Below are 108,878 nucleotides of genomic sequence, written 5' to 3'. Positions count from 1 at the left end.
AATATGTGCCATTGCCAGAAGGTTTGCTGTGTCTCCCAGCACAGTCTCAAGGGCATGGAGGATATTCCAGCAGAAAGGCAGTTACTCTAGGAGAGCTGGACAGGGCCATAGAAAGTCCTTAACCCATCAGCAGGACCAGTATCTGCTCCTTTGTGCAAGGATGAACAGGATGAGCACTGCCAGAGCCCTACAAAATGACCTCCAGCAGGCCACTGGTGTGAATGTCCAACCATCCATTATCTGAGGTCGGGTTGCGGGGGCAGCAGTCTCAGCAGGGAAACCCAGACTTCCCTCTCCCCGGCCACTTCATCCAGCCCCTCTGGGGTAATCCCGAGGCGTTCCCAGGCCAGCCGAGAGACATAATCCCTCCAGCATGTCCTGGGTCTTCCCCGGGGTCTCCTCCCAGTGGGACATGCCCGGAACACCTCACCAGGGAGGCGTCCAGGAGGCATCCTAATCAGATGCCCGAGCCACCTCATCTGACTCCTCTCAATGCGGAGGAGCAGTGGCTCTACTCTGAGTCCCTCCCAAATGACCAAGTTCCTTACCCTATCTCTAAGGGAGAGCCCAGCCACCCTGCGGAGGAAACTCATTTCGGCCGCTTGCACTCGCGATCTCGTTCTTTCGGTCACTACCCACAGCTCATAACCATAGGTGAGGGTAGGAACGTAGATCGACTGGTAAATCGAGAGCTTTGCCTTTTGGCTCAGCTCCTTCTTCACCATGACAGACCGATGCACCTGTTGATCTCCCGCTCCATCGTCCCCCCACTCGTGAACAAGACCCTGAGATACTTAAACTCCTCCACTTGGGGAAGGACCCCATCCCCGACCCGGAGAGAGCATTCTACCCTTTTCCGGCTGAGGACCATGGTCTCGGATTTGGAGGTGCTGATTCTCATCCCAGCCGCTTCACACTCGGCTGCGAACTGTCCCAGCAAGAGCTGAAGGTCACGGTCCGATGAGGCCAACAGGACCACATCATCTGCAAAAAGCAGAGACCTAATCCTGAGGTCACCAAACCGGACACCCTCAACGACCTGGCTGCGCCTAGAAATTCTGTCCATAAAAACTATGAAAAGAATCGGTGACAAAGGGCAGCCCTGACGTAGTCCAACCCTCACCAGAAACAAGTCCGACTTATTGTCGCCCATGCGGACCAGACTCTGGCACCGGTCATACAGGGACCGAACAGCCCTTAAAAGGAAGTCCGGCACTCCATACTCCCGGAGCACCCCCCACAGGACTCCCTGAGGGACACGGTCAAATTCCTTCTCCAAGTCCACAAAACACATGTAGACTGGTTGGGTAAACTCCCATGAACCCTCCAGAACCCTGCGGAGAGTATAGAGCTAGTCCACTGTTCCACGGCCAGGGTGAAAACCACACTGCTCCTCCTGAATCCGAGGTTCGACAATCTGGCGGACCCTCCTCTCCAGAACCCCCGATTAGACCTTACCAGGGAGGCTGAGGAGTGTGATCCCCCTATAGTTGGAGCACACTCTCTGGTCCTTCGTCTTAAAAAGGGGGACCACCTCCCCGGTCTGCCAGTCCAGAGGCACTGCCCCCGATGTCCATGTGATGCTGCAGATGCGTGTCAACCAGGACGGCCCCACAGCATCCAGAGCCTTAAGGAACTCTGGGCGGATCTCATCCACCGCCGGGGCTCGGCCACCGAGGAGCTTTTTAACCACCTCAGTGACCTCCGCCCCCGAGATAGGGGAGTCCACACCCAAGTCCCCATACTCTGCTTCCACATTGGGTTGGATGGTGGGATTGAGGAGGTCTTCGAAGTACTCCTTCCACCGACCCAAAACGTCCCGGGTTGAGGTCAGCAGCACCCCACCCCCACCATAAACAGTGTTGATATTGCATTGCTTTCCCGCACGGAGCCGCCGGATGGTGGACCAGAATCGCCTTAAAGCCGTCCGGAAGTCATTTTCCATGGCTTTGCCAAACTCCTCCCAAACCCAAGTTTTTGCCTCAGTGACCGCCGAAGCTGCATCCCGCATTGGCCTGCCGGTACCTGTCAGCTGCCTCTGGAGTCCCACAGGCTAAAAAGGCCCGATAGGACTCCTTCTTCAGCTTGACGGCATCCCTCACCACTGGTGTCCACCAGCGGGTTCGCGGATTGCCGCCGCGACAGGCACCGACCACCTTACGGCCACAGCTCCGGTCAGCCGCCTCCACAATGGAGGCGCGGAACATGGCCCATTCGGACTCTATGTCCCCCGCCTCCCACGGGACATGGGAGAAGTTCTGCCGGAGGTAGGAGTTGAAACTCCTCCTGACAGGGGATTCCGCCAGACGTTCCCAGCAGACCCGCACCATACGCTTGGGCCTGCCAGGCCTGGCCGGCTTCCTCCCACACCAGCGGAGCCAACCCACCACCAGGTAGTGATCAGTTGACAGCTCCACCCCTCTCTTCACCCGAGTGTCCAAGACATGCGGCCGCAAGTCCGATGACACGACTACAAAGTCGATCATCGAACTGCGGCCTAGGGTGTCCTGGTGCCAAGTGCACATATGAACACCCTTATGCCTGAACATGGTGTTCATTATGGACAATCCCTGACGAGCACAGAAGTCCAACAACAAAACACTGCTCGGGTTCAGATTGGGGGGGGCATTCTTCCCAATCACGCCACTCTAGGTCTCACTGTCATTGCCCACGTGGGCATTGAAGTCCCCCAGTAGAACAAGAGAGTCTCCAATAGGAGTGCTCTCCAACACCCCTTCCAGGGACTCTAAAAAGGGTGGGTACTCTGAACTGCCGCTCGGCACATAAGCGCAAACAACAGTCAGAACCCGTCCCCCCACCCGAAGGCGAAGGGAGGCTACCCTCTCGTCCACTGCGGTAAACCCCAATGTACAGGCGCCCAGCCAGGGGGCAATAAGTATGCCCACCCCCGCTCGGTGCCTCTCCTCGCAGGCAACTCCAGAGTGGAAGAGGGTCCAACCCCCTTCAAGGAGACTGGTTCCAGAGCCCAAGCCGTGCGTCGAGGTGAGCCCAACTATGTCTAGCCGGAACTTCACGACCTCGCGCCCCAGCTCAGGCTCCTTCCCCATCAGAGATGTGACATTCCATGTCCCAAGAGCTAGCTTCTGCAGCCGAGGATCGGACCGCCAAGGTCCCCGCCTTTGGCCACTGCCCAGTGAATGTCTCTCAACAAATAATCTGAAAGTCTTCATGAAGGTGGCCTGAGGGCCCAATGCCCTCTAGTGGGCCCTGTGCTCACTATACACCATGGAGCTCGATTGGCATTTGCCATAGAATACCAGAATTGGCAGGTCCGCCACTGGTGCCCTGTGCTTTTCACAGGTGGGTCCTGGGTTCCTCTTAATGCCCGGCCTCATGTGGCGAGAGTATGCAGGCAGTTCCTGGAGGATGAAGGAATTGATACCATTGACTGGCCCCCATGCTCGCCTGACCTAAATCCAATAGAACACCTCTGGGACATTATGTTTCGGTCCATCCGATGCTGCCAGGTTACACCTTCAACTGTCTAGGAGCTCGGTGATGCCCTGGTCCAGATCTGGGAGGAGATCCCCCAGGACACCATCCGTCGTCTCATTAGGAGCATGCTCCGACATGGTCAGGCATGCATACAAGCGCGTGGGAGCCATACAAACTACTTAGTACGATTTTCAGCTGCTGCAATAATATCTCTGCAAAAAAAAGCGACTCGCCTGCTGCATCATTTTTTTCACTTTGATTTTTGGGGCGTCTTTGAATTCAGCCTCTGTAGGTTGATAATTTTCATTTCCATCAAACGATGTTGCATCCTTTTGTTCCTAACACATTACCCAGTCCATATCAGTATAGATAGCCAGCATGATTTTATTTCCCATTGAGATCTGATGTGTTTTCAAAGTGTTCCTTTATTTTTTTTGAGCAGTGAATATAAAAATGGCTGCAGTTATTCTCACTCAACCACATTAAACACATTTTAGCCTGGAATGATAACAGGTAAAATCTGCTAGTTCTGCTACATACACATTAAGTACAGCTTTTCCCTTCGGGGCCATTTTTATTTTTTAATCACTTTACAAAAATGGTGAAAGTTATTTCGCCACTAAATTGGCTTGATTCATCAGGAAATATCCCAAAAAGCGCTTCATGCACTCAATGGAAAAATGATGAAATTGTATCAAAAACATTACAATAATGCAATGTAGAAACAACATTTACTGTTTTATTTTTTTTTTTACTTATAAGAGTAATGCTAATAATTTGGTTTAACCGGCTTCCCATGGACGTGATTAAAATGGGCTCCATGTGCATCGGTCCCCCCGGGGAGGTTGGCTTGGTCACACCATGCATGCCCCCCCCCCCCCCCCCACTCCAAATGACACCCTGGCCTTTGGACGCACCGTGGAACAGAAGCTGTATTTGACCAGTGCAGCATTACAGTGTCGTTATCGCAAAGCCATAGCGCTCTGGATTAAGCTTTTCATACGTAAATATAATGTCCTCTTGTAATAAGGCTTAAGTGCCGTCCATATCCAGTAGATTACAAGATATGGATGCAGGCTAAAGGCTTCCTGAGAACACTAATTGCCAGAGACCAACACCGTGCCTGTTGAGGGTCGTAAAGAAAGAAAATAAATGGAAGGGGCTCTCTACAGGCGTGTGGGATGTGGTGCATTATGGGATGGCTGTGTCTTAATGAGACTCCGCTTCATTCCTCTGAGGCCACAGCCTGCCATCACTCTGGCTTGATTCAGTCCCATAAACCAGATCAGTCCTAACTTTTGAAAGGCAAACGTGAAAGAGATTTTTTTGCTTACACTGTACTTCATTTCGTGCTTTTATATTATATATATATAAATATATATATATAAATACGGCTTTCATATTACGTTATATAAATAAATAAACCAAGAAAAGCAGACAGATGGTTCCTGGGGAAAAGAAGAAAATAAGATGACAAGATTACAGCATTTAAATGAATGTTTAACAGGAAATCTTCATTTTGGTTTTTTAAAGGAGCTGTAATTCCTAAAAATACAGTTAGAGGATTAGCTCGAGGTTTTAATTCCTCACTTACAGATTAAGTGTGTTTGTTGTGGTGGCATGCTGTGCTTAATTTCCCTTTATTGCAGCCCTATAGTGTTTTATCGCTCTATATATGCACGCAAGAGCGGAACCTTACACTGCTTTTCATACCATCCCCCCCCCCCATAGACCACTGTAACATAAAACAGTACTTAATGCATACAAAGAGCACACTGTCACACATACACACACACACAGAAGCTTATTGGAATCATATTTATTAACTATACACTTTTTATTCCTTGTTAAGGACCCCGACTGTAGTTCTTCACAGAAGATGTTAAATTCTTCACTAAAATGTGAAAAAAGATACCAATTACAAAAATAATACATTTTCCTACAGGGCAACTGTGATATAGTCTGAATCAGGAGTTAAACTAGGTTAAAGCTTCCACATTTCACACCCTGCAACCCCTTTTAACACACAGAACTGTCTCCATGCGTAGCTACCATTTATAAAATTATCCTGATATGACAGTGTTAAAAGGAAAGAAAAAGAACTGCAAACGAAAACCATTTTGTTCCAGGACCAGTTCAGCTTTGATTCCAAAACAATTGAGAATTAATATTTTATAACAGAAAGGCTCTCAAGATAATGAATATTATTGTTTTGCAGCTATATACCATTCAAGTCCCTTTGAGTGATGCCTTCATCAATATTTATTATCAAATTAAACAGTATTCCAAAATTTTCCATTTCTATTACGAATGTAAACATTTTAAGGAATTAAAGAAAGGAAGCGGGAGCAATGAAAGCGTTTTCTTCATCGTTCACGTGAGACATTCAATACATCAAAGGGATGCCAATCCGTATCAGAAACCTCCTTGATATCCGAAGGACCTAAAGTAAAATTTTGCTTTAATTAAATCCATGTTAAACAAATAAGACTGACAAAGCAGTGCTGGCTGCAATCCAGAACTAAGTGGACAGCCCAGCCTCCTGTAGCACCGCATCAGCTAGGAGCATCAGCACGAGAACTTGCAGCTCCAAGCAGTTTTGATCATTAATCAGTTTCCTTATCGGCTCGTATAGCTTTGCTCCAGTGGTGAATGGAAAGGAAGCATTAGGCACAGTTTACCTACTCCAGTCTGTCATTAATATTGTAAAACACAAGAGCAGAGATCTTTGCCAAATGTTTATATAGGTGTTTTGGATTTTGATGTTTTATCCATTTAAACAAACTTCATAGGTCCCCCTTTCTCATCAAAGGTGCCATCTCAGTTAATGTCCCCACTGGTCCAGCTGGTCCTTCTTCCCATTAAACATCTCCGCCTTGTCCCTGTGTGGCCAGCTGAAGTCAATGTACAAAAATACCACATGATCTCACGTGGTTTGGGTTTGTGGTACAGCGTTGGGTCCAGCTCCGCCGCCGGGTCTGATCCCATTTGGGCGCCGCTCAGCCCCACATCCGCTGCTCCCCTCCCATCCCCTTTGGCTCGGCTGAGCGGCAACGTGCAATTACAGCACAGCGACAGCGGGAGCTGGAGGACGCGAGATGAAGGGGAGGAAAACGGCGAGCGGCGGGGCGGGGAGAGGATGGGCTTTTGATCAGAGATTAGTGTCCGTCCGTTTCAGGGCGAACTTTTATCAGGGAAGAGAATGCGGGACCTCGAGGGCCTTGGAAGGGCAGAGAGGGAGAGGGACCGGGAGGAGGGGAGTTATCCGAAATACGGGCAGGGATTAGTGCCACTCCAGAAATGACAGCGGTGACACGGGTGGAAGGGTCGAGGCTCAGACTGCCACCAGGCTACACACCTGCATCTGTGCAGAACTTATAATAAGCAACGTGCAAAGCCAATGACCAGACTAAATTGGCATGTGCCTAGAATTAGAAAGCATGCAAATATAGCCCCCTATCTGCATGCCACTCTCGTCCTTCTATCTGAGGAAGGTAAGTGCTTTCGGCCAATCATGGGGGCTAGGGTGCGTTCTTGGCTGCCGGGCCGGGTGCTCGCTGCGTGTCTGGGCCATACATGCGGCAGCCCGTGCAAGGTCAGGTCAGGCACCGGGGAAGAGGAGGAGAAGGGGGAAGATGAAGAGCAGGAGCGGGGTCGTCACTGGCGTCGAGACAGAGCTGTGAGGAGCTGCGGTGCCTGTAGGGGGCGGCGGAGAGCAACATCAAGGAGATTTACAACAGAGCAGGAAATCAGAAAGCACCTACCATGTCGGGGTCTCAGTTCAGACCCTGAAAGGGGTTAAAAAAACACGCGCGCACACACACACACACACACACACACACACACAGAAGGTCAGTCACATTATTAAGTCCTTATTCCGATCTTTGCAAGTTTTAATGTGCATCTGGGGAGTGTGCAGGAAAACAAATAAATACAGGACAACTTATAGGGCCACAGGGCAGATCCATTTTTAAAGCGAGGAGGAGGCAAGTAAAATGCCAGTCGGGGAGAGAAACACTAAGAAAGGGAGGGGCGGGGGGGGGGGGGGGGCAGAAAGAGGGTGCGAAGAGCTGCTGAATGAAAGTCGGGAGAAGCAGGCAAAAAACAAGGACAGCAGCCTACAAAGAGACGAAGATAGAGTGACAGAGCGAGACAGACGAGGGGACAGAAGAAAGGAAGGGAGACAGAGGAGGAGAGGAAAAGAAGTGTGAGAAAAACAGAAAAAGAAAGGCAGGAAGGGGAAGGAGAGATTGTAAGAAGGTCAGATAGAGAGGGGGAAAGAGACAGGGGAGGGAGGGCATTTGTGTCTGGGTGTCATTTGCACAGCGGGGGTCAGACTAAAAGGAAATAATGGAGGGGGAGTGGGAGAAATGGGGGTGAAACGGAGGGGGGGGGGGCAGGCCAAGAAAGTGCGAATGCCTAACTGAAAATTTCTCGCTGCACTTGAAGCGATTTGCGCTGCACCTTAAACACGATCCCTTGCTGACTCCTATCTTATCTATTTATGTTTCTTGTTAAATGCTGCACGCTAGATCATGGTTATTGATAGACGGCGTTTAATCAGAGAGGCGCAGTATCGACGCGTCCTGCGGAGGGCGCCGGACTCCCGTCTCAAACTGTCGCCCCACATAACTTGTAAGCTCCAGACTATGGCATCGATTTCCGAGGAAACTCTACGTTAAGCCTACGATTCAGCAGAATCAAACTGGGGGGGGGGCGGTACGCCTATCTCAGCCAGCCTGGACTCTCGCGTGCCCCCTAGTGGTGGCAGAAATTTATGCACGTGGTTCTGATGAAACAGACATTTCTAATGTTCTAATGCAACGAATTCCAGGACACTGGAAAACCAGCAGCAGTGAACACACGTGGTCATGCACTCCAGCAGCACACACGTGAACATGCAGGACAGACCAAGAGACACGCAGCACTGTGACCCAGAGGTTTTTTAGGATCATCACTTTAGAAAGTGTCCTCATATTCCTGTCACATTCAGCCATGTAAGAAAAACCACGGACGGAGAAATGCGGTCAACATTCATCCAAAATTCGCATCACCAGTCAACGTATCATTCTGAACCAGGTTAACCTTAAACACACACGTCTCTAGCCACGGCTACACCAAGACTTCGCATATATTTGGCCGAACATCCCAACCAGGAAGAGCAAAGAAGTTTCCGTATCACGCGCTTGGAGCGGCACTGTAATAACGGAATCGCTAGCAGGGCAGTGCTCCTCGTCGGTGCTGTTAGCCGCTCCGCTTCACACCCCAGCAAAGCCCCCACTCCTGCAGAGCGACGCCCCTCTCCCCACCCCACCCCCGCCCCCCACCGCCATTTTAGACGGAGCGCGGCGTGGAGCCGGAAATACGTGGCCGCCCGTTTGCTCCGCGGCAAAATGGCGGATCTGCGGAAAAAAAAAATAGATTTGCAAAAAACTAACTTCGTCTCAGTGAATGAAGTCTGAGGGAATTGTATGATAAAAGAGGACGGGGCGGGGGGGGCAGAGCTAGTGAATTGGGGGGGTGGCAATGTAGAGACTTGTGGGGAAAATGAGAGACACAAATGAGAGAGGAGGAAAACGAAAAAGCGAGCAGAGGGGGACCGAAAATGACCACGATAGTGTGTTCGCTGGGGGGGGGCATGAGGCAGGAGGAGAGAAAAGGAGGGGTGGGTCAATTAGAGAGAAGCAGAAATGGCTGTAATGGCTTTTCCCAGCAGGGGAGGGGGGGGAAGAGAGAAAGGGAGAGAGGCTAAAAACAACACAAGAATTAATGTTTTGACAAGATGTCCTAAGAAATTGGCGAGTCAAGGAAGAGAGAAGCTGGGAGGGCGATGGGGGCAGTCGGGGGCGGGGGGCTGTGGGCAGGAAAGTTGCAGCTGACATGCTGATAATATGCCAGCACCAGGTCACCACCATGACGACATCCAAACACCCTCCAGCACCCCAACCCATAACTCCCGAAAGGGACGATGAGGCTGACGCCCTAATCATGGAGTTGTTACGCCTCAGGCAGTCACAGCTGACGGTCGTTAAATAAGACACCATAACTGAAGGAAGGACCGAACAGCATTGGCAAAGGAAGAAGGAGATGCAGGGCCGCTCCTGTGTGAGGGCTAAACGGCTGGGCATCTGCCACATGGGGACCGTCTGGGCTGGGGCCCAGCCACCCAACCACAGCCACCATGCCCATTAACACTGCGCAGTGTAAATGGGCATCTGCCATTTGGGGGCCGTCCGGGCCACCCGACCACAGCCGCCATGCCCATTAACACTGCGCAGTACTAATGGGCATCTGCTGCATGGGCGCTGTCAGGGCTGGGGCCCAGTCACCTGCCCACAGCCGCCATGCTCATTAACACTGCACAGTGTTACAGTGAACAAGGAATAAGAGGGAGGTAGACACCAACCAACACCACACCCAGCTCCGATATCCCACACTACGGCATTCACACTGTACACCAGTGGCTGTGCCACTGTTGATCTTGCCATCATGCATCAAGCACCCCGTGCCTGCACCAGTCGGCCGCTGCACTGAGACAGATATTTCAACCCCTGTATTAGCTTAGTCATATCATCTTGTTTTGTTTGACTCATCTGCCGGCCCCTGGAGGATGGGCTCCCCCTTTGGGTCTGGTTCCTCCCAAGGTTTCTTCCTCTTAGGGAGTTTTTCCTTGCCACCGTTGCCTTTGGCTTACTCACTGGGGGGTCCTTACGTGGCAGAAATGTAAAGCACATTGAGACAATGTAATGTTGTGATAATGCGCTATATAAATAAAATTGCATTGCATATAGCCTATGGACACCTTATGCACCCTACACACACACACACAATGCACCCCACATGCCCTACAGATACCTTACACACCCAACACATCCCACATGCCCTACCGATACCTTACACACCCAACACACCCCACATGCCCTACAGATACCTTACACACTCAACACATTCCACATGCCCTACAGATACCTTACACACTCAACACACCCCACATGCCCTACCGATACCTTACACACCCAACACACCCCACATGCCCTACCGATACCTTACACACCCAACACACCCTACATGCCCTACAGATACCTTACACACCCAACACACCCCACATGCCCTACAGATACCTTACACACCCAACACACCCCACATGCCCTACAGATACCTTACACACCCAACACATCCCACATGCCCTACCGATACCTTACACACCCAACACATCCCACATGCCCTACCGATACCTTACACACCCAACACACCCCACATGCCCTACCGATACCTTACACACCCAACACACCCCACATGCCCTACCGATACCTTACACACTCAACACACCCTACATGCCCTACAGATACCTTACACACTCAACACATCCCACATGCCCTACCGATACCTTACACACCCAACACACCCCACATGCCCTACAGATACCTTACACACCCAACACACCCTACATGCCCTACAGATACCTTACACACCCAACACATCCCACATGCCCTACAGATACCTTACACACCCAACACACCCCACATGCCCTACCGATACCTTACACACCCAACACACCCCACATGCCCTACCAATACCTTACACACTCAACACACCCTACATGCCCTACAGATACCTTACACACTCAACACATCCCACATGCCCTACCGATACCTTACACACCCAACACACCCCACATGCCCTACAGATACCTTACACACCCAACACACCCTACATGCCCTACAGATACCTTACACACCCAACACACCCCACATGCCCTACAGACACCTTACACACTCAACACACCCCACATGCCCTACAGATACCTTACACACCCAACACACCCTACATGCCCTACAGATACCTTACACACTCAACACACCCTACATGTCCTACAGATACCTTACACACTCAACACATCCCACATGCCCTACAGATACCTTACACACTCAACACACCCCACATGCCCTACAGATACCTTACACACCCAACACATCCCACACACCCTACAGACATCCAACACACCCTATGTCCCCCATTGCTGATCCAACCCCATGCCTTAATTCTTCTCTGTACAAACTTAACCGGAGCAGCTGAAACAGGAGGCAGAAACGCAGCGATGACCACAGACACCTCCCAGCCTACCCTGGCAGGTGTACGGGAATTTAAGGGGAAGATACAACCAAGGACTCTGGCCAGAGCAGAAGCTGGGATGAACGTGAGGCAGGCTATAATAAATGGGCGTAATGGACAAAGGCCAGCCATGACATAAGAGCTGCATTTAACCAGGTGACTCCACTGGGACTATTACCTTGGAGAGGCGGCAGGGAGGCGAGAGAGAGGCTAAGAGAGGAAATGTGGGGGGGGGGGGGGACTGCGGGGGGTGAGGGGGGCAGCCAGGCCTGTAAAGGTGGGGGGGCAGGAAATAGCAGTGGATAGAGCGGAGCTTAGTTTTGCTCTGCTGATGACAGATCATAAAAACAAGAGAGGGAGGGAAGAGGAGAAGGAACACAGAGAGGGGGGGATTAGTGCCACTCCAGGAGCGACAGAACAGGAGAGAGGGAGGAGGCGGCGAGGCAGGAGGGGGCGAGGGGATTCCTGGAGTTTAGTCGGGATTAGTCTCGCTCAGGGAACCTGCATGGACAGTGGGGGGGGGGGGGGGTGGAGATGGGCGATATGGACTTAAAGCAGAGAGTGACGCCGAGCTGCCAAACGGGAGGGGGAGCGTTCCGGAGGGGCCGCGGCCGGCATCTCCGTGGCCGGAGCGGTTAACAGCCCGCCGGTGTCTGGCACTGAAATATGTCTCATGTGGGACGCAGGCGGAGGGGCGTGTAGCAGGAAGCCTGCAGGAGCCATTACAGGCAGGGGGGGGGGGTGGGGGGGGGTCTTCACATACGCATTGTTGATAATAACCATGGAGGCGCAGGTCCCTCATGTCCGTGCAGCTCTCTCCCATTGCTCCTGGGCTGTACAAAGGAGTGAGGAGAACTGACCGAGCCCAGAGTGTGTTCCATAGCACTGCTGTCCCGTCCAGGGTGACCCTCCTGCTGCCAGTGACAGGCGCCCAGTGACTCTACTCGGCTGGCTGTAGAGCATGGATGGTCAACACCAACATGTTCATGCTGTGCTAGATATGTATATATAATTTAGTGCTAAACTACTGTGTTTTCTCACAGGAATGAACAATGAGCGGCCGGCTAAACGCGGAGCAGTACAGCCAACCAGGGGAGAACTTTGAGAACTTCATCATTCATTCATCACTAAAAATATCTTTTAAATAATTCAGATTTATGGAATGATGCTAAGACTCATCGCAGACTAAAAAAAGCCACCGGGGGAGCTAATGAGGACTTGGAGAAGATTAGCTTTGCGTCGGCTGCTTACAGACAGCAACGTTCACATCCGGCCGCCGATCCCCCCCCCCTGAAATCCGCTCATTCGACTGGAAGGTCAACATCTCTTCCAGAGTATTAAATCAACTCGGAGAGGGCAACCGACCTCGCAAACAGAGCAGGACACGCACTGCCTATTAAGCTAAGGGCTCACCATGTGCCCCCATCCTGAACAAAGCCCCCCCCCCATCTAAATCACAATTCTCTGTGTTAGTGGGGGCTTTATTGGGATTTTAACGTGTGCTTCGGCTGCTGAGGGAGACCTTGAAACACTGTTTTTGTAGCTACACCTTTGCCCTGAGTAGGCGGGGGGGGGGGGGGGGGGGTGTGGTGACAGAAGCAAACTGGGGTGTGTGGGGTGGGGGCAGAAGAGGAGACAAGGCAGAAAGCTAGTGGGGGGAAGAGTAGAGCAGAATGAACAGTGTGGAATGCAGATGGGAGTCAGGGAAAACTGTATTCTGGGGGGTTGGGGGGGCGCTGTGGCATAGGATGGGGGGGCTCCTCCCAAAACACCCATCTGTGAAGGAATTGGCAGGGGTGCCAAGGTGGGTACCTACCTGACTCACAGCATACTGTGACCTGGAGCTTCAGGCAGCGCTGGGGAGGTCCATCCTCCGTGGGAAGAGCTGGGTGGTGTGGGTGAGAGAGCGAGAATCCCATCAGTGCGGGGGAAAAGCCACGGCGAACTCCGAGTCCAAAAGCGGAACGGAGAGCGTTCGGAAATTAATGGGCCGCTAATTCACATTCGCATTTATTCACGTGGCTGACATGCAGCCAGTGGGAACGTACTATCAGGGCAAAAATACAGTAATGAATAGCCAGGCTGATGCCACGGAACGCTTCATCATCCGAGAGGGGGTGACGGTCCAATTAGGCCAGCAGACATCTGAGTCTGCAAAAAATGCACTTTTGCATTTCATTACCACTGAAGCTGAGGACTCAGATCCATCTGTTTGGTGGACATGAACCTGGAAGGCCAGCCTATGGGCACCTCCTCAACATGCAGGAGTACAGCATGGCCTAAAGTCACCCCAGGGCACTCCTCTACACATGTGGTAAGGCCATAAAATCACTCTGTCTACTGTGGGATTTGAACCCACGACCTCTGGATCACAGGCACAGAGTCCTAACCCACTGCCCCCTGAGCCACTGGTGTCCCACACCACCCAGAGCCCAGTCACACCTACTAACACAGACGGACACAGGCACAGGCACAAAGCATCCACTTACCAGGAGAATACGGTGGCAGGGGAATGGTGAGGTCGACAGGATAGAGGGAGAAAAGAAGAAAGGGGACGAGGGAGCGGAGGAGGAGGAAGGAGTGATGAGCAGCCAGCAGGTCAGTGCTGCTTAGCTTATCGCGTGCAGATTTATTAGCATCCTGGAGATTTTCACTGATAGAAAATGAGTCTTTGGGTCATTTAGTCTACATTTCTTTAAATTAAAAAAAATCCTGTCTGGGGTATGTATATGCACACACACACACACACACACACACACACACACAGAGCATCTTCTAATCTAACCATAAATTTGTCAGCAGTAAACACCAACTCCATAAATATCACAGCCCTTAATTAACACTTAATTAACACAGTAAAAGGACACGTCTGCACTCTCCCCAAGGTCAAAGGTCACCCAGCGAGCCACCGTCTCCTCTGCACTCCACTTAGCCAGGGGACCGGGACCAGGACCTACCCCTCCCCCCCCGATATCCGCAGCAACCCTGCCTTCACCGGAACAGGCCACCACAATGCCGCTCACTTTAGAGCGTCTGGCAGCCGTTCTGTCCTAACAATCCACCACTGTCCCTTAAACCACAGCAGTAATTTATGTAAAACTCCCCCCCCCCCTGCCTCTTTCCTTGTGGGAGTCCTTCCCTTGTCAGCCCCTTTCTTCCTACAGTTCCCATTCTGCCACTCCTCTACCTGCTCCATCTCGCCCCCCTTCCTCCGCCAGCCCCTCTACCCCGTTTCCGTCCCCCTGCCCCCAGCGCCTTCTCTGCGAACAGGCTTAACTCCGAAGCGACCGCCTCTGCTCCCACACTCTCTCCAAATGGTTTGCCGGGACTTGAACTGAAGCCAAAGCCAACAAAACGATAATCAGCTTTCATCACGGTTTTTTTTTTATTAACTTTTTTACTTTTTTGAGTAAACGGGGCATAAAAATATGAAGCATAAAATAAAAATGTGGGGTGTGTTTTTTTTTTTAAAAATCAGTTACTAAAGTTTTTTTCATTTAAAATTACATAAAACTAAGTATGAAAAGGGGAAAAAAATTTACAAATTTTGAATAGCTACAAAAATTAATAAATAGACCAATGATAAGCTTGTATTTTCACACATCTCTGCAGACACAGAGAGCTGCTTTAAATGTAAATCCCAATATTGCTGCAAAAAATCTGGGCGTGACTCTGAAGAGGGTTATTTTAAGAGCGGCCCGGACACACAGAGACACGCAGAGACACGCAGGGAGAGAGAGACTCACACATGTAATAGTAACGGTGGCCCGGCAGGAACTCAAACCCCAGGGAGAAGGGCGTGAACCTCTGGATCTTCTCCGAGAAGCGCACGGGTCCGTAGGGAGCGTGTGGTCGGTTGCACTCCCAGCGTTTCACCGAGGCCTGCGTCTCCACGCAGCCCCGGAACTGCACCTCCCGCACCAAGAAGAGGGCCAGGGTCTCTGGGGGGGGCGTCGCAGGCACCCCGGGGGGGTAGTGCGGGCAGTAAATGTCCAAGTAATCGCCGATGTCCACCTGCACGCTCAAGTCTCCTCTGACTAGTCTGGAACAGAGGGGACGGAGGGGGGTAATTCGTTAATCACTCACTAATCAGGACTGAATACTATAATTCATGCAAAACTATCCTATATATTTATTTAAAAGTACCCAGTGGGGGGGGGGGCTGTATAATGAAATTCTATAAACAAAGTCCCAACTCCCCTCTACAGAGGAATGAAAACTCGCAGAATACAGAATATACATCCATCCATTTATCCATCCATATATTCCTCCTTCCTTTCGTACATACATCCTCCCATCCACCCATCATCCAAGCATTCTGCCTGGTCAGAGTCTATACCTCCAGGACACTCTTGTGGGTGGCGCTATGCTAACCCTCCGGCAGACTGGATGGACAGTGATACACTGATTATTTCTGTCATGTTTTTCCTCATTAGCAGACGGCTATACGAATCGCTATGACGGGATGATGAGTAATGAAACCGCGTGGGAACGAATGGCTCCATGTCAGCGGCGAACAACCAAGAAAGGAAACGTACGCATTAACGAAATAAACAAACATAACTCATTTGCGCAGACGGTGTAGGTCACTCCGCTGGGGAACCCGCCGTGCATTCCCAATATTCCAGCTTCTCAGAGGAGCACCAAAATTAATCAGAAGATGATTCTTAAAAATATTGAGAAATATAGCCTTTGTTGAAAATAAAATGATTCATCTTTGTAGTCTTATATCTAACCTTTATGTCCATTATTACAATTCCTTGTTATTTGTATTTTGAAATAGCAACCCCACTATTCTAAAAACAGGTACCCAGATAAAGCTTTTGCTCTTTTTTTCTAATAAGTACAGCTGGCCATTTACCGACGACCCATTCCGAATTCTGGAGGTTAAGTCCCGGGTCTCACGACAGGGTTGCTGCTGTTGAGAGGAGCCGGTCCTACCACAAAACAGCAACATAGATACTGTAACCCGCCGCAAATCCAAGTGAACGCGGCAAATCGGCTAAAAGGAGATAATCATTGAGATTAAGGAGAGACAATTAAGGAGAGGGGGGGGGGGTGTTTCCTCCTGAAAACTATTTTAGCAGATCATATCCGTGCCCCTGTGGAATCATTTCAGAGAAATAAGACCCAATATTCCATGCGGCACTGAGGAAATCTGCCTCTGGAAGTCAGATTCCTACGGAACTGGAGAGCAGAGGAGAACCGGGCCCAGCTGAGCTGCTGCCTGAGGGGTGACCCATGAGAATGACGAAGACTGGGGTCAGAGGGGGGCTTTTCGGGTTCGGCACCAGAGCAGGGCCACAAGTGGCGGGGGGCAGTATATGGTTAATATCCGCGATCAGAGAAACCTTAAATTCCCCCTGAGCCAAATATGCACGACTAGACAACATCATCAAGATAAGGCCTCTGCAAATTCACAATAGGGGCTGTTTTTTCCACGGCCGTCTAGTGAGCCTGTGATGCTTTGGCGAGAATACGGACCTCAGCCTGGCTGAGATGGACAGAGATGGGGGGGGGGGTGAGGTGAAAACCACCGGCGCTGAGAGAGAAAGAGGAAACGAAACGAAAGGAGCTCCGTTTTAATTAGGGGCCCAAGAGAGCGTCCTAGGGAAGACAGGGAGGAGACAAGATGTATTTTAATTGGTCCTGCTCCACGCAGGGGGGGGCGGGGGGGGGTTAGGATGTGTGGCTGAGGCCAAAAGTCCACATCTGCCACTGGGGGTCGTCACAGGAGTGCAACGGAGCGAGGGAAGGAGAGCTAGCAAAGAGGAGAGGGAGGGAAAGGGGGGAAGTGAAGAGAATGAACACAGGCAAGGGGAAACGGGGGGGGATTGGTCAGTGTGAAAGAGAGGGAAAATGTACAGAATAAAAGGAGGGAGAGAGGGAGGAGGGACAGGCAGGGAGAAGTGGAGGAGGAGCAGAGAAGGTGAAAAGAGGAATAAAAGAAAGTAAAGGAAGAAAGATCCCAAGATTTAGAGAATGAGATTAGCAGAGACAAAAATACCAGAGGAAGACAGGAGAGCAGGTGGAGGAGAGGGCAGGACGCGAGTGGGGGATCAATGCCTGGGACGGGGGGGCCTCGCCGGTTCCTCTCCACTCCACATCCTGGGCAAGACCAGCTAACCAGCGCGCTGATCGATACCAGTGACATCGCCCAGGCCATGAATCAGCCTGACGGGTCCCATTGATCCGCGCGAGTGGCTCAAACGTGACTTCGACAGGCCGCGATGCTGGTCGATGCTGCGTCTGAGCGCTCGACCCCGGCCCACAACTGCACATCTCAATTAACTGACCCCCCCCCAACAGAGTCACATACGGCTGACGTTCACACCCAGCGCTACATAAATGAAGGTAAATATCCAGAGACTCATTTCCGGAGAAAATGCTGATTCGATCTCGGGACAGAAAACAGGCCATCGACAGGAAGAGGGGAAAACGCCCCCAAATTGGCAGGAAACCTGTGAATTATGAAAGAGAGAGAAACTGCGGCGGAATCATGGGAAATCAACAACCGAAGGGGACATCGCCCCCACCTGTCTGCCTATAAGCAGTCCCTCCTGTGCAGGTACCCAGAACCACCTGCCCCCCCCCCCCCCCCACCTTTTCCCACTCAGGTAATTACACGCAGGGCACGTGCATCAAAGGCTGACAGCCGCCTCCCCCCATGTGTTTCTTCCCTCTGATGAAGACGCCCAAAGGCCCCCAGTTTGGCCTGCGGTGGGGCCCCATGCACCACACCCCCAGCGGAACTGGAGCGGGGACGTGCACGCCTCACCTGGGGGGGGGGGGGGGGGGCAACCGTCAGCGAGGCAGGACTCGTTTGGGCCAAAAGCCCGACTGGGATAGGAAGCCCCTGCTTCATGGTGCAAAACGAGACAGCAAGAAACTTGAAACACTATAAATAACCCCAGAGCGGCTGTGCTGACGTGCAGTGGGGGCAAACGAGACTGCAGCGCCGCATTTACCACGCAGGCTGATGCCAGGGAGCGGAAGGAATGCAGCAGTGTGTCCAGGTTGGACAGGTGGAGGAGTAACGTGTCGAAAGCACCTGGGGGGGGCCCTCAGTCTGAGGCCCAATCCGCCGGGCCGACACCGGGCCAGGCTGCAGGGTCCCGTATCCTGCCGGGGACGGACCAGGAGATGGGGGACGAGGAGACCGGCCGGCACCACCGACAGGGCACTGAAAAGACAGCAAAAGAAAGAACATTCTCCCCCAAAGGGCTCCATCGCTTCAGTGCCCTTCGGCTCCTGTAGCCATCTCTCCATCACAGAGTGAAGGAGGGGAACAGACAGGCGCTCCTGAGCCAGCGAAGCGAGGGAGGGAGGGAGAGAGGGAGAGAGGGAGTGAGACGGAGGGAGAGGCACGTCACCTGCCTGCCTCCTCACCCCAAGCATGACCCCTCCGGGTGCCACGTGTCTGTGCAGCACAAACGGACGCCCCCCGCCCCCAGTCCTGACATCCCGCACACACCCCCCGCCCCAGGTGGCAGCACTGTACATTGGCAGACGGACAGGCCCCCCCCCCCCCCACACGCGGGTGAGGAGATCCAAGCGGGGCAGTGGGCAGCGGTGTAGTCAGCTGCAAGGCTGGCCATCTGTCCCCCCCCCAAAAAAAGGAGGAGGGAATGTTTATTGGGGGGGGCTCTGTCTTCAAATGCATTCTGGGAGGTATAGGGAAAACAAAGGGAACCTCCCGGCTGCCCCCCCCAGCACTCGTTTACAGCATCAGCCGCCCACAGCCCCCGCCACTCCCCCACGTCCTGCCCGTCGCCTCATTTGCTCGTCATTCCGCGGGTCACGATTGATCCGCTCGGAGCTGCCACAGGGACTTTCTGACAGATCTGCACTTGGGGAGTCTGCCTAGCACCGACAGAAGATTCCAGCACGTTCTCTAGTGCCCATCTGCCTGTGTGTCTGTCTGCGTGTCTGTGCCTGTCCGCGTCTGCGTGTCTGTGCCTGTCCGCGTCTGCGTGCCTGTCTGCGTGTCTGTGCCTGTCCGCGTCTGCGTGCCTGTCTGTGCCTGTCCGGGTCTGTGTGCCTGCCTGCATGTCTTGCCTGTCCGGGTCTGCGTGCCTGCCTGCGTGTGTGTGCCTGTCCGCGTCTGCGTGCCTGTCTGCGTGTCTGTGCCTGTCCGCGTCTGCATGCCTGTCCGCGTGTCTTGCCTGTCCGCGTCTGCGTGCCAGTCTGCGTGTCTGTGCCTGTCCGCGCCTGTCCGCGTCTGCGTGCCTGTCTGCGTGTCTGTGCCTGTCCGCGTCTGCGTGCCTGTCTGTGCCTGTCCGCGTCTGCGTGCCTGTCTGTGCCTGTCTGCGTGTGTGTGCCTGTCCACGTCTGCGTTTGCATGTGTGTGCCCATCCGCATCTGCATGTGCGTGCCTGTCCACATCTGTGTGTGGGTGCCTCACTGTGTCTGCGTCCGTCTGCGTTTGCCCGTCCCCGTCTGCATGCAGTACTGCTGGCCTGCTTGTTATGCTCTCCTAACACTTTCCAGGCACCTGCACAATCCACTGCAGGCTGTAGAACCCTCTTTAGGTGAACTTTATCTCGCTGGCCCCATAAAGTGTGCCCCCCCCCGATCCCCATTCTCTCGCAATTTAACCCCCACCTGCCCCAAGAGGGGGGGGCGCAGGACCGTCCAGTACCATCTGCTGGAGAATCATGAGACAGTGACACAGCGGCCTCCCTCACACCAAGGCTGTGTCGGGTGGGTGTGTGTGTGTGTGGGGGGGGGGGGGTACTGAGCCACGGCTCACCTGGGCATGACCATGACACAGTGATGGAGGCGTCAGCTTCGGGCGAAACCGTAAGCGGGCCTTCGCTGGCGGGTGGGGCATGCCCGGAAGGCGAGTGAGGTCAGAGGGGCAGCCTTCCGGGGCCACACAGCCCCCGCCCCCCCCCCCCCCCCCTTAGCAGCTCAGAGCCACATGGAGGCATTTGTAAACTGAAGGTCCCCAGACTCTCAGGGTCAGTGAGAAGTCTGAGCAGGAAAGACAGCGGGTCAAACCGCCGAAGGGGGGGGGGAGAGAACCTCCACTCTGCACGCCGGCCCCCAACCCCAGCAAGGCCCCACCTGTATAAATGGGTTACAGCGAAAGCGAGGAAGATGTAAGAGCGGCATACACTGGAGGAGGGGCCTGGGGGGGGGGGCGCACCGCGCCTGCGAGTCACGGCGATAAATCAGCTGCGCGCCCGGGACTCGTCGGGGAAAGTGGGTCGCAGCTCTGCAGCGGTGCCCCTCCCTCCGCAGGATGAGGCCGGCCGGGGCTGGGGGCCGCTTGTTAGGGGATGTCAGCGCCGGGAGACCCGGAGCACGAAGAGAGGCTAAATTATTTAAGGGCGGGAGGGGGGCCTCTCCATCGAAAGCCCCCCTCGCCGTCGTCCTCTGCCTCTTCATCCATCACTTCACATTCACCGCCAACCCCCCCCCCCCCCCACCCCACCCCACCCCGGTTATGCACCCCTTCGCTCACACCCCTTTCCTTTCGTTTCTCGCCATCCCCATCCCTCTCTCCCTCCCTCTCCTACTCTCTCACACTGTTTATTTAAGCACTTTCACGGTCACTGCATTGTAATCTCATGGGACAAAAGTGCCCTTTCTCTCTCTCCCTTCCCCATCTCTCTCCCTCCGTCTCCCTCTCTCTGCCCATCTCTCATCCTGTCTGCGACCGTACCTTCGTCACCCTGTATCCGTCCCCATCAACCCACCTGGAATCCACACACGCCAGTGCCTCCCCAGCCACAGTGACATGTGTGTGCGTGGGGCCTGACAGCCCGATGATCACGCGAGGCAGACCCCCACCGACAGAAAACACACACCCAGGAAGCAACAGGAACACCAACCGCAGCAATAACAATCCGTGCACAGTGGAGGAGAGTGGAGGGTAATCTCTATGTTTTTTTATTCTCCTATAGGTAATAGAATAAGACGCGAGTGTTTATTAATATTATAAAGCCCTCTCCATCTTTTCTGGAGAATCACTGTTCCAGCTCTTACAATCCTGAGAACAATGAAAAACTTCCTGTCCTTCTCCATTCCAGTCGAAAATGCTAATTATGCACATTGAGGGTTTCTTTTATAGGTTAAATTTTAAATTAAAGCGTCTGAAATCAAATTGGAAATTGTGTTATTTGAAGGAATTGTTTTATAAGCACTAAAAGTTGCTTTCAGGAAAGGGCTATAGTTTTATGGCTAAATATTCATTTTATTACAAGTGCAATGTCTGCGTACAATTGATGAATGTGCTCTTTTACATCTGACTTTATTTGAATATAAACTGATGTGGAACAAAAGACAGAAAATGTAAACAACCCCCCCCCCCCCACACACACACACACACACATCAGTGAACCTACCTACACAACCCACACAAATATTACACATAAACAAAAAAAACTGACAGAAATTTTATTCATAAACATCCTGATGAATCACCGCATTACTGGTTAGCAGTTACGCAGTACGGACTAGTCTCCAGCACCGTTTACCTCAGCCTGCTGTCAGCCATCTTGTAAACCTGCCGTTCCCTCCGCCCCCCCCCCCCATCCACCCCCAGATTCTCCTGCCGCCTGGGAGCCCAAACCAGCCAGCCTCCTCCCTATCATCCCTCCCTAATGCGTTTTCCATCCCTCGGCCCGCTCGCCATGGCGATAATGCCTTTTCCGTCGGTGGTGGTGGTGGTGGTGGTGGGGGGGAGGGGGTAGGCAGGATGGGCAGTGTGGCTCTAACACCCAAGCAGAGGCCTACGACGCCTCTGAGAGCAGGGCCCATGCCGCTCAGACCTAACCCCGCACATTCTGTCCCTTCACCAATTCGTTAACCTCCCCCCCCCACCCCCACACACACACACACACACACACACACACACACACACAGAGGCTGTGATGGCAGTAAATCTGAGCACGCTGTTGACAGTGATAAGAAACATAACTTCAGCCTGCAGTCTGACATAAATCAGTAGCCGCCAGCACAAGCAAGATCGGCCCCTGGCTACCCCCCTCCCAGCAAACACCCAAGTCGAAAAGTCAATCCCACGGGCCAGGTGGTGCCCTCTCAGCGCAGTTTAAATGTAACGCCCTGGGAGGTGCACTGCCAACGTCAATAACGGCACGCCAGCCCGGGGGCAGCCACCCCTCAGCCTGCGGCTAGATGCGACATTGAGGGCGGTGACCGTGGCCACGCCCATACCAGTCTCCACCAATCACGGTGTTGTCCGGATACCTGCCGTCAACGCCTCTCCCGAGGTGAGCGGAGACGAGCTCGTTAGGAAATAAAACCACTGTGGGGTTAAACTTTTCAACCAGACTCGAATTCGTCATCATGCCCTCCAGTTTCGAGGGAAATCATCTTACTAAAGATGGACTTTACAAGCTGCAGTTAATTGCTCACAACAGGATGTGCGCTTCACAGTAAGAGATAGAGCTAATTAATTTTAAAAGGAAAAAAACAGAGCCATTAATTCTGAATTTTGATTGACGGGTGTTGAGAGAAACGCGAAAGGATTCGGCGGGCCAGCATGGTGAAGCGACTAGGATCACACAGCCCAGGACCGACACCGGCACATAAGACAAAAAGCTACACAATAGTAATGAAAGTTTATTAAATGTATAAAATATCAAGCAGATACATCACATCCAATGCAGGAGGCACTAGAGCAGAGTGAATAAAAAAATAAAACCTTAGAGCAGCGCTACAAAACATTTCAGGATAAATAAAAGAGCTAGAGTCGTCGGCAGCTGCATGGATAGAGAGAGTAGGACAATGAGCTGGACCAGCGACCCTATCAGGGAGCAGAAAAACAGGGCCAGCCAGCTCTGAAGAGACAATTGTGCTCTTTTTGCATTGTTAGCGGGACAAAAAAATGTAATTATCTCACACTGGATTTGTTGATTGTCGTTCTCAGATTTTCAAAGTTAATTATTTGCCGCGGAACGGATGGGACCGCAGAAGGTTTCCTACAAATTGGAACAGTCTGACCGAAGTGTGAGACACATTAAGAGGTGCAATCGCAGATTTTCTGACTGAGTGAAATTACGGTTTTTAGCCTGTCGCCAGAGAACACGCCGGCCTGGCAGAATCGGCCGCTTCGCCTGTTTGTTTGCACTGGCCATCCTGTACAGCATGCATAAAATATGGTTGTGCGTGTGCAGGCGCTCACATATATTTTTACGCATTACCGTTTCACTGGGGGTGTAATTTAAGAAATAATCTAGAAATATAGCCACACCGCACAAAAGCAATTCTACTCCTCTAAACAAAATTCTGTCTCAGCTCCTCGCCGATTCACTCGTGGGTTTTTTCCTCAGCCGTGGTAAATTTCAATTGCACGGGATTGGAATTAATACTTATACAGCAGGCATCTGTACAAGAGCCATCCAATAAAGCATGGCTAACAGGCGTACGGCCGTCGTTAAAGACCAGTGGGGAAGACGGAGAGCGATCGAGGACTCAAACGTAGCGGGGAAGGCGAGAAATCATGCAAAGGCCGACAGAAGACGGCAAATGACGGAGTAACCACGGGAAAGGGGCTGGCACCCCCGGCCTCGAAGCATTCAAAAGATGTGCTCCGACTTGTTCTGCTGGTAAACGCAAGGAAAATGAAAGGACCTGTCCTGTTTTTATGCGTGTGCTTTTTCTTTTTAACATGCTTCCCGGTTTACCCGAATTTTAAGTCTTTTGAGTCTGTTCTGACTGCTTTGGCAGCGAAATCTGTCAACCCAGGGGGGAGGATGAAGGTGTAGAAATGGGGAGGGGGGTCCGTTTGGGCCACGGCTTTTGAGAAATGGTAGGGGAGGGAGGGTGTGACGGAATGGGAAAAGGGAGGATGCGGGGAACAGTGAGAAAAGTTCCTGCCAGATGGGAGGGGGGGGCACACTTACACCGACCTCAGCTGCAGTATCCCGCATCCAAGTCATCATGTGATAGTATTGCATTCTGGGTAGCCGATTTTCAGTCCATCAATGACCCAATGATTTGATCTAGGTCTTTAAAGACGTGGCACCAAATCACTAGCGATTAATTACTCATCGGCTACCAGGTATCCACGAAGCGGAAAGGGCGCCAAGCCCTCAAGGACCTAAAGCACCCCCCCCCCCCTCAGAGCTGCAATGCGACGCTCCCCAAATCCAGCCGAAACACGAGCGCATTTCGGCTTTTTTCATGAAGGGTCTGCAGAGGTCTCAGTGGGCGGAGAATGAGCGATCTCACAAAGTACACAGTCACCCGGCGAAGTCACGAGAACAGGGACCATGTGACGGCTGATGCGGACCAAGACCCGAAGAAACCAGTACCCCCAATCCACCCCACCCCGAAATGGGTGCGGATGGAGTGCACTGTGACAGGGCATGGAGCCGGGTTCACTGTGCGAACGCCTAACCCTTCCAGCACCGCCCACGCTTAAACACTGTCCTTGCAGAGGCCCTCGGGTTATCAGGCAAACGGTGACACATGCGGCACCACTCAAACAGGCTCCTGTGTTAGTCATCTGACTGCCATGTAACCAGTCCCAAACCAAAACCTGAATACCAGTCATACCTGTTATATCGCACGAAACGCTCATACAAGTGCGAAACAATGCTTCATTTTTTCCGTGGCATTGCACGCAACGTGACATATGAAATGGTATTAGAAATGTTCTGGAGATAATAAACACGCGGGTAATTAATCGGAATGACTTCATTCCATCCCACCCATGTCGTCCCATACCTTGTGTTGGTGCTGTTCCAGTAGATGGCGTGTCTCCGGGCCAGTGTTGTGGAGACCACCTGGAGCACCAACACCGCCATCGTGCAGACCGAGGGTGCTCCGGCACACCATAGCCGAGCCATAGCGCCTTCAGCACGATGACTGCCTGCGCTATCTTACTGTGGGGCGCCGATTAAAAGGCAGGTGAGGCGCCGTGAAGATGCCTTTTAGACGCTGGGTTATAATTCCCTGCAAATGGCACCAGATTAAATCCGCGCTGCTACATTTGTCCTCAATGTAACAGTCAAAAATTGCATGATTGCATAGTGAGTTTATAGAAAAACACAAAAAAAAACTGAAAAATTAAATCAAAGTGTAGCGTGCCTATTGATTTTCCAAAACATTCGCCGGTTTTGCGTCTGAGTCTTTTCACAAAACTGAAACCACCTAAAATCAACTATTTGTTGTCATTTTCGCAGAACACCATGAAAAAAACCTACAGTCCATTAAGTTACTAACAAACTGCAAAGCGACAGTTTAATGCAGTCGTATCAATGACACAGTTTGCATTGTATCACTGCTGCTCATAACTGCAAATAATCCTGAAGTTTAACTACTCTTGATTTTAGTCCAACTCGAACTACAGGAAAGGGACGTGGTAAGGGGCGGGGCCGCGAAAACTTTGGACCAATCATTGAAAGGAATGGGCGGGACCGCATTCCATACTTTCGCAAGGTGCGCTGCACGTCAAATATACGTCAGTAATATAGAATTGGCTCCTGACGATTTTTAAGGATAATTTGTTTTTCGTTTTGAAAGTCGAATAACAATATATCACATTTCTCTGATTAATACATCCTCCTGCCTGTCATTTCCCATCTGAAAATTAGCTGCATGAAATATTTGGTAAAAGCACAAAGGGAATGCGTCACATTCTGACTTCGGCGCATGATTATTTAACAGATTGCTTTCTTACTATGCATTGTATGTGATCTGAATTATTAGTCATGCCTTTATTACTACGTTTCAGATAAAAATAACTCTTACAACGTTTTACCTAATCTTTATACCACAATGGCACTATAGTTTCTGAGTCTCTATTAAGTTTGTTTCTCTTAAATCCGTCTTGTAGCTTTCCTCGATAATTTCCCCCCCTTGTAACTCCTGAAGCAGTGTATGTATATCTGCGCTATGTGTATCCATTTCTGTCTGTGTATAAATTAATCCGCCCCGCTGTGCAGAGAGTCTCCTGGGACGGTATAGTGGCAGGAATCAGTACTACCGCCATGGGTGGCAGTCCTGCATCGCTATCGATGTGTGTGTTACATTACAGCATGATCTGAATAAAGTGGCTATGTATCTCTCTTAATTCAGTAATACCATCATCAATAATTTGGAAAGCGGTATATCTCTGGTGTTATCAGCAGTGAAAATATTTCTTAGTGATTTCTTTCCAGATGGAGCATGTCTTCACTTTTTTTTACAATAGGTCTTATTATTTTTGGCTGTTAACCTGTGATGTTTCCTTCAGACTCTTCCCTTGTGTTTATCGCATCTAAATTTTAGGCTTATGATGATCGGTTCATTCACGCTGTCAAAATCGGCGAGGTCTTCTGCCTTGTTCAATAAACCTGAGACAGCGCGCTAGCTGTGGACATGATGCTGTTCTGTTTATTGTTGTTGTTTTTCCTTTTGACGACCTGTTTTAACCTTTTTAATTCGTAATCTGAATTGTAACTGATTCTGATTCTGAATGTGCAGATCTGTACAGCTTCCTGTTTATTCAGCCAGAGAAACCTCATGGATCATTTATGTAAAAAAAAGACACTTGTTCAAAATCACAACTTGAAGTCACCGTTCAGCTGAAAAACAATGACCAGCAGTCACAGCAATGATGTTATGGCGGGAAACATGCCCGTAGCTGCAGCGTTCACATTTATCTGTGTGAATTTAGCTTCTGTAGAGCAAATAAGGGGATTAAACTCATCCAGTGAAAACAAACAGCTGAATTAGCTACTGCTAATTAAAAGCTCAGGCTGAATAAAAAGCAGAGATCCTCCTTGCCGGGAGAGCTCTCCAGTCCTTGTCGTGTGGATTATGCGTCTTTGCGTCTTGCCCTAAATGTACATAAGCTTCCCTGTGTACCCCTTTGGAAGGCCTCTCTTTCTGTTTGCAGGCTCACTTCAGTGCCATGGAGCGGAGCACAGGGGAGCAGCGCCGACGAGCAGGCCTGGGTAGTGCCTCCTCCAGTCAGCCAAAACCCCGCTTATTTACTGCGCCTCCTACTTCTTCTCCTCTCCACAAATCCCTCAACCCTATCAGTGTCACTTCTGTGTGCGTCTCCCTCGCTGTTCCTCCCCTGTTCCCTCTTTCCCCATGTCCCCGCTGTACGGTGTGTGTCAGGAGGACGCTAATCCTGTTATCTGCGCAGACACAGGCCGACGCCAAGCTACCCGCCGTGCCGTAATAAACTCACACGCACATGCGCTCTCTCTCAGCCGCTGATTCTCATTCTCTTTGCCTCCATCTTTTACGTTTCTTCCTGCCTGCCCCCCACTACACCCCCCCTTCATCACTTCTCTTGTTTGATGCCCTAATGGTGCCTTTCATTCAGCTCTCTCGCTCTCTCTCTCTCTCTCTCTCTCTCTGGCCATCTTTGAGGCCCGTACACCCCTCTCCCTCCATCTATTTGCTTATTTATTTTGGTTTTCTCGTTTTTGTCACGTCTGACTTTGTTTTTAACCGGAAAACCGAAGGTGCGAGTAGGCCGGCGGTCCGGCTGCGTCACCTTCACCAGAGGCCAAGCCGGTGGCGTGGCGAGATGGGACAAAACGACATTCGAAAGAATAAAAGAGCCACGCGGACGAACAAGGAGGAATGTTTACCACTGCGTCGTTCTTGAAGGCCAAACAAAAGAAGCACCCGCTGTTCCCTCCACCAAAAGCACAAAAAAGGAGCCGTGCTCCTTTGTCCTCCTCTCTTGTCCATTTTTATCTTTCCCCTGTATTTCTCTATAAGTCCCTCCATCTCCTGCACTCTGCTCCGTAATTACAGTGCTGGACTCAAGCAGCGATTGTAAACGCTTCTCTGTTTTACTCACAATTCTGCTTCCTCTCCTACCTAGCAAATTACCCATTGGTTACTATAGAGACATATTTATAAAATGAATTTGCCTTTTTTTTTATACATCCTTCTTTGCCCTCCTCTCCCACCCTCCCTCCCTTAGTTCTGTGCCTCTGATTGGTCTGTATCTCTTTTAAGAGAGAAATCACCCTCTTTAATTACTAAATGTATTCCCACTGTTATTCTCCAGTTCTCAAATCACGTGTTGAATGCGTGTGCTTTTTCTAGTGACATTCCAGCTCCGGCTGCCTTCTTGCCGCGCATTTCTCCTCCCGCCGTGCGTTTTGCTGCGCTGTTCCTTGTTCTGTCCAGTCCCTGATTGCACACGCAGTTTATTATTTGCCGTGGTAGAGTTTGTTCTGTAACAGTAGGAAACAAGGGGCCTTTGATTACGATCTTGTCTTATGTGAAAGTGGGCAATGGAACGTTTCCTCAGGAAAGGCACAGGGGCTGAGAGCCTTTTGTGAAACGGCGGGTGGACATTTAGGAAACATCTAAATTAACTTTTGTCAGTTTGGCTCAGAGCTTGTCGGCTGCTTGCTTTTCCCACCCTTCCCCGACTCCTACGGCCGATCGGCCCCGCTTTTCCCGTTTGGCCGTTTTCTCAGGCCCCCAACCCTTCCCTGCCCCTCCCTCTCTCCTTCCCCATTCCCCCTTCCTTCTCACTCTCTCTCTCCCGGCACACTGTGACGATTAGTGTACACTGATTGTTCTGCTGCTCAGAACAACAGAGTCAACATGAGGGCCGCTGTAAATATTCATATCTCCTTCTGTCGCCTCTCTCCGTCTCCGTGCGTCTCTCCCTCTCCGAGTCGAATCCAAATGGGCTTTATTGACATGACAGGAAGGTCTCATTGTTGCCAAAGCTGTTCAAACAGCACAATGGGAAGACAATGCAGTGTAGTGCCATGACAGTGATGACATAATGTACACCACTCCACTGCTGTCCCTCTGCCATTCACTGCCGCTGCCGCTTTCTTCTGTATTGCCTGCTAACTGATTCCCAGCTATTCTTCCCCACTCCCAAATGTTACCACCCCTTTCCTGTCACCCTGTCATTCACTGCATTCCCTTTCTTCCTCAAAACCAAATATAGCACCCTGATTAAGGGGAGAGACGATAGAGGGGTGGGCGAGTGCGTGGTGGCAAAAAAAAGGTGGTGCCAATGACCAGGGTGATGTAGGGCAGGCTGGGAGTGTGTGTAATTATGTTTGCTTGGAGGGGAGGCTGTGATGCAGATAGGAACTAAAAATGAAGTAATTGTTCCCAGGAGGAACATCAAATACTGCTGGACCAGCGGTAAGGGGATTATGGGATAGTGATGAAAATGCAGATTTTTTTGTTCCCACTCAATGTTTTTTTCTCTCTCAACAATTCTTTTAAATTAGTTATTGCTGCGGAATTAAATACCAGCTTGTTGTTATTTCCGCGCATATTCCCCAGGCTGCGGCTTTGAAAATAATTAATAAATAACTTTAATTAAAATGAAAATGTTCCATCTTTTGCTTTAATCCCAATTTATGTTCTTTAATTAAAGTCTGTCTCTGTCACTTACTTTAGTTGTCTTTAAGGATGTAAATAATAATAATAGTGTTCGAGCAGTGGTAGACCCTTAAATTCGTGCGATGGCTGCATGCCCCCCCCCCTCTGAGTGCTATCTGGAGAGATGTTGTGTACCAGGTAGCCTTATTTTACACACAACAAATGTTGTTACAGCTTTACAAACATATTAGCCTGTTTTTTTTAGCTACAGCGTGTTAGCTATGTGCTGTGGAAATACTTTAAAAAATAAGCCTGTTGGTTGAACTATTTTTTATATTTAATTGAGCTTTCCCCTGGCCCTTAGCTATCTGACTCTTCGTCTGTTCCTTTTCTTCGTCTTTCTTTTTTCCCCTCATTAATGACAAAGGGAAAAGTGATATCTTTCTAATGATTACCTTTTCTTCTACTCTCCTGCACCCTCTTACTGTCGTTTCAGTAAATGAGGAAAAGTGATATCTTTCACTAATGACCGATGTGAATAATTATAGTCTAAATAAAGGTTTCATTTAGGATTTAAAAATCTCTGCTGTTTTGTCCCCCTCCCCCTCACTTCTCCAGTCTCCACTTGGAGCTCTCAGATGTGTCTCTTTTCTTCCTCCTGCCCTCCATCCATCTCTTAACCCCTCTCATGTCATCACACCTTCCTCCTGAGCACCGGCATATTTACCGCAGTCGTGCGGAGTCAGCAGACCCGCTCCAGGACCCGTCAGTGCAAAGGAGCAGCACCTCCGCTCGGCGGCAGCTGATCCGAGAGTCAAAAATAAAAGGGAGCGAAATCTTAAAAGATATGAAGCAACAGAGAGCCGGGTAAAGGGAGGAATCACCTCTACACATGTTTATTTTGTGCTTACGAGCATGTTTTATTTTATTTTCTGCTCTTTCTTCCTTGTTCTTGGTTTGAGTTATTAAAATGCCAAGCTTTCCAACAAGAAGCAATAAATCAAAGTATATTTTCTGGGGGAGAGAGAGAAGAAGAGAGGAAGAGGGAAGGTGATGAAGGGCAGGGGAAAGAGGATGGAGAAGGTGGGGAGGCAGGATGGAGAAGGTGGGAAGGCAGGATGGAGGAGGTGGGGAGGCAGGATGGAGGAGGTGGGGAGGCAGGATGGAGGAGCATTCCTGCCCACCGCTGCTCCCCAGCCCCTCACTCCTCAGCAAAGCCTGACTGAGCACAGCCTGATTAAATGGGGAGCGTAAGCCAGCAGCCCCTATCCCCCCCTCCAGAAAAGTGGTCCCTAAGGAGTCACCGCTCTCCTGCGGCGTGGTGTCTCACCCGACGCGCGCGTGCATTTGTGCCCTGGGTCGCATGCACATTTAAGCTGCGCAGATCGCCGGGGCTGATGGGAAAGGTGCGGGTGAGTGGAGCGGAGGACTGGTGTGGAGGCACTCGCTGGCTAATTGCATTGCATGATGCATATTGTGGCAGCACATCAAAGATTAAAAAAAAAAAAACTATTGGACACAATGGGATGGGTTGAGACCAGTGTTAGTGTGGCTGGAATGTGACCAAGGAGCTGATACTGAAGCTGGGAATTCTGGGACAGATCGGCACCATGCAGGATGGACAACAGGAAGCTGTCGTCACCTCTCAGCAGTGCAGTAACAGATTCACGCGGGCATGCAGAAGGACACTGGCCAGTCACCCACAGCCTGCCCATCCCTATCCTTCCTTACCCCCTCCTTCCCCGACCCTTCAGTCTCCAGACCTCCAGGTGGAAGCGCTGATCCAGCTGCCCTCCTTTTAGCATCCACAGCCTGTGCGGATTACGGCACCCTCGGGGGAGTGGGGGGGGGAAGCGTGAAACATCTTCCTGCCTGTCGCCCAGCAGCTACTGGGGGCCCGCAGCTGGAGGTGTGCTCCCAGAGGAGGGTGCGGAGCAGGTGATGCTGGAGCCATTCAACCTCACTGTACTGCTGGTATCTTCGAATCAAGCCCCCCCACCCCGTACTAGCAGAGCCACAGGAGTCTGACATGGAAATGCTGTCACTTACCAGAGGACCTCGCTGACCCTCCTTTCCTTTTGGAGATTCCCCCATGAACAGTCACGGGACAATGTAGCCATAGTCATGTGACTGATCAAATAATTAAAATGGATGTGCGCCCATTGTGTCCGGACACTGCGGTGACATGTACCTACTGTGAGATAATTAAGAAAAGGTCATATTGTGTGAGCTGAGACACATTTACAGCATTAGTCATCGCAGATTACACAGTGCAGAGTGCGTCGACACAGTATACCAGCCAGGGCCACTGGCACTACACTGACCTTATCTCCTAATCAAAATTCCAAGATGAGTCTGACAGAAGACCATCTCTTACATCACACATAGAGACGGAACTTTGGGTTGTTTGCATAAACTCAGTAACACTTTACTTGAGGGCACTCAAGTAACTTAGCAACTCAGTACAAATCATGAACAAATCATAGTAAGATATGAAATACATGAACCGTATTAATTGATTAATGACTGACAATGGAAATAGCACATAACTAACACTTAATTTCTGGTTAATTAATACATTAAGTAACAGTGTACTACTACATTTGTGCCCACCCCGTCCAAGTAGCGTTACTATAAACTCAAGGCAGAACTCAGCTCCCACAAACAGGTGCACTGAAACCCCGAAATCCCCTGTGATGGGGGGTTATTGTGAAGTCTCACAGTGACTAAAAGAGTCCTATTGCATTGGTCCCAAGACCTTATAGGTCTGTTCAATTCTGTGTAAATGTTCCAGTATCGATAAAACGCTGGTCTTGATTTGACCAACGGCTACTGGCAGAATCCATTATTTCCAGAGTCCAGGGGGAAATTGGCCCAGGGTGCCTGACTCTGGTTACGGCGGCTCTGTGCTGTTTCATTCACTTTGCGCAGGGCTCCATCCCCATTTTGGCTGCATCAGCCACATTCTTCACCCTCTCGCCGCCTGTTCTGCAGCCTATCTCCATCATTTGGTACGGTGATGATAATCTGCCACATTTTCAGTCCTGTGTGAGGGAGGCCGGTCCTAACAGGCCGCCCTGTGGAATGTGTGCTAGGAAAGAGATAGAATGGAGCAGGATCACAGCCTACCCAGGTCGCGAACCCATAAGGCAGCTTTCTTGGCGGGGGAGAAGGGCACCTATCCTAAGCTCACCTGACCCTTTTTATCCTTTGGTTTTACAGACAAACATGTCTGACATTAGTCTTGGGGTGTCCCTGTCTCCAGGGGGGGGGGGGGTGCGGCACTCAGAAGCAGCAGTCACAGAGGTAACCCATCACCTCCGTTACTGCCTCCTGGGTGGGTGATTTAATGTGTATAATAATAAATATAATAATAATAATAATAATAATAATAACATTTATTTATAAAGCACTTTTCATACATGGAACGCAGCCCAAAGTGCTTCACATATGAGATTAAAATAAAACCAAAGACAGATAAGCAGCTAACGTCAAAACAAAATTATAGAAAGATTGAATAAATAATAATAATAATAATAATAATAATAATAAAAATATAGAAGTGAGCCCTGGCTTTACCCCATGCCATGTCCCTCTATCCCCACACAGAAAGCGGGATAATAAAGTTGCTCCAGCTGCCCTGTATCACCTCACCTGCTTCTGACGGCCATCCCAGTAGGGCCACTCTCACAGCGTGATGGAGAGAAGCCAGCGGCCCAGCTGACTCCGATAATAAGACGAGGAAATTATGTATGGAAGGAAGGACACAGGTAGATAGGAAGATAATTAGGAGAGAGACACAGAGGAGTGGAGGTGGCATTGGAGACAGGGCGGAGGAGCAGCGGCGCAGGAGGCAGTCAGCTTCAGTGCTTAAATGCTTTAGTTCCCACTTAAGGAGCTGTCCCTGTTAATCTGTCTCCCTCCTCCTCCTCCTCCCTCACTCCCATTTGTCTTTGACTGCCAGGTACAGGCAGAGAGACATCGGTCAAGATGCAAACACAGGCACACGGGTGCACGTGTGAACGCACATACGTGCAGATAGCAGAGGAGGCCCATGCACACTGTACTTATCACAAATGCGGCTGCTCGCCGCTACACGCGTGTGCATGCATGTTCGTGTGTTCGGCTTATGGATAACATACAGTGCATGGGCGTGTGCCGATGACCTGTGTGTCCTCTAATGCACTCTGCAGTTTGCGTGTTTTGTTGCCTCTGATCCTCCTGCATGCAAAACCAAGTGGGAGACAAGGAGGATCAGAGAGCGTGAAAGTGAGATGGAGCGTTAAAGCCTACCACTCTCCCTCTTCACTCTTCCTCTTCACCTCCTTCTCACTACATTTAAATGTCGGGTCCGCCATCTGCATGCTGGGGACCGAGAGCTAGCAGTACTCTCTGCTTACATGGCACAGAAAGCAAATTAAAATAAATTGTGTTTTCCAAACAAGCATGTCGAGCAAACGAACCCTTTCTCCCCTGCATAAAAGATCGCCGGCTTCACGGCAGACATGGTTCCGGCAAGAACCACAGCTACATGTGTCCCTGAACGTCAAGCATCTCCAGTCTGATGCCAAACGGAGCAGGTGGAGTGGGCGACAGAGGCGGTGTGCTTTACAGGGCGGAGAAAGGAGCTTCTGCTGCCTAATGGAGGCTGCGCCCCCCAACCTTCGAGAGAAGAAAATTTACTACCACTGTGAATAGAGGGTCCAGGGGCATAGCTGGGAAGTCTGTGCCCCCCGAATTGGCCAGGGGTCATCCACGGCCCTATCTGAGGGTGCCACAGCTGAATGATCTGAAGTGAACGGTAGGCAGTGTGTTGTTTTAATCGGAACACATAGCAATAAAATAAATATTTAAACAAAACCCAGAAGTGGGGGAGGGGGGCACCAATTAATCCAGTAACACTTTGAGGCAACAGGAAATGCAAGTGGGGAAGAGGATGCTAGCAGGTGATTCTGCACGTGGGTGCGGCGCAGACAATGCGACATGACACACAGAGCGCCGTGAACCACTCATGAGGAACCTCTGACGCATCTGTGCTTGCCAAAGTGCCCGACCTGTACATATGCCAGGGAATAAACAGCAGCATGACTAAACGGGCATCAGCACATCAGCTGCAGCTCTGGCACGGTCTATATCGCATGCTATGCATCTGCGCGTTTCCTTTACAAGGGAGAAACTTCGATTCACACGTGCGCACGCTTGCGGCTCCGAGGCAGGGCAATCGATGGTGATTTATGTCCCTGACGGCACCCTGTAGATGACATTACATGTAATCCATACTTGTTCCTTTGTTCCAGCTGTGAATCCGGGTCACTGTAAAAAAAAAAAAAATTCAAATCAAAGATCCATCAAAAATATCAGGTGATAATGTAACAAATAACAAACAATTTTATGCCTTATTTTTGCCACTGTTCTTGGCATTATTTTAATTGTTATTGAATCTGACTGATAACATTCCCATATTATCCCTGAATGGCTCCTAGAGAGCAAGCTCCCTTGGGGATATTAGGGCAGTTAGATTTCACTGATATAGATATACATCAGTGACAGATAGATAGGCTAGATGGATGGATTAGATAGATAGGCCAGATAAGCCAGATAAATAAGAAAGAAAGAAAAAAAGAAAGAAAGAAAAAAAGAAAGAAAGAAAGAAAAAAAAAGAAAGAAGACTTTTTTGATCCTGCTTGAAGAATGCTGGATAATGTTATGGCTTCTCCAGTTAAACACCCTCACATATTAAAACTAACAAACTTCATCTTACATCCATAGGTTGACCTTGCCGATATGTTTGCAGTGTGTATAATAACTTCAGGTTTAGATACTTAAGATAAATCTGTGTTGAGGATTTATTGTTCTATACAGGTATAAGAAATAAACATACAATGTTTCATACTCTTTTCACTGGTAAATGATTAACTATGCAATTCTTTGAATTACTTTAATTGCATTTACATTAATTTGATACATTCTGGGACAGTCATGTGGTGTAGTGCATATAGTTTATTTGCACTAATTGCTGGGCTCACCAGTGGTCCTGCCTTTCAAACCAGAGTTGTTTAGGTCCATCCTCATTTACAAACACGGCATCCTGTGCATCATCCATACAGCCACGTGCCTCCTGAACACACCAACATTAATATTACGCCCAGCTCTCCTGTGCCGAGAAGTTATGTATTATAATGTTGGCTCTGTGCAGAGCTGAGGTGCAGCCTCTCCTGCATGGTCCATATTAATGACCTTATCGGGATTTATTCACGTCTTAATTGCCTCCTGCTGGGTTGCCTGGGATTTCTGCAAATGCCTGTCATAGTAATGAGTACACCTTTAGTAAAAGGCATAAATGAGCAAACACCTGTAGTGAAACATGTGGATGAGCACACACCTGTAGTGAAACATGTGGATGAGCACACACCTGTAGTGAAACATGTGGATGAGCACACACCTGTAGTGAAACATGTGGATGAGCACACAGATGAAGTGAAAGGTGTGAATGAGCACACACCTGTAGTGAAACATGTGGATGAGCACACACCTGTAGTGAAACATGTGGATGAGCACACACCTGTAGTGAAACATGTGGATGAGCACACAGATGAAGTGAAAGGTGTGAATGTGCACACACCTGTAGTGAAACATGTGAATGAGCACACACCTGTAGTAAAAAGCATGAATGTGCACACACCTGTAGTGAAAGGCGTGAATGAGCACACACATGTAGTAAAACATGTGAATGAGCACACACCTGTAGTAAAAAGCATGAATGTGCACACACCTGTAGTGAAACATGTGAATGAGCACACACCTGTAGTAAAAAGCATGAATGTGCACACACCTGTAGCAAAAAGCATGAATGTGCACACACCTGTAGTGAAACATGCAAATGAGCACACACCTGTAGAAGAAAGCATGAATGACCACAAACCTGTAGTGAAAGGCATGAATAAGCACACACCTGTAGTGAAATACATGAATGAGCACACATCTGTAGGGAAACATGTGAATGAGCACACACCTGTAGTAAAAAGCATGAATGTGCACACACCTGTAGTGAAACATGTGAATGAGCACACACCTGTAGTAAAAAGCATGAATGAGCACACAACTGTAGTGAAAGGTGTGAATGAGCACACACTTGTAGTGCAACATTTGAATGAGTACACACCTGTTGTAAAAAGCGTGAATGAGCACACACCTGTTGTAAAAAGCGTGAATGTGCACACACCTGTAGTGAAACATGTGAATGTGCACACACCTGTAGTGAAACATGTGAATGAGTCACACACCTGTAGTAAAAAGCATGAATGTGCAGACACCTGTAGTAAAATATGTGAATGTGCACACACCTGTAGTGAAACACATGAATGAGCACACACCTATAGTGAAAGGCATAAATGAGCACATACCAGTAGTGAAAAGCATGAATGAGTACACACCTTTAGTGAAAAGCATGTAAGAGCACCCACCTGTAGTGAAAGGTGTGAATGAGCACACACATGTAGTAAAAAGCATGAATGAGCACACACCTGTAGTGAAACATGTGACTGAGCACACACCTGTAGTGAAAGGCATAAATGAGCACATACCAGTAGTTAAAAGTATGAATGAGCACACACCTGTAGTGAAAAGCATGTAAGAGCACACACCTGTAGTGAAAGGTCTGAATGAGCACACATCTGTAGTGAAAGGTGTGAATGAGCACACACCTGTAGTGAAAGGCATAAATGAGCACATACCAGTAGTGAAAAGCATGAATGAGCACACACCTGTAGTGAAAAGCGTGTAAGAGCACACACTTGTAGTGAAAGGTCTGAATGAGCACACACCTGTAGTGAAAAGCGTGTAAGAGCACACACCTGTAGTGAAAGGTCTGAATGAGCACACACCTGTAGTGAAAAGCATGAATGAGCACACACCTGTAGTGAAAGGCGTGAATGAGCACACACTTGTAGTGAAAGGCATAAATGAGCACATACCAGTAGTGAAAAGCATGAATGAGCACACACCTGTAGTGAAAAGCGTGCAAGAGCACACACCTGTAGTGAAAGGTCTGAATGAGCACACACCTGTAGTGAAAAGCATGAATGAGCACACACCTGTAGTGAAAGGCATGAATGAGCACACACCTGTAGTGAAAGGCGTGAATGAGTACACCACATCTGGAGTATTCCCATTCCTCTACCAGCTCGATCGGGATCCTGATAAACAAAAATTGCCTTTATATTTCTTTTTCCTGACTCGAAAATAGAAAACAAGTAAAGGTCAGTAAAACAGTGTTTTTCTTTCTGCAGCAATAGGACTCAGCGGACAAAGAGAGAAGAAGGATGAAAGGCGGATGGTCTTGGCCAAGAAGGGGTGAGTATGGGAGGAATACAAACAGGAGAGGGGAATAAGGAGTGAGGGCTGTACTGAAGCAATAAAAATAACGCTGACACCCCATGAAGGCGCAAGAGCCCTAATAAAAAGATAGGGGGGAGGAAATGAAATCACTCCCAGCGAATGGATAAAAGGGGGTGATGAGGAAGAAAATAAAACAGCGGTGAGGGAAGAGGCGGCGCGAGAGGTTATTAACATCTCCAGTGGACTCTCTCCTTCGGCAACTCGCTCGCCGGGTTGGTGAAAAAGAGAGGGGGGGCAGCAGGAAAAAAAAGACAGAAAGATAGACAGAATGAGAGAAGGTAGCAGGAGAGACTGCGGAAAAGGGCAAAGACAAAAATGGTGGCTGACCAAAAGAGAGGGAAAAAGAGTGAGCGAGGGAGGGACAGAAGCCGATATGATGAATGCGCCGCTCTCGTTTCGTGCCCCCTAACGAAGACTCTAATTAGTGTTTGTGTAATTCCACACTGTCTCCGTCGCCTGCTCATCTTAATTAACTCCATTCATCTTCCTCTCCCTCCATCCCCCCCTCCCTCCCTGAGCCTCCTAAAATAACACTGTGACTGACTGAGCCCCACCTGGACTAGACCTGCTTTTATACCCCCCCCCCCTCGCGGCCTCAGCTCTTCCTCCCTGTGAAGTCGGCCTCCGCCCCGTGCTCGCCGCTCCCCTTTCGACTGCAGCCTGCAAACCCTGCGTGTCCCACCCCCAGCTCGCCGCTCTCCATTGACACCAACGCTGCAACGGATCGAAGTCAAGCGAAACCCCGAAAGCCGTCGCCTGTGAAGCGTAACCCCGCATTTATTAACGATATCAGGACTCCACATGCTCAGCCCATTCAGTCGTGGCTGGGGGGGGGGGGGGGGCCGCCATCAGACGCATCCCCGTCAGCAGACTGTGGTCCAGTTAGTGAGCGCGTCACCCAGTTGAGCTAGCTCCTCTGTACGGCAGGCCTTCGCAAAGTGGAAATCACGTTAGAAGGTGACCCACCGACAGGCTGGATTTAGACCTGTATTGCTGATGTCATGTAAAGGCCTACACAAACAGGGAAGATTCACCCCAGTAACTTCACTCATGCAGGCCGCTTGCTTAACAATGGCTCTGTCTGCATCTGCCATCCTGCGGCCCGCCCCATTCCCGTGTTCGAGGGCCTGCGCTTCAGGCTCTCCAAAGTCCAGGATGGAGCTCTCCACATCAATGGCTAAGTGATCATTCGCCGACGTCCTCCAGCGCCATGACGAGAAGAGCCCCATCTGTAAATGTCAGTGAGTGACCTTTCCTACTCGTGGCTCACAGATGTGATCACCTCTTTAAAACACAAAGTGAGAAGCCTCCATTGAAATCAAAAATCAATTCCAGAGAACACCGACCCTTTCTACCGATGCCCATGTGCCATGCCAGAATCACCAGCTCTAACTTGTGTACTGGATCACAGCTGCAATACCAGTCAAAAGTTTTTGCACAAACTGAGATTTTCCAGATTTGCATGTTACTCACTTAACATTTACTACAAATACACTCAATATTCTTTGCAAGCAAATAAATTTACAGTATTTACAATACTTTGATTCATCAAACTAACCTCCTCTAGCGGTTGTAACAGCATAGAAATATTGAGGCATTCTTTCTACATGGGACATTAAATACTGCTCTGTTTCATGGGATGAAACAGTGAAGTAGTGCAGTTAAAGTTAAAGGACAGCCTAGAATTACATCCTAGTAATCCTAGTTAACAGGATGTCAGACATGCACTGTTACATACTCTTTCCATGTTATAAAGGAAACTTGTTTATTTGACTTATATTTTCATTTATAGTTGTTAACTCAACTTCCCAATGCTTTACAAGAATAAAAAATCTGCAGGTTATGAAATAAATGGAAAAGTGGTAAAAACCTGGGGTGTGTAAAAACTTTTGACAGGTGGTGTATAAGCGGTATTATTAGAAAGAACATAAATGAAAAGCAAGGCTAGAAATGAATAATTAAACAAAACTCGTCGCATTACAATTAAAAATGCAATTTGTCTACTTGTCATACCTTAAAGTTAATTAATGCGACATGCACCGCTCGCTGGTCAGCGTGCGGCAAAGTGCTGATTCGGTGGTTTATTCCATGAAAGCCAGCTGACAGAACCGGGGCAGGGACAAACATGGAGAACCCTGGTGGGATCCAAAGCCTGTGTGGTGCAGTGTTGACCCACAATGTTACAATGGAGAGGTCTAAAGCAGACACTACTGCAAGAGATGACCAGAGGAACGTCGGAGGTTTCTGTAGATAGGAAGGCACAGGATCCTGTCCTAAAGTCAGTGGCCTCTACACCTCCTTCCTTTTCTATATCATGCAGCAACTGGTTTCATTATTTATGACGAAGTTCAGATCATGTGCCTCAAGCAAATACACCTTTAGTTCTCTTCATCTGGGTCATTAGTGGTCAGCGTAGGCAGCCCAACCCTGGTTTTCTTGTAAAGCTGGAAGGCCGACGCCTCACAGCTCCTGCTCCTCGCGGCTTACGGGTACGAACTCCTCGCGTCTGTCATCGCTGCAGAACGCCGAAGCGCATTCAAGACTCGTCATGAGCCAGTCAAAGCAGAAGTAACTCAATGCAAGGAGTTCTGTTCCCACAACCTTGCGCCGTTCCGGATCTGTACCCTTAGGATCTCTCAAGCTGGTGCACATGATATCAAGCACTGCAGGGACTGTAACAAGAGCTAAACGAACAATGTCATAACACGACATATGCAGGGACACCGAAGCCGCAGAGTGGCTTCCCTAATCTCAGCTCTAAGGTCTGAAGACCAAGGGCAGATAATACAACAGCGCAAATTTTCCAGATGAACAGATACATACAAAAATCAATTAAAGGCGAGAGGGAGAGGAAACAAACACCAGATTCCTAAATGAGCGATGAGCACATGAGCAAAGCCCGGTGATGCCCTGGCCGGCAGATTAACCAGCCGAATGAGAGACAAGCGCCACACACCATGTCTGTTGATCAATCGACTGCCTCCGGGCAACTAATTACCATGACAACCACTCGGGTCACAGTCGATGCGAGGGCGGGTCAGCCGTGGCAAGGTCACACGCAGATGTGGAGTGCTGCCTTTTTGGCTCGCCGCGGCTCCCCGTCGCCGGGAAAGAGCCAGGCTGGCTGTTTCGCAGCTGGCTGAAATCCTGTCACCAGGAACGAGGCCGATTTGGCAAGGTGTGTGTCCCTGGCGTCTACGTGTGGCGCTCTCTGCTCTGGCGAGCCTCTCACGTTCACACACACACAGACAGATACGCACACACAGGGGCACATGTGCGCGCACACACACGCAGACACACACAGACAGACACCCACAAGCACACATATACACACAAACATGCAGACACACACACACACAGACACAGACACACACAGGCACACACAGAGGCACATACGCACACACACACACATGGTTTTCAGAGCCTCCTGAAGCCTCCTTTCTACTTCAGCAAAACTCTTAATCCTCAAATTGATTGAATTAGACACAGGGGATATGAGGAGACCCATACAGCCTGTATTTGGGAGGCCCTCTGGGGTACCTGGCATGTCTCCTTTTCGCCATTCCATCTAAAATATTACACCCCGCAGGCACAGCGCGGACGGCTCACCCACAGGCCTTGCGGCCCCCCGCAGGCACAGCGCGGACGGCTCACCCACAGGCCTTGCGGCCCCCCGCAGGCACAGCGCGGACGGCTCACCGACAGGCCTTGAGGCCCCCCGCAGGCACAGCGCGGACGGCTCACCGACAGGCCTTGCGGCCCCCCGCAGGCACAGCGCGGACGGCTCACCGACAGGCCTTGAGGCCCCCCGCAGGCACAGCGCGGACGGCTCACCGACAGGCCTTGCGGCCCCCCGCAGGCATCACGCAGACGGTTCACCGACAGACCTTGAGGCCCCCCGCAGGCACAGCGCGGACGGCTCACCGACAGGCCTTGAGGCCCCCCACAGGCACAGCGCGGACGGCTCACCGAAAGACCTTAAGGCCCCCCGCAGGCACAGCGCGGACGGCTCACCGAAAGACCTTAAGGCCCCCCGCAGGCACAGCGCGGACGGCTCACCGACAGGCCTTGAGGCCCTCCGCAGGCACAGCGCGGACGGCTCACCGAAAGACCTTAAGGCCCGCCACAGGCACTGCATTGACAGACCTTAAGGCCCCCCGGCAGGCACCACGCAGATGGCTCACCAACAGGCTTGAAGGCCCCTCTCCCCAACACTCTCCACACGTCTTGTGGCGTTGGACTCCCTGCAGCACCTTCCTACTTCACATGGGCCATGAGTCCACGGTGAACAAAGATGGCTGCTTCTTGTGAAAATCCTATTGGCTAAAAAACTCCAGAAAATTTTCCAGGAAAACCTCAGGAAGCTACTAATTGGTTGAAGGTACAAGAAGCGATGTTTTCATGAGATACATCCATGTCGTGATATTATCCCTCCAAAAGTACTGCAATATGGCTGTTTGTCCATGATCCCTGTCTACTCTGGCCCAGCTCCCTGTCTTACTGATTTATGTCAGTAAGAAATGCAATGTAAGTGAATGGGGTCTCTTGGTCGATGTGGCCCAGGCATGCTCAATCGATCACCGATCACCGCTTTGTCGACAAGATGAAAGACACAGCTTGCACCAGGCGAACTCCCAGTGGAACCCCAACGGGCCAAACAAAATGTCCTAACATCTGGCCAGAGTCGTTCTCACCGCCAGATCCTCAGCACACAAAAGAAGTCTGATTTGAGCTGTTGGCTGGCTAGGTGACATTTTCTGATGGCCAAAGTGAGGGAAGCACTTGTATTCAGTGAGAGTGTTACTCACTATATAATCAATAAGTTCCTCGAGCTCCTGACCTGAAAATACAGGTGAGTTTCTCTGTAGGGAATAGCAGGTGCACAGAGTCCTGTAAAACTGAAGAGATTCATTAGGCTGGCACTGAAAAATTGGCCCCTAGAAACCTTTGTTCATTTTCAACAGATATCACTACACAATCAAGTTTAGCGAGTTTAACGTCAAGGCTACAATAATGATCAAATAGAAGCACAATGGAAAAACGCTGCAATTACCCCCATCTGTGTTACCACAGCTGAGTTTCTTCTGCTTTAACATTATTTTTTATTCGTCTTTTTTCTCCCTCTCTCTACCTGCCGTTCATGGATCCCATCCTGCTCTCAGATACTCATGTCGTCCTCACCTCTCTCTTCAAGCTCTCTTTCGTGCTCCATCTCTTGTCCCACACCTCCTCCTCATCCCTCTTTACACAGAGAGCACAATTGTATTTATCTTTATTAGCCCCCCCCCCCCATTTTCCTCTCTCATCTCCTGTTTTTCAAGCCCTCTCGTTCAATATTTCATGCCATTGAGAGCATATCTATTCTAAGCTCGCTCTCTACTCCCTCCCTCCTGCCTTTTAAAAAAATCTGTCTTCTTTTCCACATCACTCTTTCTGTCTCTCGGCCTCCCTCATCCTTATAAATCTTCCTCCCTCATTCCCCTTCCTTCCCATCGCACTCTTTCTTCCATTTTCTTGTTCCCTCCTTTTGCCTGTTGTGATCTTCAGTAAGTCAGCTTGGGTCATTCTCGCTTGTATTCCTTCCCTTTTCCTACTTTTTCTCTTTCCGTCATCCCTTCTTTCTAACTCTTATTCCTGTGACAGCTTAGCAAATGTCACATGAATTCCCTCGACCCTCTCCGTGCGCCTCCTCCCTCTGCGCCTCCTTCTCCCGCTCCTCTTTAGTTCCGATCGTTTCCTCTCCCACTTGTTAATTTCCCTGTGCCTCGTACCCCTGTTCCTCCCTCCCCCAGCTCCCCCCACTCCCACCCCCTTCTCACTCTTTATCTTTGTTGTTTTAGGCGCAGCGGTGGAAGGTAAACAGAGAAATTGAAAATTCATGTCAGTCAGTGGGGTGAGAGAAAGAAAGGGAGGGAGAGAGAGAACAGGGCAGGGAGATGGGGAGGGGGTAATGTCAGTGCAGTTTACTAACACGACACTGAACACCCAGAGCAAGAGCAACGACAGAGGAAGAGGCAGTGGATGTGAAAAGGGATACAGTGCAACTTGCAGATATTATTACAGTGCCTGCTCATTATTTATACCTGAAAATATTCAGAGGTGTAGCCGATAAACCAAAGCGGCTTTTTAACTAAGGATTATTTTTGTTCAGGGACTGGAGCAAAACAAAGACTGTTATAGAAGAAAGTAAATTGGGAACATTAAGCTTCAACTCTTCTGAGTGTGGAGAATTCTTTTGACATTGAAACTTATTTACTTATATTTGATTTTTGTTAATTTTGTTCTACCGCTAATGTTATTCATAAAAAGTTTTTTTTTTTTCTTGCACGAATGGTCTATCCTCATTACAAAATATCAGTATAAATGCTGCCCACATATACCTTGTTAATAGCTTATGAATTTTAAATATTTTAGAAAATCAAAACAATTCTGGTCAGGGCTTCAAGGTTAGGGGTGCTTTGATGTCAAGGAGATTGGTTTCATACTTCAAATAGGTCTCACAAAGCCCTGTTTCAAACGCAAATTTAATTTAACTTCAAGACTAAGGGCAACACTTTTTACAAATAACCCCTTTCCCCTACAATGAGACTGAGAATGTTTGAGAATGCTTTAAAAAGTGATGTTTAAAATACATAAATCATAGAACACACTAAATAAAATGTCTTTTTTTCAATATTATGTTCTGAATGAAAAGCCCCTACTTTAAATTAGACTCGACGGATAGATTAATATTCTTCATTTTTCAGTGAATATCTCAGCATATTTTCAGGTATCAACAATGACCAGGCACTGTAATAATATCCTGAAGGCAGCGATGCGTTTCTGATATCAGCCTGACGAAGTGTTTACAGACGCAAGCAGCCATGCAGACGGGGAAGAGAAGTTGAGTAGGGGGACCTGGCAGAGGAGCGGAGACAGAAAGTGAGGTGGAAAGTCACAGAGACAGTTAATGAGAAACAGCGGCAGCAGAAAGTGAGAAAGATGGAGGGTCTCCCCAATGACACCCCCTCTCTTCCTCTCTTTCCCCCAATAAATCATTCCTGACTCCCCTTTACCCAACTCAATCCCAGCAGACAAGCAGCAAGCTGTAACAGTCTCCCTCCCTCTCTCTTCCTCCATCTAGAAGCCCCCCCCCCCCTCCACAAATCACCACGGCAACATGCCTGGAGGGGACGCAAGTGAGACGCCATCACTGGCAAGAAAAAAAGAAAAGAAAAAATACACGATGACTGGGTGATGGTGCTGAGACAATGTAATGTTAACATTGAACATGTGCACCGGCTAGATGCTGTGGCACCAGATCATATACACGTAGAAAAAATAGTATTAAATATAGCCATTTATAACCGGTAAAACAGGTACCAATTTGCACAATAAATGTTTCAATGCATAATTACAGGAAGAACCAGATAAAAGAAAAGCACTAATAGATATTAGGTGTAAGCGGAACATCAAACCACTTCACAAAGCTAACGGGATTGTATTATGCTGCCATGGATTTCCTAGTTTAGAGTATGTGAATTAAAACGACGTGGGAGGCAAGACTGAATAAGACGATATATTGATTGCGCGGAGTCCATGGAGCACATGGACTGGTGCGAGAGAAAATGCATAGAAATATAATAATGAAGAGACTAGAACTGAGAAAAGGAGAGAAGATTTTAAAAAATGTATTATTTTATTCGTTGCCTCGTGTATGTCACTTTTTTACATTCACAACTTTTTGGTAGAGGAATAGTTAAGGACACCCTAATCGCACATCCCTGACAGGTAAGTGGCAGCGAAGCAAGGCGGACGCAACTTCACCGGAGATGCGCTTCTGTCACCAGCGGGGCGGCGGGGGGTGGAGTTACCGGCGAGCAAACGGAGAGAGGGAGGGAGGGAGAGAGAGAGAGGGAAGACAGGACGAGAGGGACGACAGAGCGGGCAGGGGGTGAGCGTGTGCGCAGACACGAGGGGAGCAGTGCCGGTGAAAGGGAGACGGGAAAGCTACACTAAGCCCGGACTGTGACAATGATTAGGTGCTCAGGCGTTCAGTTTGTTACGGACTTACCACGGTCGGCAAGGAAATGACTGTGCTAGGATAATTAAACCGCCTTTTCTATCTGACGTTATTTGCTTTCCAACCAGGAGCGCAATGTTAATAACTGGAAGAGCGAGAGTGGAAGTGAAGCAGCCTTTCCCTCTATCTGCCCATCGCCGCACTAACTCAGCCCTCGCTTGATGCCCCGCTGCCGGGATCCAGCAGCCCTGATCAAGTAGCCGTAGCCGCACAACTATCTGCGATCGCACGCAAACCCCTCGAGATTAAGCGATCCCAGTTCTGCGATCCTTTATAGTATTACGGCAACTTCGGGACATAATTGGCACAGAACGATGCTGTAGGTCCTCGCCTGTTTAAAAGGTTGGCTTTCAATTTCTGCAGCCGGCGAATAAGGTTTTCTTTTGGGGGGCGGAGGTGGTGGGGTTGGGGGGAGGGGGGTCTTCAAAAATGGAATCGGGAGTTTTGCATCACTTACCTAGCTAGCTGAACTCTTCAGTGTAAATCAACCTGCAGCACCACCTCTCTCTTTTTTGTAAAAAAATTTCTTTATCCTCACCTGGATGTTTTCAACGCTCCACCTTGTGGGATAAGAGGTGACAAGAGGGAGGAGGTGGGGCGGAGAGAAAGAGCACGCACGGAGGAAGCGGGATCGGAGGATTATGGCTCTCGCAGCGTTATCTGTGTATCTCATAACGCTCACCTGTGCAGAGGTATACCTGGTGCACGCCAACAGGCATACTGTGCATTGGAACAGCTCCAACATAAAGTAAGTGCCTTGTCATGCGTCTGCATCCGCGCGAGTTACCGGTGTGTGGGTGTGTGTGTCCATGCGTTCAGGTTCCACAGCAATGGTGGGTCCCTGAGTTGTGATCGTATAGTGAGTTATGAAAGACGCAGCAATCGACAGCTGTACTAAATCATCACTATCGTCCAAGTTCTGTGGCGATCACGGTTGTCTTTTATTGTTATTATTATTATTATTTTTGGGGTGGGGGGTTGACTAACAGGTAAGTCACATCTGTGATCCTTGTTATTATATTTGATATAATTAAACATTTCACCAATTGATCATATTTTGAATGTACTTTAAACCTAAGTTAGGTGTCATTTTTACACGTCTTGAGTATATTTTGAGCTTATTTCAGAGAATTATTAGTTAGGGAGTTATATGTGTGTTTTCTTGTTTGCATTTTTGCATAAAGTTTGAAATGTGAAGTAAATTATTTGAGGGAAAAAAAATACCGAATGGTAAATTCTGGTGAAAACTGTCTGTGTGATGCTGAAAATGCCTTTTGTCGCTTCGGCCATGTGCTTGTGCTTATCACCACATTTACGGAGGCCCGCCTTTTCCATTGCACTCCACACAAAACTTTTACCGGATCGGCGTTAAATCTCCGGGCCCGTTAATTACACCTGGTCTGCCGCCTCTCTTCCTCTTACTATCCGTATTGTGTGCAGTTTTTACACCGTATGTCCCTCGTGCCACGGCATTTCGTTCATCCCTTTTTCTGTCCAGTTTCTCTATCTTTATTAATCATGTCGTGTTTTGAATGTGCAGTAGAATACATTTTCTTATTATGATGCTTAGTTTGTCTCTCTCTTCTCTTTACCATGTAAATTTACCTGTGCTCACTGCCTGTTTGTTTTCCATCGTGGTCCCTGTGATCTGCCTGTTTCCTTTGTCCTGTATTTCCTCAAACCTCTGCACACAGCCCTGTGTAAGTCATCTCGCTTTCGGTCTCTCGCTGGATTTTTCCTTCTTTACCTTTTATCGTCTCTCCTTGTTTCCACTCTTCTGGTCTTTATTCCTCTGATTCTGACCCCAGCCTCACTTCCTATAGTCTCTGCTTGGTGTATTAATTCAGTGCAGAAACAAGGGCCTTCATTTATTGTTTGTCACCTATTTCTGGTGTTTAAACTCAAACTTGTGCAGCAACAATGCACAGGTTTGCGGAGTGGGGGGCTGTGCAGGGAGGACGGGGGGCTCTGTCTGATGTCTCTGGCCACAGCCAGTGTGTATCTCCTTACTGGTTTGATGGTGCAGGCTGGTCTGTCAAAGGGTGTGTCAGGCGTAGCGTGTTGGTGGTGTGTCACTGCCTGGCTCATCATTATTGTGCTGAAACCCTGATAAAATCTCTGAAATAATGCCATAATCGACCTAGTTTGCAGGTAGCAGGATAACCTGTGTGGCCAATTTACGGTGCTGATGGGATTCAATACAATATCCATTTACGGGAATTACAGCACATAACCCCACAGCAAATGTGTTTCGGCGAGCTGATAATGTGAAGCGGAGTTCGTTAAATTACACGAGCAAACGGCGTGAAGTCAGGCCCATGACTGTGGGTTACAGTGTCCGTCCTGCGCGGGGTAACATGCAGCCAAGGTGCACCCGGGTATTTTAACTCAAATAGCTTAGTGCACCTGGAATTCATAGTAGCAAAAACAAATACTGAAATCAAAGGCAGTAAGATACATTTGAACATAGCGACTTTAGCACACAAAATTTCATGAGGTCTTGACTGTGCCTGATTCTGATAAAATGGGACAGTTTTACTCATTTTTTAAATAGATAAACTTTCTTGGATCTGACTGAATGCCTTACCTCACCCGACAGTAAAGATCATCTCGACGATTGCTGCACTTGCTAAATGCCTGAAAAACAATTCAGGTACCTTCCTGACATCGCAAATTAGAAATACGGCCAATTAAAAGCTTCACTGTGGTGCTTTTTTCTCCCGGAAAATGGAGGTGGGGGGGGGGGGGGGTGGGGAGCACCTTCAGAATTATAGCCGCTCTTCCTTTGTTCAAACAGCGGTAATGAAAGCGGCGAGGCTTTGCTGGGGCATGCTTTGCGGATCCCTGTTACAGTTTCTGAGCAGTATGAAGACACCCCAGCTTCTCGGGCCTCTGACCTGCTTTACAAAGTGCTCCTTTTGTCTGTACCTTTCGCACGTTTCCATTCAGAATCGAAACAGCACCTTTCCCACCATGGGAGGACTGAGCAGGAGGACGGCTGCTCGCTTGGCTGGTCTTTGTAGAAATCTAACCCCACATTTATGCTCAGATAGTGAGCCGCTGGGCTAATATTAGAAGCATATTTTGCATCTTTAATTGCATAATATATTATTGTTAATGTGTGCCAGCAAAAATAATGGATAAGCGTTACTGTCCATATGTACAGCTCAGGTCTAAAGTGACTCTCTTTACATGCTCTTTTATAGTTTGCGGGCTTCCAGAGATTTTTGTTAATAAAGCTGGTTATATATTTTTCGTATCATATACAGAAAGTATTTTAATACCTTAACTGTGTGTTTTTTCTGGGTTTTTCAGTATGTCTTGGCTTTTGATCTTCGTACCAAAGACCCCTACAGGTAATTGGCGTGGTTATAAAATTGTACCCTGTCCAAAAAGAAAAAAAAATGATTGCACTTTTCCATGTATGGGAAGAGAAAAAAAACGCGGCAAGAGCGCAGCAGGATTCGCCAGCGTGAGTTCATACACCACAGCCTGCTTTATCACAGATGTCCCTGTGTACCGACGGCTGACTTCAACATAAACAAAGCCACTGGTCCATTAAATTATCTCTTATTGGAAGCCACCTGACAATTAAGGAAAAAAGACAAACGGTTTAGCTTGCGTGGGAGAACGGGCGTTAGAGGAAGGCCACGGAGACGCGGATGGATGGAGCTGAATAGGCGTTGCCACGCCCGTCCTTCTGGAACTCGAGCGGTACCACTAAGAGTCTTGGCCATGGTACCAGGGCAGGCCTCTTGTGGCATCACCTCTGCCCCGCCACCGCAGAAAGCAAATAATCACGCCAGTGTGATGCTCAGCTTGCAGCAAACGACAGCCACTATTCCCTGATCAATGCATGTTTTATTCAACCATCTCATTAGACTCGTACAGGCTTTGGGGATTGCGGACCAGGAACAGAAGAGTAGTTCAGATGAAAAGAGTCTTCCCCTTGAATTATCATACATTGTGGTGGTGGGGGGGGGGGTCTTGTGTCAAGGGAGTGGTGCACCATTCAGTTTAAGCCAAAAATTAGGGGGTTTCAGCTATAGAAGTGCACTTTTTTGAGTGCAATTTAGGCGACTCACAGCTGCCGTTCCTAGAGATAATATTAATAAACACTGACCAATGCTGATCTGGGCCCAGAGGATTATTCACAGAAACAATAATCCTGGACATGAAAGTCAAGCAGATTACACAGGAGTCTATCTGCACAATCTGCGCAACAATATATGCAAATACATGCTGCCTTTCTGAAAAACTTCAGAAATTTATTTACACCATAAATCTCCTAAATCGTTTCTTACGATAAAGGTCCGCCGCCGACGAGATCAAATGCTTTATTTCTGGTTTTCCATACATAAAGGTGTTAATTGCTGTACTGGCTGGTGTGAAAGTAAGGGAATTCATTAATGGGGTAAAATTGCTATCCGTTGATAAATTAGTTATTTATGCATGCCGAGGTTTACTGGCGAAGACAGTGTTTCTTTTCATACGTAGCTATTAGTGCATTGTGACGGTGGATGTAGGGATAATTTTAAGTGAAATGAAATGAGACGCTCCGGTAATTGCCGGGCGGGCCCGCTGTATTGTCTGACCGCTTTAGCGGGGTCGGATAATTAGTTTCTGGCGGCGAAATTGTGTAAATCGTACCTCCTACTCGCAAGGTCCAGGGTTTTCACAGTTTAGCACCAACTTGTGCATAATGAAGCCCATGCGACGCTACTGATGTTCAGATCAAACCGGACAGGCGGCGTCCAGCGGCCCCGAATCCCGCGTGAGCCGCAAATCAAAACATTAATTTTACAACCCACCTCCCCCCCCCCAAAGTCCGGTTTCTTGGCCTGATGTCAATGGGTCCAGTGCAAATGACCACTCTTTACTTTTAAAGCGCGTACCTAACGAAAGTTGTGGCCTGGTTTGATTAAATTGGACACTTTTTCTGCGGAAGAAGGTGCGTCCTTCCTGTAGGACGCGAAATAAGACATTATTTTTCCCCCCTGTGCAAATTGCTTACAGTAAACATGACCTATACTGCCGCGTTTACATTTCCCTTTATCCCTGCTGCCCGACTGCGGCGCACGTTTAGTGCGTATTTGGGTAGCGCGCAATGAGCGGGTAAAAACTGAGTATCTGCGCGGTAAAAAGATGCACCGTGATTAGCGCTCATTTGCAGATTTACATTACCAATATTCTTCCTAGATAATTCTGGTACATATTTGGAATTTTTGTGGTCATCAGAATTTTTTTTTTAATAATCTGATACAAGCAAACTAAGATACGAAATAAATTCAGGGGCGCCGGAAGAGTAGCTTCCGCATTGGATCTGCGCTTTGGTGCATCACCAAACACTTCGCTGCCTTATTTTCCGTTGATGTGTGGAAAATACAGTATACAATTATTTTTACGAAGCCTGTAATTAAAATAGTGTTCAAAATGATCGTGCAAATGAAATACTTCAGACCCGCAGTTGAACCGTACTTTTCTGTTTTAATCAAAACCGTTTACGCTTGTTAAATACGTACGTTACTGGAGGATATTTGGTAAATAGTATTGGATACTAAATAATAATAATGAGTATTAGAAAAAATATTTTGAGCAGCTCCAAAGACGTTGGCTCCAGTTGACATGACTTGTTTCACTTTTACGGCGTTTTAAGCGTCAAGACATATCAGCTTGTAATAGGTCTATCTACAGGCTTAAATGAATTCGATCACGTTCACTTGCTAATGTATAGCTGCTAGTTTGGCTGTTCTTTTTAAAATACATTATTAGGTTTATGAAACCGCTTTATACATTATCAGATGGTTTCTTTTTTGTATTTTCCGTATAGTAGGCTACATAACAGTGAAGCAGTATACACTGTACGTACTACGGGGTGGGTGGGCTAATGAATAATAGTTTTTTCGTGTCCTGTATTGGATTTTTAGGTGTGCTTCACTGCCGAACCCTTTGTGAATACTGTAAAAACGAAGTTTTTCACTTCATGACTACACCCCCAAGGTAAAGGAAAAATACAGGGTTTTAGAATATATTTTTATTAGCTCCATATGTACATCTGGGCCATGAAAGCCCACTCTTTCCATAATGCAATTGAAAAAATGAAAAGTATATTCAGTTTTTAAATAATGCATTCTGTGATGCTTCCTGGCGTGTCTCCTGGGTTTTTTTATTTTTATTTTTTTTACCTCAAACTGGAACCTGTGTATGTTTCTTTGGCGGTTAAAGTACAAGTGATTTTTAAGGAATTGCTAAAGCGAGCTTCCCTCAATTAAGAAGTGTGAGCAGAAGCCACAGTGTCCCTGCAAGCCAGGTGTGTATTTAACCGGCTGCTCTGAATCATTCCCAGACCGACTTCAATGATGGCTTTGCTACCTTAATGAACACATGGGTAACGGCTGTGTAACTCCTGTACCCACACCCCACAGCAGGGCCAAATCTTTCACACAACTGCAAGCCATTTTTTAAATACTTTCCGGCAATTTTTAAAAGCAAGTGAAAGACAATCAAGCTCAACCTTTATCCTTTACATTTATATGCACCAATATGGATGCACATCACTGATGTCATTAGTGTTTTGTTTGGCTCTGGAAAGCTGGTGTGGCTTGTGTGTGTGTGTGTGTGTGTGTGTTGGTGTCTGGTTTATTTATTGTCCCCGAAAGACCCTGGCAGCAGGACACATCCTCGGCACCGATGCAGGACGCCTCACTACCGCTGCGCAAACTTAGAGTTTGACTCAGTCACACAACGGACACCAAGCTCTGTGGTAAAATTGCGACCGGTGTTACTGCTGCTTGATTGTCATGGCGATTAGCCATGCACGACTGCCCTGTTTCTGTCGCTCTGTTAATGGAAAATCACATGGAGCTCCTGCCACAGTTAAGGTTATGGATTGCTAATTGATTAGGTTATGCAGCTCTCGCATACATCTGTGTCACTTTTTTACATTTCTGTCATTATGTCAGTTAATATACCAGTATATACTCAATATAACAAAAATCACTTTGCATTGTGTGCAAAATAAGTCGCTAGATTGTCACTCTGTACCAAATGACTAGCTAGATATTTTGCGCAGAACTCGCCTCACGGTCGGATCACATCTGATACATTTTTCGGATAATTTCAAATAATGGTAACTCAGCGGGCTGTAATCGCTAGTTAAAATGGACCAGGCTAGCAGAACAAAGCTGTGTTTTTGCATGGTGCTGTGCTGATTTGGTCACCGTCACCGTGAGCTTTTAAGGGACATCCTGGTCCTCCTGTGTGGGATCGTTTCCCCGTAATACAGACGCTTAGTCACGCTGTTGTGGGATAATGATGTACGGAATGCTGCCTCGTTAGCCTCCCCGCTCATTATTCTTCTTCCTCATTCTGGCCGCTCGCTATCAGAGAGCGCTCGCTATAGTCTCCTATTACCCCGCCCCACTTCCATACGGAAATAACTACTTGCGGTGGACCAGCTACTCGTTTGTTTCAGACGGATCGTCGCGACATTGGGCATCCGTTGCAAACTAAAGATACCGTCCGGTCGTCTGCTGCCTTTTCCATGCGCTTGGAGTTAGGCCTGAGTGGGGTAGACTAGAGCAGGATTAGGCAGGAATAGGGTCAGGTTAGGCCCAAACAGGGTTAGACCCAAACGGGGTGAGGCCTGAGCAGGGTTAGGCCCAAATGGGGGGTTAGGCCTGAACGGAGTTACGCACAAGTAGGGTTAGGCTCAAACAGGGGTAGGCCTGAGCGGGGTTAGTCCCATTCGGGTTAGGCCTAAACGGGGTTAATTCAGAGCAGGATTAGACCTGAACGGGGTTAGGCCTGAACGGGCTTAGGCCCGAGGGGGGTTAGGCCTGAACGGGCTTAGGCCTGAGCAGGGTTAGGCCCAAATGGGGTTAGGCCTGAATGGGCTTAGGCCTGAGCAGGGTTAGGCCCAAATGGGGTTAGGCCTGAGCAGGGTTAGGCCTGAACGGGCTTAGGCCCGAGGGGGGTTAGGCCTGAACGGGCTTAGGCCTGAGCAGGGTTAGGCCCAAATGGGGTTAGGCCTGAATGGGCTTAGGCCTGAGCAGGGTTAGGCCCGAATGGGGTTAGGCCTGAGCAGGGTTAGGTCTGAACGGGCTTAGGCCTGAGCAGGGTTAGGTCTGAACGGGCTTAGGCCTGAGCAGGGTTAGGCCTGAACGGGCTTAGGCCTGAGCAGGGTTAGGCCTGAATGGGCTTAGGCCTGAGCAGGGTTAGGCCTGAATGGGGTTAGGCCTGAGCAGGGTTAGGCCTGAATGGGGTTAGGCCCAGGCAGGGTTCTTGTTACAGTGCAGCAATGACACACTATTTGATCTCAGTGGCACCCAGATATTATTCAAGAGCAGCTGGACCCCGCTTGTTCCTGATTGGTCAGAGAAATAGCTGTTGCTCGGAAAGAGAACTTCATTGCGCTTTGTCCGTGACAGAGGTATTCTGGGATGCTACTGTCAGTCCTCTACAAGCGCAGACTCTCCACCCCGATCACGTGAGTTTTCATGTGATGAGCTGTCAGTATGCGCAAAGAACCAATAAATATTTTATTGCTCTGTGTCTGAAAGAAGGGGAAGGAGAAAAATCCATTATCTACAAATTGCATCACTTTTCATATTTGGCTATAATGACACCACCTGTTGTTTGGGAAGCAAATAGCATGAGAACGCTACAGGGACCTTTACTTAAGTTTCCATTTTATTAAACGGCCAGCTAGGAGGAGCACGAGTAAACCTCATAAGGCGCCTTCATTTTGCCCACGTTACCTCGGTGCAAGACTCACGGCGGAGGTGGCGACAGCCTGCAGCTCACGAGATCCCGACCCAGGGACGATGCTAACCGAGAAATGCTAGTCAGCTAATTAACGTTATACCATACTGCAGCTTCACTGGGCTTGTTACAATCCAGCGTCAGCCATGCTGAATATTTCCCATTTCACAATATGCATAATATTTCTGATGTATGTGAGTAATATATAATGTATGTGTATATTTATTGTGTGTATATATGGTTGTATATGGTTGTTATCCTACTTTTCTTGTTAAAAAAAATGATGATGCCAAATGAATATTGCAGAGCTGCGGAAATGAATCAGTAGAGATCTGTGGCTCGTCCCTGGGGGAATCTTAATTTTTTGCTGTGTGAATTCTTTGTGTGTGTGGGGGGGGTGGGGGTCACACCAGCCTCACTACAAAGTGCTACAAAGAAGTGGAGATAATATGCCGAAAGGGGGGAAAGTGGCTTAAGGAGCGCCGGATGAGTGCGGCGCGGTACGGCCTTGTCTGCCTGGAGACAGTTATGAATTTACCTGTCAGGAAGAAACATTTGGAATAATTATGTCGTGTAAAAAGAATCTGGCTATAATTGAGAATTATGTTATTAAAGCTATCATATGAAAGTCATGTCTGAAACCTTTTAGCTGCATTCACTCCTGTAATTAGAAAATCAAAAGGACAATTCGGCTGTCTGTAGCCCTTCAATCTGACGAGTGCATTTAGGATGGTAAAATGAATTTTGACCTTTTTAGTCGCATTTTATCTCGCAGTTGCCAGTCTTAGAACAGGATTAGCCTCCTTGTCAGTCGGTGATCAGTGGAATCCTTTGTTAGTCTCTCCTTTCAGTGAATTATATTATTGAATAGAATAATCCAGCCCTGTCAGCGGTATCAGTCTGTCACGTTCTCCCCCCCCCCCCCTGCTCTCTCTCTCGCTTTCTCTCCCTCCATTCTGGGTGTGTACCTGAATCTCGATATCTTTACACCTTCCCAGCTGCCTGTTTAATCCCATATGATATGTGGCGACCCGTCTATGTTTCGGGGGCCATTAAGTTTCTGTCACGCGTCTATGTGTCTGTCCCCTGTCCGCCCGCCCCCCCCCCCCCCATTCCCCAGCCGGCTTTCATCTCTCCATGTCCTTATCTGTCTGTTTATGTCTGCACTGCATTGATCCCCTCCCCCTTTTCCTATCCGCCTGGCTCTGCCGCTGTATCACATCATGGCAGCCCCCCCCCCCACTCCGTTATCCTGGGACTCTCCAAGTGGTAGTGGTCCTGCCCGGAGGAGGCTGCTGCCACCCAGGTCTTTTGCCGTCCCCCCAGATTCGCATTTAGTCCGCGGCTGTGGCGATCTCCCTGCCGGCACGCTGCCGCGCGGCATCTGTGGCAAGTGCATGCCGGGTCGCTGCAGATCGCGGCGTCGCCGTGGAAAGCATACGGAAGTGGATCCCGGCTCGGGCTCTTCCAGCGGCCTGTACAGGGGTGTGCTGCATACCAATGTGCCGTCGCCTTTGCCCACGCCGAGGACATGCCGCTTGGGCGTGCGGAATATCAATGTGCTCCCCCCCCCCCCCCCAGCCCTCTCCTGCCGTCGTGGTTGGCTCTGAACACAGAGGGGCGTTCCTGCATCATGGGGAACTTTTCCGATTATAAATGGAGCCTTGCCTGGCATTCTTCTCTCTGTTCCTCCTGTACGGGAAGCCCCCTTACAGACAGTCGGCAAGCCCCGGTGTCGCTGTCTCTACGTGGGTGTGTGCGCGCTCCATTTACAGTGCAGAGTACGTGCATCTGCTCTCCGTAACCTCTGTCAGCTGCTGTGTACCTGCGCGTGCGGTCCGTAATGTCTGCGCGTCGTGCTGTTTGGCAGCATGGCGAGGATGCATACCTGTGTGTGTGTGTGTGTGTGTGTGTGTGCGTGTGCGTGTGCGCGCTCCACAAGCCCGGGCACGTACGAGTTGCCGGGTTATGATAATAAATGTATTTTCGCAGCAGTTTAAGGAATTCTGTGTCACTTCCCGGGAGAGAGGACGAGAGGGAAAAGGAAGGCAGGCGAAAGAAAGGGACTGTGAGAAAGGGAGGAGATATTAATAAAACTAGGGATGGAAAGAGGATCGGGGGGGGGGGGTGGGGGCAGTGAGCGAGAGGAATATTATTGTGAAGTTCAGGAGATTTGGCTTTCTTCACAGTACGGTGCCCCTCTTCCCCTGATGCAAAACAAAAGCTTGTATACACACACACACCGCAGTCATGCTGCCTGGACAATCTTCCCTGCGCCATACATCCATTCTCTATACTCTGCTAAGTTTAAAAGACTCATAAACAACAGTCCATAGCACTTACCACTTGCCCTCACCGCATTTGTGTCTGTTTTCTGCACTCGACTGCCACCATCCCATAATACAGGGGAGCGCTGCGATCACTACGGCGCGCCACTCCCGCATACTCACCGCGCAAAGCGTCACTCGCTGCTTTCAGAGACTCCGTCAACACCTGTCATGAATTAAATATAATCGAGGGAAGGAGGCAGAGATGGCGGAGGCCGATGGTGGCGGTGTTCATTAGAGGGCCAGACGCGCGGACCTGAAGTGTTCTTCCGAGATTGGGGTTTATCTGGGCTTTGAGACGACAGCCGACTGACAACATTCGACGTTGCTGTCACCGGAATAGAGGGATGGCGCAGGAGTGGCACCCAGGCGAGCGAGACTCTGTGTACGGCGTATCAATGCCTTTAATGGGTTTTTTAAGAACTTAGGGTAACACACAAGAGCTAGTGTCTAGTGCTGCTAATATACCAGACAGCGGTACGACCCCCGAAACAGCAGCCAGAGGTCACCGGTTTGAAGGAGGGACGGGCACACTCCGCTAATGCCCCTTACGACTGGGACAGACGCGCTAGGGACTGCCTTCTCCCTCCATCGTGTGAAAATGGGTGCGTTTGAATCGCAAAGGTGGGGGGGGATCAGTGATGGCGATGGGGATTGGGCCGAACTGCGGCCCATTTCAAATTCAATTCAGCTGGATTGCGAGTGAAACTGGCTTTAACATTTACATTTGATTCTGTTTGTTTGTCAGTTGTCGTTGCTTTTGTTTAGGGTCTTGTGCAAGTGTTCATCTTAACGTCTTAGGATGTGCACAATGCACACTGTGATTATAAACCTTTTTATACTTTTTTTAACCCCTATGTAAGGGCGATAATTATTATCAGAGACTCAGGAATCGATTTAACTGTGTTTAAATTTTACTACTCTGTTTGGCATAAGGGGTTTTTGGAGGGAAAAAAATTCATTAGCATTATATTTTTATTCAGGACTGCTCAATACATTCGTGCTGCTCAATAATTTACAGCGGTGGTTTTATTCAGGCTCAAGGTGACATATTATAATCAGACCTTGCCTGTATTAATTACCCATCTCCATCACATTCACGGCCAGGAATGGCGTATTAAAGGCCCACTTGAGCGAACAGCGGGGTGGAAGCGATTCAGTTTGGAGTCTGTTTGTCAGTCACCGTGAGCCCTCTGAATATGGCTATCCCATAAAAAAACAGCTTCAGAAATGGAACCCGTGTCATCTGGATAATTTTTTGACACGACGTTAAGAGCGTAATTAAATAAGAGTCAAGCTCTCTGGTTAGCGGTGACAAACGCATTGCTGATGGAGTCCTGTCTAGGACAGCCCCCCCCCAGCTCCTGCTGGGATGGGGGTGGGGCATTGCTCCTGTCCGAGCAGGCCTCCTGCTTATGACGGGGGCAGAGCGGAGATTTATCGCACAGTTTTTCGCTTTAGTTTGGCCCGTCAGGGGCCTTCTGGGTTACAGCCAGAGGGATCGCCTGTCTGGGCTCGCTTTGACTCATTTACATTCGGGGTTTTTAATCCGGCCTGTGGCTCGTCCCACCTGCGGCCGGCGAATCACAGACCCAGCGGTGCGCCTGGGAGATTCGGCAGGCCCGCCGCTTCTCTCGCTGGAAATGAAGATTGTCGGGAAAACGGCAGTGACAGCCTGGGTAATAAATGCCACCTTGGGCTGCTGTTGTAGATGTCAGGGGCTGAACTGAAATTGAAATACTTATCAGCTGGTTGCGATTTACTTATTCGCATTTAGCAGGTTTTGATTTAATCTGCCTTGTAAATGAATCTGAATCCAGGTCTTGAATATGCATGGGCACATAAATAATTAACAGTTTTACTGTCGAAAGGTACATGTTTAAATGGTAAGTGGCTTGTCGTTTTTTGTTCAGAAATAAAGCTTTTGAATGTGATGAGCAGTGAATAGATGTTTTTTTATGCGTCCAATTCAGCTAGAATTCAAATTTCCAGCATTTTCAATACATCAAATATCTGCCGTAGAAATGGACACTACAAAACTCTTATGAATATAATAAGTGCTATTATGATAATTGTTGTTTGGGGAAAAGGGACTTGTGTTTAGCAGATTCTACTGTATGTGTTTTTAGGGTCGTCTCAACATTAAAAGTGGTCACATTTTTATAGATAATTATAATTTGTTTTTAGTGTGTGTGTCTCCCGCATTTTACCGGTCTGCCATTAAGATAAACACGGCCGTGCGGCAAGAGCAGGCCCACGCCGGCATTAACCCTCAAGGCAGAGTAACTAATGAGGGCCAAACAGGCCTTTTTAACGGTGCCACTGACCAGAACCCTCCACCAGCGCCTTTGCTGGACCTCATTTTCTGTCGCCGCGTCTGGCCAATTGGCCGCGTGCACATTTGGCCCCTTTGAAATGCTCCCACAGTCCTCCAAGCTATTTGTGAAAAATACATTTTAGTATATTTGGGCCCGGATGTGTACATGTCGTTCCAGGAAATGTCTTTATTGAAAACGAATTATTGTTGACGCGGTGTTATAGTACAGCAGGTTAAGGGTTTGCGAACTGAAATGAGCTGATGGACGGCGTGAGCCAGATGGGTGTGGGTGTCATGCAGTCACACCGGATCGTTATTGTCCAGTCATCTAATTATATGACTTCAGGCAGATCATTATTGGTCAGCTGGTGAATACTAACCAGTATAAATGAGTATCCTGTGTCGCTGAGTGAGAGAGTAATCAGTACTGTAGGGGCAGGAGCTGCAGATCTTGCTGGCCAGGAGGTATACAGCTCCACGGCCGGCGCGCAGGACAGGGTTAAGCCATCAGGAAGAGTCGTCCTGCGGAGTCGGGAGGGATCCCGGTGCAGCGGCCTGTGCGTGTTTTTACCGTGTCACCTTTGATGTCCTGAGGATTCCAGTCGTGGTCGATCCATTTGAGCAGTTAGTAAGCACCGGTAGGTCTGTCCTTAATGCACGGCTAGAGGGACCAGCAGCTCTTCCGAAGGGTAAAATCCTGCCCGCCGGCTGTCCATGTCCCCGACTGGGCTTTCGCCGCCAGATGTGGCCACACCTCTGCAGCCGCGTGAGCCTCGCTCTGCGTCCATGCCGGCCCGGCACTGGGCTCCATATCTGTGTTTCTGCTTAGCTTGGACACTTTTCACCGGCATTTGCATCCCGAACAACAGGAATTTGTGCCAATTTGCATGTAAATGGGTTTGTCCCAAGGCTGGGATTAAATTAAAACTTTCACCCACACATTAATGGCAAATTGCAAACTGGCCTGCGATGTGTGTATTTTCGCTTGGTGGGGGGCTGCCACGCAGGGATCCCGTCCATTCAGGGGGTATAATTTGCCATCTGTGGATGGGTCAGGGTTGTGGTGCAGCACGAGGCCCTGGAAGCCGTGTGGCAGGCCGTCCTCACACTCAGTGCCCACGACACGATTTTGGAGACAGATGTTGAAGGAAATGTTTAAATCTTCATTTACTCTGAGGGACGCAAAGCATGGCAATTTTAATGAGTCAGTGAGCCGTATTTTTTACATCACCATCCCTTAGGGTTGTGTGTAACGATTTATACCTAGGTATAATTGATCTGTATATTTTTTTACGCTTTACCACGTCAGTCTAGCTCATGTCGTACTCTGTTTTGTTTTACCATTTAGTGAGTGGTACCATTCATCGACTGGGAAAAGACCACTCTGATATTTCCCTTAAATGGTAGATATTTTATTTGTACCAGATATAAAACTAGAGTTGTTCATATATTTCGTATGTCTGTTTTTTGTTGGCAATAGACGTGTGTCAGTATGAATCAAGGTGATTCATTCTGAATAGTGCATTTTTTTTCTTGCAAATGTATCTTTGTACTGCATGAGAAAATGTGTTGCTGTTTTGTGAATGAAGAATGGCGACTGACCACATGGGCACCAAATCCGAAGGTTGTTTTACAATGAGGATTTTAAGAAGGAAGCCTCCCTACTGCGGCACTCTCCACCACATCTCACCATCTCATTTTAGGAAAGTGTTTCGTGTGGAGGGAAAATACTCTTATTCAAAGTGTTGAAAGTAACAAAAAGATCCCGAGTATGATAAGACCTCAAATATGCATTTACCGTCTCGGGGGGGAAGCTGTTCAGATGTAATCGTTTTGTGAAATGAAGAAATGCGCTTCATAAGTGAATTTTTTATATAACTGATATATTTCCAAAACTATTGTAAAGTATTTGTGTGTGTATGTCTGTGTCTGTGTGTGTTTACGGTTGTCTGTGTGTATTTCTGTGTGTTTACGTGTGTGTGTTTGCGGTTGTCTGTATGTGTTTACGGTTGTCTGTGTGTATTTCTGTGTGTTTACGTGTGTGTGTTTGCGGTTGTCTGTGTGTGTTTACGTGTGTGTGTTTGCGGTTGTCTGTGTGTGTGTGTTTGTGTCTGTATGTTTGTAATCATACACACACAGACACACACAACAATTTAGCAAACTTATTTAGTTCTAATGCTGGGTGATGTTTGAAAAAGGAAAAACGTTGCTGAGGATTGTCATGGTCTGCAGAATTGTCCTTTAGTTAAAAAGAGACTCTTAAAAAAGCTTAGTGAGTTGGGCATTTTTTAAATAATTCCTTTTTTTTTTTACTTTTTCTTTAGACTTTTAGCCTCAATACCAAAGAGCTTTCTGAGACTCCTCTGCTGAGGTTATTTTATAGTTTTCTTGGAGCTCATCAGGAGTTTTTCCGGTGATTTTTGGGAGTTTGTTTGCCACTCCCTGTGTCTGTTAATGCTTAATAGTGCTGTGTTTTTCAGATTACATGTTTAGTCGTAACAATATCACTTTAATCAGTGTAGAATTAGACGTTCACTTAATTGTGTGATGACCACTGGTAATTGCTACTTACTGACATATTAAATACTCATGTCCTGACTTCTGTTTTAGTATATTAATTTCCATTCACCTTTTACAGAACATTGGGAAATAATTGTACCTGAATTGCCTTTTTATTTTCAGCTTTCGGATTATGAAATTGTACTATTAAGTGATGAGAAATTAAACTGGGATCTTTGTTCCGGAAAAATTTAATTTAAAAATGTAAAAATTTTAATAATCATAGTTGTGTAATTTTACCATCTGAGAGGAAAATTAGAATCGGAGCTCACTGTATTGTCAGTATGTACGAACATATTAGAACTGTTAGTTTTCCAGTGCCAAATGGGGAACACTTCACAGAACAGTGTGTGCAGAACAGGAAAACAAATAAGAGAATACAGATTGACAGAAGACACAGTGCAAGAGGTCTTAAGACAATAGGTTAAGTATTAGAATACAATTAGAGAGGCTGAAGTTCAGCTTGAGTGCAGAGCCTGGCTTTGGGAGCCGGCTGCAGGGGAAGCTCCAAGCCGGTCACATCAGGAAGTAATCAGCAGCACAACGCCAACGCCACTCTCGCAATTGTAAATGCCGTCCGTCAGGACGTTCCTCCAGTGGGTTGCACACTCATCAAATTATGGAATATTAGGCTTGACATTAACAGACAATATAGGGCTTTAATCAGCGAAATCAATTACATGTGACATTGCTGCAGAGGGCCCCCCCCCCCCCCCCCCCCCCCCCCCCCTCAAAGCGATGCAGCGATCCGGCTGACTGTTTACCGCGGCCCCACGGCCCCTTCTGCCGTTCCCTTCGACGTGGAGAGTGTGAGAATCATACAGAATTCAGCCGTGAGCCTCGCTGGGCGCTTTGCTCATCTGCGGCTCCGGCTGGGTAAATGAGAAGGGAGGCAGTGGGTTGGCTGAGAGATCTTCCCTTGAGTGCGGCGTCTTCCTCGCTGAGTCCAGACCCGTGGGTAAGGGGTCAGAGGTGTGAGAGAGAGCAGCACAAAAAAGTAGCACAGTTTAACACTAATACGTAATGCTTTGGCTGTCCAGCGAGGTCATAATGTGTATAATGGCAGCTTCTAGGCTCACCTGTGTTTTAGTGTTTATGTAGTATGGTTACTAACAGCACTATAACCACAGCAATAATGGCTGAATGAGTATCTGTAATAGTAGTAATAATGGTAGTGTAATAGTTCTCAAATAGTGAATGTTAACTGATATGTGACGTTTGCCTTATTGCATTTAGCCTGATTCAGTGCATCAGTCCACTGTAACATCTCAGACAGTGTTGTGCATTGCAGATGCACAGCAGAGAACCAGGTGATCTGGCCCAAAATGATAAAGTGATATTTTTTTCTGAAATGGTATTCTTTTCTTAAAATATTTGTAAATGTTATACTGAGGTCGGTTGCTTATCAGCTCTTGATTTTCACAAGCAAGGCAATATCTTGGCACGCTGCCAAAGCCAACCAGGTACGGAGATACATAATTATCACCCAGCAGTGGAGCAATGTGGGCAAAGCCGTGACGTAGGCTGTCCGCAAGGGCCGTCCTGCTTTATTTAGGTGTGCTGGGGGTACACCTCTGTAACGGCATCACAGTTTTAGGGTAAATGTAGAAGACGCGCATTAACCAGAGCTGGATAACAATGTCATTTAAAAATTGTAGCTCAACACAATGATTATGCCTGGTAATCTTTTTGTGAGGCTTGATATAAATTCAGAGGATTGCGTGGTTTTCTGCTGCCGGTTCTCAGAGTTGAGTGTATCCTCACGGAGCCCCAGAATCGGTTTCCAAGGCCAGTTTGATCCAGATCTCTCCTCCACGTTGACCTCCAGACGCTCCTCTAATTTGTCAGTACAGAAAGTGGGATTATTTTCTGTGCTTCTAGTTAATATCTGCTTCTGTCCATTTAAACATAATGGTCTGCTGTAAAATACTGTCAGAGAAAATATCAGCCAAATTTTATATAGTATGTAAAAGATAGCGGTTAGTGTTTTATCTTTATAAATATATATAAGTAATGTGATAGGCTCCATTTCTCATGTTTAGTCCCAAATGTCATTGCCCAGCGTCTTTTGGAGCGGAGTTTAATTTAATGCTTGTCTGGAGCCAGGCCTGTATCTCGGCGCACTTCCCTTAACTTTCCTTAACTTAGGCTCAGCCGTGTCCCCCCCCCGGTACCGTCTAACCGGCGCGCCTGTCAGAGGCGCAGATAGCACGGCGCGGTTCCGCATGAGAACCGGCAGGCGTCAGTAACGAAGCCCAGGGCACCGCGGCGGGCGGAGCGCCTCAAACGCCAAGCGGCTTTCTAGGACTCGACGGACCTTTATTCCTTCAGAAGGTGCGTTTAGATGTTAAAGCTGCGAGGCCTCCCGCACAGCCCAGCCAGCTGTGAAAAGCTTTCCAGTAAATGGAAACTAAATTAACCAAAAGAAGTTTAATTTTATTTTTAAATTGTAGCACCTTGATCCAGAATGACTGTGCATATTTTACGTTTACAGACACCTATTTATGCGGCTTTATTTTTACTGTTTGATATTTAAAATTTGTTGGAGAAATTCAGAGTGAGTACCGTTTTCAAATGTACAAAAGCAAAACCCTGTTCAAGATTACATCCCATAATACGTTGCTTAGAAGTCCAATTCTGTGATTACCGCTCAGTACAAGATGTCTGAAAACCACAAGCTGGGATCGCCATGGTAGCAGCTATGATTTCCACAGCTTCACCATAAATTTCCATATTTTTCTGAATAAACATGCTTGAAATATATTTCATTCGTTTTACAAGGGAAACGATTTAATCCATTATAACCAGTTCAGTTCTAACGATTCAGATGTGTGTGAATTGCCTAAAAGCTCATTTTCATCTGCATATCCTGGACAGGTGAAAAAATACGCGACCTAAAGATACATCGCATTAAAATGAATCGGTTAAAATGAACATAAATGTTAAATAGCCACTGGCAATCCAGCACAACACATTTTACTCGGTGAGCTTCTCTTAGTACCGCTGGCAATCATCACCATGGTGGCGAGGTTTTTATTTTAAGTTTTGACTTAAAAGAAATTGGTACAGCTCATGATCCAGTTAAGCGCAGAAAGAAAGTCGGACTCGCATATGACCGTGAGGCCGTCCCGTGTTCGTCGTCAGAAATTGTTTTGCGTGTTTCAGTCGCTTGTCTTGTGGATGGTATTTACCAGTGTACGAATGAATAATTAAGCGTAATCTCCCTGAAAAACAGCAGTTCATGGGATCCCCCTCACACATCCTAATTAAGCAGCGGCGTCAGTAATGTAGGATTATCCCCTTTCACAGCATTCATTTAGCCAGCTAGCTAACCAGAAGGCTGTTCTCTCTGCTGCCGATTTTGTGCAACCTGTTACTTTCTCTCTCTTTTTTTATATATAAAAAAAAATAGTCTCTCTTTACGCGACTGCACTGAATGCAGCAGCGCTGAGGATTCATGGCCGCCTGAAATCGGTGCCCATTGTTAAAACCGGTCTCGTTATCTTGACGTCGTGATACGGAGCTGAGAGCATCAGCGGAATCGTTAGCAGTCAGCATTTCCCCTGCTTCTCTTTGCGTGCACCTTGTGCCGCACATGCTGTTTAAGCACTTCGGGGGGTGCGGGGGGAGGGGGGCTGAAAGACAAAACTACAGTAAACAGTAGCCACCCACCTACCCCCCTCTCAATCTGGGGTTGAAGCAACCGGTTTGCTTGTGCTCTGTTACACGACCTGCTTCAGCTCAAGTGCCATGTTTCTAGAGAGACAGGAAAGACCGGCAGCTCCCACAATCCACTGGGGGCGGTCAACGGGTTACAGAAGATGAAATATTATAAGCTCTGTAATTGTATACGTTGTTATAAGCATTAGGTGAAGACACCTACTCAATAATGTAATAAATAGGTATCTCTAACATTTTTTTCCTCTCATATTAAATTACAAGAGCCCAAACCATGAGGTACTAAAGGCTGCAGGAGCGGTGATGCAGCTGAGGGATGGGCTTGTAACTGTAGCTTTAACATAAAATGTATTTCTTGGCTTTTTCTGTTATGGGGGTTATTAGATTATAACTGAAGTATCACAATATTTCTTAAAGCCCTAGCAACCTCGAGGCCCTTCTGTCATGCCGCCTAAGCCTATTTCTGATGTGAATTTGCTTCAGCACATCATGGGGATGTGCAGAGAGGCATTTGTGATGTGAATTTACTTCAGGACACCATGAGGATGTTGAGCAAGGCATTTCCAACGTCAGTTTACTTAAGCACAGTGTAGAGATGTGGATTCAAATTTGCTTCAGCACAGCAGTGTGGGGACGTGCAGAGATTAATTTCCAATGTGAATTTGTTTCAGCACACTGCACTGTGTGGATGCGGAGAGAGGAATTTCTGATGTGAATTTGCTTCAGCACAGCAATGTGGGGATATGGAGAGTGGTTTTTCTGTTGTGAGATTGCTTCAACACAGCAGTGTGGAGATATGGAAAGAGGAATTTCCAATGTGAATTTTCTTTAGCACAGCAGGGTAGGCAAGTGGAGAGTGGTTTTTCCAATGTGAATTTGCTTCAGCACATCATGTGGATGTGGAGAGTAGTTTTTACAATGTGAATTTGCTTCAGCACAGCAGTGTGGGGATGTGGAGAGAGGCATTTCTGATGTGAAATTCCTTTAGCACAGCAGTGTGGGGATGTGGAGCGAGGCATCTCCGATGTGAATTCGCTTCAGCATGTTATGGGGATGCGGAGAGAGATATTTCCAAAGTGAATTTGCCTCAGCACACTGAGGGGATTTGCAGAGAGGCATTTACAATGTGAATTTGCTTCAGCACATTGTGGGGATGTGTAGAGGAGCATTTACGTTTGCCTAACTCTGAAGGGCGGGAAAGCAGCGTACAAACTGTCTCACTTTGTCAAAACGGTCTGAGACAAGCAGGCTTTAATAACAAACTCACAGAGACTGGTGCTACCTCTCCCTCTCTCTCCCGCTCTTCTCCTCCTCACCACCCTCTACCCCTTTTTATCTTTCCTTCTCTTTGCCATCCTCATAACTTTGAAATCCCTGATTCTTTACCGTCTCGTACTCTCCCTGCCTGCGTCGTTTAATTTCCGTGTCGCTGTCCGGCCATTTTCCCTCCGAATCTGTCCCCCCCCCCCCCACACGCCAGCCTTAGCCTTCCCTTCTCCCTGCTTTACTGCTGGGAGGGGGGTTTCCTGTGAGACACAAAGAAATATTTGGATCCTGGCAGACAATGCGTTGTGTAGGAATGTGAGGCTTACAGAGGAGGGGAGTGAATTTGGTGAGGTGGGATTGTTGAGCATGACAGCTTCCACACCCTTCAGGGAAACAAAGAACCGCTTGGCCATTCCGCACTGCCCTGCTCTCTGCAGCCGGCTCACTAATGCGCACTGGGTCGAGCTCCTCGGCGCTGTCGTTCCAGATGCCGGCATGTGCCGGGGAGGGCCATCGAGGCAGCACTCAATTGAACCGCGGGATCCACGGACTTTAAATTCCCAAAGAAATCGATAGCTGTCTTGCCTCTGGCCAAGCGGCTGCAGTCTTTACAGTTTCCTCAAGGCCGGGCCACACTATGTGTGCGCTCTGCAGAGACATCATTGAAAAATGATCGCGGCGTTAACCTAAACAGTATTACCGGCGGCGGCCGTAGCCAATGGCCACGCTCTGTCGTCTCTGCAAACTGGATGTGAAACCCGCGCTGCCTTTCCGGTCGGATCAATTCGTGATACAGCATTAGACCTCACTCCGTGCCTCTTTCTCCACCTTAGGCCGTGTCACCTGCTCTCTCTCCCCCCCCCCCCCCCCGCCCCGCACCCGCCTTGGCTACGTGGCAACCCTTGTGTCAGTCTTAAAAAGGTGAGAGTCCTATTAGCACACATTAGCCTTTTGAACTGTGCTAATCTGACTAATAAACACGCACTGATGGTGCGATACAGAGAGGAGCTCTCACGCCGATCCCCAGCAGCCTCCTCCGGTGCGTCAATCTGGCCGCACCCATGTTTGCGCAGACACATGTGGCAGGAGAGGCAGCCGTTTATTACGCTCGACATCCTCTTCAACTTAACTTCAGATGAAAGTGAGAGTCCTTAAGGTATTTCACAAAGCCTGTTGAGAGCTCCTGTTTAATTTTCCTTGCTTTAGGAAGCAGTGCTACAAATGGATATTATCTGTTCAGATTTGAATTCATTTTGTTCGCAGTCTGCGCGTGTGTGTGTGTGTGTGTGTGTGTTCTTTATTACAGCACTGGCTTGAGGCGATTGCTATCAGGATTCTGGTGCTTGTTACAGAGCTAATGTTAAGGCTGTCCATCCCTGACCTCTCTTCATCCCAGAAGCGACCCCTACCAGTGCCCCCACAGGTTTCAATTCTCCTGCTTGTTTTCTCTCCCTTCGTCTGCACTTGCCTCCCTGTCTCAGTCATGTGACGCATCATGGTGGTCTGAAACAGTGACAGCTCTGTGCATCGTCCAAATCAAAATGAATTCTCAAAGTTCGGCACAATTAATCAGAAATTACACCCCCGCATCACAGCGTCTCGGTCTGTCGCGCCCCATGTACGAAAGCTGCCCCCCTTCCCGATAACTGTCTGTGCCTCTGATGTTCAGTGGACTGACTCAAAAGAACATGATTCCCCGCTGAGCTCTCGATCCGGGTGGGGGGGTTAATGTGCGTCTGGGATGAGAGGTGGGTGGGGGAGCTGAGCGGAGGGGAGGGGAGGGAGGGGAGGGGGTGAGAGAGGCACAAGCTGAGAGGACGGAGAGTGACTGTGCTTTGGTGGTGATCCCAGACTTGTTGACAGCGCCGCCCCAGTGGCTGCCTTATGAATGCTTTTCCTCTGAGCTCTGAGCACACGGATGTGGATGTGAGTGATTTGCCATCATAATGGAAGCTCGTTCACAGCCCCAAAATGTGGCTGGGACAAGCATTTCTTTGTTGTTTTCAATCTGAATTAGAATCTGAGTTAGAATGTAATTCAGCCTGAATTAGACAGCCACGGGGTGGAGGGGGCCGGGCTGTCCTGCTCCCCCCCCCCCCCCACCAGGTGCCTGTTCATTGCTGCAATGTAATTCCGAAGCGAGACGGAAAGCCAGGGGAAGATATGCAAAGCATGGAGGTAGAGATATTGATGGATTTGGGGGGGCTGACGGAAATAAGTGGCCGGCTAGAATAGATGGGATGGCGTTATGTAGGGACATAAAGATGAGCTTCAGCTTACGGTGCCTGACAAATGGCCGAGGACCTCAGACAGCCCGGCGCGAGGGCCTTGGGGAGCTCTGAGGACCGGCCGAATGGGAATGGGGGGGGGGATCACAGAGGATATTGTTGTTTTAGGATCAGTCCGAATGATTGCACTTACCCTCCCTGGGGAGGTGGCCCAGCCCCCCTGCCTGCCTGTCATCCCCTTCATTTGCTTGCACTGTGCAATGCAGCGTGTGTCTGCTGGGGGCTTGGGGCACTTAATGCCTTTTCATTGTTGAATGGCTCCGTCTCTGCCAGTCCCCATCCTGCATGGACCCTGTGCACGTGATGGGACTGAGAGCTGGAGCTAGATCAGGATTCGGTCGTCTCTATGTCTCTACACCCAGTTATTCCTTTGCGGTCTGGATGGGACTTCACCGGATGCGGCCTTCCCACAGCTCTTCCGTGTGGGGGGTGGGGGGCCAAATGTCTGCAATCTCCCCCTCCTCCTCCTCTCCCATCCGTGGATCCTCCTGCACTCCATCACTGCATGTGGCTCGCAGGATCAGGCAGGTGCACGGCTGCTTTCAGCCCTCTTCCGCTGTTATAGCACTCCTGGGAGCACCTTCTGCTGACGCGGTTTCCATGGGAATGCAGCGGCTGGCCCATACTCGCATTACTGGGGCCGAGGAAGCCCTTGTGGACCAGGCCCCTGTTTAAGGGTTACGGTTAAATCGAGTGCGGTTAGGCCCTCAGGAACGGGCAGCTGTGAGCACCGGTGGGCGCCGTGTGTCCCTGGCTGAGGGCAAACTGAGTCACTGCGGCACCTGTGCAGGCAGGAGCTTCCCACCTGGGAGGCAGCATTTGCACAGGTATTTTCAGACCCTGAGGTGGAGAGAGGGACGTCCATGGGCCCCACATTCCTGGGGAGAGGGATGTCCATGGGTCCCACATTCCTGGGGAGAGGGATGTCCATGGGCCCCACATTCCTGGGGAGAGGGATGTCCATGGGCCCCACATTCCTGGGGAGAGGGATGTCCATGGGCCCCACATTCCTGGGGAGAGGGGCGCCTGCAGGCTTCATGTTCCCAGAGAGAGGGTGTCTACTGGTCCCATGTTCCTGGTGAGAGGGGCGTCCATGGGCCCCATGTTCCTGGAGAGAGGACATCTATGGGTCCCATGTTCCCAGAAAGAGGGCGTCTATGGATCCCTATGGATCCATCTATGGACGTTGGCTGGCCCCACGTTCCCGGAGAGAGGAATGTGGGCTGGCCCCTGTCCCTGGTGAAATTGTTGTTCCCTGATTCTCAGGTGCGGTTGTTGTACCCTGACTTGTGCGTGTGGTTGTTGTACCCTGATGCCCGGGTAAGGTTGTTGTAACCTGATTCCTAAGTGAGGTTGTTGTGACCTGATTTATGGGTGTGGTTATTGTACCCTGATTTGTGGGTGTGGTTGTTACACCCTGGTTTGTGGACGCGGCTGTTGTACCCTAATTCCCATATGTGGTTGTTGTACCCTGATTCACGGGTGAAGTTGTTGCAGTCTGATTACTGGATGTGATTGTTGTACCTTGGTTCTCGGGCATGGTTCTTGTACCCTGATTCCAGGCCCCTCACTATGTCAGAAAGGCCCATGCATGCTCTGGTCCCGCTGGGTGTCACATGAGCTGCAGCAGCTTGCCATTACACAGGGTTCAGTCAGACACCTACGCACATGCGTGTCACCATATATGCACGCATGTCCATTAACCCTGTGTCCTGTGTGTGCTCCCAGATGTCTCACGTTACTCCACCCCGGCAAGGCAGAGGGGGCCACGTGCCATTAATATTTCATGTTGCGGTCGGCACGCTGCCCCAACAGACATGAGCAGCCTTGCTCTGTCGGAGCAGACGGGGCTTGCTGCAGACGGGGCTTGCTGCAGACGGGGCTTGCTGCAGACGGGGCTTGCTGCAGACGGGGCTTGCTGCAGACGGGGCTTGCTGCAGACGGGGCTTGCTGCAGACAGAGCTCAGTGAAGATGAGGCTCTGAGTTGAGGGGGCTCAGAGCAGATGGACCTTGGTGCAGACGGGGCTCTGCTCGGCACAAACAGGGTTCGACTCTATGCAGACGGGGCTCGGTGTAGATGGGGCTCGGTGTTGACGGGGCTTGGAGCAGACGGGACTCGGCATAGTGCAGACGGGGCTCGGTGCAGACGGGGCTCGGCACAGTGCAGACGGGGCTAAGTGCAGACGGGGCTTGGAGCAGACGGGGCTCGGCACAGTGCAGACGGGGCTCAGTGCAGACGGGGCTAAATGCAGACGGGGCTTGGAGCAGACAGGGCTCAGTGCAGACGGGGCTCGGCACAGTGCAGACGGGGCTAAGTGCAGATGGGGCTTGGAGCAGACGGGGCTCAGCACAGTGCAGACGGGGCTAAGTGCAGACGGGGCTTGGAGCAGACGGGGCTCGGCACAGTGCAGACGGGGCTAAGTGCAGACGGGGCTTGGAGCAGACGGGGCTCGGCACAGTGCAGACGGGGCTTGGAGCAGACGGGGCTCGGCACAGTGCAGACGGGGCTAAGTGCAGATGGGGCTTGGAGCAGACGGGGCTCGGCACAGTGCAGACGGGGCTAAGTGCAGACGGGGCTCGGCACAGTGCAGACGGGGCTAAGTGCAGACGGGGCTCGGCACAGTGCAGACGGGGCTAAGTGCAGACGGGGCTTGGAGCAGACAGGGCTCAGTGCAGACGGGGCTCGGCACAGTGCAGACGGGGCTAAGTGCAGATGGGGCTTGGAGCAGACGGGGCTCGGCACAGTGCAGACGGGGCTAAGTGCAGACGGGGCTTGGAGCAGACGGGGCTCGGCACAGTGCAGACGGGGCTAAGTGCAGACGGGGCTTGGCACAGTGCAGACGGGGCTAAGTGCAGACGGGGCTCGGCACAGTGCAGACGGGGCTAAGTGCAGACGGGGCTCGGCACAGTGCAGACGGGGCTAAGTGTAGACGGGGCTAAATGCAGACGGGGCTTGGAGCAGACAGGGCTCAGTGCAGACGGGGCTCGGCACAGTGCAGACGGGGCTAAGTGCAGAAGGGGCTTGGAGCAGACGGGGCTCGGCACAGTGCAGACGGGGCTAAGTGCAGACGGGGCTTGGAGCAGACGGGGCTCGGCACAGTGCAGACGGGGCTAAGTGCAGACGGGGCTTGGAGCAGACGGGGCTCGGCACAGTGCAGACGGGGCTAAGTGCAGACGGGGCTCGGCACAGTGCAGACGGGGCTAAGTGCAGACGGGGCTCGGCACAGTGCAGACGGGGCTAAGTGCAGACGGGGCTCGGCACAGTGCAGACGGGGCTAAGTGCAGACGGGGCTCGGCACAGTGCAGACGGGGCTAAGTGTAGACGGGGCTAAATGCAGACGGGGCTTGGAGCAGACAGGGCTCAGTGAAGACGGGGCTCGGCACAGTGCAGACGGGGCTAAGTGCAGATGGGGCTTGGAGCAGACGGGGCTCGGCAGGTGCAGACGGGGCTAAGTGCAGACGGGGCTTGGAGCAGACGGGGCTCGGCACAGTGCAGACGGGGCTAAGTGCAGACGGGGCTTGGAGCAGACGGGGCTCGGCACAGTGCAGACGGGGCTAAGTGCAGACGGGGCTCGGCACAGTGCAGACGGGGCTAAGTGCAGACGGGGCTCGGCACAGTGCAGACGGGGCTAAGTGCAGACGGGGCTTGGAGCAGACGGGGCTCGGCACAGTGCAGACGGGGCTAAGTGCAGACGGGGCTCGGCACAGTGCAGACGGGGCTAAGTGCAGACGGGGCTCGGCACAGTGCAGACGGGGCTAAGTGCAGACGGGGCTCGGCACAGTGCAGACCTTTACCGTCTCCAACAGGCACCTTCATCTTTCTCAGTAGCTTCCTTCCGTTATTGCCGGCCTGCTATCCCTCTCAGTTTCAGCTTTTCATTTTGACTTGCTCTCCCCCCACACCCCCTTGTCCTCCACCTGTCACCCGGTCCCCCCCCCCCTGCTGCCTCCGGTGATTGCCGTCACCACGCCAGGTCAATATGCCCCATCAGATGGCGCTGACAGCTGTCTGTCACCCATGCCTGTGAAGTATGTGCGAGTGAACAAGTGTGAAAGGGAACACATGCGGCAGAGGGCGTCAGAGCTGGTGTCCGTGAGCTACCGGTTTGCCGTCTCCGTGGAAACAGGGTCTCCTGCGTGGGCCACGCACCTCAGAGCCCACAACGCTGTTCAGCAGGCCTTTCGGGTAGCATTGTCACTTTGGCGGTGGTGGCAGGTCCTCCACACAGCGGCTGTGGTCTGGGATCCACCCCTGTCCCTGCCCCGACTGAGGCTTCGCCCCCCCTCCCCACCGGCAGCCCCCCTCTGCCTGTCAGCACACCCCCTTCAGCCCCCTCTCCCTCCATCAGCTGTCACCCCCACTTTCTCCCTGAGCTGTAGGGGAATGAAAATTTTATATCAGAGGGATGAGGGGGGGCTAAGAGGGACAGAGAGGAGAGAGTAAGGGAGTCTGCTCTGGGGCGGGGGGGGGCGCTTGGCTGATGGGACAGCTTATGGAAGGAGACAAGGTGGGGAGATACGGTGGCCTGAGCGGGGGCTCCGGGGAGGTGGAGGAGGAGACTAAGAGCAGAGCTGGGGGCACATGCAGGAGGGTGGGGGGTGAAGGGAATGGGGAGGCCTCTGGTTCAAATTAAAGCCGACTTTATTGGTGTGACAAGGACACGTTAGCAAGGCCCTCCGCAGCCGTAAACAACAGCCTTTGATAGCAGGAGTTGGCGTTATGGTCTGTGCCATGGCCCTGTCACTCACGCCCCCCCCCCTCCTCTTTCCCTCCGCTTACTCGCACCTTGTTTTCTTCCCTCGCTCCGCACAATTATCTTTCACCTTCGTCCCCTCGTCCCTGCCCGTGTCCCACTGCCCCTCTGTTAAATGTCTTTATCTGCTTCCCTTTAAAGAATTTCCCATTTCTCTCTTCCCCTTTATCTGGCCGGATCTGTCCCTTCATCTCTCCCTCTTTCTCTCTCTTTCACTCGCTCGTCTTCTCCCTCCTTCTGCAGTGCCTGGTCTACCGCCGCCCCCCCCCCCCCATCCCAATTGAAATTCAAAGTGGGCTTTATTGCTGTGGCACGTCCCAAACTCCTGCCAACACCTAACCATATGGGCCACGGAATGCGGAATAATGCATGTGTGTGAGGCGGCCAGATAAAGTGCATGCAGCCGATAGGGATCTGCATTAAACACAGAGCGCGCCGCGTGCTGCAGCCGGCCCCCCCGGCCCAGCCTGCCCCACCCCATCCGTCTGCTATCGCCGGTTAAGAGAGTGCGACAGCCGGGACACAATCTGACAGCGAGGCAAGTGTCTGCAGTAATTAACGCTAATTAAAACGGCTCCCTTAACGAGGTTTTTTCTTTCTCAGTATGTGTGTGTGGGGGGGGCTGTTTGGAGGCGCAAGATCGCATTGAGGGGTCTCACTCCGCTCTGACACCATTTTGTCCTCCACCTCTGGGGTGGGGGGCAGCGATTTGCTTAGGTAAACATGGGAACAACGGCTGGGTGCACACACTTGGGGGGGGGGTGTCCTTGCATGTAGCGCTGCGACTTTCACGTGGATGTTTTCGCCCGCCCCATAAACTGCCTGAGCAGGGGCTGCGAGTACACCACCCCCCCACGCCGGCCTGGACAGCTACACGCTGTTCTTATGCCGCTAATTTACAGTTACACGGGCGCCAAACGAGCCGGGCCCCGCTAAACGAGCAGTGCTGTCCCCCTCGGTCGCTAGTTATCCGGCGCTGACAGTTCAAGGCCATAGTAGCTTCCCAATTTAGTGACTTTCGGCTGAAAAGGAAGGAGACTTGAAAGAGGTGATTTTAAAGCCTCGCCGGCGCCCCCCGTAGGTGCCTAATGAAAGCGGCACGCTGCTAGCCTGGCAGACGGGCACCGAAACAAAGAGGAGCCCCTGTCAGGCGCTTTCTTGTGAAAGGCGCCTCCGCCGTGGGCTGGTCAGATTCGGAAAGTTCCGTGGCTCTGGCTTCTGCTAGGTTTCATCACCTGCATCTCCCCCACCTCCTCCTCGCTCTCGGCACCTTGTCGCTGGGTGACATGGCATTTTTTTCTGAGAAGCCCATCCAGCTGTGTTTGACTGACAGTGTAGATCAAGCTGGATTTCAGAGACGTGGACACCCTCTTGGCCCCCGAGGCCTGTAGGGGGGGGGACCTGGGCCATGCCCTGGAGCAGATGGCTATGTGTACAGAAGCTCCCCGATCACTGAGGACCGTCTCTGCTGTTGAGGTTAAGATGCCTGACAGCGCGGGGCACCCTGTACAGCTGGATACAATGAAGGGTGGGGGGGGGGGGCATTAGGACCTTGTGGAGATCCTGTTGCTTCGCGGTTTCGCCTCCTGTCCTTCAGTGGGTGCCTGGGCTCAATGTGATGCGGGATTGTCCCCCCCAACTCACCCCACCATCTGCCCCCCTTTGGTTCTGCACACCGGGCGGTCCGAGGCACAGCCTGGAGATAGACACTTACATGGCTGGGCGGGGGGTATCTCTGTTGTCCTCCATATCACTTGCAACACTGTGGTAAAAAGCTCATCTCTGCTATGTGCCAGTCGCTTTTAAAGCTGCAAATGGCCATGTTCCTCACTCATGTTCCTCGCTCACATGCCTCAAAATGCCCATGTTCCTCACTCATGTTGCTCACTATCATTCCTCAAAATGCCCATGTTCCTCGCTCACGTTCCTCAAAATTCCCATGTTCCTCACTCACATTCCTCAAAATGCCTATATTCTTCATTCACGTTCCTCACTCACATTCCACCAAAATGCCATGCTCCTCAATCATGTTTCTCACTCACCTTCCACCAAAATGCACGTTCCTCACTAAAATTCCCCAAAATGCCCATGTTCTTCATTCACGTTCCTCACAATGCCCATGATCCTCAATCATGTTCCTCATTCATGTTACTCAAAATGCCCATGTTCCTCACTCACATTCCCCACTCACATTCCTCAAAATGCCCATGTTCCTCATTCACATTCCACCAAAATCCACATGTTCCTCACTCAATTTCCTCACTCATGTTCTTCAAAACGCCCATGTTCCTCACTCACGTTCCTCACTCGCATTCCTCAAAATGTCCATGGTCCTCACTCACGTTCCTCGCTCACATTCCTCAGAATGTCCATGGTCCTCACTCACGTTCCAGGAAATGCCCTTGTTCCTCAGTCACGGTTCTCCCGGAGCACCGAGGACCCACTGAGCACCTGTACCGTGCTAATCACAGCTGGAGACCCCTAGCACCGTGCCGCTGTTAGCCGCATGACTGCGCAGTTTCCACTCTAATTCATTTTATCTGTGCAATTAAAGACTACATCACAAAATCTATAGTCAGTGACACCGCACAGATAAGCGCACACGGTGCTAGCCAGCCACTCTGGTGGGTGGGGGGGTTCTGGGCTGGCCTTGGGGGATCACAGAGGCCGTCTCTGTCCAGCTGCCATCAAAGAGGCATGCAAATGGAGTGTCCGCTGGCTTGTGTTTCGTGGTGACATTCGCAGAACCCTCACTGTCGTGGGGAGAGACAGGCTGTGGGATTACTGCTGCAACTTCCTGATTTAGCATGTTTCTTGTTTGTGAATGTCACTCAGGAACCTTACTCACGGTTCCTGTAACAGGTGTCCTGCTGCCTGTGTGTGTGTGTTTGTCTGTCTGTGTGTATGCATGTGCGAGCATGCGTGCGTGTGTGTGTGTGTGTGTGTGTGTGTACTGTACTGTAAGAGCCGGTCTAGTACTCGCAGGTCTAGTACTCTGTGATATCTGCCTTGTTGTTTTTTGTTAAGTGTATGTATGTGAGTTTATGTTGAGTCAGTGTAAAAGCCCAAGGCCTTGCGATGATTCTGAATTTAATAACCTTTCAATAATTTACCAGTGTCTCTGCTGAGAGGTCGAGAGATGGGGGAGCAGGAGGCGTAGTGGGCGTAGCAGCGAAAGAGCGAGATAGGGTGTTTAGAAGGTGTTTAGATCAGCACATGCTGTAGGAGTTAACAGCTGCTTTGTGGTTCCAGGGGTTGGTTGGGGAGTTCTTGTGCCATCGAGAGGAGAACAGGGGGTGATAGTGATTTAAATTCACCCACGAATGTGGTTTTGCTTCACAAACCTGAATCAGGCAGAAAATATGGTGCTTGGTTGTCAGGAGTGACCTTTTGTGCCTCTGAACGCGTTGGCCGCGCCGTGACGCCCGTTCGCATTGCCGAGAGACACGGAACGGCCCTTTTTCCCGGCCACTGCTTTCAAAGGTTGTTGAAACACTATCTCAGACGCTTCAAAAGCCCTGCTGCGTCGACACACTCCTGCCAGATAAGAGGCTCCCACAAGCTGCTGTTTTTCTGGGCTTATTTGCCGTTTAATTCCCTGTTTTTCAAACTCCGGTGTGAACAGACGGCTCCCCTAAATTGAGCTGGGCTGTCGTCGGGGAGCATTAATTTGCCTCCTTACTTCGATCAAGCCGCCGAATCTGCTTTGGGGCCAAAGCCTCACCCAGTGACACTGATCCGGGCCCCTTGCTGACGCAGCTGCCCGGCTTGGCTTGGCCCGATCCGCTCCGTGTTACGCCTCTCCTTTCGGCCAAAGTGCTGTGTCGTCTGAGGATGGTTCTAAAGCCGACGCATGGTGAGGGCTCCACCGCCTGGGCCTCAGCTTAGTCAGTGCGCGATCGACAGATAGCATAGCTGCTGTTTGGTGGCCCTATTAACGCAAATCTGAGTAGTAGTTTGTCTCTGGGGTTCAGCCCGTCTGACGGCCTTATTTGATATTAATCATAATATCGCATTGTCATTTGAAGTATTTTTAGCCGCTTTGTTGAAGGAGATGGGTTACTAGAGCTTTTCCTCTGCCCACCCCACCCCACCCCTTTCATCAGGACCTGCTGTCTTTACTAACTAGCTCAGCATCCTTCACTAAAAAGGAAATTGGTGATGAGACAACAAAAGAGGCAGAGGGGAGAGGGAGCCAGTGCTCCGCATCGCTTCATTTATTTTCCACTTCACTAGATCTCTTGGGAAGACTTCCACGCACTCTTTCTTTCCCTCTCTCCCGCTCTCATCCGCACTCTCCTTCTCTCTTTATTCCTCCCTCCCTTGTTGGGTTTAAAAATAGTCCTGCTCTCTTCCTCTTTTTTCATGCACTCTTTTTTTCTATCTGATCTCTCCGTTTCCCTGTATACATGTTTGCCTCTTATGCTCTGTCCCTGTCTCCCCTTTCGCTCTTTGATTAAAAAAAGAAAGCCTCTCTCTCTCTCTCTCTCTCTCTCTCTGTCATCTCTCTATCTCCACCCCCCCCACCCCCCATTTTCAGTGTGAAATTATACGTAGCATCCCCCCCACTTAAATTCCCCACGTTTTCTCCGTTTAAATCAGGCTTCATTGCTGTGACAGGAGGCCTCTAATGGCGCCAATGCGTTTAATAAAACCAACACGGTATGCAAATGCTGCCCGCGCTTCATTAATACAGCGCGCCTGGGTAATGGATAGCAGCTCGGAAGAGGCAGGTAAGTGGTGATCTAACACGCCTTCCTTTGAACGCTGAAAGGGGCCCTTTCCCAGGGCGCCGGCTCCATTTACCAGCGATCCCTCTTTCTTTCCTCTGCCATTGTAGACAGTCACACACACACACGCACTCACACACACAGTCACTTGTATATGCACTCATACACACTCAGACACATGCATTACACGGTACATCCACTCACACACACACACACACACTGTCACATGCACTCACACAGACGCACACGCAAACACTCATACACACACTCACACACTCACAGTCTCTTGGGCATGCACTCATACACACACACTGACACACACAACCACTCACAGACACACTCACAGACACACACTCACACATACATACACTCACACCCCCTCCTGTCTCTAAGCCTCTAACCCTTTTTCCTTCTCCATTTCACACGATTTGCATCTCTCTTTCCCCTGGCATTCTCCTCTGTGCGCCTTTATTCACTTTATGTATATGTATAGTTTTCTAGAAGCGCTTGACTTGTTCCCCCCAAACAGATCTGAGTAATAAAATGTTTTTTTAAATAATGTTTTTCTTTGTGGCACATTGTGAGATTGGTGATAAATAAGGGGCAGGAGTTTATCAGGACAGGCAGGGGTGTGTGTGTGTGTGCAGTGTGTGTGTGCGCAGTGTGTGTGTGTGCAGTGTGTGCGTGTGCAGTGTGTGTGTGCGCAGTGCGTGCGCAGTGTGTGCGTGCGCAGTGTGTGCGTGCGCAGTGTGTGTGCGTGCAGTGTGTGTGCGCATGTTCCTGGCCATACATATATATACGACAGGAAGCAGGGGATGGGGTTAGATGCGGAGCCCTGAGGAAGAGGGGAAATAGTTTTAGGGGAGGCACCAGAGAGGGATCAGCAGAAGTATGATGTAGCAGCGTTTTCGATCTTCATTTAATAATTGAATTATAATCTCCCCAGAGAAGTGACCCAGAAGTGAGAGAGGGGAGCACAAGCGGTAGCAGGCTAGGGAGTGAGGGTGGGAGGGAGGGTCAGGCCGAGAGAGGGAACGGGAAATGCAGGCAACACAATACTGACACCTACTGCTATCTGAGTGTCATTACAGCCGCGGGAAGGTTTGATTTATCGCACTGAAGAGTTGTTCTGTTTGCTGTAGATATGATCCCATTCTGAGCATAGAAAATAAAGTTATTGATGTTGGGAAACCTCCATCTTTCTCTGTCAGGTGAAGCTTTTTTTGGCAGGACGCTGATAAATGAGAGGGGTCAGGAGTGGCGATGCCGCATGATTTGTCTTGACAATCTCAGTCTAAGCCGGCCCCAACACCCCCCCTGCTACTACCCCCCACCCCCCCAGCCACCAGGGTGCGCCCGTCACCGCTCACTTCATCACCGAAGGGAGGCCGGGCCAACAGCCAGCCCCCGAGACCATGGCTTTGCCCAGAATGCCAGCTACCCTGCCGGGGTGTGTTTAGGGCCTGCCAACGCGGTGAGGAGCGGGGGCCCACCATGCAGACAGTGTGCAGGGCTGTCCGGCTGCCCCCCCCCATGCTGGGAGAGTCCTCCTCCTCATGATTCAGGCCCGTGGGGAAGCGGCAGAAACAGCAGCGACATCTTCCAGGTTACAGGCGTCAGAGAAGCAGACAGGCAGGTCCAGACGGGATCACAGGCCTGCAGGTGACCTTGGCTGGCAGCCGCGAGCGCCCCGCCACGTCACACAGGGTCACTTCACCTCCAACACGCCGAGCCTGGACCCGAATAAATACTTACAGCTTTTTTCCCCTCTTTACAGAGACGTCCTGTCTAGGAGTTTTAATATTTACCTGAAAATGGAGTTTTTATTGATAATTTTTTACCATTCCATAAATATGTCTGTCTGCCGTTTTCTCCCTTTTAAGCCTTCATTCCCCCATTGTTCATTTTCGAGTTTTGTTGCATGCGTGTGGCTCTGCTTTCTCGTGCAGCTCTGTGCCCCCCTGCTGTGTCGTGGGGGCTCGCGTCCCACCCTATCTCACCCCCTCCCCCCCCCCCGTCTTTCCCCCAGTCTCCGTGGAGAGGGCTACACGGTGCAGGTGAACGTCAACGACTACCTGGACATCTACTGCCCACACTACAACGATAGCCAGCGGGGCGGCATCGGCGAGCAGTACGTGCTCTACATGGTCGGTTACTTCGGCTACCGCAATTGCGACCCACAGCTGGGCTTCAAGCGCTGGGAGTGTAACCGGCCACACGCACCGCACGCGCCCATCAAGTTCTCGGAGAAGTTCCAGCGCTACAGTGCCTTCTCCCTCGGCTACGAGTTCCTCGTGGGAAAATATTACTACTACATTTGTGAGTGTCACTGCCTCCCCACATGCCCCCTACAGGCCTGTGCCAGTAGTGCAGCTTACACTGCTGCTCGCTATCGGCATCCAGACCAGCCTGGGTCTGTAGACTAGGCGTTCCCAACCAGCACCGGGCCACGGGACGCTGGGGGTTTTGCGGAGGAGTTGGTTAATTTCCAAAAATAAACAGTATATTTACATTTTTTACAACCCCTCACATTCTCATGTTATGATTGTATCTGAAAAAAAAGGATGAATCCATAATCGATCCCATAACCCTCCCCCCCCCCCCCCACTGTTTTTGTACAGCATAAATAGGTCTATTAGGAACTGCTTAGTGAGCGTCAGGCTCCCCTTTATATAAAATCTGTCTAGAGGCTGAGCGATACACCCCCCCCCCGCCCCAAGCTTGCAGTGTGTATACTGTGTGTAGCTGATGCTCTTATGTGTCATCACAGCCACCCCCACCTCCCACCAAGGGCGCAGCTGTCTCCGGCTGAGGGTCTACGTCTGCTGCGCCTCCAGTAAGTGCATCTCTCCTCCCGTCCTGCAGGGGGTGCCGTTCTCAAGCACGCCCAACTGGGGGCCGTCCCCAACACACACTCAGCATGCATTCCTGACATGTTTACGCTCAGCGGTTGGACTCTGCCACCTCCACAGTTACTTGGAAACGCCCAGAAAAGATAAGAAAAAGAATTAGCACTTTTTTAACTTCATTAGACAATTAATAATTAATTTTTAATTAATATAGAAGCAGAAATGAAACGGTCTCCTGGGAGAGGTGTCAGATGGCTCGTAGGAGTCAGCGATGAACCGCGTCCTTTGCGCTGCCTTTGTGACGCTATCGGAGTGTGTTTAGTGTCTTAATGCCGCTAATGATTAAGGCGGCGGTCGCACTTTTCCAGGTCACCTGTGCTCACCGGCAGCCATATGTCCTGCCCGACTGCCTCTCTAAGTGTAAATCTGAGCAGGTGTCGGCTGTGCTCTACTCAGAGCTCTGCCCCATCCCCCCCCCCCCACACCCCCCCGTCTGCACGTCTCTCCCTGGCCGCGTGTGACCCCCGCTCAGTCGTGGCAGGCGCTGCCCCACAATGTCAGCCTCTGTCTCTGGCTGCTCTCACCCTCTGTCGACCCCCTCTTTTCTCGGTCATTCCTCCCGCAGTTCCGCTGTGTTTTATGAGTCCAGGGAAAAAGCAATTTCCTGTCCTACCTGTAGCTGTGTGTGTGTGTGTGTGTGTGTGTGTGTGTAGGCATTGCTGTCTTTATGGAGACAGCTCAAACGCACAGCAGCCGTACTCGCTCCCCCCCCCCCCCCCCCGAGATGTGCCGTATGTGTAGGTGTTTCCGTATCATGCTTTTGCTCTCCTCTTTGCTTTCTTGAATTATGAGTTATGTGTGACTGAGCCACAGAATAATTCAGTGGATTTTTATTAATGGGAAGTCCCAGCAAAGACAAAAGTGTGTGTGAGTGTGTTTCTGTATTTATTACATTGTGGGGACCAGATTTCCCCACAATGTGATAAAAACCTGTGTCTTTTTTTACCTTGTGGTAACTTTTTTTCGGTCCCCATAAGGATAACCTCAATTTTATAAAAGTCTGCCACTGCATACAAAAAAACTAAAAATGCCAGAAGTTTTGTATTTCGTTTGGTTACTTATGGGTAGGGGGTTAAGGTTGTCATTGTTGGGATTAGGGTTATGCCCATAGAAATGAATGTAAAGTCCCCACAAATATATGGATACAAACGTGTGTGTCGTCGCTAAGCAGTGTTCGGTGGCCCCACAGATCCATATCCCCCCCCCCCCCCCCCCATGACCTGGCTGTTCGGCATTAGGCTGTTTTTTTAAGCGTGCCACGGTTTCCCCCGCAGTGCTTTTAACAGCTCAGCCAATGACTGCCCTTGTCCCTCACGTCAGTATTAATCCATTCCAGTGCCCAGCTAGTCCACAGCTCCCTGTATATTGTTTTAACCTGTCTCTGGCTGTCAGTTTAAATCTACTGTGGTATGCAGTCAGCCGGCTGCGCTGAATGGATCCCATTAACCCCCCCCGTGTGTCTGTCGGGGGGGAGGATACACTGTCCTGCCCAGCCACGCTGCTATCTGCTGTGTTTTTTTTAATGCCCCCCTCCCCCTCATTCCCCTCACCTCCCGTTCTCCATTTCAGTGTCGATTTCGATTTATCGAGGCGTTCGAGAGGCTTATCCTCACCCTGCCGGCGTGCCGTTCGCGCCGTGTCTGCGAATGGCGGGTCTCTGTGGCCAAGCTCTCAACTCTGCTCTCTTCTCCAGCTACTGACGTGGACAACAACATCCACCCAACGCAGGCAGACTACACGCTCAGGCCCAACATCAAAATACATGACATTGGTGAGTGTCCTCTTTTCCACCTCTATTCTTTTTGTTCCGTTTTCCTGCTGCCCTCCTGCCTCTCTGTGCCAGTGACGGTCAGACTGGTTACTGCCAGCTGCTTTATATTATATTACCCGAGGTGCTGAAGACGGCTCTGTGAGATCCGCTCGCTGGTCACGCTCCCTCTGCCCGCTTCCTCCAATCGTATAATATTGTTTACGCTGTTGTAAATTGAAGGTCCCTTTGTGTCCGACTGTGAGGTTAAATGGCACTTTCTCATTATCAGTTCATTTATCAGGATCTTGTGTCCAGCTGACAGAGATGTAATACAGGTGACCACGAGGTTCTGCACTGTCCCCTGGCTCACCTGTCCCTCCACTGTCCCCTGGCTCACCTGTCCCTCCACTGTCCCCTGGCTCACCTGTCCCTCCACTGTCCCCTGGCTCACCTGTCCCTCCACTGTCCCCTGTCTCACCTGTCCCTCCACTGTCCCCTGGCTCACCTGTCCCTCCACTGTCCCCTGGCTCACCTGTCCCTCCACTGTCCCCTGGCTCACCTGTCCCTCCACTGTCCTCCGGCTCACCTGTCCCTCCACTGTCCCCTGGCTCACCTGTCCCTCCACTGTCCTCCGGCTCACCTGTCCCTCCACTGTCCCCTGGCTCACCTGTCCCTCCACTGTCCCCTGGCTCACCTGTCCCTCCACTGTCCCCTGGCTCACCTGTCCCTCCACTGTCCTCTGGCTCACCTGTCCCTCCACTGTCCCCTGGCTCACCTGTCCCTCCACTGTCCCCTGGCTCACCTGTCCCTCCACTGTCCCCCGGCTCACCTGTCCCTCCACTGTCCTCCGGGCTCACCTGTCCCTCCACTGTCCCCTGGCTCACCTGTCCCTCCACTGTCCCCTGGCTCACCTGTCCCTCCACTGTCCCCTGGCTCACCTGTCCCTCCTCTGTCCCCTGGCTCACCTGTCCCTCCACTGTCCCCTGGCTCACCTGTCCCTCCACTGTCCTCCGGCTCACCTGTCCCTCCACTGTCCTCCAGCTCACCTGTCCCTCCACTGTCCTCCAGCTCACCTGTCCCTCCACTGTCCCCTGGCTCACCTGTCCCTCCACTGTCCCCTGGCTCACCTGTCCCTCCACTGTCCTCCGGCTCACCTGTCCCTCCACTGTCCCCTGGCTCACCTGTCCCTCCACTGTCCCCCGGCTCACCTGTCCCTCCACTGTCCTCCGGGCTCACCTGTCCCTCCACTGTCCCCTGGCTCACCTGTCCCTCCACTGTCCCCAGGCTCACCTGTCCCTCCACTGTCCCCTGGCTCCCCCTGTCTTTTCCTATCTTTCCCCCTGTCTCCCTGTCACTCCTCCTGCCTCTCCCTCTGTCACTCCTCCTGCCTCTCCCTCTGTCACTCCTCCTGCCTCCCCCCTCTTCTTCTCCTGTCTCACCCCCAGTCTCTCCGCCTACATCCTTTGTCTTCTTTTCTCTCCCCCAAACTGCTCTGCTGCCCTGGCTGCCCAAGCCCATTAACTGCTCTGGCCAGTGGTGGCACCTTACATTAGCTAGGACATTGCTAATGAGCAGTATTTTTATAATCATTCTTTAACATGCTGCCCCCCCCCCCTCCCCCGTAATACGGGTTCAGCAAAGCGTGACCCAGCAGAGAGCCCTTCCCCCCGCCCTCGCGGCCTCAATGTCTCTGCCCACACCTTTTCAGCACTTTGCCAAGTGGAGTTGGTGTCCTTGCCAAGTGTCCTGCTCTGCTTCCTGCTCCTCACTGGCTCCTTTCCTAGGCTTTCTCTGTGTTTTCACCATATTGGAAAAAGGGGGCGTGGTGTGTATTAACGTCCGAGCCGCAAATAAACCACGTGTAAACCCTCCCCTGGAGCAAGCGGTGCTGCCGTGGTGATAGGACGAGGCCTATGTTGACTGGGAGTGCTGGCAAGCAGGAGCTCGGCCGAGAGGGAGCATGGGTGAGCGGAAATGTGGGCGAGCGGGAGTGCGGGTGAGCGGGAATGTGGGCGAGCGGGAGCGCGGGCGAGTGGGAGCATGGGCGAGCGGGAATGTGGGAGCGTGGGCGAGTGGGAATGTGGGCGAGTGGGAGGATGGGCAAGCGGCAATGTGGGCGGTTGGGAGGATGGGCAACCGGGAATGTGGGCGAGTGGGAGGATGGGCAAGCGGGAATGTGGGCGAGCGGGAGTGCAGGCGAGTGGGACTATGGGCGAGTGAGAATGTGGGCGAGTGGGAGGATGGGCGAGTGGGAGGATGGGCGAGTGGGAGGATGGGCGAGCGGGAATGCGGGTGAGCGGGAATGCGGGCGAGCGGGAGCATGGGCGAGCGGGAATGTGGGCGAGTGGGAGGATGGGCGAGCGGGAATGTGGGTGAGTGGGAGCGTGGGCGAGCGGGAGCGTGGGCGAGCGGGAATGTGGGCGAGCGTGGGCGAGCGGGAATGTGGGCGAGCGGGAGCGCGGGGCCAGTGGCATTGCGGGTGAGCGGGACCGTGGATGAGCGGGAACACGGAGAGAGCGCGGGAATGTGGGTGAGCGGGACCGCAGGAGGAGCCGTTATGCAGCCTTAGTGGCCAATACATCAGAAACCCATCGCCGGTTCTGCTGCCACACTTTTCCAGTTTATTGCTGTTTTTCGTACTCAGGCTTAATAATGCAGGACCTGCAGCTCCAGTCTGCACTTACAAATGTGACCCCCACCCCCTGCATAATATGCACCTGTGGGTTTCCATTCCCCAAAATGATGGGCCCTGTTAGCAGCGGACACTACATGGCACAGCTCCCCGGATTATTCCCCTGGGAGCCCCAGCCGTCACGCGTTTCTCGCTTACTGGGCACCCCGGCGTTTGGCTGCGTGTGTGAATGCGGGGCTGTAATCGCCTGCTTGTCCTGCCGCTGACACCGAGAGCTGGAGCCGCGTGCGGGTTAAGCGGCTGCTCGCTCATGGGGGAGCGCCCCTCCATCACGGTGCCGGGAACAGAGCGAGTGACTGGGCACGTCTGACAGATGTCAGAAGCTGACCCAGACTTTGGGGGGGGGGCGACGGAAGAGGCTTGAGTAACGCTGTGGGGGCGAGGTCGCCCCCGATAGGCAGGGGAGCACATCCTGCTGACAGAGCAGGCCTTGAGCTGTTAACTGCCCTGTAGGATGCCTGCCCTCCTGCCTGACGGCTCCGTCCAGCTAATCAGCCGCTTTTCACTGGGACAGTGTGCTGCGGGGCGACTGGAAGGATGAACATGTGGGGGGGCTTTCCCACCCCTGCTGTGCGTCTCTCCATGGTGAGCCCTGTACCAGGCGAGATAAAGAGGCGCGGATAAGACTCCCTGAAGAGGGAGGCTCGGCGGTCTGGACGCAAACCAGGCTTCTGTGCTGGAATACTTAGAGTCCTGACAGCATGTGTTTGTAGGGTAGCTCACATCACATGGTACAGGTCAGGTGGTCTTCAATAAAATAAACAGGAGCAGGCCAGAGGCTATGAACAGTAACCAGCAGGTGGCGCTGTACATCAGCCAGTGGAAATTCCCCCCAGGCCATGACCCCAGTGTCATGACCCCTGAACACCTGGTAGAGGCATGTGGGGATGGGTGAATGGCGTGTTTCGTCTGCCAGCGCACACACACCCCCTCCCCCCCCCCCGATTACACGCAGAGCGTGTCACTCAGGAATGTGTTTGTCTGTCTGCCTCGCACTGAAACTTGTTTGGCTGGATTTTTACGTTTTTGGTAGGCAGAGCTGTTCCCCCCCCCCCCCCCATCGCTGGCACTCTGCAACATCTCCCTCGAAGTGTTTAAGGATTAACCCCATGATCCCTATGGCTGCAGACCAGACACCCCCCGCACCCCCAGTGCTCCTCTCAGGCCCCTGCAGACTGCAGCGGAATGGGAATTCACGTTGGCATGAGAGATGCATCCTCTGCGCTGAATGAGCCCATACGCTCCGTCTGTAGGGGGGCGGGGGGGGGGCGGGGGCTTAATGCCCCGAGATAACCACTTAATTATTCTCTGCTGAAGCTCCCCACCTCAGTGCATGCCACGTCCGTTCAGCTGGTGTCCCCCCCCCCCTGCATGTCCGTCTTGCACATGTCCCCTTGAATGCCCCCCCGCTCGTCCGTCCCCCACACATCCACCCCAAAGCGCATCCCTTTCCACACCACCCCCCCCCCATGTGTCCGCTCCCTGCATGTCTCCCCCCCCCCCCCCAGCGCATCCCCTTCCATGTGTCCCCCACACCCTCTGCTGCCCCCCTGCAGGGCCACTGTCCTTGTCTCCCTGACTCTCCTGCCTTCTCTCCCGCAGACGAGTTCAGCCCTGAGGTCCCCAAGCTGGAGAAGAGCATCAGCGGGAGCAGCCCCTCGCGCGACCGCCTGCTGCTCACCGTGGCGTCGCTCTTCCTCGCCATCCTTTTCGTCTCCTAGCGCGCCTGCCTCCCCTGTGGCAGCCAGCCGGCGGGCGGGGCGCGGGCAAGAGTGCGGAGGCCGAGATTTGGGAGGGGGCACGGTTGGAAAGGGGACCCACGGACGCACCCGGGAAGGTGACCCGACTCGACGCAACGAGCCTCGGACGGAGATGGATGTGGCGTGAAGCAGCCCGGACACATGATGACTTGCCTGTAGATGGGCTGAGTGTGAGTGTGCGTGTGCGTGTGCGTGTGCGTGTGCGTGTGGTACCGCTACGTGTGACTCGCAACATGCATGTGTAGATGTCCGTGTGTCCCGGCACAAGGGCCGTCGCTGCCTTCTGACAGCGGTGCCGCCGCTGTGAGGCTCCAAGCCCAGACTGCCTGTCAGATCAGTTAAAGGACGTGACTGAGGACACATGGACCTATGGGCCAGACGGAGCTCACTGGATACACACCGTGACGGTGGCCTGCTTCACTGGCGGTGCGCCTCTCCTGTACCGAAGACACCTGCACCGCTGTGAATGGCTGCAGCTTCCTGTTGCTTAGTGCGGTGCGCCGTAGCGAACCGAGACGACACACAACGGCCAGTGGCGGTCAGCCGTGCCTCTTAAAGGAGAGCGTTCCCTGTCCGTCGCGTACTGTAGTCCTTATGTAGCCATGATGTTCGTTCGGGAACAGCCCGGATCGTGTTCCTCTCCCCGTTTTATATTGTTCTAGATGCCTTCAAGGTGGATTCAAGGTTTTTTTTCCCCCACTATTATTATTTTTTGCCTAGCTTTGTCACGCAGGAAACTGCATAAACACTTTAGATCAACGCAATTTGAAATCTCTTACCGTGAGATGGGGTTCCCGCTCTCACTTTTCCTGATTTGATGGTCTGCACACTTCAGCAATACTGGTTTTAAATAACTGAATTGATCAGCATTCATCATTCTGCCCAAACTGTTTTTTTCCCCCCCCCCATAACTGTACATAGAAGCAGCAGGTGAACCCAAACCCCTATCTGTAGGACTGAAGTAGCCTTCTGTAGAGTGGCCATGCCAAGCCGTTCACGACAGGATCTGGGGGACCCTCCCGCAGCAAACTTGAAGACTGTGACAAGATGTATTTAAATATACATATAACTCTGTATATATATATATTTATATACATTTTGGGTTGTAGTTTAAGGCCTTTTCTTCCTTCTTCTTTGGACAGCGTGGCATGTGGCCTGATTTTCTTTTATGCCAGACACCCGTCTGTCTACTGGTTTCCTTTGTCGTAACCTAAGCAGAAGCGTGTAGTATCTGTGTAGCATCCAGTGACACACAGCGCAAGGACGACCCACAAGCAAGGCATAACATCATCTCAAACTGGAGAATAGTGGATAAACACATCTATCCACTATATATATATATATATATATATATATATATATATATATATATATATATATATATATATATATATATATATATATATATATATATATATATATATATATATATATATATATATATATATATATATATTCACATATATACATAGTGAAATAAAACATTGTTATAAGTGCTTTGGTTTGAGGACGTGAGACGCGTGCATGGAAGCTGGAGAGAGAGTGTAAGAATGTGTACAATGACCATGCCCCCCCCATTCTGCTGTTAGCACCTTATAGATCCTGGTGATAGTAAGTGTGTGATAGTATTAGTCTGCAATCAGCATTCTTTTAAATGCAAGTTAACAGGACATTAACAGTAGAGTATGACTGATGGCTGACGCAGCACTAGTGTATGTCCTCAAGCTAGTGTGAGCAGGATCACCGTGGTGAAACATCTCATCCTGTCATGGAAGCTGAAGAAGGAAAACGCCCGCTCTTGTCAGGAGATCCAAGCTCCTGAATGACAGGCATCTCACAAACTTGAAAATGAATGTTTTTTCCCCTCTGTTTCGTTTTTGTGTTGTTTTACAGCTCTGTGTTTTTTGGGCTGGTGTTGGGCATGAACGGGGGACTGGGTGGTATCTGATAAAAGCTGTTGAAGAGTTTATGGGGAAGACGCAAAACACAAGAACAAAATCACTCTTCAAATGTTGCACTTAAAAACTTAGACACGAGAGTATGAGGGAGAGCGTAAGTCTGTTTCAGTGTTACGTGTGTGTTCCTGTGTCTCTAGCCTACGGGTGCGAGTGTGGTTGTGTGTGTATATGTATGTGTGTGTGTGCGCGCGCGCGCGTGCGTGTGTGTGTGCGTGTCCTGACATCCGCGTGCCCGTGCGTGGCTGCCTGTTACCGCGTGAGTGTCAGGAAAGGTCTGTCTGTGCATGTGTGAGCGGACGAGCACCTAATGGGCAAAACAACAAAAGCATTTATTAGTGTTGGAAACAACGAATAACAATCATGTTTACCTTTGAGTGGAATGAATAAAAAGGAACTTGAAATATAAACAAGCTGTAAAATGGAAAAATGATAACAAAGGTTATAATAATGATTATAATAATGATGATAACAAAATAATAAGCTTAAGAGTCATACTTTTAACTAAGGTGTTGTGTTTTTATTGAATAACGCTTTGAGAACACCTCTCCATTGATTTCGCTACATTCCCTACGGTTCCTCTTTTCCTGGAGCCCCCTTCCTCTCCATTCTGCATCCGGTCTTTCTGAGTCTCCTGCTCCGTCTCCTTTACACGCTTTGCTCCCGTTACAGGCTCCTTTTCCCCACAAGCATCGCCGTTCTCGCCTCGTTCCCTCTGCTAAACACGCCGAGTCTCATGCCGCTGCACGGCAGCCCGGCGTCCCCGGAGTCGCCGGGAAGACCCACATTAAAAGAAAAAATGGCAAAGCCGTAAAAATAGTGTACCGAATAACAGCAGTGTGAGGAGCGTGATAGACACCCTCCGCCCTCTCTCTCCCAAAAGCCTGCGAGCAGTTCCCACCTGCTTGTTTTCTGCTCTCTGTCTTTGTCAGCCTCAATCTTCCTGCCTCTCTATCTGCCCCCGTATTTTCCCTTTCGCACCTTCATGTTTTCTCTTGTCTCCGGCCAGCTCTGCCAAACTGAGCAGGGAGGCAATATAAACTCGGGCAGATGTGGAAGGAGTTTGTCAGGTTGTTTTTGCAGAGTTCACCTAAGCTGGGAGCATCTGAATGTGTCTGTCCCCGCTTGCCTTCACATCAGAGCCGAGTCCTCAGCACCGCGCCGTCCAGTCCCTGCCAGTGCGAGAAGGATCTCTGCTACTAAGCGCCACTGCCATGGCAGTAAGACACCCTTTGGGGAAAATGTAGCTGCCCACCGTCCGACTCTAACTGAAATAACGGCAGGACAGCACCAACATCTCATACTCATACTCGCACCGGTAATAGTTAAGGCGTGCAGCTGGAATAGGAGACGATTTCCCGTTAATCACTTAATCAATCGCGTATTTATCATTGCCTGTGTCATTGAGGCTGAGCAAGCCGCCAGCGATCGGCGGGGCCGGGGATCTCCCCGGGCGGAGGCGCTACGCTCAGACGCTGTCATGACTAATATTAATCAGAAGCACTTGCAGTAGTATATTGCAATTTAACTGTTTAAATTGTATTCTGACACTTGGTGGTTGTGCAACGTTGTCTTTCTGTAAGCATCTCGAAGTTGCTGGTCCTACTCTGGCCAGAAAAAATTTAACTCACAAAGATGAAAAATCCGCTGAAACGGCTGAATGAAATGAACCGAGGTCATTTTAAACTAAAACCAACTGAAATTTACCTTAAAAACGATATAACATGTGAGTATTAACATAAGAGTAGCCTATGAGCGTCCATAGGTCCGATAGCCCTGATGCCGATCTCCCTTGAAAAGTCAAGCCCCAGGTGAACTTGACTTAGCCCCTGATCTTTTTAATAGCTAGAAACTTCCCTGGTGTACTTCATATCTTATTGGTGTTTCATTTTAATATTTTGAACAAAGAGGCTTAGGTAACCTGAGCCACTTGTTGATATATATCTGTCTTTTGACGTAATTAAAGTGGAGAGTGGTGTTTCAGATAACGTGTTTTTTCCTTCGATTTAATAAGCTGTCTTTATTATTAATTTGGTGATCATTAATTATTATTAAATCAGAATACTTTCCCTTAAACAAATTGAACACACTGTGAGATGCCAACCACCAGATGGCGTAGTTCAGTCACTTTCAGCTAAACTGACCCAGCAAATTCGCGGTAGCTGCACAACCGATAATTTTACCTAAAGCGAGTTATAATTTTTACCTACTTATACAGAATATTTCACCGAAGACGTTCAGGTGAAGTACGTTGCTCAAGGGAACCACTGCAGAAAGTCTCCTTGTAATAATGATGTGGAATCATATTAAGTAGGCCAAATGGATTTAAGTAAATGAAATGCAGGGCTTTGAGAATACTGCAGAAAGAGACACTTTTTAAAACACGTTCATCGTTGGTATAATATTTGTCTTTTTCTACAGCTTCCAGAGAACTCAGTTAACAGCAATTCCTTTTCTTATCTTTGATTTCGCATCACAATTCTCCATGTGCCCCCCTCCTTTGGAATCACATTTTTCTCATAAATGCTAACCAGCAAATGGCCTGCAATGCGTACTTTGGAATCCAGGCCAAGAAAACGTTCCTCCCGGAAAACTTTGCCACATCCACAATGAAGTGCAGTTATCGCGGTGCAAATAATCGGGCAATGAGGCGTATTCACGGTGCCTTTTTTGGTCATTATTTCTGGGTGATGATATCACGCCTTTCCTGACTCCCCTGCACTAATCCACCAGTCTGTCACTCTGACACACCAGCTACATCTGTTTCTCCGCTCGTTCATCCTCCGCTCATTCATTTGAATGTTTTCTTCCGACCTCCATCTTTTCCACCTCGCCGCTCAGCCCCCATCTTTGCTTTACCCTCATGCCCCCACCCCTCCCCTGCATTCCCCTCCCCCACCAGTCGCTATGCAAGCCTGTAATCCTCTATTTCTGTGGCTGCATCTGTACGGCCCTCAGCAGATGGAGGTTATATTTAAACCTGCGTTGAAATAGGCAGGTGGGGACGTGCAAGTCCCCAACCGCCAAGCCTGTGGGCCCACTGCAGCATGCTGGGCCCGACATGCGTCCTCACACGCGCATGCCGACTACACGTCTGCTGCTGCGCTTTTGCTGCGGTCTCTTCGGGCCATCTGACTGGGAGCCAGGGAAGGTTTTAGACTTGTTTAGCTAATTGACCAGTTGAAGCAGTCAAGCCTCTGGGGATTAGATGCCCCCACATGGAAGACCTGCGTCTAATCTGTCTGCAGGGAGCCCGCTGAGTGTCTCCTGTGTCCACCATTAAAATATGGCGACTGTTTGAAGGCACAGCTGTGATCCCTACAGCCAGTCAGATACCAGAGAGCCCAGGGAGCCCCACCATGAAATTATGACAGCACTGGGGGGGGGGGCGCAGCGTGCGCTGGCACTCTTTGAGGCCTACCTGAGCATCCCATCCGTCGCTTCTGCTTCTGCTTTTGGCTATAACAACGACACCCCAGGTGCCAGGCCCACGGTTTGCGGAGGGGGGGGGGAGCTGCCTGTCGCTGATAAGCCTCCATATCTCTGCTCAGCCCGCCATATTTAAACCCCCCCCCCATCAATCGCAGGTTTGTTTGTTACGGTATAAGCCTCTCAGTCAAATAAAATCATGTTCCCCAGTATGACAGGAACCTCATTTATCCTTTTGGTTCAGCACAGCTGCTTCTGTGAGCGTCGATCTGAACACCAAGCGATGCTGCTCGCGCCCTGCGGTGAGTCGCCCATCCGCACAGAACGCATTCGACCACATGACCTCGACTGGCCCTGTCGCATTTCTCTGTATCGCAGATTTTTCCCCACGATCATTTCATTGGCATCGCACATTTCCTCACAGATGCTAAAAGCGCACAGCTATTGAAGCAGCAGAGGTTTGTAATTCTGGAATTCGACCGAGAGTCGCACATGTGTGCCTTCATCTGTGACTTCTTCTCCTGTCAGGCTGTGTCATAAGGTGAGTTTGCTCAGCAACCTTTACAGACCCTCGTCATTTGACGAAATCTGCATGTTTCAGACCCCGAGATGCGTCTTTGTGGCTCGACTGGAGAAGCAGGCCAGAGGAGATTCTTGTCTCAGCTCTCTCTCTCTCTCTCTCCCCTCTCTCTCTCATCCGCTGTACTCCGCATGATTTATATACATGGCATCCCACAGTGTCCTAAAAACACTGGATCGCTGTGAGTCGAGACCCTAAAAACGCCTCCTTGTTTCAAAGTGGAGATTAATCTGGGAAGGCGATGCGGGGCAGGCAGGGGATTGGGGATCTGTGTTTGGAGCAGTCAGTCGGGGGTGGGGGGGGCAGCCGCGGGGTCGGGCCGTAATCCGCCACGCAGCATCTGGATGTGTCTGCACGGTGGCCCCTCCTTGCCTGACACACGCGCTGCAAATTTTACTGGCCACCTTTTAAATCCACCCTTCCAGAGCAGCTGGACCTTTCTGTTAGTTTTAATGGAGCAGATATAGGGCTGTACATCTCACACTGGGGGGGGGGTTGACATGTATAATCAGCGAAAACACTGGCCCCTCCCTCTTATGGACGTTAAGCTGAGTGTTACTGGCCTCTTGTATGCCCGCAACGCTTATAAAACATTTTAGTGACTGCTTAAACAGCAAACAGCTTCTGCTTCACAATCCATTTATACGCATATTCTTACTTGGGGATGATTTTTCACACTTTTTGGAATGAGTAACCGTCTTCTGTCTGTGCCATAGAGGGAGACTTGGAGGAACAAATGATCCATCAAGAATTGGAGGTAACACACTATTGGGGGTCAAACCAAATCCAGTGGGCTTTATTGTCATAATGTTCATACACAGGTACACAGTGGCATGAAGTATTAACTATAATAATCAATGATCCTGAATTCTTTTCACCTACCTACCCCATCTTGCTCCCCATAGCACACAGACACATATAGAGGTGAGAGTGAGCTTAGCAGCAGCAGCCATGGAGCTGGGGGTTAAGGGCCTTGCTCCAGGGCCCACAGGCATAACTATTCTGTCAAGGCTGGGGCTTGAACTGGTGGCCTTCTGATCACAGGTACAGAGGTTTAGCCCACTGCCCACTCAGTGTAATGTTCTCCCAATATCACAGCATGACATACAAACAGCAAGTGACAAGGGGGGGGGGGGTCTTCACAGTGCTATACAGGACACTGTACAACTGGACGCAAGGGTTTATATACATGGTGCAATGTCTATGTAAACAGTAAATAGGCTTCGAGTTTCATCCTCTGCTTGTGTGGATTTGCAAAGCGGACACCCCCTCAGAAGATGCTGGCCGTGCCAGTCACCCCTCATGCTCTTGGCAGGATCTGTCACTGTTCAGGGGAGCTCCAGGCCAAGAGAAAGCCTCCAGCAGATCAGTGGACACTTAGAAGATTGATAGACGGCAAGGCAGGAAGCATGCACTGACCACCACACTAGTCTGAATGGACTAACGTGAGTTTTTTTCCCCAGTGGCTGGAGCGCCAATCCTGCCACCAAACCCCCATGTTGGAGGAGCTCCTTATAGGGCTGGATGTAGATCAACATCATACCCAGGATGAAGCAATTGCAGGTTAAGGGCCTTGCTCAAGGGCCCAACAGAGTATAATCACTCCAGGCATTCATGGGATTTGAACTAACAACCTTCTAGTTGCTGGCACAGAGCCCTAGCCTCAGAGCCACAACTCTGTCTCTCTTGAATAAAGCATGTTAAGAAATAGGACAGTAGTGCAACATGAGTAAAAATGTGTGGTGCTTCATTGAAAAGAGGATGTTTTCAATCATAAACATCCCAAAATGAGCAGGAGTAGTGGACAAAACGAATGAGGAGGGTTTGAATGAAGCAGTTTGTTGGGATTTCTGTGGAGGAAATGAATGAGCAGGGTTTGAATGAAACAGTTTGGTGGGATTTCTGTGGAGGAAATGAATGAGCAGGGTTTGAATGAAGCAGTTTGGTGGGATTTCTGTGGAGGAAATGAATGAGGAGGGTTTGAAGCAGTTTGGTAGGATTTCTGTGGAGGAGCAGAGATCCAGGCTCCGGCTTCCAAATGTGGGCAGGAGGCATCATGGGGGAATGATGTCACTGAAGGGTGGGGAAGTCCAGCATGCAGATACACAAAGTCAACACAGTTGACGCCGGGGTCCTGTTAGGAGCTGCTCCAGCACACTGACATCATCCAAGAGTGACGCCAGTGTCCCCACGGCAATGTCATGAGGCCCGCATTCAGCACCGGTGATGGAGTGCTGAGCCTGGCCCCACCCCCTCAGATGGGCAGCATCTGATTGGCTGTGGGTAAGCACAGGTGGGCGTCGGCAGGGGTCTGTCTGGCAGTAACCGGCCTCCTGCAGCCTGCTGGCTCCTCTCCTCGCACCCACGGCTGCTTCTGACGCCATTCCCTTTCACAGCACAGAATTCCAATACTTTACTGCTCACATTGGCTTCCTAAGATACTCTCCCTGTGCCCATGTTGTCAGAGGATGGGAATGGGAGGAAGGGATGGGACTGGGAGGATGGGATGGGGAACATAGAACAGGGAGGACAGGATGGGAATAGGGGACGGGATGTGCAGTACAGGGCGGGAATAGGGGACGGGATGTGTAGTACAGGGCGGGAATAGGAGATGGGATGTGTAGTACAGGATGGGAATATGGGACTGGATGTGCAGTACAGGACGAGAATAGGGGACGGGATGTGCAGTACAGGATGGGAATAGGGGATGGGATGTGCAGTACAGGATGGGAATATGGGACTGGATGTGCAGTACAGGACGAGAATAGGGGAGGGGATGTGCAGTACAGGACGGGAATAGGGGGCGGGATGTGCAGTACAGGACGGGAATAGGGGGCAGGATGTGCAGTACAGGACGAGAATAGGGGAGGGGATGTGCAGTACAGGACAGGAATAGGGGGCAGGATGTGCAGTACAGGACAGGAATAGGGGGCGGGATGTGCAGTACAGGACGGGAATAGGGGACGGGATGTGCAGTACAGGACAGGAATAGGGGGCGGGATGTGCAGTACAGGACGAGAATAGGGGGCGGGATGTGCAGTACAGGACGGGAATAGGGGGCGGGATGTGCAGTACAGGACGGGAATAGGGGGCAGGATGGGGAAGCCCAACACTCCCATGGAAGTGCTGGGGTGCATCTGCAGGTTGAGGTGTCAGGGACACACATGCTGTTTCTGCATCCACCCGTGCAACACGGAGACACACCAGCACGGTCCTCTCCCTTTCTCCCTCTCTCTCTCACACACACAATGAGGGTCAGTGAGTAGATGAGCGGAACAAAGGATCTTGTGTGACGGTGCAGGACGGGCACAGAGTGGGGGGGGCGGGGGTCCATTGTATCACACTCATGTGCAGTGCCCTGTTCTGATACGCTCATTGTTCAGGCCTTCATAAGACCTGTGTAATCTGGCCAGCCTCATAAAGCTGCTATTGAAAGAGGCGGAGGGCAAGAGGGACAGAGAGGAAGTCTGGGAACGGGGGATGTGAAAGACTCCGAACGGGTCGGGGGCGGGGGGACCTTGTAGTCCAATCTGCTATGCGGTCTAAACTGTAATGTCCTGGATCCCCCAGAGCTCCCCCTACAGGCCAGTGTCAGAGGTGTCAGAGGGGTGCTCTGCGGACCAGCGGGTTAGGCCTGTGATTAGAAGGCTGCCAGTTTGAATCCCCTGGTCTTCAGAATAGTCACAGAGCCTTGAGCAAGGCCCTTAAAATGCTCCAGGTGCCGGATAAGTGGCCAACTGCGCTCTGACAGCAAGCTTTGTCTCACTGGAGGAGGACATGCAAACCTAAGGGATTCCTGTGTGCCTGTACTTTATACACCGATCAGCCATAACATTAGAACCACCGACAGGTGAGGTGAATAATTATCTCGTTATAATGCCACCTTGTCATTCGTGCCATTAGATATTCGGCGACTGAACAGTCAGTTCTGGAACTTAATGCGTTGGAAGTAGGAAAAATTGGCAAGCGTAAGGATCTGAGTGACTCTGACAAGGGCCAAATTGTGATGTTAGATGACTGAGTCAGAAGCATCTCCGATTCAGCAGATCTTGTGTGGTGTTCCTGGTATGCAGTGGCCAGTACCCACCAAAAGGTCCAAAGAAGGCCAACTGGTGAACCAGCGACGGGGTCATGGGCGCCCAAGGCTTACTGATGCACATGGGGAACGAAGGCTAGCCTGTCTGGTCCGACCCCACAGGAGAGCTACTGTAGCAGGAATTACTGACAAAGTTAATGCTGGCTGTGATAGAAAGGTGTCAGAACACACAGGTTGCTGCATAGGGGGCTGCGTAGCTGCAGACCGGTCAGAGTGTCCATGCTGACCCCTGCCCACCTCCGAAAGCGCCTACAATGGGCACATGAACATCAGAACTGGACCATTGAGCAATGGAAGAAGGCGGCCTGGTCTGATGAGTCACGTTTTCTGTTACATCGTGTGGACAGCCGGGTATGTGTGTGTCACTTACCTGGGGGAGAGATGGGACCAGGATGCACTGTGGGAAGAAGGCAAGTCGGCAGAGGCAGAGTGATGCTCTGGGCAATGTTCTGCTGGGAAACCTTGGGCACTGGCATTCATGTGGATGTTACTTTGACATGTACCACCTACCTAAACGTTGTCTGTATTCCCCGATGGCAGTGGCCTATTTCAGCAGGATAATGTACCCTGCCACACTGCAAAAACTGTTCAGGAATGGTTTGAGGAACATGAACACAAGTTGAAGGTGTTGACTTGGCCTCCGAATTCCCCAGATCTCAATCCAATCGAGCATCAGTGGGATGTGCTGGACAAACACGTCCAATCCATAGAGGCCCCACCTCGTGACACACAGGATTTAAAGGATCTGCTGTTAACGTCTTGGTGCCAGATACCACAGGACACCTTCAGAGGTCTTGCAGAGTCCGTGTCTCGACGGGTTAGAGTTCTTTTGGCAGCATGAAGGGGGCCCACACAATATTAGACAGATGGATTTAATGTTATGGCTGACTGGTGTATATCATTTTAGCTAAGCCGGATCTGCTCCTCCGTACCCGTACAGGCCCGATAAGCTGCTGGCAGTCAAACGAACCCCCCTGCCTGTTAATGTTCACAGGCTCTGCCATTACCGACGGCACTGTGCTCAGAAGCTCACCGCGTGCGGTGACACAACACTTCACCCAGAAGCGATTCCTCTTTACAGTCGACAAGACAAGATTCACCCAGATCATAGAGATGTTGAAGGCGGCGAGCTTCAGAACACGACCCCTCCGAGGGATTGGCGGGATTTCTTAGAACTGCAGAGTCATAAATGTTTACGGTCGTCTGGCGAGCAGTTGCTGTTGAAGTAATGGTAGCAGATCGTGATCAGCAGAGTGAAACGCCGGCAGTCTTGGCTGCCATTCACGCCACTTCAGGTCAGCCGTCTGGTTCGGAGTTTGCCCTGTAAGACCGGAGTGGACTTTGTTCCAAATACTCAGTGATAACGAGTTTGATTAAGATAAAGCAAAGGTGTTTTCACAAAGTCTTATTATTGCAAGTGGAACGCACGTACACATCTGATCATGTGACCCTGACCGCCACCATGGCCCCTCGATCAGGCACGCATGTATCCACATGGCTATTCATGAAGGGAAATTCCCCATCATCACGGAAACCCAGACCCACAGCGGCTGGTCGATAGGACCCCATGAACTCAATCAGCCCTATTCAGCTGGTCCCAGACACAAATGTGCTGTTATTAATGCCGCGACAGACATCGTTTAAGCGGGGAACTCTCCCGGCGGGGCGTGCGTGATTCATCCCCGTCTGGATCACTTTGTAGGACCCCTCCCTCCCCCCCCCGGGATGACACACACACACTCGGAGATGTGCTCCAGGGCTTGGAGACCAGCAGAGGCTCGCCGGCGACCCACGCCCTGTAGGTACGGATGAAGTCAATGTCACCGTGTCCTTGCCAAACAGATGTCCTGCTCTCCTGCACTGCTGCGCCTGCCAAGTTCCGTCGGTAATTGCTGGGAACTGGGCGACAGCGAGGTATGAGGCCTCGAGCGTCACGGAGCCCGTGGCTCAGCCAGGAACCGAATCGGGCCCACCGCGATAACCCTCCCACGGCTCGTCTCCGAAGCGGGTCATTAGTGAGTGCGGGGCCGCCTCCATGCTTTATGGGAGCGTGGAGCTTTACGGCGTATTCTCACAGCGCGGAAAAGCAGCACAGCTCCAAGTTCAAATGAGCTGCCGACGACCATCACATGGTCCCCGGCAATTACGGCCCTCTGACTTTAATTATGTGATTGGTTTTACTGCACAGGGAGCGAGCCGGAGGCAGAGAGGGAGCGACGGAGGGAGGGGGGCGGGAGAGAGGGAGGGGGGCGGGAGGAAGTCATTTGATCCCCAGGTCCTAATAAAACCAGATTTATTTTGGAGTGCCCAGAAACAGCACTCTGTCGCTGAGGAGAACTGCACAGCTGGGACAGAAGGCGAGGAGGAGAGAGGGAGAGGAGAGGGGGAGAGGCAGAGAAGAGGGAGAGAGGGAGGGAAGAGGAGAGGGAGAGATGTAACATTAAAGGATAAGCAGATACAGATAGAACGAAACATAAAATGGCATTTACTATTATAGAGCAAAAAGGCTTCATTTAAAGGACACACTATTGTCAGACATGGTGAAAAAAGAGAGAGAGGGAGAGAGAGAAGGAGTAATGGGGGGGGAGAGGGAGGCTGAGAGGTAAGCAAAGTACAACTCAGAGCCACATGGGCCAACCACACACACAAACACTGCAATTAGGATTTTCCCAGAATAGCGAGAAAACGGAGCACACAGGGGGGTGGGGCAGGCGGGGGGGGGGGGGGTGTCTGACAGAACACATGTCGAAAAAAAACACCCACCCTAAACACACACACACACACACACACACACACGAGGGACACACACGAGGGACACACGAGGGACGCACACGAGGGACACACACCGAGTGAATCCCAGGCTGATTGGGCATGAGTCCAGCGTGGCTGGAGCCCGGATTGTGCGCCTTCTGGGCTGAGCAGGATCCGCTAACGGCCAAACGATGTTCCCCGCGCCGCTGGCTGCGCGCCGAGCTGCACTGTACTCCGCTCAGGAGCACCGGCATCCTGCGATCCGAGGGGCTTTTAACGCCATTTATGGGAGGGAAACCTCTGAAATCCAGCTGTACGTTAACCAGCAGAATCCTGTCCCTGAACAGCGGCAATTCTGGGATCTGAGCCCCCAGTAGGATTTCAATCTGAAGAATGTGGGACATAACCCCCCCCTCCCCCCCCCCAGCCTCCTGGGTCCCTGACAAAAAACAAAAGTACACTAAATGGACTTAGAAAAATCATTTTTCAGGGGGGCTGAGACAAAAAGAGTGTGTGGAGCACCCCCAAATTGGGGCTAGAATCGCCCATGTACATAAATGGGAGCAGTGGGGTGTTACCCTCTCTTTCCGAGCACCACGGACCGAGCGCAGCAGCACCGTCCTGCTCCATACCTGAGAGCCCCTCACTGCAGACGGAGGCGTCTGGATCCTCCCCCTCTCTCAACGGGCCTGGGCCCAGACCTTCATTGCTTAAGTGGACCAATTACAGAGCCCCATAATGCACGACGGCCATCTGTCGGCCTCCCCTCGCTGCTCCACGTGCCCGGGCCCGCGCACCCCATGCCGGAATGTTCCACGCTGCCTCACCACGTCCGCGGGGTCAGCCTTGCCTCATGGACGTCTGCTGCTTTACCCTGACAAGGGCTGATATCCCTACTGGGCCCCTGGCCGGTCGAGCGGCACGCTGGGCCGGGCCTGAGGCTGCCAGCGCCATCGTCTGTCTGGGTCCAGTACGGCGGACACACTGACAAGCAGGTACATGTTTAAAATGTTTTGTACACACTTAACCATGAGGGTGGGCAGTGGGGCTGTAAAGGGGGGGGGAGTTAGAATGGTTCCAAGGGCCCCTGAGTGACAAAAAAAACATTCGGAACATGAATGGGGGCTTAATGTGACATGCAGTCATGGGGCCCAACATTTCTAAATGCACCTTCAGGGATGGAGAACAGGGGCAGAGAAAGGTGACAGACAGACAGACAGACAGAGGGAGAAGTGGAAGAGCAGCATGCAGGTGTATGTAGGTGTATAAAAGCCACCCGGCACCTAAATAGCAGATGTCAGGTGGCTTCATCAGGACACGTCGGCCAGTACGGGATCAACAGCCAAGCCCCTGAAGTCACAGCACGCACACACACACACACACACACACACATGCACACACACACACACACACACGCAGGCACACACATGCATGCAGGCACGCAGACACACACACGCACACACATGCACGCACACACACACACACACACACACACACATGCATGCAGGCACGCAGACACACGCACGCACACACACGCACGCACACACACACACACACGCACGCACACACACGCACGCACACACACGCACGCACACACACACAGCGCCAGCGGGCATGGCCCGGCCAAAGGGCACGGCAGCAGTTGGTGCGGCGCCGTTTATGGGCTGCGATTCGCGGGGTTAAAAGTCTGAGATAAGAGTGGGAACACAAGCCGCCTGTCCGCTGCGCCGTGCGGCTGAGATCTGCTGCAGTCTGGCATTTCGCGCAGCTTTTTGCGAGACATGACCATGACTCTCTGACCCCAGAACTGTGGGCAGCCTTTGTTTCCGAGTCAGCCATTTTCAGCCCACCGCCCCCCCCCCCCCCATGGAGCCCCACAAAGGAAACCAGCCTACAATGACATGGTCTGTGGGTGTGTGACTCCCCATGTGTGTCCAGCCCCTTACAATGGACACACTTCAGTCCCACAGAGTGACCCCCCCCCCCCCATCCTCCTGATCCTTTCTCTCTCTGCCACCCACCTGCTCTGGGGGAAGCGCACCTGTGGTCCCCCCACCATGCCCACCACCCTGAGCACCCCCCCCCCACACACACTCACACACACCCCTCACTGCTGCCTCCATGCCTTTGTGTGTGTCCCCCCTCCTCGCCTGGGTTTCCCAGGGACCGTGTGACAGCCCCGCCTCGGCCTCTGGCTCAGGCTGAGCCGAGCTTCCCAAACATTGCCACTTTGGCCTTTTTCTATTTTTGTAAGAAAAACACTATTTTTCAGCAGGGGGGGGGGGGTAAAAAGATCCAGCATAATAATTTTGCATATGGCCCTCCATTGCCCTCTCATCAGGAACTGCGGGCGTGTTTGGTAACCCACATTTACATTTCTTAAGGCAACCAGTAGTCTGTCAGAGACACCCACCCACACGCAAGCTTACGAAAGAAAACAGCGCGTCCTTCTGAGCCATAACCATGCGCCTGGATTGAGCACAATCCCCGTTACTCACTCACTCACATGGCCACACGCAGGGTACCTCATAAAGTAACGCAGCTCGCCTGTGAGGGGAAGGGCCGCACTGACATACCCGGCCAGATGGGGGCGTGCTCTTCCTCCCTGAGCGAATGTTGGGCCATCTGGGATTGTTAAGATGTTGTTAATGAATGGACTGCTGAAGCCACTGGAAAAGGAACAGAAGTGGGTGGAAACGGGGGGGGGAGAGAGTAAATGATTATCTCTTCCGGGGTGTCCTGCCATCAAAGCGATGGAGGAAGGGAATGAACAGCAGCTGACGAAAGTAAAAGGGGCCCCGAAAAGCGAAGGAGGTGTGAGTGCGGAGAGGGAGATTTATGGAGACGAGGCGGATCAGGGGCACGCAGGGACCAGAGGGCAGGTGTGTGACGAGTGGGGAGGGGGGCAGTCGCCCTGGGGCTCTGACCCGGCAAGAGATGCTGACTCGTCCGTGTGGCTTTGGGGTACAGGAGGCAGCTATTTAAGTGACCTTAAAACACCCCCCCCCCCCCCCCCAAAAAAAAAAAGGAGGGACACATCGGTGTCATTATGCAGAACTCGACTCCACAGCATGACAAAAGCAGGCCACCTGTATGCTAATGCCAGGGAGCCACTTCATATCCCAAGAGGGGGCAGCTTGTTGGAGATGAGAGAAGGGGGGGGGGCAGGTGAGGGGGGTGTTAAATGCACCTAAGAAGCCCCCCCATACATTCACATCATGGCTTACCCACACAGACAGACATACGGATCCGTACTCCTGTGTTTTACTGACTCCCACATACATATGCTGATATTTGTGCTTCTCAGGTTCCAAGTATACATTTTACAGTAGGAAATGGACATAGCTGTGGTTTCCAGTTACACCGAGCGAGAGCGGAGCCTGCCCGCGGTGCGGACGAGCAGCGGCGGCTGACGGCTGCGATCCGTGTGCCGTGCAAACAACCTGCGAGCGAAACGCCGCAGCATCCGATCAACCTGCCAGCGCGCAGGAAAGGGCGCATCACAGATCTCCGTCTGCCGTGCTTTCGGAAGACAAGGCTGAAAGCTTTTAAGAATTTAATACTCTGAAAGCGGGCACGCCTCGCTTAACAATAATCCCTTATTATTTCTTTACTAGCATTTATTTTTTGCACACGTTTTTCGCCACAGCGCTGCATAAGCGTTTCCTAGGATCTCTGGGGAGCTTAAACGCTGTTTTATCGAGGAAATAAAGCAAAGCACTGTGTCCGGTCTTTGCTGTGCTGTTTCTCCCCACGGTGTGTCATTTAGCAATTTTCTCCAGTGCTTCAAGGGCTCGTAATGTTAAGTGGGCTGGTTATACCAATATCGCACTGCTGAAGTTAACGAGGCCATTGATTTGTTTGTCTGTTTGTACTCCGTGTGAGCTGAAGCGTCCCCCCCCCCCCCTCGTACTGTACTCCCCGGAGAGGCACTGCTGTAAACAGTGTTTTGCAACTTTATCTCTTTCCTCACTTCACCCGTTTGCCCCACCCTGATCATACGTACCTCTGTAACACAGATTGTCACCGCTCCTGTTCCACTGGAAAATGTTTTTTTATCTTTTTATATATTTTATTTTTCCTCAGTACATGATTTAATCTTTATCTGGTTGTTTAATTTAGATACCATGACTGATTGTCCTTTTTGGGATTTTGATGCGTTTTTTTATATAAAGCCATAAAGTGTTAATGAGGTAGTAAATTTTGCCAGCGTATTAATGTTTAATCGTTTTTAATAATTTCAAATAAGACAGTAGGAACTCTTTTCATTCTTTCAGACACCATGTTTTGTGGCTCTGGGGTAAATTCCATTTAATAAATTCTCTGAGTCTTATTCTAACATACTGCTACAGCTACTGAAAGATAACATTTCAGACTTCTGTAGGATCTCAGCATTAGATTACTTTGTCTACACAGTGACGATAGTGAAAATTTGCCAGACCACAACAGTGTGGTGTAATGGAAGCTGCGTGTTTTCCAGAGTATCGGGTTCCTGGCCTGTGTACGGCTCCGGTTAGGAATTCCAAGCATCCTTTGTTGGGAATGCCGCCCATTAGCATACTGACAATGTCGACATGTAGCTGGCTGCACAGTGTGAAACAAGACCCACAAACAAACCACAAGCTCCCCACAGCACACTGGACACCGCTGTAATCCCCAGGCGCTAATGACTTTCTGATGCTGTCTTTCGGTAACTGCAGTAATTTCCATATCTGATAGATAGATAGACAGATAAATAGATAGATAGATAGATAGATAGATAGATACTTTATTAATCCCAAATTAAATTGGCAATTTACAATAGAACCATGACACATAATTAGGCAGCAAAAAATCCATTTTGCCATCCATTTTTGCATCCAATTTCTACAATATCAGATGATGTCCATGTTAGGAATGATGGTGACTGAAATTAATGACCGGGTTTGTGTTTCTCCCACAGGGCCGACGGATTCTGTTCCGGATCCATTGCACAGCTATCACAATCCATACTCATACCTCCTGCTGCAGTGACTGCCTCTCATCCCTACATCCTGCCACCAAGCTCCAGGACACTAAACCCTGGCAACAAAAAAAAAGGAATCGGATCCCAAAGAAAGGAGCAGAAGAGCTCAGTGAGAGTGCCAGGCAGGAGGAGCAGGCCGCGGTGCCCCTGCGTGACGGCGCTGGAGATGATCATCTCTGATATGATCTCGGGTGCATTACGTTTAGAGATGGGCAGTAATGCTAGACAATAGTAATCAGCTGGAGCCAAAGAAAAGGGGGGGGGGGTAAAACAAGCACAGCAGCCTGTCACCCCAAGCCTTGTCCCGCCCACTCCTCCCTCAGTCCCCCTCCCCCCCCCCCACTGTTTACATCTGTTTACATGTCTCCTTCTCTCCAGGCCTTGCAGTCTCGCAATCTGTTTGCATGCTGCCAATAGCCTCCTCCTTATTCTCCGTCTTTCTGTTTATCCCTGCCTACAGCCCCTCACAGCCCTGTCTGTCTGTTTTCATTCTTTGTTTTTGTTTGTCCTTCTTTGTGTCCCATTCATTCATTCATTCATTCTCTTATTGATCCATTACACTCTCCCTTGCCCTACCCCCCCCCCCCCCCACCACCTGTTTACTCCCTCTCTGTAGCTTTAAACCACACGAGACGGGACACGCTGCTGCTGCGGGGCCTCACATGTCTCCGTGGAAACGGGCGCAGCTCCCTGTGGAAGTGTCACGCCGTCCCATGAGCCTCTTGCACTTCCCGCTTGGCAGCAGTAACACGCCAGGCTGACGTCCGCCCTGCTCAGCTTGTTTTCATTCTCTTCTCACTCCCCACTTTCAGTTGCTTGACGTATTGCCTCCTTCCCTCCTCCGCCTGTTTTTCTTTCCACCACTCCCTCATTCTGCCTCACGCCACCACGTCCTACACCACCTCAATCCATTTTCAATCAATCCACTTCACTTCAATACAGCTCACGTCCGTTCACCGATGTTTGCTGACATGGCAAACGTGCAAACTGCACTGGCCCAACACTGCGATTGGTGTGTGGCTTGCACTGGCCCAACACTGCGATTGGTGTGTGGCTTGCACTGGCCCAACACTGCGATTGGTGTGTGGCTCGCACTGGCCCAACACTGCGATTGGTGTGTAGTTTGCATTGGCCCAGCACTGCAGTTGCTGTGTAAAGGTTCGATAATGACGACGACGTGACACAAACCTGGAAAGTGAGATTGTAGGTGTGACATGGGGAAGCCTCTTCACTGTCATGCTAGGAGTGAGCGCTGCTCTACTTGGACATGGGCTCTACCCAACTGACTCTGCCCTCTGACTCAGCCTGAACTTTCCTGGACTCCCACACATCAAAAATCTATTATACACAATTAAGCGGCACCATAATTACAGCTATGTAATTACACACAGGTGTGCTATTTTAAGCAGACTGAGGATGGATGTGAGGACTGAGGTGGAAAAAGCCGCAGATGGAGACGTGCCGCTTGTTGCCTTGTTGCCATTACCGTTATTACATAATTTCTATTGTCGCTGGCAAACAACATGCTGACTAATTATCACAAGGCAGAATTTCACTTGCAAGATAACACAAAAATGTTGACGACATCTTCTTAGAGGAGATACAGGACATATCAGGACATTTGATCACGGTGATGTGATTTTACTGTTGAATTTCTAATTAATCTCGTCATACTCAGAGCTCGTGCTGCCGGCCTGAATCCTGTCATCACACTCTCTCTTCTCCACATGCTCCAATATTCCTGTCACAGTTTGAAGGCACCTCAGTGACTCCCTGTACCCCTGATGGGGGGCCGTGATGGGCCGCCATTTCAGCCAGGCTGGACAGACTGGATCATTGCATTTTATTTAGCCTTAATGTCCTGATATTCAGATGGCCGCTACAGTAAGGATTTTGTTGTTAGTTGTTAATGCATTCAAATGACAGTGCAGTGCAGTCCGTTGCATCTGAACGACTAAGGAAGTCAAGCAGTTGAGGAAACATTTGGCCAGTGCTCAGGAGACACTGCCTGGTATTCACACATCATTAGAGATGAGATGAGGCCATTACACAGAGCGAGCCTCTTTGCTTGGCAGTGTGCTCACTGATACTCCTGTGGAATTAAACATTCATGATGCCACTTAGCATGTGCTCCAATCACATTGTCATCACTGCTCTTGTCCTGTCTGCGGTACCATTAAAAACGGTCACACCTGGAAATCGGGGGGGGGGGGGGGGCTATTCATTTTCCTCATTTCTCCTGTACCTTTATTCCCACCTTATTGGGCTTACCACATTGTACAGCAATGGGAGATAAGTCACACTTCAGGGTTCTGAAAGCCAGTGGATTTATCTCCAAGATCCAGTTCCTAAAGCTTAAAGCCCCGAGCATGATCTCTGTCAGACATGGGCTCATCCCTGACTGTGATTCCCCAAAACAGCCCACCCATCCCCACAGCAAGGTGACAATCCCCCCCCCCTCCCCCGCTGCCCCCCATTCCTGATCCAGACCACTGATTCCGCGGAGCCAGGAGTGAGCCAGAGGCAAGTGTGTTCCTGCCCCAAACTGGGACCTGCTCCATGGCCCAACGCCCCAGCCCAAACTCAGGCAGAGGTCAGCAGGCTGGGGCCAAACAGCTACAAGCCCACTGCGGGGGAGTAGCACTAATGAGCCGGTGGGGGGCCAGTCGCGCATGGGAGACGCCACGGCTCCGCCGTCACGGGGCCAGGGGGCCCGAAACACGAGCCCACGGTTTGGACTCTTCATTCTGGAGGGAGAGAGTAAAGGTGGGGGCTTTAGTTCAGTCTCAAGGTAGAGTGAAGAGTGAACATTCAGCTGACTGGCTGAATTCTCCCCACCATTATCTGAAAATCCCCTACCCTCAGATTTTCCTTCCTAATACACATGGCTCCAGACGTCTAGGAATCATATGTTCTGAGAAAGAAAAAGAAGGTCTAAGGCATCCCTAGGATATCC

At 50.4% G+C, this 108,878-nt stretch overlaps 2 protein-coding genes and 2 long non-coding RNA genes across 6 annotated transcripts; 1 reads left to right on the top strand and 3 right to left on the bottom strand.

The window, feature by feature from the left end:
* Positions 1 to 5,260: 5,260 nt before the first annotated feature.
* efna4 (ephrin A4) lies at positions 5,261 to 25,871 on the bottom strand. Of its 2 annotated transcripts, none has more exons than XM_023806290.2 (4): positions 25,270 to 25,871; positions 15,315 to 15,610; positions 13,385 to 13,453; positions 5,261 to 7,152 (listed from the first exon to the last, which is right to left on the bottom strand). In XM_023806290.2, the coding sequence occupies exons 1-4, from the start codon at positions 25,389 to 25,391 to the stop codon at positions 7,058 to 7,060; spliced, it is 582 nt and encodes a 193-aa protein (XP_023662058.1). In that variant the 5' UTR covers positions 25,392 to 25,871; the 3' UTR covers positions 5,261 to 7,057. The 2 variants fall into 2 exon arrangements, with proteins under 2 accessions (XP_023662058.1, XP_072572790.1); XM_072716689.1 differs by lacking the exon at positions 5,261 to 7,152 and adding an exon at positions 8,799 to 10,163.
* A 9,158-nt stretch (positions 25,872 to 35,029) lies between these two features.
* LOC111840862 (uncharacterized) lies at positions 35,030 to 38,072 on the bottom strand. The gene is made up of 3 exons (XR_002837532.1): positions 37,977 to 38,072; positions 35,880 to 35,971; positions 35,030 to 35,166 (listed from the first exon to the last, which is right to left on the bottom strand). It is a non-coding gene; the product is annotated as an uncharacterized lncRNA (long non-coding RNA).
* An 8,662-nt stretch (positions 38,073 to 46,734) lies between these two features.
* On the top strand, positions 46,735 to 89,455 carry efna3b (ephrin-A3b). Of its 2 annotated transcripts, none has more exons than XM_023806178.2 (5): positions 46,735 to 47,060; positions 81,025 to 81,314; positions 81,766 to 81,831; positions 83,598 to 83,675; positions 87,949 to 89,455. In XM_023806178.2, exons 1-5 carry the CDS (start codon positions 46,954 to 46,956, stop codon positions 88,065 to 88,067), a joined length of 660 nt encoding a protein of 219 aa, XP_023661946.1. In that variant the 5' UTR covers positions 46,735 to 46,953; the 3' UTR covers positions 88,068 to 89,455. The 2 variants fall into 2 exon arrangements, with proteins under 2 accessions (XP_023661946.1, XP_023661945.1); XM_023806177.2 differs by lacking the exon at positions 46,735 to 47,060 and adding an exon at positions 52,162 to 52,312.
* An 888-nt stretch (positions 89,456 to 90,343) lies between these two features.
* On the bottom strand, positions 90,344 to 91,315 carry LOC140592684 (uncharacterized). Its single transcript, XR_011993085.1, has 3 exons — positions 91,152 to 91,315; positions 90,963 to 91,080; positions 90,344 to 90,803 (listed from the first exon to the last, which is right to left on the bottom strand). It is a non-coding gene; the product is annotated as an uncharacterized lncRNA (long non-coding RNA).
* Between the last annotated feature and the right edge of the window lie 17,563 nt (positions 91,316 to 108,878).

The sequence above is a fragment of the Paramormyrops kingsleyae genome, chromosome 9 (assembly GCF_048594095.1).
Source record: "Paramormyrops kingsleyae isolate MSU_618 chromosome 9, PKINGS_0.4, whole genome shotgun sequence".
Taxonomy (NCBI): domain Eukaryota; kingdom Metazoa; phylum Chordata; class Actinopteri; order Osteoglossiformes; family Mormyridae; genus Paramormyrops; species Paramormyrops kingsleyae.
Note: the sequence above shows the minus strand (reverse complement) of the source record. Positions and strands in the feature narration are given on the sequence as shown.

Bases quoted from the DNA above. Each gene is read 5' to 3' on its own strand.
- efna4 (XM_023806290.2), bottom strand. From the start codon at position 25,391: ATGGCTCGGCTATGGTGTGCCGGAGCACCCTCGGTCTGCACGATGGCG. The intron at 13,454-15,314 runs GTGAGTCTCTCT...CACACCACCCAG, and splicing joins CCACCGTTACTATTACATGT to CTCTTCCCACGGAGGATGGA. The intron at 7,153-13,384 runs GTAGGTACCCAC...CGCCCCCTACAG, and splicing joins CACAGTATGCTGTGAGTCAG to GCACCGCAGCTCCTCACAGC.
- efna3b (XM_023806177.2), top strand. From the start codon at position 52,200: ATGAATAATAGTTTTTTCGTGTCCTGTATTGGATTTTTAGGTGTGCTT. The intron at 81,315-81,765 runs GTGAGTGTCACT...GTGTCATCACAG, and splicing joins AAAATATTACTACTACATTT to CCACCCCCACCTCCCACCAA. The intron at 81,832-83,597 runs GTAAGTGCATCT...TCTCTTCTCCAG, and splicing joins CTACGTCTGCTGCGCCTCCA to CTACTGACGTGGACAACAAC.